The sequence below is a fragment of the Myxocyprinus asiaticus genome, chromosome 12 (assembly GCF_019703515.2).
Source record: "Myxocyprinus asiaticus isolate MX2 ecotype Aquarium Trade chromosome 12, UBuf_Myxa_2, whole genome shotgun sequence".
NCBI classification, from domain to species: Eukaryota; Metazoa; Chordata; class Actinopteri; order Cypriniformes; family Catostomidae; genus Myxocyprinus; species Myxocyprinus asiaticus.
The window spans coordinates 25,332,722-25,476,900 of record NC_059355.1 but is presented as its reverse complement, the minus strand read 5'-3'; the positions used below and the strand labels follow the sequence as shown (position 1 = coordinate 25,476,900).

Here is a 144,179-nt window from a genome sequence, read left to right as displayed (position 1 = left end):
ACAAAGTAAAGAGCCATTCCATCTTATATGTCTGTTCCACCTCTGTTCTAAAAAACCAGCCCACACAACCTGGGGTGCAATTAGCCAAGGTAGTACAGAGTTAAATTATTTTTGGAGCATGTTTTCCTGTCTTGTATGCTTCAACAATAGCGACATATTTCTTGGAGGGTAATTATAAGGCAAACATTTCATTTCAGTATTAACATGTTAAAGAGATGATCTCAGCGACTAAGACTGATTGAATTTCAAATACACTGTAATGATATAAACTGAGAATTATCATGTGCACAAATTCCAATTTTATTTGATTATTTTTTTGCAAAGGGGGCAACATTAGAAGTCTTTGTTAGAACACAAAAATGCTCTACAATGTAGCACATTCTCCAACTACAGGTGCATCTCAATAAATTAGAATGTCCTGGAAAAGTTCATTTATTTCAGTAATTCAACTCAAATTGTGAAACTCGTGTATTAAATAAATTCAATGCACACAGACTGAAGTAGTTTAAGTCTTTGATTCTTTTGGCTCACATTTAACAAAAACCCACCAATTCACTATCTCAAAAAATTAGAATATGGTGACATGCCAATCAGCTAATCAACTCAAAACACCTGCAAAGGTTTCCTGAGCCTTCAAAATGGTCTCTCAGTTTGGTTCACTAGGCTACACAATCATGGGGAAGACTGCTGATCTGACAGTTGTCCAGAAGACAATCATTGACACCCTTCACAAGGAGGGTAAGCCACAAACATTCATTGCCAAAGAAGCTGGCTGTTCACAGAGTGCTGTATCCAAGCATGTTAACAGAAAGTTGAGTGGAAGGAAAAAGTGTGGAAGAAAAAGATGCACAACCAACCAAGAGAACCGCAGCCTTATGATTGTCAAGCAAAATCGATTCAAGAATTTGGGTGAACTTCACAAGGAATGGACTGAGGCTGGGGTCAAGGCATCAAGAGCCACCACACACAGACATGTCAAGGAATTTGGCTACAGTTGTCGTATTCCTCTTTTTAAGCCACTCCTGAACCACAGACAACGTCAGAGGCGTCTTACCTGGGCTAAGGAGAAGAAGAACTGGACTGTTGCCCAGTGGTCCAAAGTCCTCTTTTCAGATGAGAGCAAGTTTTGTATTTCATTTGGAAACCAAGGTCCTAGAGTCTGGAGGAAGGGTGGAGAAGCTCATAGCCCAAGTTGCTTGAAGTCCAGTGTTACATTTCCACAGTCTGATGATTTGGGGTGCAATGTCATCTGCTGGTGTTGGTCCATTGTGTTTTTTGAAAACCAAAGTCACTGCACCAGTTTACCAAGAAATTTTGGAGCACTTCATGCTTCCTTCTGCTGACCAGCTTTTTAAAGATGCTGATTTCATTTTCCAGCAGGATTTGGCACCTGCCCACACTGCCAAAAGCACCAAAAGTTGGTTAAATGACCATGGTGTTGGTGTGCTTGACTGGCCAGCAAACTAACCAGACCTGAACCCCATAGAGAATCTATGGGGTATTGTCAAGAGGAAAATGAGAAACAAGAGACCAAAAAATGCAGATGAGCTGAAGGCCACTGTCAAAGAAACCTGGGCTTCCATACCACCTCAGCAGTGCCACAAACTGATCACCTCCATGCCACGCCGAATTGATGCAGTAATTAAAGCAAAAGGAGCCCCTACCAAGTATTGAGTACATATAAAGTAAATGAACATACTTTCCAGAAGGCCAACAATTCACTAAAAATGTTTTTTTTTATTGGTCTTATGATGTATTCTAATTTTTTGAGATAGTGAATTGGTGGGTTTTTGTTAAATGTGAGCCAAAATCATCACAATTAAAAGAACCAAAGACAAACTACTTCAGTCTGTGTGCACTGAATTTATTTAATACACAAGTTTCACAATTTGAGTTGAATTACTGAAATAAAATTAACTTTTCCACGACATTCTAATTTATTGAGATGCACCTGTATTTGATCAGACCACAAAAAGTGTTTTTCAAATTGCAGTGCTTCAGACAGCTATGAAGACCATACCAAGAAACAGGTGAATGGAAGAATAAAGATGAAAAAACGAGACTCTATCATGTGAGAAGTATAATTTATGATGGCCTGGAAATAAATTAAGAACTGATATGAATCTTATATATACACTGTATTGCCAAAAGTATTCGCTCATCTGCCTTTAGACGCATATGAACTTAAGTGGCATCCCATTCTAAATCCATAGGGTTTAATATGATGTCGGCCCACCCTTTGCAGCTATAACAGCTTCAACTCTTCTGGGAAGGCTTTCCACAAGGTTTAGGAGTGTGTTTATAGGAATTTTTGACCATTCTTCCAGAAGCGCATTTGTGAGGTCAGACACTGATGTTGGACGAGAAGGCCTGGCTCGCAGTCTTCGCTCTAATTCATCCCAAAGGTGCTCTATCGGGTTGAGGTCAGGACTCTGTGCAGGCCAGTCAAGTTCTTCCACACCAAACTCGCTCATCCATGTCTTTATGGACCTTGCTTTGTGCACTGGTGCGCAGTCATGTTGGAACAGGAAGGGGCCATCCCCAAACTGTTTCCACAAAGTTGGGAGCATGGAATTGTCCAAAATCTCTTGGTATGCTGAAGCACTCAGAGTTCCTTTCACTAGAACTAAGGGGCCAAGCCCAGCTCCTGAAAAACAACCCCACACCATAATCCCCCTCCACCAAACTTCACAGTTGGCACAATGCAGTCAGACAAGTACCGTTCTCCTGGCAACCGCCAAACCCAGACTCGTCCATCAGATTGCCAGATGGAGAAGCATGATTCGTCACTCCAGAGAACGCGTCTCCACTGCTCTAGAGTCCAGTGGCAGCGTGCTTTACACCACTGCATCCGACGCTTTGCATTGCACTTGGTGATGTATGGCTTGGATGCAGCTGCTCGGCCATGGAAACCCATTCCATGAAGCTCTCTACGCACTCTTCTTGAGCTAATCTGAAGGCCACATGAACTTTGGAGGTCTGTAGCGATTGACTCTGCAGAAAGTTGCCGACCTCTGTGCACTATGCGCCTCAGCATCCGCTGACCCCGCTCTGTCATTTTACGTGGCCTACCACTTCGTGGATGAGTTGCTGTCATACCCAATCACTTCCACTTTGTTATAATACCACTGACAGTTGACTGTGGAATATTTAGTAGCGAGGAAATTTCACGACTGGACTTGTTGCACAGGTGGCATCCTATCACAATACCATGCTGGAATTCACTGAGCTCCTGAGAGCAGCCCATTCTTTCACAAATGTTTGTAGAAGCAGTCTGCATGCCTAGGTGCTTCATTTTATACACCTGTGGCCATGGAAGTAATTGGAACACCTGAATTCAATTATTTGGATGGGTGAGCGAATACTTTTGGCAATATAGTGTATATCTAATATATATATATATACACACACACACACACACACACACACACACACTATTATAATATTCATTATATTATGCATTCGCATATTCATATTCATTCACAAAATATCATGATGAATGTCAGATTTTTTTAACAGTCATGTTTTGAAACATTACTCCAAGAGTCAGAAAAGGAAAACCATGTTAGGTTCTGTCACTTTTTCACTTTCTTGATTTAGTCTCCATCGCACTACTTTGTGAGATCTTTTTCCTTTGACTCACACTATGGGGTCACAAGAGTTCGACAATGTTTGTGATTTTTTTTTTCTGATGACGTTCCACAATTTCACATCTCCACACTGAAATACTGACACTGTTGCTGTCCACGCAGAACTAAAAAAAAAAACAAAAAAAAACATGCACTCAAATTACTCTATACTTACTACATGTGTAATTTTTCCATGAAAACAATGCAAATCACTGGACAAGACATCAATACAACACTGTAAAATAAAAAAAACAAACAAAAAAAACAAAACAATGGCAGCTGTGATTGCCAGAATAATTATGTAAAAAATACAGTAAAAATGTAAACAGCTTTACAGAACAACCTGTAAATTTTAGAGTTTAAAACTGTTGTAATTTACATGACCACGCTGGCACTGTTAAAAAAAAAAAATAAAAAAAAAAACTTTATATTAACCTTCTGAAACTGTAAAAATCTGCTTTTTACTTGATATTTTTTTACTGTATATTTTACAGTTAATACTCGTTAATCAATTAAAGTTTTTTTTCTGTAACATTTTTACAGTCTTTTACCGTTAAAATTACAGACATCTTTTACAGAGAACTCAAAAAGAATTAGAGATTAACAGCAGGAAGAAGGATAAGTAATATACAAATTTGATCTTCTACACTGGTTATGACTATAGCCTAATTTTCTTATGAGAGTGACATGGGTATGAAATCCCTTTTAATAAGTGATGAGAATATAGAGACAAAGCCAAAGACCAGATGAGTGAAGGGAAATTTTGCGCATATGTAAATGTGTGCCTATGACGTGCATTTATTAGTAGTACCCTATTTTGTTGAAAGATAAATGGCATACATGGATTTGGAAATAATAACTAGGCAAACAAAAATGTAATCATTGTCTAAATAGACATATTGTATCAATTATGTTATGATAATGGGTATGGGTATGATTCAGTCTTTGTCTGATACAATGTGTTGGTCTTGACTTTGGAATCTTTATCCCCAAATCAATCAATTATTTTTGCAGCATATTAAGGCAGCACAAAGGAAAATGGAACCAAATCCAGACAAAACATTGGATCAGTTTGGGAAAAAATGATTTAAAACGTTTTAAACAAGGTCTTTTGTGACATGTGCACTCAAATTCTTACCCTTTCCACTACAGCCCAACAGATGCTCCTCCTGTGTCAGGGTATGAATGGATCAAGGGAGGATATACCAGCTCCCTCCACCTGGAGCCATAAACGAAGTTACCCAGGTGAGCATGTCAGAATGCGATTCACTTAGCCGCAGACATTTGTTTCACACCTGACTAAGTATGCCCAAAGTGAATAAAAGTAATTAAGAGGTAAGTGGTCCAGATGGTGATTCCGTCAATTGAAGCCAGTTTTGTGCTTCCAATCATCCTTTTAACAACAGTGTTTTGTGTGGGTACAGTACAGAACTACCACTTGTAGTTGTAGGATGTAGATGCATTTGCCCCTTATATTCTGCTCAAAAAAAGTTACTATACGGTGACAAAAAAACAAACATTTTAGTTCTGATGAAATTCCTTTGTGACTACAGAGTGGGTTAGATCAAATTATAAACTACAGATGATAGTTACGTAAATAGTAGAATATGTGGGTCAGAGGTGTCCAGTTACAGTTAGCCAAATAGAGCAAAAGTGTGGGATCAAATGTATGATGCACTTAGATATGTTTTTATCTCACTCTCTCTACTATCCCCATTCAGCTTATATTTTCTGGTAATATCTCTACAGAATTTACAGTGCGTAGACACCTGAACGCATGTACACCATTTGCCTTAGACTCTGCACTGAAGCGTTTGGTCTCAGGGAGTAAATCAAAGACTTGCAATCCATATTCAGAACAAATAAACATTTATTTTCGTTCTCTATATACCGTTACTGATCTACAGGTATTTAAAAACAATACATTTACAATACACAATAGCAAGTAACAAATCTTGTCTTGTACATATGCCACAAGGCTAGGAAACTATTCCATATGGTTATTATAAACACCCTGAGTGTGTGTGTGTCTGTGTAATATATATATATATCCACTTGGTAAAGGGAAAAGTTTAAAACCGCGTGAAACTATCGAGTTTTGATTTTTGATTTTTTTTTTCCCACTGTAAGGATTTTACAAGCAATTATTATCATGAATCTAATGTAATCTCATACTGACACCCAAGCATGAAACTACTCTCAAAATCTACTCTATTAAGTGTTCTGCAAACAGGCCTGAAATGTCAAGAAGAGAACACATTAAAAAAAAAATACAATGGAGCCAAAATATGCAACTGCATGGAAAAGTTCCTAACATTCCAGTGTTCATGTTACACATAGCCTATTACATGCTAATAACACTAATTACAACAACAACGTGGAATTAAAAACTGCTCTAGAGAATAATTAGCATAAGTATTAAGCACATGTTCATTATTACTCAACACTACATATATACATACATGCAGTTTATCTATCTATCTATCTATATATATATATATATATATATGCTAAAAGACAGAATATAAAGTTGTCTTTATCTCCCTCAGACACCAGACTCGCTAAGCCATGTGTTAGCTAAACTTCAAGTTTTAATAACTGAAGTAAATTAGTTTCGTCATGTTGGCCGCTGCTTATCATTCCATATATCGATCAATTAAACTATATTCTAAACAGCAACTCCAATGAGATGAGATTGTGTTTCGAGGGATACTGCAGAGACTACTGGGGTCTCTGAATGTGAAAACTCAGACTTCCGGCCTATAACATTTTAAAGAGGTTAAAAAGAGACCTAAGTAAAATTGCAGTGTTTCCTGCAGCTGGATAACAATCGTAGCAACTGACTAAGTTTAGACTGTACACACGTTTAGTACGCTGTACACACAGACACACACACACACACACACACAAAACACTCTCCAGATGACATAATCTAAACTTCTTCAAATGAAAGACAACTCTGAAATAATAACAATAAGCCTAATAATAATGCAACTTAACTGTAATAATTAACTTAGTCTTTTTTAAAGTGAAAAGAGCGCGAGATGCTCTCTGAGAAAGGCCACAGTAATGTCAGATTATGCAGCACTTCTTTAAAGAGTAGGCAATTTGTATGCATTGTAAATAGTTAGATCTTCTTGACAAGAGTTCTACATTTCTTTCGTAATATTGTCTGGAAAAAGTTACAAAAAAATTATATTTTATTCAAAATACTTTGTGTGGCCAATAACGGAGGCCCGAGGTTAACCAGTCAACACTAGCTGACATTTGCGGCTTCATTTCAACTGACATGTTCAAGTGACCCGCTAATACAAGTTTAGTCATGTGTGGGGGTGGGGGGAGGAAAGAACCACAAATGTACATTCAACTTTTGCTTGTGTATAATTAAGCATAACGTAAATAACACAGGATATTAAGGCATGAGGCGAGATCGGACGTAACATTAGCAGCTCATTAAACATAAATAGCATCATACTCGTGAGCCTCAACAAGTGTTGAGCACGAACAGCCTGCTTTTTTTTTTTTTTTCGTCTCTTGGTGTTTCGCAGCGTAATGGGTAGAGACATTGGTCAAAGAAAAACCCCAACACTTGCAGAGAGCGTGGCATCAATTTGCACGTGAACGTGCGGCTCCACAAATGATTTAGTAATGCGCGTAGTCATATGTAAAAATGTCAGTTTTCGCGTGTCAAGCGCTCGCGCACCAGTGCTCTTTTTTTGACAACTAATAGATATGACACAATTCGAAGACGAAGTAAACAAGTACTATCAATATATCTCTCAAGCACAATTACTTTTCGGTCTAAACACATATACTGGTCTTAAGTTAAATAACCGTTGCTAATGGCAGTTCATCACCTTAAATGTTCACCTTCCCAGTTCATCGGGCAGTCGTATTCGAAATTAAAGTTCCCTAACAGATTAAAGAGATTCCAGAGACGGAATGAAGCCAGTTTTCAAGCACAATGTCTCAATGTTCCTACATATAATCCCGTCCAAACAAACCCTTTAGCCCATTGGCCAGCGGATCCACAGCATTGAAGAGATAGCTTTGAAAATTAAAAATAAAAGGTGTCACTGAAAAAAATTAAATAAAAAGCAAATTGTGTCCGTGTGAATAAGAGCTCCAGATATGATATGTATAGACTAGGTTATGACCGTGGGTTTAAAACAGGGAAAGGCAACAAATGGGCACTTTCCTTATGTCATGGAATAGCAAATTAGTTCTGAGTATTTTGAGGCTGGGCTAAAGAGACAACGTACGTAAGCCACTTTCTCTGCCCACGTGACCGTCTCGTTATGGAAGCGTCCATAAGAAAGGAGGAATTAAACAGTTGATGCAACTATTTTTTTCGACCGAAACGCGCATACAATATTTACTTCTACATTTTAAGGATCGATTGAAGAAGCGTTGCTGTTTGTTTTTGAGGTTTAGTCGTATAAAAGGCACATATGGACAATAACTGAGGAAATAACAACTTACAGCAAAACATGACACTCCCCTGCCCTCTAAAAATGGTATGGTCGCCAGCTCAAATTCCGAGAATTGAGCTCTTCTGATTCTTAGAACTGGGGTTTTTAGAAGTGGTGATGCAAGAAGTTTCTAGGAAAGCACTACCAGGTGATTTTTTTACATTCTTTTCCTCTGGCGCGTTGTTGCTGTTACCCACACGTTCATTTGGCTGTTTTATTGAATTTCACTGTTGATCTCGGCAGATCTCTAAAGTGTTTTGTGGACCGGTTTAGTGCGCAGTGTATATGTAGAGAGGCTTTGACTGGTGAAAATACTTTTGACAGTTCAGGTCGTTCTGCATGAACCACAGCTCTGTCTGTTTGCTCACTGCGGAATCGTGGGGTCGTAAATAGTCCATGCAGTGAAAATGTAGATCCGGTGCGCGTTTTTTGACAACGCGATCAAACAAGACAGCTTACAAAGCTGACTAAATAGCGCGTGGGGAAATAAGTTTATAAACTTGGGTTTGGGGTGCGTGTAATGTGTCTACTGTCATGCTGTTTTCAATCAATTTTTCTCAGCTTATGTTTGAAAACTAGCTCAGAATTTGGGATCTGCACTGTCGCTATCTCTCATTCTCTGGTGTTTTGGTCTTGTTCTGTGCCAAAAGCCGTGTTCATTATGTGTGCAGATAGATGTGTGTCACATCCTAAGTTTAGAGATGGTTTCTGATTTGGTTGTACAGTTGTTGTTTTTTTAATGTGTTGAAGAGGCTAATATTATATATATATATATATATTTAAATGATCATTAATATAATTGGTCATGTTGATTTGTCAAAGTGCATGAAGTAAAAGTTGTTTAAGAAGTGGGTTTGAGCTTTGAATGGTTATATTTCATAGTCTTGCAGCAATTTCGGTCATAATCGAATTACGCGTGCGAGTGTTTGTCAGTAGAGATGCAGCATAAAAGTTTGCATCGCTCTGTAGTTGTTGTCACTTTTGTAACAGCATGGGCGTAAGAGACCTGCAAACAAGTTTCTCCCTAGTCATGCAGATGGACATATTTCTCTTACATATGCCCATTTTGTTGGGTGGTGTATATTAAACTAAGATTGCTTTTATTTTTCCTCCAAAAAACTGTCACCTATAACAGAAAGATAGACATGCATACGGATATTTGAAATGAAGTAATAGCTATTTAAAGCGGTGTTTGGCAGTGAGCGAGTGGCTAATAAATCTCTGTGCGCTGTTTGCGTGTTATGGATCGGGCTCTATTCCTGGAGTGAGCACATTTACAGGCGTTCAGTTACATAGGGTAAAAGTGTTAAATAAGCTTTAACACTTAAGAAGAGTTCAATAAGAAGATGGACAATGAGAATAAGCATGCGAGCACTTATGCCTATGTAGAAGTGCTCAATGGCGAGCGTTCTGCCATAAGACACTTTTCTGTGTTCGTGGGAAGTTGATGTTCTGTATATACGTCCTTAAAAAGACGATTGTATGCGTGTGAGTTGCAGGTGTTGTCGGTGTCGTTTATTGCCGGGTGACATCTCGTGGACGCAAAACTTCAGAAGGTTTCTTTAAAAATAGCCGAAATAAAACTAGTTGTTCATAACATGAAATCAGTTCAGGGCTACAGATGTTCATCAAGGACAGCATAGCATACTTTTTCAAACCCGTTATAAGCGTGCTGTACTGCTGTGTACTAGTGTTATGGTGGTTGCTGGCACAGTTGGAACTGTCTTCTGTTAGTTTGTTTGTCCAGCGGCTGAAATCCCGAGCCCTTTCCCCGTCATCTGGGAGTTTTGCCCTTGCAGAGAGCATTACAAGACTCATGGGCTGATTAAGCTTCTTTGGCACTATGACAGAGCGCGGGTATATCGGTGTTATGTAGGTTCGAATGGAAACAGAATCTCTAATACTGAATGTTCAACATGTGAAAAGTGTTCGCCTAACTATTTACAGGCACCCACTAAAGCTATATTTGTGTCAAGAAGCCAGATGTGACTAAAGAGATAGGCTGGGGAAACTTTGTGGTGATTTGTTCAATAAAAGATAGGAGAGGGGGGAAAATGCGGTCACAGAATGAATCCAATAAAGAAATAAAACGCTACAACGCTATTAACATTATTCTTGAGTTGAGTTGTGTTTGTTGACCATACCACTCTCTGTCATCCCACTCATTCCTCAATAGTGAAGCGTATCGGTCATCAGTACAATAAACAGGCTTACGACGCTTTCCCATGACTCATTCGAGTCTATTTTCCACGCGTTAAGACGTTAAAATCACAATGAAAGAAGCATTTTCTCCAGGAGGCTAAAATCACATGTAAATGCACATTTCGGTGAACAAATTTGGTTAAAAATGCCCTTTCCTAGTAACCTAAGTTACTTATACTTTGAATTTGAATAAAGTCCCAAAGCTGTTCCAAGTTCTGAATTCCAAATTATGTATTTTTATTTTTTATAAAAAATCATTTAATTTATGTAAACTGAAAAATTATTCTCAGACCTGACAGAAATACGGCACAGTTTTTCTAACTATTAATTTTATCGTTTGCCGCCATCTACTGGAGAGAGAGAAAGATGGCCGCATCTTTGAGAACTACAAGTGTACTTGATTTTCAGGTTAATGTCGGTTTACAGCACAGTTTTGTTTTTTGTCCTGTTAACCCCCCCACCCCCCAAATATGAGCTGTAAAGATTCTTATGAGGTTAGAATAATACCCTACTTTTCTGATTTTAATGCATGTTGTTCATTGAGCGCTGAATATATCATTCATGGTTCAATTTGTCTCCGAACAGATCTCGAAAAAATGGCTTGTGCAGCCGACAGCTGCATCCAATTCACGCGTCACGCAAGTGATGTTCTGCTCAACCTGAACCGACTGCGCAGCAGAGATATCCTCACAGATGTATCGATTATGGTCAACAGACAACAGTTTCGAGCACACAAAACTGTCCTTATGGCATGCAGGTGCATTTGTATTTCTATTAGGTCCTTTTTTATGTTGTGCAACCTCTAAAGTGTGGTGTAAACCTACAAAAGTGTGACCCAAGAACTTTACTAAATCTTAATTTCTCCACAGTGGGCTCTTCTACTCAATCTTCACAGACTCACACAAATGTAACCTGAATGCCATCAGTCTGGATCCGAAGGTTGACCCAGAGGGTTTCGCAATACTTCTGGAGTTTATGTACACTTCACGTCTCGCATTGAAGGAGAGCCTCATCATGGCCATCATGAACACAGCAATCTACTTACAGATGGACCACGTTGTTGACACCTGCCACAGATTCATAAAGTCCAGGTATATTAAGCTTTCTTTCTAAATGACACTTTAATGCTTAAAAATACACCATGCTTTATGTGAAAAAGAGAAAACAGAGGTATCAGTTTGCTTAACTTGCTCCATATTTTCATGCAGTGACTCCTCCATCAAACTGCCCAGAGAGGATTTTCTGGTCAGCCCTCTGCTTTTACCTCAAGATGTTCACAGTTACAGACACCATGAAGTGGTGGATAACATATCTGGACGGGCAGCAACTTTCAGAGATGGGAGACCCTATGGTGTCTGCATGTTTAATGGGGTCAATTCTCCTAACAGCTCATACCTTTATGGCCAGTTTCCAATGCAAGGTTTTCCCTTTCCTCTTTGCAAGCTGACAGACACCAAAAACACTTTCTCAGACTTCTCAAAAGGAGGCATCATCCATCACAAACACTGCTCACCTGCTGATGGAAACAACCCTGTGCTAGCTGACTTCACCCGCAGCACCACCAATGGGAGCGCCAATGCTTTCCACACAGGCTCATACTCCTCGAGAGAGCTTGGAAGAGATGAGGAAATGAAGCGGGAGATGTTGGAAGGAGTTGTCCAATCAATCGGCATGAGCTTCAGAAAGCACGGCTTTAGCAGCCTGGCCCAGGAGCAGCAAAGTGAGACTGGAAAAGAGCAGAGTTCCCTAGCTGAGGAACATTTGAGCCACCAACACTACTCTATGGGCATGTCCTCCAATGGGCGCAAAGGCCTGATGAGCAGCCCCCAGAGTCCGCTCAAATCAGACTGTCAGCCAAATTCTCCAACAGAGTCCAGCAGCAGCAAAAACGCTGCCCTCACACAGCCCTTGCAACCTCTGAGCTCTCAAGGTACACAAGACCCTAAAGCTCGCAACTGGAAGAAATATAAGTTCATTGTGCTCAATCAGAGCTCCAAGGAAGAGGAGACCAGTCATCAAGATCCTGGAATGCACTCCCCGCAGAGGCCAGGCTTGTCTGCTTTCCTTCACCATACTGACTCTGAACACCCAGACTCAAAGGCAACAACAAAGATTAGTGATCAAGGAGAGGACTTCACTGTGCCTCAGGCCAGTCGCCTCAATAACATTATCAACAGGTGAGAGTTATAATCATCTTTGCATGTGGTACAGAGAAAAGTGTCATACCTACGGTATGTCAAAAACCGATTGTAATACCTTGTTTCCTAATGCAATAAACTTTAGAACTGCAGGTTTCTGAGTATTTTTTGGAACAGTTCTCCTCCCACCACCTCTACAAATCCAGATATAATTTTTCTTCATCCATTCCAATCCTCTTTAAACACACCAAGGATTTTCCTCTTAGGAGGAATGTGTGAAATTCATTAAAATATCCTATGAAAATAAAAGTGAATCCCAGTGGTGGCAGCCATTGCTCGGCAGAAAGGACTAAAATATGACATTTTCCTTGGCAGAACTCTGGAGGGATCACAGAGGAACGGTGACAGATGCTCTTCTATGTATATCAGCCACTTAAAATGTTCGTCCTGTGGCTCCCAGTCTCCACAGCACTCTGACATCTGTCCGAACACGCCTGCCTCGCGTTTGGGCGAGGAGATGTCTGAGATGCACTCAGAGTATTCGGATTCCAGCTGTGGTGAGATACTGTTCTAAATAGTTTACGAAGAACCTGTATGCATCTTCCAAAACCAATCCCAAACCTTTTTCTCTTTCCTTACAGAAAACGGAACATACTTTTGTAATGAATGTGACTCTAAGTTTGCAGAGGAGGAAGCCTTGAAACGCCACACGCTTCAGGTCCACAGCGACAAGCCATACAAATGTGATCGTTGCCAAGCAGCATTCCGTTACAAGGGAAACCTTGCCAGTCACAAAACCGTTCACACCGGTAGGAATAATCTGCTGCTGTTATTAATTTTGGCTGCAACTTTCTTAGATATAATTCTAAACTTCCTTTTCATTTGCACGGCAGGAGAAAAACCGTATAGATGCAATATCTGCGGGGCTCAGTTCAACAGACCCGCTAACCTCAAAACCCACACACGAATTCACTCAGGAGAAAAGCCATACAAGTGTGAGACATGTGGAGCTAGATTTGTGCAGGTAAGTGCTTTTTACTGCACTAAGTTACAGACAAATTTACAGACACAGAAAAAGACACAGCAAGAAATGTGTCGCCTCTTTCCACAGGTTGCTCACCTTCGTGCTCATGTTCTGATTCATACCGGAGAGAAGCCATATCCATGTGAAATCTGTGGCACCCGCTTTCGTCATCTGCAGACCCTTAAGAGTCACCTGCGAATACACACAGGAGAAAAGCCCTATCATGTAAGCATTAATAGAATTATTTCAGTATTTGGGAATATGACAATATATAGTGCCTGTAAAATGATTACAGAAATGAATGACGTTTTGTCCCTAAACACCGTTTTATTCTTCATTTGTTTTCAGTGTGAAAAATGCAATTTGCATTTTCGCCACAAGAGCCAGCTTCGGTTACACCTCCGTCAGAAGCACGGGGCAATCACCAACACCAAGATCCAATATCGCATGTCTTCGACAGAGCTACCGACGGACTTGACGAAGGCCTGCTGAGCAAGCACTTAGGGGCAGACCTGACCATGGCATTATATGAACCTGACTTGTACAATCATTCAAAATTTTAGTGCCACACTGTGTCAATCAGACAGAAAAAAAATTATAATAATAAAACTTGGCAGGAAATGCCAATCTAAACGGGTTTCCTCTACATTTGAACATAGAACCACATCATGGTCTCTTGTAGTCACTTTATTGTTTATATTTACATATGAATATATATTAATGTTGCGAGTGTTTTTACATTGAGTTATAAAAAGCTTTATTTTGTTGGAAGAAGGTCAGAATGTAAAACATTTAAATCCGGTTTTTGAGAATACAGTATTTTATAACAAAACAAAAACGTACTTTTCTGAAGGTATTTGGGGAATTTTGATTGGAGGTTGGAATATTTTGAGTCAAACACATTTCTAGCAAAGCAAAGAAGTGTGTCTATAGATTTTTATGTATTAAATGTACAGGTTACACTATGTTGGAATGGCCTCTGTCTTGTAAGAGGAACTCCTAACTGTGACGTAAGCATTGAATATCTTTCATGGTTTTTGTTGTGTACTTTTGAGGATGATGGCTGCTCTCTCAAATGGAAAACATGCATGTGGTCAGTTGCCACAGATAAAGCTTCATTATGTGGGCAACTGCATATATATTGTGACAAAAAGTTTAATTACTTTACATCAAGATTGCTCTCTGCTGGCAGAGACGATCTGAAATTACATGTTAACATATGCATTCAAAGTAGTAATAATAATAATAAAAAAAAAGAATAGGTACTGCTATGTTACGACCAAGGAGATATTTTGCTTAAGATGTATTTGTATAGAAACGTGAACTTTTTTAAAAAATTTCTTTTGGCAAGTGAAGGTTTACAGTTTTGTCGTTGTTCTAGAAGCTACAGTAAAAGGTTATACTATTGTCCTTTAATTTTTGTTTGTGTATACACTGTGTACTCAAGGTGCCTTTCTCAACAGTGTCTGAATTCCTTCCCATTCAGCCCAGGTACAACGGAAGGGCAACACTTGTCCTCTATTTTCCCCCTTTTTGAGTGTATTGACATGCGAGGATGTGTTTGACAAAAAAAAAAAAAAAAAAAAAGGGTCAGCGTGAGTGTGTGCGCACGCATGTGTGCTTTATAAATGCTTTTCTCACACACACACACAAAAAAAAAGCAACTCGTTATTTTGTGAGCTATACATCATCAGGACATGTTTTGGGATTGGGCTTTTTTTTGTTTTTTTATAAATGCATTAAGCTTATTGTAAAATATAGATGTATGAATGTAAAATAAAGTATGGGATTTCCATGTCTAAACCTTGAATATAGCATTTTCATTGTACAGTGTATTTAGAGAGATGCACGCAAACATGACTGAAAGCCCTTTGAGCAATGAAGATCTTTGTCATGCTCAGTATTTTAGGGAACCAGTTTAAGTTTCAAGAGCATTCTGAATGCTCTTATACCATCATTTAACCAATTTATTTAACCAATTTCAACCATTATTTAATTGTCAATCCAGGACAGGGGCAGCGCTGGCTCAGTGGTTAAGGCTCTGGGTTACTGATCAGAAGGTTGGGGGTTCAAGCCCCAGCACTGCCAAGATGCCACTGTTGGGCCCTTGACCCTATCTGCTCCAGGGGTGCTGTATCATGGCTGACCCTGCACTCTGACCCCAGCTTAGCTGGGATATGTGAAAAAAAGAATTTCACTGTATATGTGCAAAATGTATAATGTGTGAAATATAGTTAAATTAGGAACAAACAATCAGTTGAAGAGCCATGTTTCTCAGATTTGAATAAATTATGGTTTTAAAGAGAAGTGTATTAATGCTGCAGAGATGCCAGACAATCAGTTAACTGCTCCAAATCAGAATAGAAAAATAATAATCTCAATAGTATTGGAGGTGCATGTATAAAGAGGAAGCATTTAGAAAAAGATTGCATGTAACAACAATGGCAGAATTGTTAGAGTAAAAAAAGTAGAGAACCAAATCACCACAAGTCTGGGTTTGTGAAAAGCAACACTGGAAGCTCCACACCTCTTTTGTATCAATTCCCTTTATAGGACTAGGGTACCATAAAAAAAACAAAAAAAACAAAAACACACTTCAATGCTTGGCAACTGTTTCCATTGAGCACACCTAAACTGGTTACCCTGGTGATAACCTACTGCATCTCAAAAACAAGAACCAGGATGATAGCAGTTTAACATGTTAAAGGAATATTAGCTAAAATGATCAAAGCCTTTGCAACGCCATTGCACATGAATTGTTCTACGCATGAGACAAGGGGACAGTGGAGAAGTGTCATCCATATAAAATGGATTTAGAAATCAGTTCAACATGACACCATTTGATGCAAGCTTCTAACATCACATGGCCTTTCTGAAGAACAGTGCATCACAGGCCACAAAGGTTTCAGATCCTACTGCATTATATTACTCTTACATTACTATTCTTTTGCTTCCTCCAAAACCAATGCAAGGTAAACTGCAACAATGCAGCCCTAGCCAGAATGCACCTACAATGCAACACATTGTTTATTATTTATCTGCTCAATTGCATGACTAAAGTGAATGGTGCTTTAGTCTCATAAATACATGTTTATATACAGCCAACCGAAATGCAAAGGGTGACTCCTTCTGCACCTGACACAGATACAGGGTCTCACACACTTCTAGTCTTGGTTTGCATGTTAACCCACAGAGAGCAAAAGATCTAAATATAAAAATTTACAACATAAACAGCTTAAATAAAAACACACTGGAAGTTCACCTGCAGCAACACACAGGTGAATGTGCAGGCATTCTGAAGCACAGCTCATTCTGCTTCCACCTCAAAATCATAAACAAGAGTATCATTGAGGTCCTCTGGGCCAAGTATCCAGTGATGTGCCTGCCAAGTTGAAATCTAAAAAAAACAACAAAAAAAAATTAATAATAATAAAGACTTGAATTCAGATTTTATGAAAGGAAAAATATATAAAAATGAATAGATCTCATTTACTCCCCCTCATGCCATCCCTGGTGTATGTCTTTCTCCTAAAACTCTTAATTTGTGTTCTGCACAAGAATTTCTCAGCTCTGTAGGTTCATACAATGCAAGTGAATGGTGACCAAAACACTGAAGCTTCAACAAGCACATAAAAGCAGCATAAACGTAATCCACATGACTCCAGTGGTTTAAATAATGTCTTCTGAATCGATCCAATCAGTTTTGGGTAAGACCAAACCAACATTTGATCTTTTTCACTGTACACCTTTCCATTGCAGTCTCTTGGCAAAAACAAGATTAAGCTCGATTACACTTCCTAGTGCTTGATGCATGCGCATAGCACTAGGAAGTGTAATTGAGCTTGAAATCTTTATTGCCAAGGAGACTGCTGATGTCAAGATTTATAGTGAAAGTTACAATTTGGTCTGTTCTCATCCAAAACCAATTGAACCACTTCAGAAGACATGGATTAAACCACTGGAATCATATGGATTACTTTTATGCTGCCTTTGTGTGCATGTTAAAGGTTCAGAGTTTTGGTCACCATTAAATTGCATTGTGAGGACCTACAGAGCTGAGATATTCTTCTAAAAATCTTTGTGTTCTGCAGAAGAAATTAAGTAACATCTGGGATGGCATAAGGGGACGTAAATTAATTTTCAATTTGGGGTGAACCATCCCTTTAATCCTACCTTTTCTTCGAACAGCTCGTTGAGTAAGGAGTTTACAGCAATACGGCAATGTTCCACCTAAGCGAAATAATGTAGACAATATCAAGGAAAGCCAAGTTAATAATTTGAGGCTAAACTTTGCAAATCATTGAATAATTTGTCTAAACTTGCATAAAACAAGTTAAAGCAAGGCCAGTATTTACTAGAAAATGTCAGCTTTTTTCAAACTCACTTTGCTCTTGTCCATGTCAAAGCTCTCATTCAAATACTGCTCCTAATATACAAGACAAACACCACAGAAACCTGATATTCTTTCCAGTGTGAGAGAAATCATCACCGTCCCCAAGTGACCCTTAGTGCTTGCGTACATGACCTTAAAGTTTCAGAGGCCAAAAGGAAAATTGAACAACAGCAAAGGAATACAACGTTGTATGTGCTACCGGCAGGAAACGTTAAGGATAACATTATATTCACATAAAGGCTAGTGAACGGCCAACCTAGACAGCTTTTGTGAGCATCAACTGCGCTCAAAATTAGCTTAAGAGCGTGCTTAAGATACTCAAGAATGCTATCAAGGCAGCCAGCATCCTGGGTGTTGATACACACACAAAGAAACAATAGGATCAAAAGACAAAAATCAAACCTACCATTTTGGTTAAACTCCTTAATCAATTCAACTGCTGAATTTAAGAATAACTCTTGAGTCAGTCAGTAGTTCCAGGAACAGAGAGCGCTGAACAGACCAGCTAATAGCAAATGGCCTCACACTTTAGGCTCCATCTTTGCCTTGAGCCAAATCAATACAAATTAGCTAGTTAATTGGCGGGCTAATTGGAAATTCGTTGGACACTTTCGTAAAGAGCGCTTATAACAGTAGCAGTGTTTTTTTTTGTTTGTTTGTTTTTATGTCAATTCATAAAATTTAATTTCACTTGTCCTCTACTAATGTTTGTTTTCAGGTACTGATATTGTGTACAAGCTGGGTAGTAATAAAAATGGGTGAATGAAAACAAAAATCAACTAAAATTAAAAAATAAGTAAACATGTAGGCCTATCATATGATATACTGTTATTATTTTTTATTAAAAAAAAAAAAGACTTTTTCTTATATTCAATACTACTTCCAATTACACTCTAATAATGTTTTCACTAGAACACATGATATTCATGATGTAATCATGATGAGCGAAAGAAAACAAAACTCAACAAAAACTCAAAAACAATCATTTATTGTTGCTTATAGTACTATACCAGATACATCAACATACATACAATACAAGGTATTACTTTGTTCATCAATGAACTGAAACAACTGAACTGAAACTGAGCCTTTTCCATCAAAGAGGAGACAATGGAAGAACGTTTTTTTATCCCTGCGTTTCTGTAGGTCTGAAGAACTTAACTAAAATATAACCTAGTCAGGTGAGTGAAGTGCAGGCCCTTTCAAACAATCATTAAAAGTATTCAACCACTTATTGAAAAAAAATCTCACAGCCTCTCATTATTGGGCTTATGCCTCAAAAAGACAAAAGAGGTAAAAAAAAAAAAAATACAGGTTACAAACTTTTTATGTAGCTTCAGGTAAGAAAAAAATATTTAATCTACAATGCTCCACAGATGACTTTTGAACTGTCCAGGAAAAAGCAAAAACAAAAAGTAAACTATTCCCAGGGCGGACACATCATTGCTTCTGTTGCATAGCTTCTTTGCGTGCAGCGTCTTGTAACAGCTGCGTGTCCACCTCATCTGCAGGAAGCTGAACATACCGCACCACTGATCCACGGATGAAGCAGTTTTTCACTGACAACTGAATAAAATAAAATACACCACATCAATATAAGAGTCGATTGCATTGACCTTAAATAACACTGTTTTCCCGCTCAAAGCAAGATAAATGCAATGTGCTTGTCCAAGGGGTCTGTTATATGCATCTTTTGGCAGGGCACCTGGTCAATCTGCTAAATATATTTCATGCTTGACCAATTCATAAGAGGTTCTGAGCTCAGACAAGTGTTCATTTCTGGCTTTTAAAAATTATTTCTCTGTAGTAAGCTATCGAGCGTCATTATCCAGCTTGGGACATGTTGCTTTGTTCCCACTGCACACAAAATTTGGTTTTGAAATCTGATCTTTAGGACTAAACTGTCCGCACTGCCACTTTGCAAGTGATGAAATCGAATCCATTTGTTCAGACGGTGTACTCCATGTTCGGTGTATCAACATCAGTTGCTATTGTAATTTTGTATGCAGCAACATGATGTCAATAGACCTTCTCATACATAGCAGTAAGTGCAAAAAGACAGGAAAATTGGAAATTTTGCCTCTTCTTATGTCTATCATGACCTCTCTCCATGGTGCTGAACTTAGGAGGATCACTTTAGATGTGTCCAGAACCACTGATTTATTTATTCACTACATAGTGAATGTCACAGTGAACACAGTTTGCTACCTGAGGAAAGAGCTAGTGAAAAGTAGTATATTCAGACACAGCTCCACTCCAGACAATATTACATACACATTGTGAATGTTGAAAGAAACTATTTGAAATCTGATATGAACATTTAGACATACGCATTCCAAAAAGTCTGATCAGATTTCAAACAACATATGGAAGTGGTTTGGGATCGAGTATGTAAACATCTGATTGTATTTGTTTGCTGATATTAAATAAAAAGATTGCTCACCATATGTGGATATTTCTCTGGATCAGTGACACTGATATCTGTCAGTTTGATGTTCAGATACTGTAAAGGGAGAGCAAGTTTAATAAAAAATAAATAAATAAAATAAAACCTTTTGCCTTATATTTAAATCGTGCTATTTCAAAAAAGGATGGAGTCTGCTGCCATACCTGATCTACTGAGTGTAATGTTCCACATATGCTGCAAAGTTGACAACCAGAATGTAATAAGTAACCACATCAAGCAGACTATCTAACGTTTTTTTGTTGTTGTTAAAAATATATATATGATAAGTAATGGAAGGTGAAATACTTACCTCAAGTCATTCTTAAGCTCCACCACAACATCTTTGCCGACCAAGGACTTGAAAAACGAGTAGAATAGCTGAGGAATTAAATATGAAGTGGATGTGTTATATTCAAAATATTGCCTGACATGAGAACAAAGCTGAATTATTAAACGGTGGTATCATGTAAAATACTTTGCAAAGTTTAACATTAACGTCAGACACACTGAGATTTATCTTAGATTTACTGTCTCGCTACATTACGAACCACTTTTTTTATCACATAAAACGGCAATGGGTATTTGGTGTCAATAAGAGTTGTTTCAACAGAAACATTAATTTTAAAAAAAATAATAATAATAATTTGTTTGAGATTACAAATGTTTGCCTGGGCTAACCAGAGAGCTAGCTAGACAGTTAGAAGACTTCCCGACATAAAGCTGCTGTCATTATATAAATAGCTCATAACACTGATGAACACTAACCAATAAAATATATATTAAATACTGCAAAATGAGTTATGTGGCTGCGGTAAAATCGCTTTTGGGGGAACCAGGATATATTGTTGAAAAATAAGAGCACCTACCATTTTCACGCGGCTTTGTGCTTCAGATCACAAACGTCATCAAACGCTGCCAGAGCTGTTCATCTGCAGAGTCGCAGAGTCACTACTCACAGCAGTCTCAGGCCAGCAGTCTCAGGCCGGAAGTTAGGGCGGAGCTAACGCCAACACAACAATCATGACGGAGAACACGGTGAGTTGTTGTGTTTGCAATATCTTAATAAATCTATCATTATTTGGTGAACATTGAATCGGTATATTAATGCTTAACTTTATCTGCTTACCACTCAATCTGTAGATGTGTTTCTTGTTATTCTTATTGAAGCTTGAATGTTTTAATATGCTTTAATAAATCAAATATTTTTCTGGGGGCATTCCGATACCATTCGGATTGTGTTTTGTAAAAAGGCATTCCGATAAAGTCACTGAAACTTATATATATATATATATATATATATATATATATATATTTCTGAATATAAATGGGTTGTTCCCTTTTGTTTTGTTTTATTTAGGCCTATGGTTTGTGTGTTTATGGTAGCCTACTAGTACTCTTGAGCGCTGTATTTTGTTGCATTTGTCAAAGTTCCCGAAACTGAGCAATGCGTATGGTGCATGTTTTCCCTTGTAGAGACATATTACGATTTGAAGAGGTCAAACATAACCTCAGTTGCAGCAATACAAAACCTGTTGCAGCGATTTTCACTGCCCTTTTTGCATGGCAAGTGTGTTTAAGCCGACAAGACTGGACAAATTAAAATTGCATCTCCAAAGCCACTCCAACAAGGCAGTTGTCCATGGAGATATAAACACCTTAGGTTGTTTGTCAATATATGTAGCACAAATATTTTTATTTACTTTACTTTAGCAGTTAACCAGCTGTAGCATTTGAACCACCAGTGCAACAGTGCCCATGCCAGCGGCCAGAGACACACCACCAACCACCAGTGTAACAGTGCCCACGCCAGCAGCCGGAGACACACCACCAACCACCAGTGCAACAGTGCCCACGCCAGCGGCCGGAGACACACCACCAACCATCAGTGCAACAGTGCCCACGCCAGCGGCCGGAGACACATCACCAACCACCAGTGCAACAGTGCACACGCCAGCGGCCGGAGACACACCACCAACCACCAGTGCAACAGTGCCCACGCCAGTGGTCAGAGACATACCACCAACCACCAGTGCAACAGTGCCCACACCAGTGGTCAGAGACACACCATCAACCACCAGTGCAACAGTAACCGCACCAGCAGTCAGACTGTGGGGTTTTCATGTTGATCGTGAGGAATATAGAGAAATCATGTTTTTGACATAAATAAACCTAAAATTGGTGTGATTTAAAATAAGTATTTGTTGAAAGAAGGAATAAGAACACATGCTTTAACATTTATTCAGTTGTCAGATGCTTTTATTGAAAACAACTTACAGTGCATTCAGTCTGTTGACTTATAAGTTTATGCATTTCCTGGGAAACTAAAACATTGTCGTTACTATCATCCTTGCACTATCTCTACAGTTTGAAATGCAGGATATCTGTAGCTCTACTGGTAGAGCATGGATCATGCTTAACCTGGCCTATACGATACTGTAAACACATATTTGCGTAGTACTTTTCATGCAATTTGAACTGTTCTTGAAATAGTTTGTTGTTTTTCAGTATGCTCTGCCCATTGTCTTGGGTGCACCCTATGATTTTACCTCTGTAAGTAATTTATAACCACTTCAAGTAATTAAATTGGACTTCATGCCGTTGTTGCAGTTGATATTTAAAATAGTTTTTTTCTGTCTTCAAGTGTGAACTTCCCATTATAAGGAAATGGTGGACTCCAATTCTTTCTGAGAACTTTGGAATTATCTCTGAAAAGTGTCTCCCTGTTTCCCTCCAGAACACACTAGTCACCCCCTGAACGACAATTCTAAATCAACCATAAATGAATGTTACAAGACAGAAGCCTTTGTTCAGGAGTCACTTCCAGAAGGCGCTACCAATAATTAAAGATCTCAAAACAGTTGTGAAATGGCCGCATGGGAATAAACAGCAGTTCAGGGGCACAGATGAAGAGTCTCGTTTCCTACAGTTGGAAGAGGAGGATAAGGAAAGGGCCATCCACAATCTTTTTGAAGAATCAGAACTTTCCAGAGATCTTCACATTTCATTTTCTTTTTAGGGATGACATGGAGATTTGTTTCCTGGAATTACATGATAAGACGGGCCCAAGAGTCAGTTGTTCTTTTGATGAGTTTTAAGTTGTCTATTTGTTGTATAAAGTTTGAGTGTTTCTGTTAAAATGTTGTTGTTTACAAGTTGTTTAAATTATTAATTTAGTTCTTTTTTATCAATATTAACATTTCTTATTAGTTTTCTAATTGTTCTATATACATTTTTGCCAGGCTTTGAAATTGAATGTTTATTTTTAATTTCATATGATTATATGAAAGCCCATGCTTTGTTCCTTTAAGTACTATTTGTAACATCATGAACATGAAGGAAATCATATTATCTCATATAAAATAGTCAAATGTGTAACACTTTAAAATAAAGTTCCATTTGTTAACATGGATAACAATGAGCAATACATTTTTAGCATATGTTAATCTTGTTTAACATTAATTTATTTACTAATATATTTTTAAAATTAAAAGTTGTATATGTTAACATTACTCCATGCACTATGAACTAACAAAGAACAGTTGTGTGTTTATCCATTAACATTACCAAGATGAATAAATAATGGTTAAAATATAGTTCATTGTTCGTTCATGATACCTACTGCATTAACTAATGTTAACAAATGGAACCTTATTTAAAAGTGTTACCATTAAAATTTAAGATAGTCATCAACTGGAAATCGATGTGAAAACAGCACGGATGTGAGAAATTACGCTTCAAAACTGTAGGTGGCGCAAGCATCGGTCCAGAATCTGTCTCCATTAGCTCCGCCCTAACCTCCGGCCTGAAACTGACGTATGTCTCTGCGGCTCTCGCGTCCATTGGCTATATGAATGAAGACGAGGCGTTCTCATTGGTGGAAAGATTTTCCATCATCTGGATGCATCTCGGAATGTACCCCATGCTCCTCCAAACACTAAATAAGAAACTGACGGATAAAGAATCTTATGGATAAAAGTTACATGATGTTTTTTTTTTGTTTTTTTTTTTTAATGTATTAATATAATTCTGTTGATTCAAGAAACAAGCTATTCATCACACTCCACTAACTAGTAGTCAAGAGAAAGAATTGTCATCTCTCACCAGCAGATGGCAGCATTTACTAAAAAATAATTATAAGACTACTTGCTCTTGTGGATGTACACATTTTATGTACGGTATGTTCTTTATAATGTTTTTAAGCAAACATTATAAAGTAAGTAATGTAAGTAAACATTTAGGCTTCCTTGATAACATGCTATTGGTTTTCTTCGTAAAAAGAAGTTACCACAATCACTACAGTGGACAAACTTGCAATAGCTTTCCTGTTAAAAAAGACCAGCTTAACCGGCATGCACGTTTTATTAAGGTCTAGGCTGGTTTATGCTGGTTTGGTGCTGGTCTAGCTGGTGGACCAGCATAGCCATGCATTTCACCATCAAAACCTAACAGGTGAAGGTGTTTGACCACCAGCATGGTCTTTCTGATGAAGCTGGTTAAAATGGGTTAAAAGCCTGGTGCAGACACCATCATTCTACGCTGGGGGACCAGCACCCACAACACAACATAAACTGGTGACCAGCAATGCTGGTCTTTTCATCAGGCTTGACATTATTCTGTCAATTTTAATCCACTATGATCACAGCATCTTGTCCTTTGTGCAGACTGGAGAGTGAAGTGAAGGGGATTGCTTTCTGCCCTATCCACTCAAGTGTTCAGGGACATCACACACTTTGAGATATTAGTGTTATGTCAATTTTGAAAAGCTTCCATGTGGTAAGTACATTTAGGAATAAATAGGACTAAATTAAAAGATCATATAAGAAGCAGACTGGGACTTTTATAGCCTGACACGTGCACTATAAACCCCCTCCCTTTTAGGTGAACATGCCTTGGACACCCTACTCTTTGGCCTGCTAATGGGCATATGCATATTATGTGGCCCAGTATAACCCTGAATTGAAGTAGGGTGGAGCTGGTAATGTTTTCATTCAGGACTTTGCATCAACAGGTTGACACTTTCACCTCCTTTGGCACCATCCAGCCCTGCAAGGTAATGTGTGTGATTTGGAAATCGAAGTAGCTATAGAGTTCATGCACATTTGGATGATGGTCCATTCTGCGATCCAAACAACTTTACTGTGACTCACTGATCTCTGCTATAGTGAAGAAACTTCTTGAAGGTGCTGTAAGCTATTTATTTCATGGAAAACTATGTAAAACATGTTCCTACTCCCTTAAAGGTATGAATGAAATAAGTGTCCTGAGATGTCTCTGTGACAGCAGTAGATTTTGTAAACAGCAAACAAAAATGTGTCCACGGACCACAGACATTGACGGACATTTTGCTCGTTCTCATAGTGTTGTATTTGAAGTGGATCATTGAGGCTATGATTCATAATGTTTGTCAGTTGAGGGTGCTATTGTGCCACTGTTGAATTTGACAGCCACAGGAATAAACAATGCTGCTCTTTTGCTCAGTTTTGGTATGAGGGTGTGTGGCTAATTCAATGGCTCAGTCACGTGAAAGCTTCAGAACGCTAAAATCCTTTACAGCACCTTTAAAGCTGAAGTGTGTAATTTTTAGATGTTAGAAGCTTAGAATAGGAGAAAGTACACGGAAATATGTTGATTTCCTCAAGAACTGTAATCACTGTGGCATTATAAAATTATTGCTCTGTTTGTTTTAGCATCCCAATCACCTGACATTGCAAAATTGACTCAACTAATGGTGTGAATTTGGGGCCAGACTATCTGTTTGACTGACCAACAGCAGATGGGGAGAGTGTTCGAGAAAAGTTGTTTTAAAACAAAGTTTATTTTTGCATTTCCATTTGGTGACGCTAGAGGCGCAGAAATTACACACTTCAACTTCAAGGCCAATTCACACAGCCCCAACAGACACCAACAAACTCCAACAAACATCAGTGAACACAGTTGTTGGGTTTTGCCTGTTCAGTTAGTTAACCCTGTTAGTGTTTGTTGGGGCAGTTGCAATGACAGTTATGTATACCAACATTCTAAGGCCACATTCACACTAACAAAGTCCATTTCAAGGCAAGTCAGTCCACTCTGCGGCCATCTTTGGAACGCTCACGGGCAGCTATTTTCTATGCATATACAGGTGAATCTCAATAAATTAGAATGTCATGGAAAAGTTCATTTATTTCAGTAATTCAACTCAAATTGTGAAACTCGTGTATTAAATAAATTCAGTGCACACAGACTGAAGTAGTTTAAGTCTTTGGTTCTTGTAATTGTGATGATTTTGGCTCACATTTAACAAAAACCCACCAATTCACTATCTCAACAAATTAGAATATGGTGACATGCCAATCAGCTAATCAACTCAAAACACCTGCAAAGGTTTCCTGAGCCTTCAAAATGGTCTCTCAGTTTGGTTCACTAGGCTACACAATCATGGGGAAGACTGCTGATCTGAAAGTTGTCCAGAAGACAATCATTGACACCCTTCACAAGAAGGGTAAGCCACAAACATTCATTGCCAAAGAAGCTGGCTGTTCACAGAGTGCTGTATCCAAGCATGTTAACAGAAAGTTGAGTGGAAGGAAAAAGTGTGGAAGAAAAAGATGCACAACCAACCGAGAGAACCGCAGCCTTATGAGGATTGTCAAGCAAAATCGATTCAAGAATTTGGGTGAACTTCACAAGGAATGGACTGAGGCTGGGGTCAAGGCATCAAGAGCCACCACACACAGACGTGTCAAGGAATTTGGCTACAGTTGTCGTATTCCTCTTGTTAAGCCACTCCTGAACCAGACAACGTCAGAGGCGTCTTACCTGGGCTAAGGAGAAGAAGAACTGGACTGTTGCCCAGTGGTCCAAAGTCCTCTTTTTCAGATGAGAGCAAGTTTTGTATTTCATTTGGAAACCAAGGTCCTAGAGTCTGGAGGAAGGGTGGAGAAGCTCATAGCCCAAGTTGCTTGAAGTCCAGTGCTAAGTTTCCACAGTCTGTGATGATTTGGGGTGCAATGTCATCTGCTGGTGTTGGTCCATTGTGTTTTTGAAAACCAAAGTCACTGCACCCATTTACCAAGAAATTTTGGAGCACTTCATGCTTCCTTCTGCTGACCAGCTTTTTAAAGATGCTGATTTCATTTTCCAGCAGGATTTGGCACCTGCCCACACTGCCAAAAGCACCAAAAGTTGGTTAAATGACCATGGTGTTGGTGTGCTTGACTGGCCAGCAAACTCACCAGACCTGAACCCCATAGAGAATCTATGGGGTATTGTCAAGAGGAAAATGAGAAACAAGAGACCAAAAAATGCAGATGAGCTGAAGGCCACTATCAAAGAAGCCTGGGCTTCCATACCACCTCGGCAGTGCAACAAACTGATCACCTCCATGCCACGCCGAATTGAGGCAGTAATTAAAGCAAAAGGAGCCCCTACAAAGTATTGAGTACATATACAGTAAATGAACATACTTTCCAGAAGGCCAACAATTCACTAAAAATGTTTTTTTTTATTGGTCTTATGATGTATTCTAATTTTTTGAGATAGTGAATTGGTGGGTTTTTGTTAAATGTGAGCCAAAATCATCACAATTAAAAGAATCAAAGACTTAAACTACTTCAGTCTGTGTGCACTGAATTTATTTAATACACGAGTTTCACAATTTGAGTTGAATTACTGAAATAAATGAACTTTTCCACGACATTCTAATTTATTGAGATGCACCTGTAAGTGGCATAAAAGTACAGCTTCTAATATTTGAATGTGGAAAGACCGAAATCTCTAAAACGGTTGGTCAAGATTACGATCAAAGAACATATTTCAAATCAGCAGCAAAATCTGACAACCGTGGTATCATAAATTGTGTTTTTTTTTTGTTGTTGTTGTTGCTTAGATTACGCTTAAAAAACAGTTTTTCAGGCTGGTCCAGTTAAAGGAATGTTCTGGGTTCATTTCAAGTTGAGTCAATCGATCGCATTTGTGGCATAGTATTGATTACCACAAAAATAATTTTGACTTGCCCCTCCTTCTCTTTAAAAAAAAGCAAAAGACTGTGTTACAGTGAGGCACTTACAATGAAAGTGAATGGGGACCAATTTTTGAACGTTAAAATACTCACTGTTTTAAAAGCATGTCCACAAGAAATAAACAATATGCGTGTAACCATGATTTTAGTGTGATAAAATCATATACTAACCTTTTTTGTGTAAAGTTATAGCCAATTATACAACTTTGTTACCTTGACTATGTAATGTCAACAAACCCTAAAACCCTAAAATGACTGTAAAAATGACAATTTAAACAACTTTACAGCTCAAATAATATGAGTTTTAACAGAAGAATTATTGTAAGTGCTTTTATATAATTATAAGGTTCACATTTCTGCCTTTAAACCTTCCAAAAATTGGCCACATTCACTTTCATTGTAGGTGCTTCACTGTAACCTTGATTTTTGCTTTTTGTTTTTTATTTATCCCCTTTTCTCCCCAATTTGGAATGCCCAATTCCCACTACTTAGTAGGTCCTCATGGTGGCGCAGTTACTCACCTCAATCCGGGTGGTGGAGGACAAGTCTCAGTTGCCTCCGCTGCTGAGACTGTCAATCCACGCATCTCATCACATGGCTCGTTGTGCATGACACCGCGAAGACTCCACACATGGAGGCTCATGCTATTCTCTGCGATCCACGCACAATTTACCACGCGCCCCACTGAGAGCGAGAACCACTAATCGCGAGGTTACCCCATGTGACTCTACCCTCCCTAGCAACCGGGCCAATTTGGTTGCTTAGGAGACCTGGCTGGAGTCACTCAGTATGCCCTGGATTCGAACTCGTGACTCCAGGGGTGGTAGTCAGCGTAAATACTCGTTGAGCTACCCAGGTCCCGATTTTTGCTTTTTTAAAGGAAAAGGAGTCTAAATTAATTTTTATGGTCATCTACATTATGCCACAAATGCTGTCGATTGAGCTTAAATTGTATTGAACCTGGAATATTCCTTTTATGCATATATGCATTCTCGAGTTGACTGGCAGGTGATGTCTGTATCTAAAAAGTGATTTACTCTTTTACCTGTAAGGCAGGACTTTCTTTTCTATATCCGCCAAATTGGGCATTCCAATTTCTCCCATTCATTTTAATACAAGTGCTCCATTTTGGGCTAAACAGTCTCTGACACTCATACATTTTCATTAATCCAACAACCAACTTTAGAACATTGGTGTGTGTTGGAGCAGTGTGAATTGGCCTTAAAAGTTCTATATGTTCAACAGATGACAGTTTAAATTTGTACACTAACAGTTGTGAAAATGTATTATAAAATTTGCATTCAACTCTCTTTGGAGATGAACAAGAGTTGGAGCAGCTTCACTGCTTGAATCCATAAAAACAACAACTTTTTGTAACCTACATTCTAAAACTGTCATTATGATTATAGCTTTCCCAGATAAACAATAACAACAACAAAACATTGCTATAAAAGGGCATGCTGAGAAATGAGAAAACTCTAAAACAATTATCATTCATTCATTCCCAGACTTTTGTACAACACTTGGTGTTTATTTGAAGTGCAGATTTTTGTGCAGCCTCATTTGATAATATATTTAAAGCGAGAAAAAATATTTAGACAGAGGCTGATGGAAGTGAACACTCTCACTATAGTTACATTTAAATTGTGAAACATTCATCATAATCATCATTTTAAAATCAAAATCAAAACAGAAAGTTAAATTTGCTAGATCACATTTACTGTACAGCAAGTGTGCCAAGTGGAAAGAAACTGCCAGTGTCTGTAGATTTAAAAGGACTACTACAGTACTCCAAAACCTGCTGGTTCAGAAATATAAATCCTAGTAATTTTGGTGATATGTTGATTAAAGTGAAATATGTGAAATAAGGCAAAGTTCCTTTTATTATTATATTTATGCACTTATTAATTTTTGTACTCAAGAGATTAGGAAGCTCATGTCTTTTGTCCTGTCCAGAATCTCAAAGTTCAAACATGAAAATGCACTGAAAGCTCTTCAGCCATGGCACATCAATAGGAAATCATTTTAAAGGGCGACCCATCTTCGGAGGCTGTGGTGTCTCATGATGCACTGAGGATAGACATATTCAATAAATATTGAATTAATATACAGAAAAATAAATGCTTCATATTATCAAATCCAACTTTTCACACCTGTTTCACATTGCACACCAAAGCTGTACATTGGTAGAGCTGCAGCATAATTACAACAGCAGGGTTACGATGTGTTTTCACTGGTTTTTTTGGGGGGTAACAGAGCTGCAGCTCTTCAGAAAATAAGGTAATTTCTATTTATCTACATATTTCCTTTAATAAAGATCATATTTTCTTTAATATCTGTAACAGTAAAAAAAGGATGGGCAAGGAGGAGGCAGGAGTAAACGTAAGGTTTAATGTAAAACGCAATTTAAAACAACATAAAACATAAGACAAACAGATACATATGCAATGTGGCATCGTGTGTCTTTCTCTCTTGAACCGGAGTCTCCGGCTGCCACTTATCTCGCTCTCCTGCTGATCAGCTGATTCAGCGCCGGCCGTGCTCCATCACGGACTGGCCATGCCCTCCTCCTCGTCACACTATATATATATATACATTTTTTTTTTTTTTTTATATCGTTCAATATCAATAATTATCATAATATGCATTTCATATCATTAATGGGGAATGTTATTTCACAGGAGTCATTCCTATGTTTCCAGGGTCCTATTTTCCCAGGGTCCTATGTTCCCCAGATTTATATGACACATAATGAACACATGACAAAGGGTCCTATGTTCCCCAGCACTATGTTGCACATAATGGGAACCTGAAAAACATGTTCCCCAGCTCTGTATTTGCTTAATATGATACGGGCTAATGTGGGAACTTGTCAAAGGGGTTTTCTGTTTCCCAGCACTGCCGTATGGCTCTCAATATAATAGGCCTACACTTGAGGGAACTTATCAAATGGTTGGAGTCATGGAATCGCCAAAGGTCATAGCTTAATACTTCCTTAAGTGAAAACAAGCCTAGTATACATGTTTTTGAATCTAACTCTCACAGTTCACAACGGTCTTCTAACTGAGATAAAAACATGACGTCATGATTTAAGTATCTAATTTAATCCAGTTTGTTTTAGCCTCCAAGTAGCATATGCTAGTTTATTTTTTCTGCATTTATTTATAGTTGATTTTGAACACCTTTTTCTATTTTAAGCTGTGACTGACATCTCACTGTTGAAATGTCCAAAGTGATATTGTTACAACAGAACAGTGGCATGCAGAGACTTTCATAGGGGCAGGGGCGAGAAAGGAAAAAGGGCACATAACACGCACAAGGGATGTCTCTAGACATTTCAAACATCCAGGGTGCAGCAAAACCTTTTGAAAAGTTTACTTAACCCTCGTATTGTGCTAGAAAGGTGTGCTTTTGCATTCACGGGTCAAATTTTACCTTTTTTTTTTTTATTCACCCAAAACACTTAAAACATTATTCTTTTTACCCAATATAGTGTTTTACCTCATAAGCAACTTATTATCAAGTCATAACCACAAAATCTATATTTCCTTTTTTTATTTTATGGTGCAAAGGCCACATTTACCTTGCTGTTGAAAATCTCATTAAACCAAATATTCAAATCATAAAAAATAGGGTAAAATCTGACCCACAGAGAACATTGGTTTTTAATAGGAACCACCTAGACTCTTTAATATTCTCTGCACCACAGATGTAACAATCTTTTGTAGAAACATTCAAAATCAAATAAAATGATAACCATTGGTTTTGTTGTGTTTATATAGCTGTTTTGAAGCCTTGTTCCAATAATAAAAACTGGATAATCTTTATGAAATATTTAACCTTGAAATGGGTCAAATTTGACCCGAACACAATAGGAGGGTTAACGTGTGTTAACAGAATATTGAACTGGGGAACTTAGGACCCTGGGAACATAGGATCTTTTGAACTTAGGACCTTGGGAGCACAGGACCCTGGAAATATAGATACGCTCCCATTCTACATTTTTGTAAGACCTCAAGAATGAATGTAAAGATAACCTGTTTGTTTAGAAGTAAACTCCACAAGGTTTCATTTAAAGTTCAAGAAGTATACTCATTTTAAGGATTTAATCTTACATAAGGTGTGTGACCTCTCTTTGCAACTATTTAATTGTCTTCAGCAGATGTTTGACTCTCTTCATGGTCATTAAATTGTATGTTTCTGACAATGTTCTTCTTCCTGGTTTTGGCCCAACATGTGTCAGCTACGTAACCCATACATGACGTAATTGCTGTAGTCTCAAAATCATTACGTCCAATGAAAGACTTTTTTGCCTGTGTCAAAATATTAGCAGACATAACATCGCAATGGATCATGAAAAAAATCAACTTTTAAATAATATATAAATAAACAGCAATGGTGCTGATGTTGGAGTTGCTGTTGTGTTTAGTCGATAGCTGTATTGCATGGCAGTGCTGTCTTCTTAGGTACACAACGATGTCATATTGGCAGGATAGCTAGCTAGCTAGTGGCTACCTAGCCTCAATACTGGTTTACATGAGAGCAGGGCTAGGTAGCCACTAGCGAGCAAATACTTTGTAACAGTCCAATTTAATGACTGTAATTCAGTTAGTTAGTTGTGTGTGTAATTTTGCTGAACATTGTTTTTAGTGACACACACATGATTGTCTAGATGTAACACATTGGAACACATTGGCTAACTATTGAAAATTAATCAAAAGTTTGTAATCGATATTGAGGATTATTTTTTCATAAATCTTTTTATCGCCCAGCCCTGATATCCTGGATGCTTAAAAGTCTGGATTCAGTTCAGATTTACTGAACATAAAATTTGTCTGTACCTGTCACTGCATTTTAAACTTGCTTTACGTAGATAAGTTGTCTTTTTTTGAAACAGTGGGTGAATAGCTCACTCCACTGTTTTGTGCTGCTCTATAAAATGTGATGTTGCAAACAATTGTGTTGATAAATAGTTTTTTGCTGAGTATACTGACATGTGCGCATCACCCGGCTCATAAGCCCAGTGCCTCGAGCATTGCTTTCGCATACAGTGTGAAATACGTCTAAAACTGATGCCTTCACTAGTTAATTGTGAGCCTAATAGGTTGACCATTTTTTTCTCCCATGCTCTATTTAATCTCAACGACAGACCTTATATGACAGACTATTCACAGTCTACTAGAATGAAGGAACGTGGAGCATATGCATTAGCTATCATACCATCTTTGAGTTGGCCTGGTCTGACTGGTGGCCGTATCTTGGAAGGCAATTCTGAGCTGTCTCGGTAGTCTCTGGGCTTTAGTTGAGGTTCTTGTGGTGGACTTGGGCGAGACTTCACAGGCACCAGAAGCCTGCCAGGCCCAATCACACCCCCTTCAGAGCGAGAAGGCACCACAGGTTTCTTGGTGATGTGCTGGGGTTGTAGACCACTGCTACTACTGGTGGTGTTTGTGACTGATGATGACTGGGGTTTGGTTTCTGAGCAGGTGAAGGAGCGGATCCGAGGGGTCGGAACTGGCGGTTGCCGGTCAGCATCAAGGTCTGTTTTGGGAAAGGCAAAATGAGCATCTGGGGGATAGAGGTGGTCTTTGGCTCCTCGTGATCCACTTACTGAGCCATAAAGGGGATTATCAATCATCTCTGGAGGCTGGCCATCCTCAGTTCTAAAACCAAAAAGAACCATGCAAAATGTAATTTAGTAGATCTAGAATCACATTAAAATTCTAGGTATTTCAATAAGTAAATTTTCAGTTTTTTCAAGCCGGACTTGCCTATGTATACTTACAAATATGCCTATAAGTTACTTACAAAGGAGATGATGCCTTTTCAGTAGGGCTGGATGTAGAATGGTCATAGCCAGTCTTTTTTGGGGAAAGATTGCCAAGTGTCATATCCTTAAAGGAATGGCCAGACGATGGCCCAGTTCTTGGGGACATAATGTTGCCGGAGCCCTTGTCTGCCTGGTTGTTGCTCTTGTAGCTTACACCCATATAACTGGGGTTACTAATATCGGTGGTGTGGACTGTAGAAGATCTGTCAAAGAATTAATTAATAAATAAATAAGAATAAAAACATTGTAATTGTAAACATCAGTTAATGTCATTAGTTAAATATAATCAATACTTTTACACAAATTATTGATATTGGTTACTGTTAATTGCAACATGATGTATACAATTACACATTAACATTAGGTAATGCATTAAGAACTGACAAGAACTAACAATTAACAACTGTATCTTTATAAATTGACATTAATGCTGTACAAATGTGTTGTTCATTGTTAGTTTATGATATCTAAAGCATTTACTAATGTTAACAAAAAGAAATAGTGTTACCAAACAATAAAAGTCTGGATTATTTATTTGTACAGACATAACAATCATATACATATTTAAGGTGTAGAGAATAAACTGTAACATTCAGCTTTTATTTAAAAATAATACAATACAATACAATAAAAATGAGGGAAGATACTTTTTGGTTTTATCTCCTGTTTTGCTTTTACTGGCTCCTGGATCATCTCCAACTTTAATGAAATCTGGAGAAAGGAAAGGAACAGCCTTGGTATACAACACAGTGACTAATACAGTATCAGGGTTCCATCTAAATCAATGTTAATGTAAATCTCTTGCTAAAATAACAGTTTATCGAGTGATTCACAGGAAAAAACCCAGCATGATATTGGAGTGACAGAGCAGTGTGATTGTGAGAGAATAACTTATTAAAGCTGCCATGTATTACACTTCTCTTTGAAGAAGGCATTGCTGTAGATACTGTACATAGTTTTGTGCACTCACCATACAGTTTCTCTGTCTGTTTGCCTTCAGATGTGCGGAGCTGAATGCCACCTGTTAGCAGACCTGTGCGCTCACCATGATGTGTGAGTTTAATATAGAACTCAGTGTAAGCATTTTCTGCAGAACGTAGAGCCACACAGCCCTCACCTAAAGGCAGAGAACACAATGAGCTCTATTATCAGTGTTTATTTATCAGACAGACTGCACCTTAATATGAATAATGCTGGTGAAAGACGCAGAGCAAGCCTTGAGGTAAACTGAGACCCAAAAATTGAGAGCAAACCTGCAGCACTACAGTCATAAAATAAATAAGTGTGCACTAATCTCAACTTAATCTGAGGGCATATGAGTGCTAGTAAGCTTTCAGATTTCAAGAAAACTTACCATACGACTCATCACAATCTGTAGATTTAACGCAGATGAGGATATGTTGATCCAGGAGGTATTCTGGGTCTGCAATGATGGGGGTGAGCTGCAAAGTGATTTAACGAATATAATGTAAAGCTTTTTATGTTTAATGTGTCATTACAGTCATTTATAATGTGTTTGCTAATAGACTTTTTACCTCAACTTGTCCCCCAAATCGTACTTTTATTGAGCCTTCTGTGTTCTCTTGATTTTCTCCTTCAGGACTCTTCACAAACTCTACAAAATGAATTGGAAACATTTTGCAGGAAAAATTATTCCTTTTGCTTTTGTGACCAAACATATGATACTGTACAATAATTAAAAGTATAATAGATATAGCTCCTCACTCTCCAAGCAGCTTGAGTGATACTCAATGAAGAACTTGGTCTTTGATTTAGTCAAGAGAACAGCCACACAGTTCATAAATTTTATAGCACCCTGAGCATCCTTTGAAAGATCTATAAAGAGAAAAATAGTTAATCAATAGAACAATAGCTCAAGGCAGAAGACTTTATTGTTACCATAGTAAATTATATATTTTAACACTTTTTAAATCATGGATGGTTCCTATTGGTGAAATCACAAAATTATTTTCTGTGCAAAGCAACTTAGAGTTATTCAACAGTAAAAAAAGTTCATTGATAAGGAACATCATACCATTTTTAGAGACAAACTGTGAGCTCACTCCAACATCAAATGTGGCAAATACAGGAGAATGGTCACTCGTCATGATATCATTGGTGCATCCTAAACGATTAAAGTGTATTAATTAAATGTCATGGTTAAATATGCATAATGAATCTTAACTGCATTGATATACAGCTGGAACTTAGAAGTTAACATTTTATAATTAGTACACTAACCATATGAGTTGCAAACCACATGCGCCAAAGGATAGGATTTGCGAAGCACACGGTCGCACCAAGAAGGCAGGTTGTATTTTGTCTGTTTGGGAGATAAAATATATATGTAACAACATTTTGATCATTTAATTTGGGACAGAATTTCTTTATATCTGCTCAGTGGATAGTGTCCACAAAGAGGAGGTTTTTCAAGCACGTCTAGTGCATTATTGCTTCAAATGGAGCTGGTAAGCTAAAAAGATGATTAACACTATACCCCTGTGGCTTTTGCTTTGGTGTAGGCATACTTCTCCCGTGTGTCTCTCTCAAAACGATAAGTGGGGGAAAATGTAATCTCCTCCTCATCTGTGAAGTAAAAAAATGCAGAACAAGGATCAAATGCTGGCATGCTTGCAAAGTTAAGGATGATCAGTTAAAATCTAGGTCTCACAAGCAAGTTGGTTTGCCTCTATTCTTCACCAAGGACTAATTTGTAAAATGATGATCATAGATGCCATATACACCTTTAGGCCATAATGTTTGCTGAAGTCATTCAGCATGTGTCAACCTAAAATCGAGTTTAAAGGACCATATAGTAGTCTGATGTAAGGTAGTATGCTCAGAGCCCAATGGAATCCTAATCATGACTGTGAAATAATCAGTACTTATTACTTTGGGACTGACAGAAATTCTGATCTAACAAAGTGTACACTCATTTTTCACAGTTTTTACTGTTTTCTGTACAACAGTCCGCAGAGACTGCCATTCCATTATTTGATTTTTTAAAACTCTTGTTTATTATCATTGTATAATATATTCACAGAACACAAAAACAAAATGCACTTTGGTTGGTCCAGTCACTTTACATATAAAGCTCTGTTTACACCGCCAGCGACAAAGAGACAACTAATTCTAATTCATTTTCAATGAGAGCAGAATGACTTCCGGTGACACAAGTGGCAGCAGCCACTGGTGACATGTTGTGGGTGTGGCGGGCAACACAAAAATTTGGGAAAAGTCACAAGCATCAGTTGGTAGTGCCTACCAATGGCAGTCAGTAGAGCTCATATCATCCGAGTCGAGTGAAGGCAAGACTGAGAAATTGAGTAATTTCACTGTTCTATATGATTTGTCTGTAACTACATACATGGATGTAATAAAAATGATGCATCAAAAACCATGTCAGAAATTGTTGGCATTCTGAATGAATGATAGATTATTCATCTTGTTCAGGATATGATGCATCGAGTACTGCTGTAGTTTATATATATATATATATATATATATATATATATATATATATATATATATATATATATATATATAAACTTTTCCCTCCAGAATGATCATTTTTAGGGGCTGATTCTTTGTCAAATTAGAATCAGATCTTAGTCTTACAAGCAACATATCTCATCTGTGATCAGATGTTCAAAAGCTATAGCCAGTTATGCAGCCCACCAATAACGTTAGAGCAACAGCAGTAGGAGCACCTACTAGTGACATACAGTATATACAGAATACAGACATACAGACATACAGAATAGCGACATCAAGCGACAAAGTCGCTGGCAGTGTGAACAGGGCTTCAGTCAGATGGCCTATTCTTGTCCCAGTAGGCTGCAGTGAGGACCAGACCTTATGGCATTTAGTCAGATGTCTGGCTGCGCAAGACTGAATGAAGGTTTCAAAGTACTGTGACAAACACGTAGAGCTCTGCAGTGAATAAAAGAGAGGTAAGCTCTCACCGTAGTCTAAAAAGACCTTTTCCTCTTCCCTCTCCATGTTCAGCTGATCTCTAGCCAGCAGGTCCTGATACTGCTGCTGTTTGATCTTCATCACAATGATCTCTGCTTCCTGCAAAGAGCAAACAACTATGCAAAGGTTCTGTCTCTTCCTGTTGATGTCAGGAGCACTTGTTCATGACAGCTTTTGTTAAGCTCTTTTAAGCACTAAACTCTCTCAAACACAGAGGCATTATTGCCTAAAAGTATCATTTAGAAACACTAAATGTAGTCATCCAGTAAAGTATGTTATTTGATACAAAATGGGAAGTATTAAGTAGCTGCTAATATGGACATATTAATCATCTTGTGTTTGCGTTTCAAAGAGTAAGTATAAAACAATTATGTAATTCAATAGTTTTGTGATCTGTAAAAATTGTGTTCTATAGATATATATCTGCAATATGAACAAAGTTGCCAGAGGAGAAAATTGTCACCCTTTATCTAGATGCATTTACAGGTGAAGGTATCTTTACATGCAAAAACAAACTGAAAAATATTAAAACCTTTTTCTTAGGTGTGCAACAAGCTTGAGTACTGATGCATAATTCAACTTACCTGTGATGGCAAGTCAACCCTATAATTCAGGTCCCCCAGCCAGAAGAGGTGTGTGAAGCTATGTGTGATATCAAAAGGATTCAGCTTCTTATCTCCCAAATTCAGAAAGCGCAGAATACTGATGTAGTTCTGGTTTCGTCTAGAAAAGGTGCAGATGTCAGATAAAGGGATAGTTCGCTCAAAAATTAAAATTGTGTAATCATTTACTCACCCTTCTGTTGTTCCAAACCCATTTGACTTTCTTCTGCGGAACACAAAAGGAGATGCTATGCAGAATGTTAGCCTCAATCACCATTTACTTTGTTTCTTTTTTCCCCCCATACAGTGAAGGTTAATAGTGATTGAGACTGTCAATTCCAAACATTCTGCCTACCATTTCCTTTCGTGTTCCACAGAAGAAAGAAACTCATGTGGGTTTGAGTCAACATTAGGGTAAGTACATAATGACAGAAGCTTCATGTCTGGGTGAACTATCCCTACAATAAATGGCAATTAGCAGTTTCGGTATTGTATTTATGTGTAATACAAATGTTGATTTCTCATTTGTTATACTGACTGTTTCTTGGGTTGTGGCTTACCTTAGCTTCTTTTCACTTCCTGAGGTCAGGTGACTGTTGACAAACCCAAAGGAGGTTCCATTAAACATAAAAGACACCCCTACTGCTCCCTTATTCCCTATAACACACATTCACAATTTGCTTTTTACACACAAAGAAGAATTGTACTGAGCTAATACTTGTACTAATGTTCCATTAGGTTATTTTATGGGGGAAAAAAAGGGATAAACAGACCTAGAGCATTAGCTATGCCAGTCTTAACACTGTCAGAGAAGATGTGAGAGATGCGGTTCTCATGTTCCGGCTTGGCTAGAACCACAATTCTTATACTCCACAGTGTCTGTGTGGCTATCTGTGAAAAACCAAGAAAATAGCCGCCCTCATTAAGCTGAAATGGTTAGTACATCCAAAAGTGAAAATGTACTCAACCTTATGTTCTTCCAAACTCGCATGACTTACTTTCTTCCATTGGACCACACAAGGAGATGATAGGCAGAATGACAGCCTCAGTCACTGTTCACTTTCATTGTATGGAAAAAAGATGCTATACTGTGAGTGGTGTGAGACTGTCAGTCCCTAACATTCTACTTGAATGTCTCCTTTCGTGTACCATGGAAGAAATAGTCACATGGGTTTGGAAAAACATGGGTGAGGGTGAGTAAATGGTGACCTTTTAATGGTAAAACATTTAACACATTCATACACAAAGGCACACAAAATGTATACATGTAGTTAAAAGAATCATGACTCCCAGAGGAGTAAGGAATGATCTAAAATAAGAAATGATTCACACCGGGTTCCAGCCTGAATCTGGTCTGGTGTCACTTACATGTTTGAAGCTAATGTTGGTTATATCCCTAAGGGATCCCTTAACTGTGTCTACCCATTCCTTCTCTCCCAAAGGGTCCTCCTGTGTCCCAATGACATAGATATCATGTGGGATTTGATTGGCTGTGTCATCACGGGTTTTCCCCTGACCCTTCGACTGGAACCAGGAAGTGATGTTGTGTGGTGGATTCGCATTTCCTGAATGGATAGAACCAGTTCATGTCACTTCACCTAGACTTACTGTAAATCTAATACCTTGTACCAAACAAATATATGTGCTTTAATGGACTTAAATGGATAAAGATGAAGAAGAACATACTTTATCTAAACTAACATAATGTATGATGTCTACTCTTTATCAGAACATAGCAGCGTAACTGCACTTTAATCAAGAGATGTCTTGCTTCAACTTCTAAAAGCAGTCTGGATTCAAAAGAGCTTAAAGGGGCTTTCACATGTTTCGCATCGAGGCGGCAACACACTGCTTTTAAATCCACATGAAAAGAGTTACAGATAGCATCCAGGAGGGGCTATTTTAAGGGATTTCCTTGCAAGAAAGCGGGAGGTGTGCATAGTAAACTGTGAAAACATGTATTTGGGTTTAGAAGAGGAAAGGTCCTGGCAATTTCTTTAATACATTAAGTCATTGCAGAAAGTAATAAGAGGACTTGTTTACATTAAAGGAATAGTTCTCCCAAACATGAAAATTCTCTCATCATTTACTCACCCTTATGCCATCCCAGATGTGTATGACTTCTGCTGAACTTAAATGAAGATTTTTAGAAGAATTTCTCAGTTCTTTTGGTGCACAATGCAAGTGAATGGGTGCCAAAACTTTGAAGCTCCAAAAATCACATACATCAGCATAAAAGTAATCCAGAAGACTCAATATTAAATCAATATCTTCAGAAGCAATATGATAGGTGTGGGTGATAAATATATCACTTTCACATTCTTCTTCTTATGTTTTTGGTGATTCACATTCTTCATGCAAATCCCTGCTGGGCAGGGAGAAGAATTTCAAGCAAAAAAAGGACTTAAATATTGATCTGTTTCTCACCCACACCTATCATATCACTTCTGAAAATATGGATTAAAACACTGGAGTCACATGGATTACTTTTATGATGCCTTAATGTACTTTTTGGAGCATCAACATTTTGGCACCCATTCACTTGTATTGTATGGACCTACAGAGTGGAGATATTCTTCTAAAAATCACAATTTGTGTATTGCAGAAGAAAGAAATTCATACACATCTGGGATGGCATGAGAGTGAGTAAATGATGAGAGAATATTTATTTTTGGGTGAAATATCCCTTTAAGGTCTTAGGATGTTCTTGGTGAAATTAAATTAGTTCAAGAACTGAGATCTCTGGATGTTCGGAAACTAAGGTAAAAATTTATGAATAGAAAATAATAAAAATATTTCTCTATAGAGTTGGAGGGTTTTCAATTTTCTATTGTTGATTTGTACTCAAAGACATCATTAATAAGGAAAAAAGTGTGTGAAAATCGCTTTAGTATAAATTGTCATAGCAAAGACAGACTTTGAATATATTTAGAAATTGCCTGGAAATCTCTGGCTTATGCTTTGAAAGGTCAGCAGCAACAGGGTCAAAGTTGAAATTATTTGAACTTTGATTTCTCAAGGGAAGTGCAGCGCAGGGGTATGACGCATCACTCTGTAAACTTCAGTATATACGGCAGCGTTGACATGAGTTATGAGGTATGTGCAGAACGAAGACTATAAGGGTGGACTATAAACCCTTAATCCAATTGCAATGATGATCTTACCCATGTTCCAGGTGCCAACAAAGATGGTGATCATATCTGGCTCAGGTTTTCCTGAGTGTTTGTTTTTCATCTGCTGCAGAAGCTGGCAGAAACCTTCTCTCTTCTGCAAGAGCATTAACACATGCAAAACAATGGAAACAATTTAATAGTGTTAATGCCTTTACCAAACTATAACACATTTATTAGCTGTTTTTTTTTTTTTTTTTACCTTTGTGTCATCAAAGACAAAGTCTTTGCGTTGGGTTTTCTCCTTATCTGTCTCCACCATCAATACTAATCTGTTTTGCATCTTCTGTGACTTCACCAGCTGCAAGACTGCAAATTTAGCATGTTTCCAATTATTTATTGATTAAGAGGCCATTTGAAACATCTTGGAATAGTCGAATATGGACTTGCTTTTACCCTTTGTTTTGTTTGACACACCTATGCCAACTCTGAAACATGCTATATCTCAGAAGAACATTTGGTTGAATTTAGCTGTGTGTGCTTGCATCAATGACAATGAGTTGCTAGGAATGTAAGAAGTTTATACTTTGGCGGGGTGGCATACTTTTATTGTGCACAAAGTATTTATCCTCAGGTCCATCTTTGGACTTCTTGAAGAAAACCTTCCCGCCTTCCACATCTACTTTGAGGTACATTTTGTTTGAAATACCGATGGAGTCTGATTTTACCTGTTAAAACAGAAAAGGATAGTACTAACTCATTAGCAACATTTAGTGCAGTGTTCTCTGTTGTGCCAAAAATAGTGTTTCAAAGAAGCCAGGCTTCACACCACCAAAAGGTCACTGCTAAATTTCACACACAGGCAAACTCTCTGGTTTGCATGTGGTTTTTGAAAGCAAACCTGTAGCAGTAGCTGTAGCAGTAGCAGTAAAAATGTCCATGCTTTAATTATAACAACATTATGAGGAGCAGGAAGTAGATAACAGGTCATGTCTTTCACTTTATACATAAAAATCATACAAATTTTAGGTGACCCTTTATACTTTATGTATTAGTCTACCAATTGCAAATACAACAAAGTAATATATTTTTTTACTGTTGAACTGTATTTCTTACTTCAAATGTCACAGGAGGTATAAGTGACTTTCTGTGCCCTCCTTCATAGCCGACAAATTCAAACACAGCATTCTTGGTCTGTGAGGGAAAGAGAAGAGGGAATTTTAGTCAACATTAAAAGTACAGTCTGCTATAGCAAGAGTTCATTTGTATGTATAGCGTCATGCTGGCAGCAGTGCAAAAACAAAGGAACATTGATACCTTGTCTTCTATTGAATATATAAGCTCAGTCAGTTGCTCAATTCTGAAAGCCACAGACTGATTCGCAGAATCTCCAGAAACCTGGAAGACATGCAAAATCACCAAATAGAATTTGTGTGAAAATACCATAAAGCGTTTTTAAAATGTAAATATGAACATTCTTCTCTCATTTCATCATAACTTCTTTATTTATCTGTAATGTTTAATGACCTGACTCCATAGTCTCCCAGATCCAGGAGAGAGAGGTGGATCCAGAAGTCTCTGAAGCGCCTCAAGGCTCGGAAGTATGCGAGCAATTTCACTACAAAAAGGAGGAATCTCAATTAGCGATTCTAAATGCATACAGTGAATCCGGAAAGTATTCACAGCGCTTCACTTTTTCCACATTTTGTTATGTTACAGCCTTATTCCAAAATGGATTAAATTCATTATTTTCCTCAAAATTCTACAAACAATACCCCATAATGACAACGTGAAAGAAGTTTGTTTGAAATCTTTGCAAATTTATTAAAAATAAAAAACAAAAACAAAAAATCACATGTACATAAGTATTCACAGCCTTTGCCATGACACTCGAAATTGAGCTCAGGTGCATCTTGTTTCCACTGATCATCCTTGAGATGTTTCTACAACTTGACTGGAGTCCACCTGTGGTAAATTCAGTTGATTGGACATGATTTGGAAAGGCACACACCTGTCTATATAAGGTCCCACAGTTAACAGTGCATGTCAGAGCACAAACCAAGCCATGAAGTCCAAGGAATTGTCTGTAGACCTCCGAGACAGGATTGTATCGAGGCACAGATCTGGGGAAGGGTACAGAAAAATGTCTGCAGCATTGAAGGTCCCAGTGAGCACAGTGGCCTCCATCATCCATAAATGGAAGAAGTTTGGAACCACCAGGACTCTTCTTAGAGCTGGCCGCCCGGCCAAACTGAGTGATCGGGGGAGAAGGGCCTTAGTCAGGGAGGTGACCAAGAACCTGATGATCACTCTGACAGAGCTCCAGCGTTTCTCTGTGGAGAGAGGAGAACCTTCCAGAAGAACAACCATCTCTGCAGCACTCCACCAATCAGGTCTGTATGGTAGAGTGGCCAGATGGAAGCCACTCCTCAGTAAAAGGCACATGACAGCCCGCCTGGAGTTTGCCAAAAGGCACCTGAAGGACTCTCAGACCAAGAGAAACAAAATGGCAAGTGTCATGTCTGGAGGAAACCAGGCACTGCTCATCCCTACAGTGAAGCATGGTGGTGGCAGCATCATGCTGTGGGGATGTTTTTCAGTGGCAGGAACTGGGAGACTAGTCAGGATCGAGGGAAAGATGAATGCAGCAATGTACAGACACATCCTTGATGAAAACCTGCTCCAGAGCGCTCTGGACCTCAGACTGGGGCGAAGGTTCATCTTCCAACAGGACAATGACACTAAGCACACAGCCAAGATAACATGGAGTGGCTATGGGACAACTCTGTGAATGTCCTTGAGTGGCCCAGCTAGAGCCCAGACTTGAACCCGATTGAACATCTCTGGAGAGATCTGAAAATGGCTGTGCACTGACGCTCCCCATCCAACCTGATGGAGCTTGAGAGGTCCTGCAAAGAAGAATGGGAGAAACTGCCCAAAAATAGGTGTGCCAAGCTTGTAGCATCATACTCCAAATGACTTGAGGCTGTAATTGGTGCCAAAGGTGCTTCAACAAAGTATTGAGCAAAGGCTGTGAATACTTATGTACATGTGTTTTTTTTTTTTCTTTCATTTCTTATTTTTAATAAATTTACAAAGATTTCAAAAACTTCATGTTGCCATTATGGGGTATTGCTTGTAGAATTGAGGAAAATAATGAATTTAATCCATTTTGGAATAAGGCTGTAACATAACAAAATGTGGAAAAAGTGAAGTGCTGTGAATACTTTCCGGATGCACTGTACATGGATAAAATCCATATTATATGGAGTTGTAAATGAAGGTTCGGGAGAACCATGTTCTTCCAATCCTGTCAGTTACAATGCAGGGGTATACAGGATCAAGGATTATATGAAAATATGAACTAGTGAAAAGTTCTGACTTTAAAATTTGATTGGATGAACATGTTCGAAGGTGTAGTAAAATGACTATAAAAGCCACCTGTAACCGCACATTCTATATTGATGTCAAACTGTCACATTTAAGATAGTGAACTATATTGCTTGGTGGAAGAATTTTTTTTTTTTTTTTTTTCAATAAATAATCATAAATGTAAAAGTTTAACTTTGTTTATGTCGTGCCTAATAACACCCCTTACTTGTGGTAAAATCACTGTAGCATATTGCTTAATACATCCAAAATGTGACAACTAGTTATTCTTTTAAAGTAATATTTCAAGATTTACAAACCTGTTGAGGTTTTTGCAGATATTCAGTGTAAGCTTCTTAAAGTGGGGCAAAGTAGGGTTCCCATTCTGCACCTGCTCTGCATCTAGACACACAGATGAACGGAAATACTCCTGGATGGACTTCTGATGTTCCTCGGGTAGACTGCATATGAAGCACCAGAATCATTAACACACCAGAACAACACGGTATGCTACACGGTAAAAATGACTTTAAACTGGTGGAGTGCAATGTATGTACAGCACAAATGCAAAAAACACTTGTCCAGACCTTTTGTTTTACAGAACATCTCTCTACAAAGCCATGCCTTTATAGCCATAATTTAAATCATAATTTAAAAATAAAGGAATTTTCTGAAATAAAGCATGACAGATTAATCTCATTGTACTTTGATATGTCCATTTGCTGCAGACGCTGGAGATAGGTGTCTGAGATGGAGGGGCGGGCAAGCTCTGTTCCTCTCTCCATTCCTCTGGACATGTCACTATGGAAATCTTTACATTCATTAGGTGTGAAATTTCTGGGTGGCAGCTGAGGAGGTAAACTGACTGGCTCTGCAGAAATGGAGATCAGAAGAACAATTACAACATGATCACCTGTCTTTAAAGATGACAGTTTTACTTTAAAGCTTTTCAACAATTTTTTTTCTTTTCCAGGACCCGAAACATTTAACATCATGCCGTGATCGAAAACAATACTAAAGGTAACAAAAATGTCCTTAAATTAAAACAGCAAATTGTATTGTTTTAATTATTTATTATATTTTTTTAGCCAATAGTTCACAGCACAAAACACATTGTGGTCACCACAGACCATGTTCATCCTCATTGCATGTGAAATCGATTTAATGTAGAACTTTTTTCTTTTACTTTGTATAGCTGTGTTGCGGATGAGGGCATGTCACACAACCTATCCCTGTTGGCATCTGCTTACAGGGCCATAGCAAGGTATTCTGGGCCCCTTGACTGTATAATGCCCTGGGCCCCTTTCCTATTAAAAAATACAGTTTAGAATTTGTTATGGGGCCCTTCTGGAACTGTTTTTGTACCAAAATACTATGGAGTTTAATTGAACGCAATAGCAAAAGATATGGGAAGCATTTTCTCCCTTTTAAAAGTTGATAACGCCTATTTATTTAGCCTGTTCTACCTTTCTCTCAGAGACCCAGCGTAGCAAAATTGTAACGTTTGTGCAACAAATTTTCATTAAATGTGAATAAAAATAACACATAACAATAGCTGACACTCTGAACTGTATCAGTTTTGGCATGAAAAAAAAATTGCATATTAACAGTCACAGTTTCTATAGTCACTCAAAAAGGTCACAGCTAGTTGACACAAAAAACTTTAGGAACAATTTTACTAATTTTCAGAGTAAGCCTTTGACCTGTAATATTTTTTTTCTTTTTTTTTTTCTTAATTTACAACATGTTTCCTAACAGAAAATGATCACATACCCCTGAAAATATAAACTTTCATAAATTTGAGACAATTTATCTTTTCATTGCAAAAATGGCATTAATGGTCAAAAATTTTCTATATTCACACAAAGGCGCCTATTCAGTAAATCATATCCAAATGATTTTTAGCTGTTTTCTGTTATTAAAAATCTTTGTTGTATAGTATTCATGATATATTATTATTATAATATACTACATTATGTAGAGATGTGGTTTTTTTTCATTATGCCAGCAAATACTGTATATCATCATTATCAACAGTCCTCATTAGTTTAAATAGTCAAATTTCTTAACTGTTCATGAATTTACCCTTACTGCTTGTAATAAATAATCGATATCTACTTTTGTGTGATGAATTCAAAACCTCCACTTATGTCTAAAAAAAACAGTAGTGAAATTTTGTAACCCTTAATGCTCAATGTTGCTATTTTGAGACAGTTTTCCAAAGTTCACCCCAAAATAAAATATGAATAAAAATCATCATTTTTACAACCAGTGGCTTCCTAAAAACATTTTCAAGGAGGGGGAAAAATATCATCAGAATCAATGTTTGGGTCTCCGAGGGCTATACATGATTATATGGTTAGCTGCATTTTATTTTTTTGCATTAAGCATTGTTTTTTGCTGTTTGCGACCCTACCACAACAGACCTGCAACATATTTTGACCCGCCAGTCAAGAACCACTTATTTAAGTTACTATGGTAACAACAACCATCCGATTTCTCCCTGGTTAAGTGCCTCTGAAACGTTTTGGTTGGCTGATCTACGGAAGAAGCACTTACCTGGTTCCTCCTCTGGCTCCTCCTCCTTCTGCACAGGATACTGGAGGTGTGTAACCAGACCCATGTTCTCTTTATAATATGCCTCCACCAGGTCTGGGAGTGCAGAGAAGAATCGAATGGGCACACCCTCCGATGCCTACAAGGCAAAGTAACATGAAGAAATTACCAACAAAGATCTTCTGTTCTGATTCTGCAAGGCTGCTCAGTCAAGTAAAATTTTATGGCATTTTATGATAGCAAATATGCAAATTTGCAAAAACATACACAACAACCAAGCTAGCTCTGCTAAAACTTTACTACCTGCCAGTCTCTTTGTTGCTCTTCCTTTGCTTGTCAAAATCCAACAGTTGCAAATTGCAGTTCTTCACTTTACATGGTTCCGTTAAAAACACGCAGTCAGTGACAAGTGCTTAAGCCACTGTTTTCTAAGGACTTTGGAGTATAAGCTCTTAGTCACCTGATCTGGCTTAAATCTTGATGCTCAGCAAATATTTTGACCCATTTAAATGCCACTTTTGTGATGCATTGAATTAAATGTTAAAGGGAAAGTTCACCCAAAAATGAAAATGCTCTCATTATTTACTCACCCTCATGATATCTCAGGTGTGTATGACTTTCTTTCTTCACCAGAACACATTTGAAGACAAATGGAAAAATATCTTAACTCAGTAGATTCTTAAAATGCAAGTGAATGGAGATTTCTCTTTTGACGCTCCAAAAATCACAGACAGTCAGCATAATCTTCATCCATACGACTCCAGCGGTTAAATTAATGTCTTCTAAAGTGCCACGATCACTTTATTTAAGTACTTTTTAACTATAATCCAATGCTTCACGAGAGGGTGGGGTCCAAGCGGTCTCTCGTGTGACGAATTTGCATTGCCATGATACAGAGGTAATCTCATGTTCTCCACTTGGCTGAGACATCCAGGATAAGCACACAAACGCACCATTGTGAGTAACGAAACAGATCAATACAGATCTAAACCAAAACCAACAAAGCTTCTGTACAGCGTTCCTCTTTCTCACTTGTAAACAGTGCTGCTCTTCCGGCTGTGACGCACGTGCGTCAGTTCTCACGTGTTACATCACGCATGCGTACTGCTGCTCACCGGACGCATGATTTAGAGTTAAAAGAAGTACTTAAATAGTTATCTTTTTTTGCACCAAAAGCGATTGTGTCTGTTTGCTAAATTCCAATCATAAAACATGACCTGTAGCTCAAGAAGCACACATATAGACTTTGTCTTCTATTACTGACCAAGCAAGATTTAAGAGCCCATAACATCATAATTAAAGATAAATCTTTATATTCTTTAATTCAAGTTAAAGGGAAATGGCAACACTTTTAAAATTGTGCATGAAAAAACATAAAACTCAACATGTCATCCATCTTAGCGTGTTCAATCGCAAGATGTCCGATCACAATAGGTGTAATTTTAGCTTTGAATACCTCCCACATTCTCTTACATGCTTATCGGCCTGTTTTAAGGTTATCAAAAACTGTGTATTTATCAACTCTGATTTGATTATATGATATTTTTTTTTTTTTACTTTCACTTTTTTTTTTGTACTTTCCATCCAAGGCCGGGTGCAAGAGGAACCCTGTGGCTTGCTTAACACCCACACTGATGGATAATTTAAAAACTGAGGCTGTGCTGCAATGCAGTCTTGAAAGAGGAAGAACTGAGGCAGAGAGACATAGAAGGGCATTCTACAACTCTACAGTTCTGGTTCACCCCCGTCCCTTGAGTGCAGGTTACTTCCAAATGTACCAAACACCAACCAGCCATGAGAGAACAATGCAAGTAGTATTTAAAGGTCACCCGTTTTGCTCTTCTTTGTCACATTTCATTATTTTGTTTGTCATGAGTTTACCAGGCATGTTTAGTTTGAATAAAAACATCAATTGGTTTTGCAGCTGCACTGTCAAATGGGTAGTCCAATGCATGCTTGAATGAGGACAGAATAGATGTTTGCTTGAGAGACAAGACGCCCACACAACGCTTTCGGCGAGTCTTTAGCGCATTCATTACCAAGCACAACATAGTAAATGGTTTGTGGGATGCAGATGTTGTGTGCAATCAGTCACAGAGATGGACAGTGTTTTGTCAAGTGACCAGAACACTATGACAATAGCACCTAATTAACAAAAAATGGATTCTTTATTTATAAAAAAAAAGAGAAAAAAAAAGGAAAAATAAATAAATAAATAAAATTGCCGTTACATTAAGGCACTTCCAATGGAAGTGAATGGGGCCAGTCCAGAAACATTATAATACACATTGTTCCAAAAGTATAGTAAACATTAACATTATTTTAGTGTGATAAAACTGCTTACTAACCTTATCAGTATTAAGTTATATCCAATATTTCTACTTCTAATTGAATTCACATTAAAATCAAGTAAATTGATATTTTATAACACTTTAGTCATGTTAGCATGAATAATGTTTTAGTCTTATGGCAATACTTTTAAAACGGTGTGTATTTTAATGTGGCACCATTCACCTCCATTGTGAGTGCCTTACTGTAGCGTAATTTGTATTGAACCCAGATTTTTCATTTAGATTTCTTAAATTAAAGGGTCATGTTGTTCCAAAACCATATGACTGCAGTATATTTCTTCCTTGGAATACAAAAGATATTAGGCAGAATATTAGCCTCAGTCACCATTCACTTTCATTGCATCTTGTTTCTGTACAATAAAAGTGTATGGCAACTGAGGCTGTCATTCTGTTATGTTCCACAGAAGAAAGTAAGTCCAATGGCATGAGGAAGAGTACATTATAACAGGATTTTCATTTTTGGGTGAACTAACCCTTTAAAACAAACCATGGACAATTTCAAAGTGGTGCCATAGAGGTTAGCAACAAACTTTCCAACGATATTTTAAAGCTTTATTGACGTCACAAGCAGAAGTGCCCTGATGCACACTCTCAAAATAGTCCCCTAGTTAGCATGGCAGGAAGCTTAGGGCCACAGAATACTCATGCACAGTATTCTAATCAGAGGTAAGCAACCTGTGCCTACTCGATCATTCTGAGCCATATTGAGCCACTTTGAGCCAAAAACACATTTTAAGTTTTGTGCACTGAAGTAAAAATAATTGTCTCAGCCAACATTTAAATGATAATATCTCAGCATCTGTTTGGAGTAGAAAATAATAATCAAATAATTAGAAAGCTGAGACTCTCCCTTTTACTGCATTGCATAAAACACAAATTGTGTGTCTGGGTCAAAGTGACTCAACATGCTGGAGCAGGTCACATATGTCAGTTACATATGGTGATTTTCTTACCTGCACTGATAACTTTTTCTCTTCATTTGGTAATATTCTGTAGGTATAAACACAGTTCTGGTACCTACAAAAGAATGAAAAATGCTTTAACATTAAGTTGCATTAGTAGAACTTGCACATTGCAAAATTAATGCAATGCATTATGTGGGCATGACAGTTATTTAGTCTCACAATGTCAAATGTCTCACAGTTTGCCACAAGGAACCTAAACGGTGAAAAGGAGCATTTTTCTGAAAGCAGTTAATATGGGAAACCCCTCACCAACTTCCCTTAGTCAACACTGTTAATAATTCACAGTAACAAGTACTCTTATTTTTTTCATCACATTATTTAAAGAAAAATTTGCAAAATACACTGCAGGAGAACATTATGGCACCACATAGATACAATTGCATGGTAACAAGGAAATTGAGACCAGTTTGCAAACAAATAGGTCTCTGTTTTGTATATTGATAAAAAATGATAAGGTAATTTTTGGAACCACAGAGTTTGTATGGGATCATTGAGGTAAAATTGACAATTGGCACCCAAAGTCAGAGGAAGTCAGTTATTTAAAAACTAAAACTGTCATTTTAAAAAGCATAATTTATACATATATGACTGACCCAAATTAGGTTGCATGACCAGAGCCACAAAAGCATGTTTTATATGCTGTGTTTATGATGGACTTGACCATCACCTCATGCAAATCCTCCAACATTATGTAAATGTTAAACTACATACTGTCCACCCCCCCACATCATCGAATAACAGTGCAACAACTCCAATGCAAATATCCAAACTTTTCATCTTAAATCTAATATTAGTGACAGTTAACGTGTACTTCCACCTGAGATGTAGCTTTGACAGTTGAGTAATACTCACAGAACACAGAGGGCATACGCTCCTTGTATGGATTCACTGTCCCGCAGGAGGAAGCTCCCATCCTTGCCTGCTTTGGAGAGGAGGTCCTCTGCTGCAGATCGAGTGATATTGCCATGATACCATGGCTGGTGGGAGATCATCCTTTCCAAAGACTTTTTCCTGACTCAGTCTGAAGACACCCAGGTTATTTTGGCCCCGGCTGTTTTCAAAAGGTCATAAACATGACTCCCCAAATTTGTTTCATGGCGTTGTTAGAACTGATAGCCGTTCCTGCTCTGCCTGGCTCTGGGCTTGCTGTTTCTCTCTCTTCCTGTTAGAGGGGCGAAAGCTGCAAAAAGGAAGCTGCCACAAACACAAGAGTGAACTTCCTCATTCTGTGCAAACAGAGTTTTAAAACTCAGAGAGAGAGAGAGAGGGAGAGAGAGAGAGAGAGAGAGAGAGAGAGAGAGAGAGAGAGAGAGAGAGAGAGAGAGAGAGAGAGAGAGAGAGCAAGAAAGAAGGCCGAACACCAGGCTGGTTCACACGATCACAGCTGCAACTCTTCTCTCTGCCACAAAAGAGGTGAAAAAAGGTGTACTGTATGTGGTATTGTAAGAACTCTCGTCAGTGAGCTCTTTTGATTCCATATCAATGATTAATCCTGCTAACTAAAACTATGAGAAGGATAACCCAGGGAAATGTCTTCATAATGGCCATTACACAAAACAGAGAAATGTAAAAATGTACAGTGTGCAAGGCTCTGTTGAGAGGTAGATTATGGTTTTATCCTTTTGACCAAACCACTGGTCTCGAGAGGGAAGTGGCTTCTGGATTACACTTGTCACATCTTCAGTTGTGTGTCAGCATTTGGGTGTATGTTCACATGGATAAAAAGAAAGGTTCTATCAACATGATAAGATAGAATATATTCTTGTTTAATGTATGTATTATCCAGCTTTGAAATCAATAAGGAGAGAATGTCTGGATATGACGTAGAGATGTACAATTTGTACCGCCTAATAAGACATTCTGAAACATCTGCATGGTGCAAAAGCATAAAGTTGCATGTGACCAACACAATTGTTTAAAATAATGGAAAGGTGGAAGATATTTTTGATGCAGGGTGCTTATACAAACAGTTTGGCATTTATTTGTGCGTTAATTTAGAAACTAAATTTAAAAAAGAAATTAAAAGCCCTGTGTGTATTTGTAAATTGTGCACTTTTAATGCAGTGTATCAATTTCGGTAGCTAAATGCACATTTCATGGGAGCCAGCTGGTACGTGATAGCTGTGCGATATGTGTAAACCTTACTCCCCTGGCCTCAAGAAGCGCACTAGTGACTGATGCTATAGAGGCTGTAGCCTTTAGCCTCCTCATCAGTGCACCTGCCACCAATGCCGGGTGACACCGGTTCGAATCCCGCTTGGAGCGGGTCAAGCAGGACCGGTTACACACACATGGCTAGATGTTACATAAAATACTTAAAATGCAGACAGCTCAAACCACTCTTATAACATCTAGGAGCACAGTAAATTATGCACTAGTTATTGCCTTTATAATCATTATAAAAATTTAAAGTAATCCAATTACAAGTGTAATTTACATAATCCAGATTACATGTAATCCAATACTACCCAGCACTAGTAACTGTGATTGCTACATTGTAATTAATTGTAATAATTATGTTATACATGTAATATGCACCCTTTCATGCATTAATTCTTAAAAAGCGCATAATAAATGTGTTTTGTTTTGTGAGAATGGACAGCACCATAGGGCTCGGTAGTCTTGACTACCGGTAATCCTCAGTAATACACACCATACACATTACAGTCCTTCCTCACTTAGTCCCATCTTGCTCTGTGATGATGCCCTGTTACGTTAATGAACAGGAAGCCTTACACAAATATTAGGAAAGAGAAGCAAAGTCAGAGAGAGACAGAGTCAGATGGTAAATTAGTGAGAGCAGAATTGAAAGAGAGACTGAGACAGAATCTGCTGACAGTCAACAGTTTGAGTCACATGATGTGAAAAGAGAACCTAAAGACTGTCAGTTCAGTCTGGTGGTTTCCGTCTTGTCTCTCTCTAATACGTCAGCACACACACAACCATAAAGAAAGCAGTTATGTTCTATACAATCAATAAGAGCTCTGCGGAGATGGCCACAATGTGTGCGAAAGCCTTCACATAATGATTCATGCAAGTACGTTTTTACAAGATTGTGCCTGTTGTTATTAACAGGCAATAGAACAATGTTCTTTGTCACTGGGGTGAGGACTCAATGAGAGAGAGAGAAGAGAGAGAGAGAGAGAGAGAGAGAGAGAGAGAGAGAGAGAGAGGACAAATGTTTGCACTGATTCTTTCCTCTGGTGTGGTGAAATGATGCATTCGTAATGTTGTTGTAATTGCCAAGACTCCCACAATGCATTTTGATACCTCTGATGAGGTGCTTCTCTTTAAACTTGAAAAATACCATAAATAACCATTTGAGGATGAATTTATTCCGATAATTTACATACATTTACAATCTGATTTACCTGAATGGTTTTTGCAAGTGAAATAATTTTTTTTTTGTTTTTTTTTTTGTTTTTTTTTAAGAATGAAAACAAAAAGGCACAAAGCAAAATAAATAGATACAGATGGGCTTAAAGTAATCAAAACGCATCTCAAAAAGATGAAAGTCATATTTATTTAAACAAGTGAAAAAAAACCCATTATTTTAGAAAACGTGTCACGGCCTATACCTTTAATAAGAGGTGCATTAAAATTATTGGTAACACTTTACAATAAGGTTCCATTGTTAACATTAGGCAATACATTAGATATCATGAACTAACAATTAACAAATTATTAATATATTTGTTAAACAGTTTATTCATCTTTGTTAATGTTAGTTAATAAAAATACAATTGTTCATTGTTAGTTCATGATAGTTCATAGTGCATTAAAACCAACTTATATTTTGATATCAAAAACAACTTTTGATTTAAAAAATGTATTAGTATTTGTTGAAATTAACATTAACTAAGATTAATAAATGCTTAATAAGTATTGTTCCTTGTTAGTTCATGTTAACTAATGTGGTTAACTAATGTTAACAAATGGATCCTTATTGTAAAGTCTTCCCCAAAAATTATTGTATTCATTGAATATATGTGTGTAGTAACAAGTGTAGCTGTCAAGGAATGTAAAATGTATTATTTATTTCAGCTCTTTTGCACCCCTTCACACTCTTCACCACAGTTTTACAAATTTGTGTGTGTTTGTGTGTGTAATCCCTTTACACTGAGTATTCAGTGGCTCATTAGTCAGTTTCACACTGATTTTACTAAGGATGTTATTATATCTGCTCAAGTGCTTAGAACAAAACTTCAGTATGAGTCAAAGCATGTCATCAGTAAACAGGTATGATGCCTATTTTTTAAAGGCTCCACATACTCTTTTATGTTTTATATGTAATGTCTTCTTGAGTTTTAATAGGGTCATTAGCCACCAACAATTGCTAAAGATGGCAACTGGCTGATACATAACTTATACTGAGATGGAACTATGACTGAAATTCCAGTCACTTCAGTTGTTTCTTTTTTTTTTTTTTTTCATATCCCAGCTTAATATGCAGAGTAAACTATAAAAAAGCAATTTGTAGGATCATTTTCTCAGTGTAAACACCATAGCTCTGTGGAGCTTTTAAAACATTTCACTTTTTGTTTGAGCAACCTGCGTCTGATCACAATGTGAATTCGACAATAGTAGGTTGAAAGTTCTGCTGCTGAAATCGGTTTGTTCTTGCCGAAATTAGAAGCACTTCCCCCAGTGTCCAAAGCTGGAAGTGTTGTTGAACATATGGGCACAGGTGAGCACCAGATTTTATTAACTCTACACCCTAACCCAAACCCCAACCCTAAACCTAGTCATCAGTGTAGTAAAAATGTATTTTCAAAACAAAAATACAATGTGATTGCGATTAATTTCTGGTTTCCATGGGATCAGAACCTGTTTCTCTGAGGTTGCTCGAGAATTGTGCTATTAGTAGTGCCAGAAAGGTAAAAACAATTGAATTGTTGAAACAAATTATGATGGGGGGGTGCCACTTATCAGTTATTCAGCAGAATGGGGTTCATATCAGGGCACATGAACATTCTGAAACAATATGCAGATTTCCTGTGGGATCTTGTTGGCAACACTGGCTCAACCAATGGTGTGAGTTTGGGGTGGGGACTATCCGTTTATTCAACCAATGGAAAATGTGGGGAGTTTTTACAAATCTGTTTTCAAACAGTGATTATTTTAGCAATTCTGTTTGGAGATGCTAGTGGTGCCAAAATTACAAAATTCAGGTTTAACTAACCACACATTCGAAGTGTTTACAATCAGGAAGTGTGGGCCAAATTACTTAAACTGATGGCAAGTAATCATAGCGCTTCAAAAACAAACCACCAATGTACTATTTTAACTATTCTCTCAGAACTCAGACTTTGCACTCAGAGACCTCTCATGAGTACCTTTCAGATCCCCGCTGGTTACACCGGATCCCCCTGACTTCTCTCTGCAGAAAAGCCTGCGAACACTCCCCCTGAACTTCTCAGCAGCAAACAAGTAGACCAGGGGATCCAGAGCTCCATTCAGGCAGGTTAGAGATGAAGTAAGGCGGTTGGCTAGTGCAAGGCCTCTTTTTATTTGGCAGGACAGACCTGGATGTCCATAACCCAGGATGAAGGTTGCACGACTTATGTGATAGGGCAAAAAGCACACTATGTAGATGAGCATGACCAAGCCGATTGTGCGAAGAGCTCTGAGTTTCAGAGCAGGCTCCAGCCTTGAGCCCTTCCGCAGACTGTGCACTATGAGCAGATAGCAATAAAGGGTGGCAAGGAAAGGTGGTGTGAACGCTATGACGAGGGAGACAAGAGCACCGCTTGAGGCCTTTTCTCTGTACAGCTGCAAGCATACAGTAGACCCATTCACTTCTGCAGTCTGCTGGGTGACCAATAGGGGCGCCATAGACACTGACACCAAAGCCCATAGTGCAAAGCTGGCTATGTGAGCAAAGCGAGTGTGTCTGACCTTGAGGGAACGTACAGCATGCACGACAGCAAGGTATCTGTCACCTGCGACACAGGCCAGGAAGTACAAACTAGCATACATGTTCACATAGAAGAGGAAGCCAGCAAGACGGCAAGGGACTTCACCAAATGGCCAATGTCCACCGGTTAAATGATAAGTGGCCCTGAGGGGTAAGATGAAGACATAAGACAGGTCAGCCACAGCGAGATGGAGCAGGAAGACATTGGCAGGAGAAGAGATGCCTCTCTGGTGGGTGAAGATCCACAAAGCGAGACCATTTCCATTGAGTGCCAGGAGGAAAACAATGATGTAGCATATTCCAAAAACCATATTCTCCACTGTATTATCCACAGGTGGACAGCTCTCCATGGATTGATTGGATAACATGGAGGGAAGTTCTCTCAGGGGGGACTCCATCTTCATTACTAAAGACTAAAGAAGGGGAAAAAAGAACAAAATTATTAATAAATTAACCAATTTATTAATGTAAATAATATGTCATATAATTTCAAATGATGGAAGGGTATTCTGTTGCCCATTCCCTTGTTACCTTGCAGCCATTCAAACAAGACTTACAAGAAAACCAAATAAATTTCGTCAGGCTAAAATAAAATAAAATAAAAAATAAAATAAACTGTAGGTTATTTATTAAAGTTTCACATACAGTACAGTGTCCCCAAACAGTAACTGGACACTTTCTAACAAACATAAGGACTTTTTCAAGCAAAACATTAAAATAAATAAATAAATAAAACAAAATATATAACATTCAAAATTAAGATAAAGTATTTGGACACTTTCTGGTTATCAAACTTAGTGGAACATGTCCATATGTGATTAACTATTGTTGGGCCTCATGTGCTCAGATAGGAGACAAAGGCAGGCCTACACACAGTCATAAAGCCTGACTGAGGCCTGTAGGAACACTCAAAGCCTGATAACACAAAAACAGCACCAAAATCAAACAAAGGGATTCCAAACAGACTACAGATCCCATCAAGCCTTGCTCACTTTACACCTAGATGTGAAATTCTGAAGGATCGAACTCTCAACTCCTATTGGATGAAATGCATGACAGAACACGCCCCTCAATCATGATGTCATCGAGAGTATAATACCCCAGAGATTCCTACTAAGCCTTGCTTCCAGCGACAGTATTCACCGCATCTAGTTGCAGCCCTTCTCCTCCCATGTGTAGCCTCGCTGCCCAAGTAATGTATGTACCTGAACTTTGGCCATACAATCTCCATCTTACTGGATGAGCCGAGATTCTCAGAGTTCCACTGAGCACGCTAATGGATCCGAAGGAGACCGTCAAGCAATCTGCTTCTCACCCTTTTGCCTGCAGAAGTGAAGAAAGAAGATTTCTCTTCCTTCTTCAACCGAGTCGACTTCGCTGATATCTCCGCCAACCTGCTGAGAATCAGCCACCGTACCGCCCGCCGACAGAGTGAGGTAACGACCTCCCATCATCACCCGAGGAACCGTGTTGGAGTCAAATGACGGATGAACACATTTTGCCCGCGTCCTCACGTGACTCAAGTAAGAGGTTTACGCCTGAGCAGAGATATATTATTATAGTGTGTTACTTTTGTGTATCAAGGTTATTGCTTGTACAGTTTACGGACCACCGAGTCCGCTCATTGCCGCTAATAATACTCAAAGGTATCACTGTAACTTACTGTTACCATGAATGAGATTTGCTGTGTTGTTATTCAACCACATTGGGCTGCTTGTGCATCTCCACCATCACGGGTGAGATGGCACACTGAGTTTATCCATTAAAGAACCAACGGGCTTTGGTGCCGTCACCCAGTTCTCTCTCTCTCCACGAGAGCCACACCCGCCATTTTGCACGCACGCACACACACCTTATCTGTTACCATATCTAATCATGTTACTGTTTAGTTTGTAGTTGGAAGTTGGAAGTCAGAAGTTTATGGATAGCATTGTATTGATTATTAATTGATTTTACTGCTTCAGTAAACTTTGTTATACTTTAAAGAGAAGTGTTTTGGTATTGTTCTGCATGCACCTGTGCCAAGGGCTGGCAGGGGATGTTTGTGCTCGCCTTCATTGTTCCCTTTTTGAATGTCGATGTTCTCCGGATGTCGACTTTCCTAAGAGAACAATATTCTTTATCAATATTAATTCTTATTAATATTCTATTGATTTTGATAATTGATAGTTATCTTTGATGATTGTTGATTTGAAGGATTAATAAGCTAATGTTGATCCTAATCAGTGTTCTATTATTTGGAATAATTCATAATTATTAATTATTGCTAATAACCAAACCCGCTCATGAATGAAGCCCCAACACTACTCTGTGGACCTGTGTGAACTTGAGGGGAACTGACTTCACACATCCACTGAAAAAACTATTTGGTAAAAGTGGCAAAAATGGGTAAGAAAAGTCAGTTCTGAGACTAGGTCCTAGCATCATTCATATGCAGATGCCACTTGACTTGATATTTTGTTATTATTATGGAACAAAATACATTTTTAAGTGTGGCTTAAGAGTCCAAATACAGTTGAGGGCTATAGTCTGACAGATTACATGCCAAAAAAAAAAAAAAAAGTTTACGTTTCCAACTTCTTTTGGAACTGTTTTGGAAAGTTTCTCATTTTGATAACATCCTCATGAAAATGGAGCTAAGGACACAGAAGCCGGTTTCACAGTCCACGTGAGTCAACTTTTAATTCAATACTTTTCAGCTTCACAACAAAGTATTGCTTTATCAGAACACACATAGCGTCTCTGGTCTCTCTCTGTCTGTCTGTCACTCCGGCGGCCTATTAAAGCCTGTCTCCATCATCACTGAAATGAGACACAGGTGTTTAGTGTTAACAATCACCAGGTGATGGCCCTTACCACTTCCTCTCTCCCCAGTGACAGACACACAACTACGTCCCGCTCCACATACCCCCACCACCCGACTCAGGCCCGGGCCCCGTCCGGCCTGCTAACCACCCCCCCCCCCCCCCCATTCCTGAAGAGGAAATCAGCCACAACCATCTGTGGCCCCAGCCTGTGGACCACCTTAAATTTGAAGGGCTGAAGTGCCAGGTACCAACGAGTGATCCGCACGTTGTTATCCTTCATGCGGTGGAGCCACTGAAGCGGGGCGTGATCCAAGCAGATGATGAAGGCCCGCCCCAGCAGGTAATAGCAGAGGGTTAGGACCGCCCACTTGATGGCAAGGCATTCTTTCATGCTGTACTTAGTCTCCCTCAAAGAGCGCTTGCGACTAATGTATGGCACAGGCCACTCCACCTCCTATGAGAGCACAGCCCACAACCCCCTCTCTGATGCATCCATCTGCAAAATGAAGGGGAGAGAGAAGTTAGGAGCATGTAGAAGCGGTCCGCCACAGAGTACAGATTTCACTCTCGTAAAAGCCTGTTGGCACGCCTCCGTCCACTTGACCGGATCTGGCGCCCCCTTTTTAGTGAGATCAGTCAAGGGGCTGGTGACATCAGAGAAACTAGGCACAAACCTTCAGTAGTAGCCAGCCAGACCCATAAAATGTCTCACCTCCTTTTTGGTGTTGGGACGTGGGCAGGCCACTATCGCCACAGTCTTATCAATTTGAGGCCGTACCTGCCCATGACCCAAGTGGAAGCCCACATACCATACTTCCACGCATCCAATTGCACACTTTTTCAGGTTTGCAGTGAGCCCTGCCCACCTCAGTGACCTCAGGACGGCTCTCAGATGCTGCATATGCCTCTGCCAGTCATTACTGTATATGATGATGTCATCTAAATAGGCAGTGGTGTATGCAGCGTGTGGTCGGAAAATCTTATCCATGAAGCGCTGGAACGTGGCGGGAGCCCCGAACAAACTGAAGAAGAGTGACGAATTGGTGTAATCTGAATGGTGTGGAAAATGCAGTTTTCTCTCAGGATAATGGAGTTAAGGGGATCTGCCAATATCCATTTTTAAATCCAGTGTCAAATAAAATTGAGTCGCACCCAACCAATCGAGCAGTTCGTCAATTCGGGGCATTGGGTATGCATCAAATTTAGATACCGTGTTGACTTTCCGGTAATCTACACAGAACCAGACTGACCCATCACTCTTAGGTACAAGAACAACCAGGCTGTCCTAATCACTGTGCCATTCTTCTATTACACCCATCTCGAGCATAGCCTCCAATTCATCATGTATCACTTTTTTTTATGTTTGAGCAAGCAGTACGGCTGACTACGCACTACTACTCCCGGTGGGGTCTCGATATGGTGTTGTATGAGGTTAGTACGACCAGGAAGAGGAGAGAACATGTCTGCAAATTCTTTTTGCAATTTGGCCACCCCCACGAGCTGGGACGGTGAGAGGTGGTCTCCACAAGGGACCCGGGGTGAATGGATTGGCTTTGAACTTCACCTCTGGCCCGAGCTCCTCCCTCTCTGGAACTACCATCGCCATGGACACGGGGACCGCCTAACTCCATAATTTAAGGAGGTTGAGGTGGTAAATTTGACGTGCTCTGCCTCTATCCATTCTTTTAACCTCATAATCGAGATCCCCGACTAGCCGTGTAACCTCAAAGGGCCCTTGCCACTTGGCGAGTAATTTTGAGCATGTTGTGGGGAGAAATACAAGTACTTTGTCTCCCGGTGCAAATTCCCATAGCTGGGCACCCCTATTATAGAGCCGTGTCTCTTGAGCTTGGAGCAAATTTTCGTGTGACAACCGAACCAGTGTGTGTAGCTTTGCTCGAAGATCAAGGACATATTGAATTTCATTTTTGCTTTGGGAAGCTCCTTCCTCCCACGCCTCCCGTATGACGTCAAGCACCCCGCAGGGCTCGAAGGGGGAACCCCGTGGAGGCTTGCAGGAGGCTGACTGCAAATAATAGGGTTTCCAGCCATTTGTCCCAATGTCTAGCATCCTCATGTACGAACTTGCGAATTATATTTTTCAGGGTTCGATTAAATCGTTCCACCAGCCCATTAGTTTGCAGGTGATAAACGCTGGTGCGAATCGATTTAATCTCCAGCAATTCATAAAGTTTGTGCAGTGTACATGATATAAAAGTTGTGCCTTGGTCGGTGAGGGTTTCTTTCGGAATCCCCACCCGGGAGATAATTTTGAAAAGTGCCTCCGCAACACTGTGTGGCACTGCTTCCGGATATCGCGTTGCATAATCCACCAGGACTAATACAAACTTATATCCGTGTGTTGACCGCTCTAATGGCCTGACGAGGTCCATACCAATTCTTTCAAAGGGGGCCTCGATCAATGGTAATGGGCACAACGGCGCTTTTGGGGTGGCCAGTGGATTCACCAACTGACATTCACGGCATGCTGCACACCATCTGCGTACATCCCCGTGAATGCCCGGCCAATAAAAGAGGGCCATGAAGCGGTGCAGTGTTCTCTCTTGTCCCAAATGACCCGCTATCGGATTATGGTGAGCCGCCTGGAAAAGTGTTTCCCGACGGCTCCTCGGGACTAATAACTGGGTTGTATTTTCATGCATTTGAGTGTCCTGCATCACTCAATACAACCGGTCCCTCATAATTGAAAAATACGGATATGTGAGGCTGACATCAGGCTGGAGCTGCTGGCCATCGATTACTTTCACTTGGTCAAACGCGTGCCTAAGTGTTTCGTCACGCGACTGCTCTAGAGGGAAATTCCCCTCTGGGAACTCCCTCAGGGCAGGAGTGCCAGAGGATTCCCCTCCTGTGTCATCCTGATGCTGAGCAGACGTGGATGGCCCCAGCTCCACCTCCCCAGCCATTGCATCACACATCACACACCAAGACTTCGGTTTGCAGGACCCATCCACATACAGCGCTTTTAATAATCTTTTAAACCCCGGCCAACTGGTCCCCAAAATTAGTGGATGGGTGAGGCGGGAATTAACCGCAGCCTCCACTCTATGCTTTACCCCCCGAAATTGAATGCCGGTAGTCACTACCAGATATTTATGAACATCCCCATGCACACACCTCACCATCACCTTGTGTTTTGTACCCAAAGCCCCATCAATGACCAAGCCGTGGTGGATCGAGGTGTGATTACAGCCCGAATCCACCAGGGCTTTGTATGTATGCCCCTTAATTTTTATCGGTATACAGTATGTCCCTGCTTGATCGGGGGCAGTCTGTGGCGTGTCGGGCACCCGGATCCATGTCTCCACCTCCATTACTGGACACCGGTTTTGAACGTGTCTCAGTCCCCCGCAACTCCAACAGGCCGGCCCAGGCTTCCCGGCTGCACTCGTGGTGGCGGAGACATCAACCTGGAAAGGACGATGAAGAGGGGTAGGGGAGGGGGACACCACATAGTGCAGCCTGCGAAGGCAGGGCACCGGTATGGGTGGAACCACTCCCCATTTCTGGGAAGCGGGAATAGGGTGAGAGGGAGGAGAGGGAGGGACAAGAGGAGGAGGAGAAGCAAGAGGGAGAGAGAGAGAGAACTGGACTGCTCGCCGGCTTCCGTGTAGGCCGCCGTGTGGGCTTCATCCAGCTGGATGGTGTCATCCAGCGACGTGGGGCGATGGCACTGGACACATTCTGCAGATCTTTGGGGCAGGCGAACAGTTAGCTGCTCCAGCACCATCAGCTCGATGACCTCTTCCACGCCACGACCTTCCTTAGCTGGCACCCATTTCCGGCAGGCATCACGGAGCTGCTGGGCAAATGCAAACGGGTGGCTGGCCTCGCTCAGGGTGTGGGAGCAGAACCACTGGCGGTGTTGTTCTGGGGTGCAGCCAACCCGTTGCAGAACAGCAGTCTTCAGCTTCACATAATCCAGGCAGTCCTCAGCTGGTAGTTGCCGTGCCACGCCACGAGCTGGGCCTCCCAGGAAAGCAGTGGCAGCAGGTGGAGGACCCACTGGGTTCATGGCCAGCCGGAGGCGGTAGCTGACTGCTCAAAGATACTCACAAATGCCTCCGGCTTTTCTTGGGGCCCCACCTTCGTGAGCAAGGGGTGCGGCTTCATTGCTGCCTCCGGGGTCGCGGCGGGGGATCCACCTGGAGCTAGCCAGCTCCGTAAGGCCTGCCGATCCACGGCCTGTGCTTGGAGGAGCTCCTGGAAGCGCTGTTCTTGTTCGAGGAGAGCTTGCTGGTGAGTCTCCTGGATGCTAGCCAAGGCGCGGATGACTTCGCCCAGTGGTGAGGTGTCCATAGCGACCAGTCTTCTTCCTTGTCCCGGGTTTCGGCACTAGTGTAGAGGGGTTCGAGTAGGAAGGACATGGGAGCCGGTTTCACAGTCCACGTGAGTCAACTTTTAATTCAATGCTTTTCAGCTTCATAACAAAGTATTGGCTTTTCAGCTTCACAACAAAGTATTGGCTTTACAGCATACACACAGCATCTCTGATCTCTCTCTCTGTCTGTCGCTCCGGCAGCCTTTTAAAGCCTGTCTCTGTCGTCACTGAAATGAGACACAGGTGTTTAGTGTTAACAGTTACCAGGTGATGGCCCTTACCACTTCCTCTCTCCCCAGTGACAGACACATGACCATGTCCTGCTCCACAGTAACACTTTATATTATGCCATTAGTAAATATTTTGCTTCTCTGTGTGCTTTGGGGAGAGTAAGGGAGGGATTGTCATGGCTGTCGGGTTTTTGGCAGCAACTCAGCTACTCAGAAATAAGATATTTATGGGTCTCAGAGGACTGAGCAGATGTTCCTGTGGGGCAGTTGGCTACACACTCATTGCACCTCCACAATCCACACATGCTGCCCTAAGAGTGAAGGGCTGCATAGGTGCTGGTGCATCCGGTGGACACACCTTTGTCATGGGACCCCAGAAACACTCCCTGCTATCTGCTTACAGTCTGACCCTGCTGTCCTCATTGCATTCTTTTTTGTCAAATCACTGGCAGCCTGCCTTATATTCGATTAGCAAACTCTGCATGGAAGAAGCATTCATTTCGGCCTGCCAACCGAAAAACAGTTGTCCTAGTAAAATCAGGGCAAACAGATGAAGACGTTTTTAAGAAAGGTTGAAAGTAGGGTAAAACTTTGGCTTTAGCTGAGATATTGTATATTGTCTAAATTGCACATAAAATTGTAAGAAATCTGCAACATGTAATAATGTAAAGTAAAGAGTAATTGCAGAATGTAATGGTTAAATTTATTTGTGATACATTTAGAAAGTTTGTTACAAATCAGGTTGGACTTAAGAAATAACAATAATATAAATTCTGAAAATGTTCAGTGGAAGAGTTTGAATTAAAAGAAGAAAAAGAAATCGATATTAAATTTCATTCCCACACACCCCTTTGAATAATTCACTGTTTCAACATGATTTTTTTTATTTTTTATTTTTTTTTTTTAGTTTGTATTAAGCACCAAGAGAGAAAATAAGAACATTTTACAAATCTCTGCAAAAAAAAAACTCCCAATGACCTCCCACTGGTTTGGAATCATGGGAAGACACATTATCAATATTTTCAGAACATTAGAAAGAAACAATTAATTGGGTGTGCACAAAGGACTGTCTCAAAATCCTCTAGGGTTTTGCCATAGGAAAGTGCTGCAGGATTTAGAACTGCGGGGGAGGCAAATAACCAAGTCCCAGAACATGCCAAGCCCTCCAGTAATTTAAACAGATACAATATAGAAATAAACAGCTACAAAACTCACTTTGAAAAAAACAAAGATGTCCTGAACTGTACTTCCCTATAGAGACAAGTAATGGTGTGATTGTGAGGAGAAATCCAAATGTTGATAGATGACTCTGGTCCTTGGGTGTGTGGTATTAAACAGAACAAAAGTAAGTATACTGTGTGGTCCAGGATCAAGACGTTACAAAATATTACAATTTCCAAAAAACCTACAGTCCAACAGCACTAGTCAAAGTCCTTGTGTGGTTTTGGCTGCTGATGTCTTGGAAAACATGCTCCAAAACAGAAATCCTTGCAGAACAAGGCAGCTCAACTGACTGGCAACAATACAAAATCACTTGTGTTTTAAAGAAATAAATAGGGTCAAGCTGGGGTTGTGCTTTCAAATGCCCTTTTACTAGCAGACCATTCACACAAAAAAAAAAAGAAGAAGAAAAAAAAGTAGAAATAATCTCAGGCGTGAGGTAATTTGCAGATTAACCAAAACTGAACTGCAGCTCAGTGTGCATGAACATGCTTCCAGAGCTCAAGGTCAAGCCAAGTCCTCCCTTTTTACAGTAACACATACAAACATTTTGAACCCATGAAAATAAATGAGCTACTGAGTAAAATGTCTTATTGGAGGTTTTACATCTGACCCCCGTTCTGACTGATTTTGGTCTTGTTTCATAGACATAAGCAAAGCAAATGCTCTACAATTCATATCTGCTAGGTAGTCCTAAACTTTTTACTGTCATGTTCAGTGCTAAAATGAGCTTCAAACACTTTATTTTCTATCCTCTAACCAAGAAGAACCTAAGAATAACATCATTGATAACCAGTAATAACCTAAAAATACCTTGGAATAAATCAAACTGGTAGCCCATGTTGTTTTAAGTGTTGACTTTAAAATAAAATCTAAAAATTCAATTTTAGTCATGTCATAAACTTTAAACCATGAAAACAAAATATAGGTCATTCTGAAATATAAAGAAACAAGTAAATAATTTGTTTAGATACTAAATGTAGTAGTAAATACAAAACTTTCCCAAATGAGCAACATCAAAACAGCAGACAATGAAAGAACAGAAGTCTCTGAGAGACTTACCAGAGTGTTGATCTTTCAACAGCCTGTGCAGCAGTGAAGGACGAGAGTAAAGCAGAGGAGAAGGAGTTCTGCTGCTGGTGTGAGTTTCTTACAGTAGGTTGAGGACTAGGAGTCTAACCAGCAGCTTCTGTTCAGGGGAAGAATTTAACAGAGTTGAGTCTCTAGTCTCTCAGCCTGGGCTGTGGTAACTGTGGCTGGCAAATCACACGGTCTCTACACTGCAGTGTGTTTGAAATACAGTGCTGTGGCTCATTTCGTGTCTCCAACAAATTTGATCACAAAAACGCAGTTCCCAATAGGAAAGCTTTAATGTGAACCCTGACCTCAGCCTTTATTTACAGTGCTATTTTCTTCTGAGGGCCACTTGTGTGCTCCACAATAACTTGAGTCAGAAGAAGGGTCTCATTTCGACGGGGGGAAAAGAATGGCATGCCTTGGTCACAATGTGGAGCCATGTGCGATGCCATGGTAACGGGGCCTAGTGGTCTACTGCATGCCTTTAGGTTAAAAGCCCTTCAATCCCATCCTTTAACCATACCAATAAACAGAAGATGAATGGAGCGTTTAATGGGCCAGTTAAAGAATAAAGAGAAAGATTATCTATTGTAGACTGTCGAAAGCCAGATAGATGAGGCCCCTTGGAACTCAGAGAATGAGTGAGAAGAAAACACAAGGGCGGGTGGATCTGGGAAAAACAGACTGGGGTCCTTGTTCCTCGGGTCCATGCTGGGAACTATTGTGGCATCATACACTGGGGCGGCAGAGGGCAGAAACAATTCCATCACATTATCCTTAAACAGATGTGGAGGGGAGCCCCATTCAAGCAGTAAGAGTAATAATCTGTCTTTTATTCTGGAAAAATCACAGCTGTGTAGAATACACATCAACTCTTTTTCTTCTGTCTGGGCCTGTCCTCAACGACACTAATATAGTTCACTCTTCTGAAAGAGCCCAGTGTGAAGTCCCCTCTGTTCTACCAGACTAGGGTAAATAATACAGTGCCAAGCAAGGTTATTTTCGTAAACTAAAACTGAAACGAAATGAAAATTAAAAAAAAAAAATCATAAACTGAAATATAAATATTTCAAAAATAAATTATCATTTTCGTAATCAACGAGCTCTCATCACATGGCAGGAAAATCTGACCTGTGTGTGTGTGTTTGAGTTGTGTTCATCTTCAGAGCCGCAGAGTCATACACCATTGGGTTGTTTAGGTGAAAACCTGCAGGTGGCGTTGTGGCATATAATGCACATGAGGTTAGCTGATACTGAAAGACTGATATATGAAGACATCTTGGACATGAATTATGGTAGGAAGTCTTTATTTAAAAACAAGTATAAAAACATTTCTATAGATGAAGTTACTGTTTACAAACAAACGCTCTGCCCAGCCACTTCCGGGTTCTTTTGGTAGCCTAGAAAATAGCTGTTATATATGGGCACTTCACTCAAATTGTGCTGAAACTGCCCAAAAAGTGCTGTTTGTGGGATTGAAACACCAGGTTTTCCACAGATTATTAGAGATTAGTGCTTCTTCAAATTTACACCTGATCATTGCATCAGGAAAAACTCTGCATCAGGAATTTTACATAAATGATGCTCCAGCAGCCATATCACCCTGTAGCTCAAGAACAGTTGCCCACTGAAGCTAAGAAGGGTTGAGCCTGACCATTACCTGGATGGGAGACCTCCAAGGGAAAAACTAAGTTTGCTGCTGGAAGAGGTATTAGGGAGTCTAGCAGGGAGTGCTCACCCTGCAGTCTGTGTGGGTCCTAATGCCCCAGTATAGTGATGGGGACACAATACTATAAAAAGGCACCGTCCTTCGGAAGAGACATTAAACTGAGGTCCTGACTCTCTGTGGTCATTAAAAATCCCAGGGCACTTCTCGTAAATGAGTAGGGGTATAACCCTGGTGTCCTGGCCAAAATCCCCCCATTGGCCCTTCTCAATCATGGCCTCCTAATAATCCCCATCTATAATATAACATAACTCTACTCTCTCCTCTCCACCAATAACTAGTGTGTGGTGAGCATATTGGCGCACTATGGCTGCCATCGCATCATCCAGGTTGATACTGCACACTGGTGGAGGTTGAGGAGAGTCTCCTGTTCGCTGTGTAAAGCGTTTTGAGTGCAGTGTCAGAAAAAGCGCTGTATAAATGTAACATTCATTCATATTTCACGGGTCGCCGTCATTGTTGTCGCTTCTGCTCTATTAGACACAATTGACCCGCAACAGCTGTTGGTGGATATTAACTTTTTTTAATTGAAGAAATCATGCAAACTTTGATTGCAAACGGCTATTTTTAATTTCCAAAATGCTGCCTCTGTGACAGATATGAGGTCAAATATAATCTAATGATGATCTTATATGACCAGATGTAATGGGAGGAAAGGGACCCATCTCCACCACCGCAGGGCATGGACTACTGTTTATGAAAGGATAAGTGAATAAAAATAGTCATACTGCTAAAATGATGTCTTTGCATTTATTTTGAATGCAGTAAATAATATTGTTCTATCGATTATATTGAAGTAAAATATTATTATTTATTGTATGTGGGTTAATTTAAGCAGTTAAGACACATTGTATGTCTGATGGTAGTTTTAATTTCTAATTATACAAATTCTTAGGCTATAGAAGTGTGTTAAATGTGTGAGGATGTGCATTCATCAACCTGTTACATGTCCGACATAATCACACATGCTCTTTAAACTTGTTTTGCCGATAATTCAGAAAATACCCCACATAATTCTTCACTGTAAACCATAGATATTCCTTTATAATAACTTCTATTAACATTAACAGACATTATTACATTCTATAAAGCTTAAAATTATTAAAACTGCAGAGCTGCCTATTTCCACCATTGAAATCTGCAGCTCGAAAGAACCCAGAAGCAGGGTTTCCTGTGGTGTGACATCAGAGTAATTTCACCTATAAATATTTTCAGGTCCCACTGTGGCGAAGGCTGGCATACTGGGGAAACAGGCGCAATACTATGGCAAAGGCGTTAGCATGTTAGCATTAGCCCATGTAAACATTACAAATTACACAAAATCTAATGCAAATATCTTACTTTCAATCATCATTGAGTTGTTATAACACATTCTTTTACTGATTTCATGTGGATTCCATTCATAGAATAAAGCAGAAAGCATTTTTCTAGACTTTGCAGCCTGAGTCCAGTGCCAGATCCAGAACTGTTCAATAAACCTATACAAATACCAGCGATCACTTGGAAAATATTGACAAACCATATATTTTCGTAGTCATCTATATATTCATGACATCTTTCATCAAACTAAACATTATTTTTTCGCTTTACACAGAGTTTATACGTACAGATCCAGATGGGGAAGTTGGTTCATGTGGTCTCTGATGCGATCCACTTTTCTTCATGTCCATATTTGGATAATTTCTGCGCTACAGCGGCTTCATGGTTGAATTAATAACATACTATATTTAACAGACGACCATGGATTTCAAGATTATAAGAGACATTTATCATATCGTATGCAGTAAATGTAAACATATATAAACAAATGATGGAGAGCCCGCCATCGGTACAGTGAGCATCAACAGTTTAACAAGATTGTGTTTTACATGAATTGGAGTTGATTTGAAATTTTCATACATTTAACTTTTATACTTTTGATTTGCATTTGTTTGGTTCTTTGTGACTTTGTTGTGTAAGTTTGCCAAGCTTAAATTAAAATGTCTTGCTTTGGTCTACAATCTGGAAGTGTTCGGTTTACTCAAAACTATAATTACTAAAACTGAAACTAAAATATAGAAATAGAAATGTGTTTACAAAATAAAAACTAAACCTACCAAAATCATTAATGAAATTAAAACTAAACTGAAATTTTTAGCAAATTTGAAAACAATATAAAATAAAAACCAATTTGAAAATGAAAAATTATAATAACCTTGGTGCCAAGTCTTATTTGGGACATCTCTTTATCTGCTTCCCCTCCTTAATCAAGCTTTTGTTGTCTTCCCTTTGGCAAAACACAGCATAACATGACTGTTTACCAATGAAGAACCCTTCCTCTGTCAAGTTGAAAGAGCTAAAAGAGTTAGCTTTCAAACATGACAAAACATCAGCATATGGCAGCGTTGACACAGAATGCATTTTTGCATATGTCTGCACTGTTTTAGTAGTTTCTCTGTGTAAACATGTACTAGATGGACATGTTTGACCACTGTGCCACATCTCACTGTTTTTTCAATCTTGGCAGGAGCACTGCATTTTTAAGACGCTGTGTCAAGTTCAAAGACTTGACCCATTCAGTCTGAACAGCCTCAAAAGTTGTATTTATAACATTGTTTCCATATTTTAGCTAACACACACCAAACAGACATTGTCTTCTATGACTCCATCTATGTAATAAGCACATCAAAAATATACAATGCAGGGAGTTATGTCTCATTCATTTACTCAAAAATGTTTCATTTAAAAAACAACACATGAAATACATCAAAAACGGTATATGATTGCAACATGTTTCCATGACTCACACTAATTTATCTCAATTATTAAAAATCATTTAAAGGGGCACTCAGAATTTTTTCCTCAAAAAATAAAATAAATAAATACAAATACCCCTGCGGAAATGAGAAGTACTTTTGAAAAATATGTTTAAAACCATGTACATTCATATGATGACTCCAGTCATATCAGTAGCCAAATTAAAAGCGGTTTTATTATACATGGAGGTGGACCGCTTCATGGGGTTGCCATGTTTAGTTCTAACAGAAAAGATTATTACAAATTTAGAGAAACTATCCTACGGTTCAGTTGACTGAATATTTGGCATCTGCTTCAAAATAAGTGCTAATCCAGCCCTGTTGTTATCCCTGTAAAGAAATACAAATACCTTACTTACCTGCTACTAAATGTTACTGCATCGGCATTAGCACTTATACAGTGTGAGGGGCAAAATAACCAAACTGCATAGATAAAATTAAAATAAATGTAATGTTGTTAAACTAACTTAGAGAGCATTAACAGATGCAGAAAAGGAATTGTATGCAGAACCTTGAGTGATGAAGCATGGAATTTCAAACATTTTGATCAAACCCCATTGTTTAGAAGGCCCCATTTTTTAGAAAGCTTCATAGTCCTATCACTAATAAAAGACTTAATACTTTAAAGAAACCCATGATAATAAAATGTCTACAGTGTAATGATGCCAAAAGTAATCTAATGAAACGAAACATGTAATATAACTGTGATATAAGAATTTGTACCCTCGGTTTGATATGATTATTTGTATGGGAGCAGCCAAATGCTTTGTGCTGTTAATGAAATACTGAGTGTAACGAGCAATGCCTACTGCTAGGTGTCAGTGGGCACGCAGAACAGATGATACTTCCCTTTTAAGGAGAATGCGGATATACACATATTAAGTCAAGAAGACACTTCGTGATTTAATGTGCGATAGGAGAGATCAGCAGATGTGAATCATCACCTTCACTTATGGATATAATCCGACCCTGTACAATGAGTACTTATGCATTATGACGTGCATGAATAATGAATATTGATTCCCAGACAGGGGTACACTATGGCATCCAAACACGGAGAAAACAGATCAACTTTTGTGAACTTCAGCTTAGTTGTCCACGTGATGCGGCCGCCATGGTTAAAATCGGTGAGAACCGAGACTCTAGTGAAATGAAATATTGCTGCTTGAAAAGTAAAGGGATCCATCTCACATACTATTACACATTCGCTTACAGAATAAATGAATCGGGGATGATTATGTATTGCACATTTATTCAATGGCATTGGTAACCAAAAATTATTGCTTATGATGCTGCATCCACAACACCAGGTGTCAGTAAATGTTCAAGACAACTGCCAACACAACATAATGTACAACATTACAGAGTGCACTTTTAACCAGTAAACTAAAACAAAATTGTAATGACAGTCTTTACAGTGAGCAGGGAGAAAAGGAGAAAGCCATTGCAGGATCATTATCTGGCAACAAAACTATATTCAGAGAAACTTTAAATTGAGAGTATAACGTGGATCTTAGAGGCAATAGATACATCATTTAGTACTAATGCAATCCTTTGGATCACCCATCTTGCAAGATATTATGGCATATCACATCATAGAGACCCAAAACAAAATAAGAACATAAATGATGGCTATATTATAAAAGAACATGATTTGTTTTCTCTCCAAACTTTTTTCAAAAAAAGAGTTTCTCTCATTATCTCCATTTTTTTTTTTTTTTTTAAGCATTTATGTGAGTGTATGCCATATGAAAGACAGAGAAAACTTCTTATTGCTGGTCTATTATCTTTAGTCATAATGTTGATTTCTTCTTGGTCCTCTCCTGTCACTAAGATACATGTTGACATAAGAAGTCAGCAGGTCGTCCATTTTATAGCCCTAATAAGCAAAAGAACAATTACTTCCATTATATTCAAAGTATAAACATATTAAAAGCCTATATCTGGAGAAGAATTAACCTGTTTTCCTTAATATTAATGCTTATGAATTCCTCACCAGGGAGGTTTCACATAGGATTTTGTTCCCTTTGACCAGATTTCCTACAGTCATGTGAAAGTATGTGCTTCCACTGCACCAGTTTGCAATCTTGTTATATGGATGCACTGCCAAGATGTCCTTGAACAACAGTGGAATTCAATTAGTCATAAGGAAGAATTAGTCATTCCTCAAAAAATTACTAAGACTAGAGACAATGTTATATTACTGATTTTAAGCTGACAATGCAATTTTTACTTTCAAGCTTATTGAAACACAGATCTAAAGATCTGAATTGTAAATACATTTTACTGAGGAAAATTCACATACTCAGAATATGAAAGAGGAATACAATCCTCACTTAAGAGTTATAAATTGCTGATACCTTTGTTTTGGGATGGATGATTGTGACACCCTGTTTGCTGATGGCAATCCTCACAATGTCAGGAAAATTGGGCTCTGATGTTTGCTGCAAAATCAATCAGACATTCTCTTACGCACAGGTTTTCAAGCAAGTAATATCAGCATAAATATATATTATCTGTGCAGTAGAGTAAAATGTCCTTACTTTCACATCAAAAAAGGCACAGCCAAATGTGGGCCATTTATAGACAATCTTTAGAAAGCCAACCATGGCCTGTTCCACTGTCATCCCTGCCTGTTTGTTGTACTCCGCAAAAATGTTCTGTTGATGAATGTTTGTATAAAAGAAACACTTTAGAACAATAATATCAACGATAAATACCTATGATTTTAAGTTCAGTCATGAATCTCAACATAGCGCAACCAGATAGGTCTTTTGACTTGTAATCTGCCAGCCAATCAACTCACATTCTCCCTCTTTGATTGTCTTTCCTCAGTCGTTTGCAGGCACTGAAATTCTCCTCCGTAGCACCACTTGTCTAAATCTGCTTTGGGCGGACCTTATGTATGTCTCATTGTGCAGCAGCATGCCTAACATGCCTGATGCAACATGTCTGTGTATGTTCTTAGCATTACCAAGTCTTAGTACTTATTACTTGCTTTGCAGAACTAGTCCATTAAGACCAAAACTACTAACTCGTCATATCCATTTCAGTTCTTTAGAATTAACTCAGAGTTGTCATGACTGAAATGTAGGGTGGCAGAGAAGTGCACAACACAACCAAATTAGCAAAGCAAATAAAAGCTGAAAACACAATGTAAATAAACCAAAACAAATAGGAAAAGCCAAGCACAATGGAAATGAGCCACAACACAACCAAATTCAGCCACATGACAGCTAAATTAAGCCGCAAAACAGCGGGGGCTATAGTCTGCATACAGCCCATTTTCTGGGAGCAGGACACCTTCTAAGAGTTGCCAGTACACAAGAAAAGCTGCAGGTAATGTGACGTAATTTTCGCATCATTGCCAAGTACAGATTTGAGCAAATGTTGATAAAGTTATGTGCATTAAGAGTTCGGGTAGAAACCCAATCAGGTATTGGCCAGAGCAATTATGGAAAAATAAGTACAGTGTTTTTTATTTTTTGTGTGTGTGTGTGTTGTGTCTTATTAATTTCATCAAGTTGGGGCTTAATTTCATTGTATTGTAGCTTATTTCCCATGTGCTGTGGCTTTTCCATTGTGTTGTGGGTTAATTTAGGTGCATTGTGGCTTATTTCCATTGTGTTTTCAGCTTTTATTTGCTTTGCTAATCTGATTGTTGTGCAACCCTTGGCCACCATTGAAATGCATTAATTATAAACATCTTTGTACTCATATTGGTATACACAGCAATGCTTAGTGGAGCATTGTTCTGGAAACTGACCTTCTTCCATTCATCAGCAGACATAGTTTTAAGCTGGTCATTAGGAACCAGGTCTTTCAGCATCTTAGGAATCATGGGAAACTGAGTTTTATCACTGTCCACCTTCACTCTGAAGAGCAGAGCACCGAGCTGCACCATGTCTTCTTTCGTGCAACGATGATAACCTCGCAGGTACTTGGGCAACTCCTAAATAGTGTGAGAAAATTGAAATACCTGTCACAGTCTGTCTCCCTCGTGTTTCCTAGGACTCTTATTTTGAAGTGTTTTCCCTGGACTACGTTTCCCGTCATGCACTGCCCTCATCACTGCCGTCTGTTCCCCATTGTTCTCACCTGTTTTCCATTTCCTCATGAGCCCTTGTGTGTATACAGGTGCATCTCAATAAATTAGAATGTCGTGGAAAAGTTCATTTATTTCAGTAATTCAACTCAAATTGTGAAACTCGTGTATTAAATAAATTCAGTGCACACAGACTGAAGTAGTTTAAGTCTTTGGTTCTTTTAATTGTGATGATTTTGGCTCACATTTAACAAAAACCCACCAATTCACTATCTCAAAAAATTAGAATACATCATAAGACCAATAAAAAAAACATTTTTAGTGAAATGTTGGCCTTCTGGAAAGTATGTTAATTTACTGTATATGTACTCAATACTTGGTAGGGGCTCCTTTTGCTTTAATTACTGCCTCAATTCGGCGTGGCATGGAGGTGATCAGTTTGTAGCACTGCCGAGGTGGTATGGAAGCCCAGGTTTCTTTGACAGTGGCCTTCAGCTCATCTGCATTTTTTGGTCTCTTGTTTCTCATTTTCCTCTTGACAATACCCCATAGATTCTCTATGGGGTTCAGGTCTGGTGAGTTTGCTGGCCAGTCAAGCACACCAACACCATGGTCATTTAACCAACTTTTGGTGCTTTTGGCAGTGTGGGCAGGTGCCAAATCCTGCTGGAAAATGAAATCAGCATCTTTAAAAAGCTGGTCAGCAGAAGGAAGCATGAAGTGCTCCAAAATTTCTTGGTAAACGGGTGCAGTGACTTTGGTTTTCAAAAAACACAATGGACCAACACCAGCAGATGACATTGCACCCCAAATCATCACAGACTGTGGAAACTTAACACTGGACTTCAAGCAACTTGGACTATGAGCTTCTCCACCCTTCCTCCAGACTCTAGGACCTTGGTTTCCAAATGAAATACAAAACTTGCTCTCATCTGAAAAGAGGACTTTGGACCACTGGCAACAGTCCAGTTCTTCTTCTCCTTAGCCCAGGTAAGACGCCTCTGACGTTGTCTGTGGTTCAGGAGTGGCTTAACAAGAGGAATACGACAACTGTAGCCAAATTCCTTGAAACGTCTGTGTGTGATGGCTCTTGATGCCTTGAACCCAGCCTCAGTCCATTCCTTGTGAAGTTCACCCAAATTCTTGAATCGATTTTGCTTGACAATCCTCATAAGGCTGCGGTTCTCTCGGTTGGTTGTGCATCTTTTTCTTCCACACTTTTTCCTTCCACTCAACTTTCTGTTAACATGCTTGGATACAGCACTCTGTGAACAGCTAGCTTCTTTGGCAATGAATGTTTGTGGCTTACCCTCCTTGTGAAGGGTGTCAATGATTGTCTTCTGGACAACTGTCAGATCAGCAGTCTTCCCCATGATTGTGTAGCCTAGTGAACCAAACTGAGAGACCATTTTGAAGGCTCAGGAAACCTTTGCAGGTGTTTTGAGTTGATTAGCTGATTGGCATGTCACCATATTCTAATTTTTTGAGATAGTGAATTGGTGGGTTTTTGTTAAATGTGAGCCAAAATCATCACAATTAAAAGAACCAAAGACTTAAACTACTTCAGTCTGTGTGCACTGAATTTATTTAATACACGAGTTTCACAATTTGAGTTGAATTAATGAAATAAATGAACTTTTCCACGACATTCTAATTTATTGAGATGCACCTGTATATTCCCTCTAGTTTTGCATTTCTTTGTCAGTTCTTGTTTTTGCTGTATGAGTTCATGTTTGTTTCACTATCATTAAAAGCCTGCAATTAAATCCAACGTCTCAGCATCTACTTGTGACAATACCACAAAAAACATTGTAAGTTTGTCAAGGCATTAAGGAACTACATTCTGTGAAGTGACTTTGAAGCTATACAGTATGTATTGTGGAAATGGCTATGCAAAAAAAACTGACCTGACATGCATTGAAGCTAAATGGAATATTGAATTTGGAATTGTCTATAAGCTTTTAATTTTCAAATGATACTACCAATTTCTGCTTGAAATATTGAGCATTTGTTGTTTAAAATACACCAGTGACACTCAGTCAAACACTACAATACACTTTCATGTAGCTGATACAAATTCCTAGTACCTGTGGGTAATGGAAGATGAGATCAGCCTCCACGTCTCTCCCAGGGCTTATGTTGAACCATAGTTTTCTCATAAAGAACACCAAGTAAGAAATGTTCACCGGACCACCTACCATTTAAAAGAGCATTACAGATGTTTTGAAGTTTGATTAGTAATTTTTTATTTGACTCAAATGTGAGCTACTCAAGCTAAGATGAGATTGAAAAAGACTAACTCTGATTCACTCTCTTTGCTCTCTTGGACCAATCAGTAATCTGTCTCAGGCTGTCAAAGAAGTAGTCAGTTTCATTCAAACTCAGAACCTGATAAGGAGAGAATGTCAGGCAGTTAACATACAGACAATATCATGTACTTTTTACTCATCGAAAAGGTGTATGATGTTGCATTGTAGAAGTGAAGAAACATGAAATGGGGCTATTGGTCATAAACAGTGGCAGCCTTGGGACAAACCTTATCTGGAGTTTTCACAAAGAGGCTAAACCCATCAGCTGAGACCAACATGAGTTTCTTGGCAATGGTCTGGACCAGGTCCTTTATCCTGGTGTTGGTTGCCACCTCAAAAATCTGTCCATGGAGAGAAAAAGAGGTTCAGGGACACATGAATTAAATGCACGACTTGCATTAGTGATAAATCAGCTGCTGTAATTTTTGCCAAGTTATAACTGCAAAAACCAAATGCCAGTATAGTAGAAGAATATTGGTGTAATCTACTGCATGATTTTCTAATGTAGTGTGTGTTGTGTTACCTCGTGAGTGTCATTCGGGAAGTACATTTTATGGAAGATCTGGGTGCTGTTCTGCTGAATTGCATCTACTTCTACATGGTGAGGTGGAAGCTTCCTGGGTTCCATTCTAACACAATGGATGATGGATGTTATACATAAATATGATTGTACAATGCAATTCACATCATCTGTGACCCAGCTTTTGGACTGAGGTCAACAAGAGGGCTATAGCAGAGTTTCCCAAATGTGGAAGTCTTTGAACAGCTGCAGTGACAGATGAAGCCGCTGTAAATTCAGTACTATCCAATCACGCAGCACGGGCACCTTCCTGGCATTTGCTCGAGTCTGGTATGATTGCTGTGCCAACAGGCAGAACAATGCCACACTTTAAAGGACTGATAAACTACTGTAATAACAAAATTAACTGTTACATGATTAGAGCATATATGTGTTAAGTGGCCAACTGGCCATCATATGTCAAGCTGTTAGTTGAACATGGCAATATGCCAAGCTTAACATGTTTTTAATGGTAATCTGCTAACATCTGCTGATGGAATGTTTATTCTGTCCTGTTTTTGTACAGCACATCATTTCAGTAATATAATACACGTTTTTAGATATGAACTCCAATAGGTTTTGGCTCTCAGGTAAGCCAGCCAAAGTTCATAGAGTAAAAGAGCACATGCTTTCCACTCACAAGCTTTCACACAGAGTTTAAATGTTAATTAGCATTGGCTTTGAGTGTTTCTTTAACTGAACTCCCATGATATGAAGATTGGCAAAGTATAATACAGTACATACCTTTCAGCTCTTAAATCTGTTTACTTGTTTCTGTTATGGTTGAATGCTTGATTCTGATCAAGCATTCAACCATAACATAATGCCTGGTTGACAGGTATTAAATGGTGTTGATTTATTTCCTTTAATTGCATGGCTTTGAAAAAGTTCCAGGTTTGTTGACCACATTACAGTGTTGAAAGGAACTTCAAATAGCTATACAGATCGCCACACCAAATCAACCTGTTAACATCATTGGAATGCATGGTAATGGTGCTTAGACACAGCCCAAGCAACTTCTCCACATTTTCATATTTAACAGTTTTCTCTCAATTATTCCTTACTTCATTCATTACTTTTTTACCAGTTCTTCTACCTACAAAGTATGATCTCATCTGTAAATATAACAATATAATAATATTAAATGGTATGCTACAAAATATGCTTAAGATGTTGGCCATACCTCCGAGCCCCCTGCAATCTCTGGAGGCAGTCTAGGGCAAGTGGCTCTTGTTTGCGTGTCTCAATGAAACGCTGAGCATGTTTTAGCAGAGAGTTACTGGGAGGGAAGAGACCACAACACAGCCACAGCAACTGCCAGCCCTGCTCCACACTGTACCTGATTGAGAAAAAAACAATTGCAATGTTAACTTACCATCTAAAGCTTTTACCATCTAAATAAAATATACTGTCAAAGGCCAAAGCTTACAATGATGAGGCATAATAAAGATGAACTGACATGGTAAACACCGGTCAAGTGATAAAACACCACATAATTCTCCAGTACCAAGCTAAGGAGCTAAAAAAATCAGAAAGCTGATTGTTGAGCAAAAAGTTGCAGTTTCCCCTCAGAGTTACAGTGGGCAAGTTGACTTTGTTGCAACTACAATTCCATAAGGAAAATTGCACAGAACTGCTGTGAAACGTTTTTTGTTTTTTTTTTGTTTTACATCTGTATAACATGTTCACAAGAGATTCACAGAGACTGTGATTTCAACATACATGGTTCTTTTATATGTCGTGTTTGCCTGTATATGTAATAAATAGACTCAACAAATAAAATAAGAATGACACATTAGAAATTAGAATATAAAACATCTATTTCTGTTTGAGCATGCAATGTTGTTGTTTACCGGTTGTTGTTGCTGGTCATTTGTTTCATGATCTGGCAGTAGATCTCATCTCTGAGTACTTCATTCTGTGTAGGTGGCCCAAAGATCTGGTCTGTGAGTTCCAGAGGGCTCTGGATCTGTCTGGTGGGGTAGTCGCCCATGTATTTTAGGATAGGTGCACACCATATCAGTCAAGGAATCAACATTTTCCTGGATTATACCCCACCTGGTTAACAGTTTGTAGCGTGGAGGAGGGTAGGGCGGGGCCGGAATGACGCACGCCCAGACCCCAATCAGCCTGATGAGGCGAGCGAGGGATAAAGGCGACCGGAGATGGCAGTTCGAGTGAGAGCACTACAGGCAGCTGCCCTGTATGTTTATGTTTGTGTGTTTTTGTTTAAGTTTATCATTAAACTTCATTTATATTGTCAAGCCGGTTCTCGACTCCTCCTTCCACTTTAACCCCTTTACATTGGTGCCGAAACCCGGGAGGGAGGAGGGATACCCATCATAGTGTCCTCGACACTGCCGTCCACCCAGGGGAGTGCCGCTGCCATCCGCCGGGGGACGGAGCAGCCTGACCGCAGGGAACGGCCGCCGTCCGCGAGGGGAGGAGGGAATCGGCTCCCCGACCGCCTGGAGCAGTAGGGCCGCTGCTAGGTGTGGAGGAGTGTCCCCAAGGGCCGCCAGAATCACAGAGGGGCGTTCTGTCCGCTGGGTGTCGGAGGTTTGACTCCGGTCTGCCCGGGGAGGAGCGGCTGTCGTCCGCTTGAGATGGTGGAGGAGTGATCGAGGACCACGTGATGGCACATCAGAGAACCAGTGAGTGAGTTTCTTTTTCTCTCTCCTCTCTCTCTCTCACTGTCACTCCGTGCTCGCTACTTTACCTCGCCTGTTTTTTTGTTGTTGTTTTTCCCCTCCTGTCTCCTCCCAGGTTGAAGAAGGCGGGGATGCAACACCCCCCCCCCCCCCGATGTACATCATGCCGGGGGCTCCCCGGTCTGAGGCAGCGCATGGAGGAGTGTAACGCGGAGGAGGGCAGGGCCAGGCCGGAATGACGCACGCCCGGACCCCAATCAGCCTGATGAGGCGAGTGAGGGATAAAGGCGACCGGAGACGGCAGTTCGAGTGAGAGAGAGAACTACAGGCAGCTGCCCTGTATGTGTTTATATTTGTGTGTTTTTGTTTAAGTTTATAATTAAACTTTATTTATATTGTCAAGCCGGTTCTCGCCTCCTCCTTTCCCTTATAACCCTTTACACAGGTCCTACCAAGTTAGATAAGTCTTCACACCGCACACCCTCAACATTGAGGTACAGCACGGATCAGTGCTACCTCTCCAACATGTCAAAGTGGATGAGTACTCGTCACTCAAGGCTCAAACTCGACAAATCCATATAGCTCAGTCAAAGGCCATACTAGATGACCATCCCTATTATCTTTCTAGATGCACATTCCTGGTCTTATTGTGAGCGTTTCATTAGTGCATGTCATTCCAAGGAAACGATTCTGTTTGTCTTTGTAATATTTAATCAGAATGTTCTCAAATATCAGAATGTAACTTGATCATCCTCTGAAATGTACTGCCTTTTGCAATGTCATCAAAGCCATGCAGGCTATTAGATAATGTTAATGAATAGTGAAATAGTGATTTAGGCATTGTTTCAGCACACTCGCTATTGGTCTGGCTTCATTCTGGTATGCAACACCCACTTCCAATCCATTCCCGATTCAGTTAATTCCTGATGGATAAAACCAAGTCCTGCTGTATATGTTTTCTCATTGAATATCCAGTTTCACTTGGAAAAGGTCACATAAAGAAGTAAAACTGGTTTGCAAACAGCGATTTACGTTGACTTAAGTCTGCTAACATGAAAGTAAATGTGCATGTAAGGAGTAACCCACATTTTAATCTCTTTCAACAACCTTTCCTTACCATGGTTAAAGGCCTTTAATTTAATAACTTAAATACCTTTCAATTGCAATGTTTGTATAAGTGTGGAAAAGGATATCAGTGAAGGCCTGGCAGGCTTGTGGGCTTAATTCTGGATTTCCCACCAGTCTCTTGAGCAGGGGCTGTCTGATGGGTTCTCTTGAGTTGGCCCACAGCCTCTCAGGTGCTGCATTCTTAGCAATCACCTGTCTGTTCACATCTTTAACGGGCTGCCTGGACACAATGATGAAAAACAGATTGTTCATGCTGTTTGTATTTTAAACACTCAGTTAATATTGAGTGGTAATATGCTGTAGCATCATAGATTACTTTAATCTCTAAAATGACAATAATACCAAGTAGTATTAATAATGAGATCTAACAGTTACTACAAGTAGCCTACCTGAAATATTCAATGGAGAACTCTTGAAGGGTTGCAAGAGCCACTCTCTCAGTCACGGTTCCTTTGAAAGCGCTATCGATGATGGTCTTTCTTTGATCTGGGGACAAGCTGATCAGGCTCTATAAAAAAAAAAAAAAAAAAGCAGGAATGCAAGGTGTTTTAATTAGAGTTAAGGTTATGAAGTCCATATTTTTAATGCATTGTAAAGGCTCGTGTAAATCACTGTAAAATTGGGTCCTGAAGCAAAATCAGTTGAGAACCACTGCTTTAAATCGTTAGCGTCGACAACCCAGTGAGAAAGACATAAGCCTGCAGCATGACTTGTTTAATCACTGAAACTAATGTAGACCTTCACAGATCTAAATACAATAATGTGTATAAGCATTGCAATAAGCAACTTTAAACATATTTTAAAGTTCTCACCAGGACTTCATTGGTTGGCTTGGTCAGAGTTGGCAGAATCAAAACAGCATCTGCAGGCACTGCACCGATTTCTCCAGTTCGTTCATTCTTACCCTTCAACCAACCACGGTCAACAGAAAACTCATCATCTTTAATGAGGAGGAGAAGCTCAGCCTTCTTAAAGCTGAGAAATGTCCGATCATCTTGAAGAAAAACCCAAATTGTTTCTTCATTAGACAACAACACAAATACACATTTTCAGACCTTTACTGAAATGTATGCAGCTTATTGGCTCTCCTGACCTGGTCTGTTAACCTCCTGTAGGGTAACAGCATAATATGACCGTTCTATGAGGCCTGCCAGGAACATGGCTACCAGATCAGAGATATCCACAGCCATGATTGCATTCAGTGTGAAGTCTCCTTTAAGAGTCAGCAAACACACAGACTTCCTATCTCTGGAGGAGATGAGACATGGGGAATTCAGTGAATTCAGATACTTTTGTGAAAGATATCATGCATTTTTTGGCAAAACTAATAAAGAAAACTACAATCAAAGAATACCTGAGATTAACTTAAATTTGACAACATGATTCAAGCTCATCATACATTAATTGAAGCTCAAACCAACCTAACTGTGTTGACCCCGGTGACCTCAGGGTAAGACAGTACCAGAAGCTTCTTTTCTCGTTCATCTAGGAATGTTATTCCTGTTGAGTTTATGGCAAGGATGAATCTGTTCTTGGGTAGGGCAGGACCTGAATATGAAATGATAGAAATTTCATTTCATTTATGTAACTATACCTAATTATTAAGGTTTTTGCTCATATTCCTGTTTATTATTTGTGGCAAATATCTACTTTCTGAATTAGTTTGCAATGTATTTAAGTCTAAGCTTAAAGGAATAGTTGACCCAAAAATGATAACTTTCTCATCATTTACTCACCCTCATAGCATCCCAGATGTGTATGACTTTCTTTCCTCTGCAGAACACAAATTAAGATTTTTAGAAGAATATTTCAGCTCTTTTGGTCCTCACAATGCAAGTTAATGTTGGCCAGGACTCTGACGGTCCAAATATCACATAAAGGCAACATAAAAGTAATCCATACGACTCCAGAGGTTTAATGAATATCTTCTGAAGTGATCCAGTTGGTTTTGGGTGAGAACAAAACTTAATATACCTCCTTTTTCTCTGTACATCTTGCCATTGCAGTCTCTAGGCACGATCATGATTTTCATGCTCGATTATACTTCCTTGTCAAGCTTGAAATCACGATCCCCAAGGAGACTGCTGTCAAGATGTACTTTGAAAAAGGAGTTACATTATGGTCTGTTTCTCACTAAAAACTGATTGGATTGCTTCAAAATACCTTATAAGAGTCGATTGGATTATTTTTATGATGCCTTTATGTGAAATTTGGACCTTCTGACCACCATTCACTTGCATTGAATGGACCTATGGAAATGTTCTTCTAAAAATTTTGTTTGTGTTCAGCAGAAGAAAGAAACACACACACATCTTGGATGGCATGAGGGTGAGTAAATGATAAGTAAATTAATTTTTATTTTTGGGTGAACTATCCTTTCATACCAGATAACTTTGCAGCTTCAAAAAACTTGGAGAAGAACATGGACCACTTCTGACGAGCATAGTCAACCACCTCGGCTTTCACATGAGCAGATTTAGTCCGAGTGTTTATAAATGGGCCCTAGAAGAAAGAGGCACTTAGTTCCACATAATTTCCTCCTATGTAAATTCTATCTTAATTTACTTAATTATTCCAAAACCATATGACTTTCTTTTGTGGAACACAAAAGGAGATGAAAGGCAGAACATTAGACTTCAGTCACCAAGAAAGTCATTATGGTTTGGAACATGAGGGTGAGTAAATGATGAAAGAATTGTATTAATGGGTGAACTTGAGCAGTAATAGAAACATCTCTACCTGTGCATGTGCTGTGCTGATCATTTGGACCCACTTGGCTTCAGACTTAGCATCTAGTAGTTTAGAGTTAATGCACTCCTGAACAACAGTCTTGGCATTCTCCATACTGCAGTCCGAGCCAAATTGCACATAGAAGTGTTTTGCTGCTAGCTCAACGTAGTCCGCCTCCTAATAGGCACATAAAAATAACTCCATATGAATGAATGACATAATTTTTGTAGGTCATAAATAGCTAAACAAACTATTTAAATATAATTCATATGGCAGTTGTCCTCAAGCACACCTTCTCACACTGGTATTCTCCATATTTCAGGCCTCTGATGACCTGTCTGTAGATAAGGTCTGTGCTGACAGTGTCCTCGCTGCAGTCATGCCAAGGTGTGAAGATCTCTTTACGGAAGTAGAGGCGCCAGGGTGCGTGTTGCTCCTGGCCACCCTTCCTCTTCACTTCTTGCTCACACTGAGAGATGGCATCCATCACATGCTCACGGCTACTACCCAGCGACCACACCTACCGAGAGTATCAAACAATCAGGGTACTTGAAAGTCTAAATTTTCTTCATCGTTTTCTTCAAAAAATAACTGAGGGCTCCATACCTTGTCATATAAAGCCATGTAAAGTGAGAAGCCAAACATGACTTGAAGTTTGACCTTCTGGGAGAGAACTTGGCAGACCTCTTGGGATGTAGATGCAGAATCTACAGACAGACTGATAGTTCTGCCATCCATCAGAGTTACTGAGATGGCCATCGGTTTCTTAGACTTGGTAGCCTGCGAGTGAACAGTAAGTGCTTGAAATACATTGTCTAGCATGCGGCTGACTGTATAACCCTAACCTTTGTGCTGGACCATAGAATAGTAAAGTTTTAGTGTCTTCACCTGGAGTTCTAGCCAGCTGGGAGGCTCTCCACGCACTCCATTGGCAACAGTGCGCCGCAGTCTCTCTGCACAGTAGGGTGCGTATCCCACAGGACCAAAACGAAGGAAACTTTGGAGGTACTGTGGGAAGTAGTAACATCAAAATCATATTCTTACTAAGTGTTTTTGTCTTGTTTTCCAGTTAAAATATCTAAATATCCTTAGACCATAATACATTTACTTGAGAAGCAAAATGACCTTAAAGATAAAAATTCAGTGAGTTTAAAAACAAACTTAACCCTTATGTTGTGTTCCTGTCATTTTGACCCCAGATGACTTTTTTTTTTCTTACAATGTTTTTTTTTTTTTTTTTTACTTAATCCAATTAGTAAATTCGATTACTTTGACTTGACTTTGTTTACATATGGTATCTGAAAACACACACAAAACAAAATTGGACCATTTTCTTTACATTTCTTTGGTATTATTTCACTTTGTTACATTTCAAACGGTCAAAAATGACAGACCACAGGAACTTTTGACTACAAAATACAGAAATATTAAGTGTTTAGGAGCATCCTAATCCTTTTGATGAGCAGCACATATGTGGATGTGTTTGCACACACAAAGTCCTCGTACATGTGCAAACATACACACACTTTCCATGTACACTTTTTGAGGAATATTTCAAGATCTGCTTATCATATTATGTTACTCGTTTGAATCGGGATAGTCTGCTTTAAGTTACGATATTTCATTGTGTGTTATATGTATGTTTCAGTAAGTAATAAAGAAAAATGTGACAAAAAGCCACTCCTGTTTATTATATTTATGGGTGTCTGTGGGAATTTCATACACTAATGCTCACTGCAGTTTGGCCTCTGTGTGAAACAAATTTGCTCCTTGCATTCTACCACTTGAGACCTTTCCAACGATATATAACACATGGCTATCTCATCTTTTTTTATGTTTTTACTAACTCTGAAAATAATTACTGTGATAACAAATTAGCAAATGATGAGAGCGAAACAGGTTCCCATCCGTCGGTCCTGTGTTTTCCTCCTTTATCCAGCCCAGCCCATCTTGTTTTCCCCCCTTCGGGGTAGTTTGAGTTTTTGTCTGTGTTTATTTTTGGATTAATAAAACCTTTTGTTTTTTTCACTGGCATTTGGGTCCTACCTCTGCTGATAACCTGCAACATTACGAACTGGCCGGAATGGACCCAGCAGAGAGGTGTTTTATTTTTTTTATTTTTTTACAAAGACTGGTTCTCCTGCTCGCCAGCATCTCGATCACGTCAAGAGGCTGCACAGGGTGCGGCAGGAGGACAAGTCCGTGTGGGGGTATTCCCTTGAGTTTTTGTCATTGTTCTCGGGTCTGGGATACAATCAGGCCTGCCTTATCAACAATTTCTGGGCAGGTCTGAATGAGCCCCTAACATCTAGGGGTCCAGTTTAGGGTGCGAATGGGAGGAGTTTATCACTGCCTGTGCCTCGGAAAGCTTCCAATCCTCATCCCAACCCGAGGACGGGGGCACCCCCCACACGGAGGTGGACCCCTTGGCCACTTCTTCTGCACCTCAGAGGAAGAGGAGAAGGAAGAGGCCCAGCCCATCGGCCGAGCCCACCATGGCTGATTGCCAGGAGGCGGATGAGCCCGCTGCTGACCGCCAGGAGGAGGCGGCCATTACCGCAGCAGTGCTTCTTACCATCCAGAAGAGGAGGAGAAGGGCCCCTTCTCCTCAGTTGTTGCCAGGGCTCACGGCCACAGAGGCCATTCCCCTGCCACTGCCAGTGTCCACAGGCACAGAGGCCGTTCCCCTGCCAGCGTCCACAGCCACGGAGGCCATTCCCCTGCCAGCGTCCACAGCCACGGAGGCCATTCTCCTGCCACTGTCAGCGTCCACAGCCACAAGGCCGTTCCCCTGCCAGCGTCCACAGCCACGGAGGCCATTCCCCTGCCACTGCCAGCGCTCACGGCCACGGAGGCCCCTGTGCCCAGCACTCAGCCTGATCACTCCCCAGCGGCCGCTACTCCACCTGTCCAGTCCCAAGTGGCTGATGCCCAGTCTGCTGACCCCTGTCCAGTGGGCACCACCCAGTCTGACTCCTGTCCAGCGGCCGCCAAAGTCCAGTTTGACTCCTGTCCATCGGCCACCCAAGTCTATTCTGACTCCTGTCCAGCGGCTGCCCATGTCCAGTCTGACTCCTGCCCAGCGGCTGCCCACGTCCAGTCTGATTTCTGTCCAGCGGCCACCCACGTCCAGTCTGACACCTGCCCAGTGGCCGCCCATGTCCAGTCTGACCCCTGCACAGCGGCCGCCCAAGTCCAGTCTGACCACTTCCCAATGGCCGCCCAAGTCCAGTCTGACCACTGCCCAATGGTCCAGTCAGACCCCTGTCCAGCGGCTGCCCACGTCCAGTCAAACCACTGTCCAGCGACCGCCCTTGTCCGGTCTGACCCCAGTTCAGCAGCCACTCCTTTCCTGAAGCCTCTTCCCGCCGGACCCCGCTCCCTGCCTCTACCCTCCTCCCAGGCCGCCGGAACCCACCACTTTCCTTAAACTTCCTCCCTGGTTTCCCTCCCTTCTCTCCCTAAACGGGGTTTAAAACGTTTTATGAATGTTTAAAAAAGCATTTGACCACATCACATTTAAGGTGTAAATGCTTATCTGTCCTAAATACATCCCAGACAATATCATAGCACCACCCCTCACCCGTCAATCAACCACTGTGCTACAACAAGAGTTTAAACTTTGCCGGTTACGTGTGGCTTTAAAATTGAATAACCATACACTCTAAAAGTTTGAAAAAGCGGATACATACCCAAGCACGAGAAATTTACGGATTTTCTTCAGTGTGTCTGGTATCAACATCCAGGGACACAGATGACAAGCACACACATTTGAAGCTCACACATTTTGAAACAGGTAATCCACTAAAACAACAGATAATTTTGCTGTAAATGTTGTGTTTGTGCTTAAATTAAGATTAAATTTCAACTGAATCTGGGAGAAACAGCATGCCGGTTTTGTTCGTGATTTCCTTGTCTTTTCTGACTTTTTCATGGTTTATTATCATGCAGTAACACACTAACATAGTGATTGATTTATGCTGTCATGAAATCAGAGAGCCTCCCCTCAAAATCCGAACACAAGTGGTCACAGAAGACGCATTTAAATGACCAGGTGTAAACAGCGATGTGTCTCACCTGACCATATGTGATCAGATCTGATCTTAATACCAGGTGTAAATGGGGTCTTTGGTTTTCAAAGAAATGTTTCTTGTTTAAGGATGTTTAGATATTTTAACTGGAAAATAAGACCAAAAGGCTTCACAATGGAGAGACCAGTGCAAATGTGTTACTACGTAAAGTAAGGGTGACATGATCAACCCATTTCTTTTTTCCTTAAAATACCTTAATAAAGCGCTCAGTAGGAGGGAAGATGCCCAAGCAGATGGACAGGAGGATCCAGCCACGGAAGAAGCTTCCCCGATTCGGGTTCTCCTGGAGCTGCTTACAGATCTGGCAGTAGATTTCATCCCTAACAATGAGAGATGGTAAGGACTTAGAAGTAGCAACATCTGACTTCTAAACTATAGATTCCTTATTATTTTAAGTAATTAGGAACCTGAGGTCACGTCTGACAATGGCATATCCAACGATGATATGCAACTTTTCTAGAGATGTCATTGGTCGGTCCAGGGTGAGTCCCTCTCCGTTCATCATTTCATCTTCTTCGTTAATAGTTTGTACAGTGGGTGGTTTAGAAACTTCAGACCCATCCACTGACTTCATATGAAGTGTAAATGAGTCAAGAGTTATTTGAAATTTGTTGCATGTTTTGGTAAGAATTATTAAGTGCCGTAATAGTGCAGAAATGTATTTACATTTTACAACATTTACATCTGTCTCACCTCTTCTTCAATGACAGATGCTTTTCTACTGGATCTTCTGTTTGCTGGCACCCCCTCAGATGTTGTAGATGTCTTTCTGCTTCGGGACATTAGATCAGTAAAAGTAGAAGTCTTTCTCTTTTTAGGACCCTGCTCCGCTATGGCAGATAGTTTGCGGTTTTGAGCCTCTACTTTGATAGATGTTTTTCTATTTCGAGCTGAAGATTTTCGGGAAGCCTCTTCTGGAATTGTAGAAACATTCATGTTCTGAGTGTTCCTTGTGCTTCTTATTCTCTGAAAATAATGAGATGGCATTTTATTTAACAAACACTTTCTGAACATCTCCTTTACAAATCAAACAAAAGACTGCTGATTGCTTTTCTTTGAACTATTTCACCCAAAAATGAAAATTGTACTGTAATTTACTCACCCTCATAACATTCCAATCCCATATGACTTTCTTTCTTATGCAGAACAGAAAAGGAAAATTTTTGCTATGAAAGAAGCTTGTTCACTGTGGCTTGCATGTTCAAACAAGAACTTGAGTTGTTTGGTGCTAAAAACATTGCAAATTCTCAAGTGCGTGCCACTGTGAATGAGTTTCTCTCATGCTCTCATGAATGCACAACAGACGCCAAGATTTTCACTGAAAAATTACTTACATTTTGGGTTGTTTCTCACCAAAACCTATTGTATACTTTAAGAAGACTTGGAATATGATGCATGACTTGGAATATGAGTCACATGGACAACTTTTATGATACTTTTGCATCATTTTTTAAGCTTTGAAGTAAGTCACTATCAACTGCCATTGTATTGAAAAGATGGACTGGGATATTCTTTACAAATTTAACTTTGTGTTCTTCCTGAGAAAGAAAGTAATACAAGTTTGGAATGAGTTGAGAATGAGTAAATAATGACAGAATTTTCATTTTTGAGTGGACTAATCCTTTAGCCTTTCAAGGCAAAATGTGTTAACAGGAGTGCAGTATTTCAGAACCCCTCGAGTCATCATTAGAGATAATTTCACATCATTGTTCACTCATAATAAGAAGTAGTCTCCTAACCTGGTCCAGGCCCACCATATGGCTAAGGCGTCTATCCTGTCTGGAGGCCACATCCTGCTGCAAGGAGCGATCAGCAAAGCCTGGTCTACTTTTTGAGATCTGCTGAGCCTTTGGTTCAGGGAGATCACGCATAAACCTCAGAATCATCCACCAAACTGTTAGTGAAGCCTGTAGAGAAACAGAGGAACAGTAGTACTAAGTTGTGATTCTTTGTGCCAATGTAACAGAAGAAACAACATAAATCAACCAAAGATTACAGAGCTGGTCAATGTCAAAGGTGGCTTTACCAGGACATCATTCTCATCCTCATGGTAGAGCAGGGGCTGACGCATTCTCTGGCGAATATGTGTGGGTGTGGCAGCACCTTGAAAGTACATGGAAGCAAACTTGGAGAAAGAGTACTCATCCAAATCATCATAGTCTTCCTCTGGAATGTCCATCATTGGAGCATCATCCAGATCCACCTCCTCAAGCACTGTTCGTTTTCCCTCCAAATCCTAAGAAATACAAAACACAAATCTCCAGCTGGCACCACTAGCTTTTAAATTAGTGTTAACATCATGCTTCTTTAAGAATCTTGATCTCTGACCTCAAAGCCCACAGGTGCCTGGCCTTCCAGTCCTCCAACCATGCTAGGCAAGAAGCCAAAGATGTCATCCACCATTTCTTGGTCATTGAAGGATTCCAAGCGTTCCGCCACCTCTCTTTCTCTTTTCTGACGCAGAACTTCTTCTAGCTTCCTTTGTCTCTCTAGAACAGCGAGCTCTTCTGCCTTGCGTTCCTGGAGTGAGAGGAAAGCCTACAAACAATAGGGACAGTGAGTAAAATACAACAGCCACATTAAGGGATTTTGTGATGAATTAAGCGATATGGGACATGAACAAACACTACATGACCCAAAGTATGTGGACGTCTGAACAATTCAAATGTGATTATTGAACATTTTGTTTTAAAACCATGGACATTTATAGGGAGTTAAACCTCCGTTTGTTGCTATAACAGCTTTTACTCCTCTGGGAAGGCTTTCTACTAGATGTTGGAACATGGCTGCTGGGGATTTTCTCCCTATTCAAACAAAAGAACTTCAGTGAGGTCAGGCCCCTCAATGGGTTCAATGTGGTTCAGGTCAGTCATGTTCTCTCACACCAGACTTAGTAAACCCTTTTTTAAGGACCTCACTTTGCACATAGGGCCATTGTAATGCAAAAAAAGGAAATTATGAGGCTTTATGCTTCATTTTATGTACCTGCTAGTAATAGGTATGGCTGAATAAGCCAAACCTGTTAATAATAAGGGGGTGTCCACATACTCTTACCATTTGGCAAACATTCATCAAATCATGGTAAGTCTATCCATCGGGAAACAGCTTACATCTCTCTTTATCTTCTTGACTGCTCTTCTGGCAAGAGTTCCTCTGGTGTAAGCCTGCAGGAGGATCACTGCCTCTCTCTTTCGTCTCCACTCCTTCCTCGCTAGATAGCCACGGGTCTGAGTCTGAAGCAGCAGAGTTGCCTGTCTTTTCTGTTTATACTGCCAGGCCAGCTGACGAGAACGCACCTGAGCCCGCAGACGGGCAAAACCCAACTGGACCTGCAGAAAGAGAAGTGACACTCTACATACATGTACATGCATCAGGGTTATGGTAGTTTGGAATTTTTAGTTTTTTTAATTAAGTTTTATTTAAGCTTGTTTTAACTGTTTAGTTTTTCAGTGTTTTCTATTTTTAAGTTTATTTTTTATTTTTCAGCATATATTGGCTGGGTTTCCCAATAATGTTGCACCTAAAGCTTTTACGATCATCTTAACTTATGTCACTCGTTATTTTACGATGGAGTAACACCTGTTTCCCAAACCAAACATAGATAGCTCATTATAAAGCAGAACTTAGTTGCTTCGTTGTAGTAGCTGTCTGGTATAAAGGAGCTTATCACTTTGGCCAATATGTCCAGGAGTTTGTCTTTTCAACATGAAAATAATGTGGAAATACTGACAAACATTGAAGTTGTATGTAACCTTGTCGAGGGCCGAAAGTTATTAACTAATACTGATTTTATTTGAAAAAATAATGATGGCTTTGTTAAAATGGGTTTCAGATGTATTAATTCTCAACTTATAGAGATTAATGAAAGTGACTCAAGAAATGCATGTAATATGAATGTACGCGATGTGCATCATAATGAGGGGCTCTCAATTAGCCTTAAGTATTGTATCTTTGGCTGTAAACTAAACAGATGTGCACAGAACAGGATTAAAATGACGAACAACAGTACTGAACTACTCATAGACCTATCTAAATATTAATAGATCATCTGGTTAGAGTTTTAGGCACTGTGCACTTGTAGCGTTACTGCCATTATGCAGCATACAATTTTTGAATGCCATGTTAACAGACTATAGGCTACTGGAGCCCAACAGAAACAGCCATTGGGGGAAAAAACAGTACCCTCTAAAACAGTACACAATGGCTTTCCAAAGATCTACATATATGAACATAACTTATTACATTTCCCTTTGTCTCTGATAAACTGTGAAAGATGCAAAAAAAGATACGATGGACTTAAGAGCGGTTCAAAGCTTTTGTTAATTTATGAACATTTTTTACGTACTACTTAGATAACTATGCTTTTGGGAAACTTGCTGTAAAGAAAGTACTACTTAAGTGCTACTAACATTCTACTTAGTGCTTCGGGAAACCTAGCCTTAGTTTTTATTGTAGTTTAGTATTTTAGGGCTGCCAAAGTTAATGCGTTAACCTGTTAATATCATTTAAATGTGTTTATTGATGTTACATTTCTCAGGGCTGTCTAATGTTAAGGCTACCTTGTGGCATGTTCATGTTTTATGAAGGTGGGTTTTAAATGTATCAAATTTTAAAATTAAAGACTAAATTTGGATGTTGTTAGTTTGGAGTCATTAAAATGCATTTGTAAATCATGAAAATGTAGTTTATTTTTATTTGATTTTTCAGTTTGATCCAGTATTTATTTTTATTTCAGTTAAGAAAAAGGTTTCCATGTAGTTTTTGTTAATGATAATAACACTGTACGCAATGACTGTCAATGACAAAGTTAGCTCAGTTTCCCTCACATGAACCAGCAGTACAAGAAGCCAAAAAAAAAAAACAGTGTAAACAGTGTGAGTCTGTGGTAAGAGGACAGCTTACCACTCTGTAAAGTTTTCTGACTTTGTATCCACGCCAGTTTTTCTGTATGACCACAGCTCCTGCTCTCTTTTTCAGGAACAGTTTCCTGCAAGAGAACAAAATTGTGATTATACCAGTGATATAAATTTCTCTACAAACATGTGTGAGATAAGCCTCAGGCTTTTACCTGTGTTTGTATCCTCTTAGGACTCTCTGAATAAGAAGAGCCTTCTCATTCAAAGCTTTGTTTCGTGCCAATTCCAAAACAGTATCATGGTAATCCTGGCATAAGTAATGATATCACTTTATTATCATTATGACTGATCTGCTTTACCAATCCCATAAAAGTCCCTGTAAAATTAATCTCAGTACCTTCAGAAATACTTTTGTCTTTCCGATCTTCCAGTCGTCTTCCACCAGAACATTTCCACATATGCTTTCACAGCAGGTCCTGACATTGTCCTTAAACAAATCAAAAGGGCATTCAAACACAGATCATAAGCTAGCAATTTATTTAATATTACAAATTAAAGGTGCTATAAGTGATTTTATTTTATTAGAATACTACGCATAAAATGTCCCTTCTACCTTATAGATATCAAAGAAATAGGTGGCCACCTTTTTTTTTAGCTAATCAGAAAACGTAGCCAATTAGAGAACGCTCTTTGCCTTTTAAGAATGTTATAGCTGCAAACAGAGTTCCAAAAAGGGGTGGAAGCTCCAAACTGCTAGCAAAGGTATAGGGAGCCGCTTACTTAACCCTTTTCCTAACCCTAACCATCTGTGGAGGTGTTGTCCCCTTTTGGAGTAACCCCGCCCCCTTGTGGAGAAACCATGCCCTATTTTGGAGATTCCGCCCCCATTTGGAGATCTCTGGCCCGCAGCTATACCTACTTGTGCCTTCCACGTGTTGCTGTGTGCAGTTATCATGTTTTCTGACATGTCTTTGGTTGTCTGACATTTACTATAATCACTTATAGTACCTTTAAAACTGTGCCAACATATTTTACAAAACAACTGTAAACTGTTAATCATTACTAATATCGACCAGCACAGATACAACACATCATAATTCAAAGCAAAACTCACAGTTTTGGGGTCACAAACACTGGACTTGAGCAGTGCACGGTAGCGATCCAGGAACTCGTCAAATGTGTGGCGGATGGGATAGCCAGCCTTCCTAATGCGGATTGTCTCCATCATGCCGGAGTAACGAAGCTGACGGATGCACAGCTCCCTGTCGAAAAGCTTAAAAAGAAAGATGGAAATTTTCTCAGTGTTTTGGAGAGAAGGCAACCATGTACTTTGTGGAAATATGGAACCTACCATAGGCTTTTTGTAGTCATTGGGTTTAATACAGCGAATGAAGAAAGGCTGACAGGCAGTTAGAGCCTTCATTAAAGAGTCCAACGACTGCCGAAACTGACCAGTTAATGTGGGCACTCGCTTTTTTGATTCCGATGTTTGCTGAGAAGGCGGCAAACCAAAAGGAAGGCCAATAAAATCAAGCTGATTAAAAACATGACCTACATGTTTGTGTACTGTATGTTTATACCCTTATATTGGAATGATGCTTGGCTATAGTTGGCGTTAGCTTACCCGGAGTGAGTTTCTTGGGGTGACGACAATGTGATTGCTACTAGTTTTTCCATCTGAAGTGCTGAGCTCATTGTGGAAAATCTGCTTTAGCAGCTTATTGGATGATGTTTGCACTAACTGGATGACATCGCTACTCAGAGCATCTCTGTTCTTCTCAAGGAAACCTATATTGTACAGCAAATGTCATCAAACATTTCTATTTCCATTTTTAGATTATTTTAATCCGAAAGACAAATGTGAAAGTACTTTATGAGGTCGTCCGTCTGCTCGGTTAAAATTACCTTTGGAGTCATAGTACACAGCTCCAGCAAAATGCCTGATTCCAAACTGTGTGTCGTAATTATTCTTCGGAGGGATGTAGATATCACTCTTCTCATGAACTTGATTCATCTTATTGAGTAAAGTAGAGTCTGTGCCCTGGTAGAAATCAAACAATGAGATATTTTAATTAATAGTTCACATTTAAACGTTTTCAACTGTATATAAAATTGAAATATATAACTACAGTACACTAGTTTGCACATTGCAATTAGAGATATGTGTTTTAGAGATATAAGAGTGGTACCAATCATACACCACATGATAAAAGAAGATTAAATGAATAGTTCACCCAAAAATATGTAATATTTTATCCCACAAACAAATATGTAATATTTTGTCCTGCTCCCGCCTGCAACTTTCACATTTTGTCCCGCTCCCACCCGCAGAAGCCCACAGGTAGTGGTCTGTGCAAATTTTTCAGTCACACTCCCGTAAGATTCTGTCCCTTCTATCATAGGCTATTTTTATTACAATTCCCATCCAAAAAAAAAAAAAAAACAGGTAGAGAGAGAAAAAAAACACATTTTGTTAACACTAACATTGCCAAATATCTGATTGACCATTGGTTGCATTCAAAGTTTTGTTGTACCTTTCTTTAATAAAGCATTAACATCCATAGCACTATGGGACTTTCCGCGGCATGAAGCACAAGGAAGAATTTGTATGAATCAACCCTGCACCTGTAAATCGTAAATTTTTTTGTTGCTCTTGTGCAATAGACGGACAACATGAATAACACTCTGCACCATAAATACATGAAATAAATATTTTCTATTTTTAAAATAGATTTATATTTATATTTTGCAGGAGTCACGAGGGTCATTTCTTTCTCCCATTCCCACGCACACAACATCCCGCCTGCACCTGCACTGTTTTCTGTTTTCCTTGTTGTTAATTCGGTGTCGATGAGAGATTCTGTCTGTCTCCACGCGTCTTACATCTCTTATACATCTTTTTACAGTGCTGTGATAGATTTTTGCTTATTGTTTGTCATTGCTTTTTAAACTACTCTAGTATACTATCTCCATTACTTCAATCTTATGAATCAAGTCAAATTTATTTGTATAATATATTTCACAACAGCCACTGTTTCAAAACAGCTGTACATGAAATTATGCTATAACAGAAAATGAATGAATATAATGCTAATATTAGTTATGTTTAGAACTATTAGTGGTTAAAATGAGTAAACTAAGTAAGTACATATGATTATATACATTACAATATTTTTTATTTATTTCAATATATTTTTTAATAAGGGGAAAAAGTGTAAAATATAGTTAGATTGGGACTTATGATCTTGACAATTACGCCATGTTACGCCAATTAAAAACATTAAATTTGTAGTCTGAGTAACCCCTCCCCCATCCCAAATGCCCCCAGCCCACCCTAGCATAGGCGTCAGAAGCCTGGCCTGACATAAAGGCAGCATAAAAGTAATCCAAATCCAGGACTCCAGTGGTTAAATCTATGTCTTCAGAAGCGATATAGGTGTGGGTGAGAAACAGATCAATATTTAAGTAATTTCTTACAATAAATCTCCATTTTCACTTTTTGGCAATTCACATTCTTCATGCATGTTCCAACCTACTGGTGTGGGCTGGTCAAAATGGAGATTTATATTAAAAAGGACTTAAAGTGATTTTTTTTCATGGAAAAGTATGCAAAAAATGTTCTTACTCCCTTAAAGATATTAATGAGATAAGTGTCCTGAGATACCTCACCGGTCTCTGTGACTTTGTAAACAACAAACAAAAATGTGCCCGTGGACATTGACGCTTTTCACCTGTCAATCATTTTGCTCGTTCTCATAGTGTTGTATTTGAAGCGGATCTCTGAGGCTATGATTCATAATGTTTGTCAGTTGAGGTCGCTATAGTGCCACTGTTGAATTTGACAGCCAAAGGAACAAACAATACTGCTCTTTTGGTCGGTTTTCATCTCATAATTATCTTTGGAGGGCGAGGTTTTGGAATGAGGGGGCATGGCAAATTCAATGGCTCAGTCACATGAAAGCTTCAGAATGCTAAAATCGCTTACAGCACCTCTAAATATTAATCTGTTTCTCACCCACACCTATCATATCGCTTCAGAAGAAATGGCTTTAACCACAGGAGTTATATGGTTTACTTTTATGCTGCCTTTATGTGCATTATGGAGCTTCAAAGTTCTGGTCACCATTCACATGCGTTGTATGGACCTACGGAGCAGAGATATTCTTTTGAAAATCTTCATTTGTGTGCTGCAGAAGAAAGAAATTCAAACACATCTAGGATGGCATGAGGGTAAGTAAATGACGAGAGAATTTTGCTTTTTGGTTAACTATTCCTTTAAAGGTAAGATTATGCTGTAAACAAGAGGAAATACATTTTACAACCTTGGGGAAGTGACTCTCTTCATCAATAAGGGCGAGAATGTTGAGAGACTTTATGGCCAGCACATCGAGTGTGCGTTGGTTGTCGTTATAATTGATGTTTTTCCAGACAATGTCTTCACGAGCATATTCATCTTGCTCAATCTTGAAGACGTGTTTCACAAAGAACTGCTGAAGCTGCTCATTGGCAAAGTTAATGCAGAGTTGTTCAAAGCTGCAGGAATCACACATAAGATTAAGTCAACAATGTTCACAAGATTTGGCAACACTATACTTTACAGTGTCCGTGTTCCAGATATTACATTTAACTAAAATTAATAACTAGTAATGACTATAATAATGTTTTTTTTACATACACCTGCACAAAACAGTTGTACAGTATGTGCATGTAGGCAATTCATTTTACTTTGAACTTAGCTACTGTATGTAAATGCACAGTAACATAGACACTGTAAAATAAAGTGTGACCTAAGATTCCCCAAGAGAAAGACCACATGCATGCATTTACATTACAAACCTGTTTTTGTTGAAGTTTTCAAAGCCGAAAATGTCCAACAAACCGATTGAAAGCCGGACATTTTTGGGGTCATCGGAAGGCGGTTTGAAAATGGCAATGTTGATTTTCTCCACAATCCACACAAATAGCTTTCCATAGATGGCCTGCACAGACAAAGAATATGAGAACTCTATAATAGAGTGAAGGAGACTGGGGGCAACTACTTTTCTTTTCTTCATAACTCACACTACTAAAAATGTAATTGCCTTTATCCTTTGTTAAAATTTACATTTAAATGTATCAGAAGTAACTTTACCATTAATAAACTTATAAGAAATACTGGTAACAATTTAGGTTGTAAATTGTAAATGGTAAAAAAAGGTTGTATTTGTTAACTACATTACTTAACATGAACTAACAACGAATAATACTTTTACAGCACTTATTAATCGTGGTTAAAGTTAATTTCATCATATAATAGGGGCAGTGGTGGCTTAGCGGTTAACGCTCTGGGTTATTGATCAGAAGGTTGGGGGTTCAAGCCCCAGCACTGCCAAGATGCCACTGTTGGGCCCTTGACCCTATCTGCTCCAGGGGCGCCGTATCATGGCTGACCCTGCACTCTGACCCCAGCTTAGCTGGGATATGTGAAAAAAAAAAAAGAATTTCACTGTATATGTGCAAATGTATAATGTGTGATAAATAAATAAATTATTTAATAATACATTATTTAATTAATAATACATTTTAACATTAAAAGTTGTAAATGTAAAATGTTATTTTTTGTAACATGATACAATTGCCCCCCATCTCCCCTATACCAGATCTGTTATAAAACAGTGAATTCAATATTTACTTGCACAACCTTAACAAAGGCGTCTCTGCCATCCACTGCTTGCGCTGAGGTCAGAGGCTTAGTCACACTCTCCCTGTTGGTCATCAGAGAGCGCTGTGTCAAACTCACCTCCAGGGCTGTTGGGGCAACCTGCAAAAACACAGATTAATGCGCTTGATTGTGCTGTTGGCAGAGAGTTAAAATAGTTCAAAGATAATTATACAACTCTGATTAGACAACCAGCATTTCAAGAGTGCTGACATGACATTTAGTATAACATCACTGTGATGCTACGAGGTTTGTATAACTCTGCTTGTCTGTGTTTGTTGCTCTCAGTCTGTGTGTAGCTTGTTTTTCATTAGATGAGTGAAAATAGACTAAATAACTGACCATATTGCATCTAAATGTTATTTGATATTATCATAACTTCTTGTTTACAGAGCTGTTGTAAAAAAACAATATAACACTTGCAATTGGGCTGTTGTACTGAATATCAGCACGGCTGTGATTCTGCAGTAAGTGTGATATCACACAGCTATTCAGTACAACAGCACTCTTGCATGTGTGATATAGCTAAATTATCTAAATAGATGTGAAAACGTCTCACCTCTAATAACTGTGCAGTCATGTTGAAATGGGAAGAAGTGAGAATATGACAGCCCTCCATGTTGTTCATAATGGTGACTTGAAAATTGAAAATGAAGCCAAAAATAAGCATTAACTTGATTAATTGAAGTCAAAATTTTCTTGCATTTAGCCCTTGAGTACTCTTCACCTTCAAAGTCTACATTCCCCAGATGGAGGATGGCAGCTAAAAGCTTGTTAATTTCCCAGGTATCATTCTCTGTGAATGTCAGAATCTTCATTGCTGAGCAGAAGCTGGCATACTCCTTAATGTCATCCCGTCCTTCACATGTAGTGCACTGACCCTAATACAACATAACCAGGTTTAATGTTATGGATGATGATGCTTAATGACATATACATATACTGTATATATATATATATATATATATATATATATATATATATATATATATACACACATACACATGTACACATTTCCGCATGCTTAATTATTTTGCTTTTCTACTGTTTCAACTGCATGTATACTACTGCGAGCACCCATTTTCTTTTCTTTTTTCTTTTCTTTTTTCACACTTGTCTACATCTCGCATGTCAACTGCGTGCATTTGTTTTCTCCTCTATGTTTTACACAGATTATTGCATCAATCTCAAACCTCTGCTGATCAGGAACCACCACAACAACAGCAAACAATTGCATGAGGGATTCACATCAATCTCAAACCCTCGCCGCTCAAGAACAACCATAACAACAACAACAAACAATTGTGTTAAGTCATGGCATCCACTCATGTTATCACTTTGTGCATTGCATGCCACAGCTTTACTATAGTGACGTCTTGGCAGCATACTCGCTCAGTAAAGCGACACCACTTTCCCGTTCCTGTTAGGGTTTCTAATCGATTCGTCCCACTCAGTGATGTACCCACTGAGAATCATGTTGAAAGCGCCCTTGTTATAGAAGATTCTATTGTAAGGAATGTGGAAATAGAGATTCCAGCCACTATTGTTAAATGCATTTTGGGGGCTCGGGTGTCTGACATCAGATCAAATTTACAAGTGCTGTCTAATGCTAAACGTAGATTTTCTAAAATCATTATTCATGTTGGCACTAATGATGTCTGGCTTCACCAGTCGGAGATCACTAGAGATAATGTTAAAGAGGTGTGTGAAATTGCAAAAACAATATCAGACACTTTAATATGCACCCGCTAGCATAAAAAATTTATGAAATTTTGCATGTGACCTCAGAATGTTCTCTTGTCAATGTGTTTTAAGTTTTGTTAAGTTTGAATTTTTCACTCACAAGATACAGGCTAATTAGTAATTAAAGGCCACACCCAAAAAAGTATTCGCTTATATCTTCGGAAAAGCTTAACGAATCAAAATTCTTTTGATACATTTTTGTCGGGAGAGTCTGTAGATGATGTATACTCATTTTCATGTGAATTGAGGAAACGGCCAAGGACGAGTTAAAAAAAGTAGGTTTTTCAAAAAAATCAAAGTGGTTTAATCATATGTAACCATATGATTTGGGGGCACTGAAGAATTTGGAGAAGCTGAGAAAAATTATTCTAGCCTATACGGTTCTGGGGTTATTAGCAAAAACACGAATTGGCTTATTATAGTGCCACCGTGTGGCCAGTTCTCAAAAAAAATTATATACAGCTTTATGTAGAGACCCTTCTTGTGTATAATAACTTTCATGACTATTGGCCATTCACAATTCAAGTTATTAGGTGCTGAAATTTGATAGTTTTGATTTTCGATATGTTAAGGATATGTTAGCACTTGAACCAAAGAAGATTAATATTTAATTTGAACTTTGCCAATCAAACAACTGAGGAGTTATTATAGTTCTTTTGTTGTAGTGCCCCCTATGGGTAGAACTGAACAAAAATTTGCATGCATTCTCAACATGGCCTGTTGACTAGGTGTTTCAGGTTTTGTTATATTTGGACTTTTGTGTTGAGTAGATATTGATCAATGAATTAAAGTGTGTTCAACTGAAGGAATTATATCGCTAATATCTTCAGAACGATCTGACATATCAAAATTATTTTGATAACTTTTTGTCTGTAGGGTCTGTAGATGATACCAAGTGTCGTGTGAATCGGGCAAACGGTCTAGGTTCGAAAAAGTAGGTTTTTCAAAAAATTCAAAATGGTGGAAAAATTTTAAAGACGGAAATGAAACTGGAGATATATGTTTGTAGGGTTGACTCAAGGAATCAGGGAAAAAATAATTTTGATTCTAGCCCTTACGGTTGTGGAGATATTAGCGGAAATGCTTATTATAGCACAACCTAGGGATGGGTATGCGCCTGAGTAGTGGGGGTTTTTTAGGACCATCCTGCCATTTTGATGACTTTTTACCTTATGGTATTTGCTGCCCATACGCTTTTAGGGCAGAGAATGAGAAGAAGAAAATCATTACAAATACAATAGGGTTTCAGCACCTTCAGTGCTTGGCCCTCTAATAATAATAAGAAAATCAGAACAGATACAATAGGGTTTCAGCACCTTCTGTGCTTGGCCCCCTAAAAAGCCCCGCACCATGGTACAATTATCACACTCATGCTCTCAAGAGGGCAGCTCGGAAAATGGAGCGTAAATGGAAGAATACAAAATTAGAGGTATATTGTGGTGCTCTGTAGCTACAGACAGGCACTAAAAGCTGCCAGGTCAGCATATTTTAGCAAACTCATAGAAAATAACCACAACATTCCTAGGTGTTTATTCAGTACTGTGGCTAATTTGGTTAGGAATAAAGCCTCGACTGAACCAGATATTCTGTCACAGCATAATAATAATGACTTCATGAATTTATTTACTGATAAAATTGAAATCATCAGAAATAAAATTGGAATTATGCAATCATCTGTCACAGTACCTCAAAAAGTGTCTCATAATTTTTCTCACAAGCAACTTCAATACTTCAATTCTTCATCTGTCTTGAAGAGCTAACAAAACTTATCAAAACATCAAAAGCCACAACATGTATGTTAGATCTAATACCAACTAAGCTCTTAAAAGAGGTATTCCCTGTAATCTCAGAACCACTTCTTAATATTATTAACTTTTCGCTATCCTTAGGACATGTCCCAAGAAACTTTAAAATGGCAGTTATCAAACTGCTTATTAAGAAGCCACAGCTTGATCCTGGAGAATTGACCGATTTCAAAACTCACATTTATGTCGAAAATACTAGAAAAGGTAATGTCCTCCCAACTATATTCACTATATTAATTTCTACAGAGAAACAGTATATATGGACAATTTCAGTTAGGATTTAGGCCCCATCACAGTACAGAGACCACTTATCAGAGCTACAAATGACTTGCTCTTATCATCTGATCGCGGCTGCATTCGACACCATGACATCACCATGACACCATGATCATGACATTCTCTTGAATAGGCTTGAGAATTATGTTGGCATTTGTGGACTTGTATTAGCATAGTTTAGGTCCTATTTAGCAGACCGCTACCACTTTGTCTGTGTAAATGAGTAATTGTCAAATCAAACAAAAGTATGGAGTGCCATAGGGACTTAGGGCCTCTGCTTTTCACCTTATATATGCTTCCCCTGGGAGAAATGATCAGGAATTGTGGGATAAGTTTCCACTGTTATGCTGACGATACCCAACTTTATATTTCTTCGAAACCCAACGAAATTTCACAGTTCTCCAAGTTAGAAGTGTATCAATGAATTCAAAGATTGGATGGCCAGAAATTTCCCTCTACTCAGTTCCGACAAAACAGAGCTACTAATTATTGGACCAAAAACCTCTCAAAAATAGGCTGCTAAAATATGATTTGACTCTTGATGGATGTACTGTTACATCGTCTTCTACAGCGAAGAACTTAGGTTGATACCAATCTGTCCTTTGAAAATAATATTTCCATTGTTTGTAGAACAGCATTCTTCCACCTCAGAAATACTGCTAAGTTAGGAAACATGCTCTCTGTTGCTGATGCCGAAAAACGAATTCATGCATTCATGAACTCAAGACTAGATTACTGTAATGCATTACTGGAAGGATGTCCTGCAAGTTCAATAAATAAGCTTCAATTGGTTCAAAATGCAGCAGCTAGAGTGCTGACAAGAACCAAGAAATATGATCATATTAGCCACATTTTATCATTGTTACATTGGCTACCTGTTAAATTTCATATTTAAAAATTCTGTAAACTATGTACAAAGCTTTGAACGGTCTAGCTCTGCAGTACTTAAGTGACCTTCTACCACGTTATATTCCATCACGTTCATTACGATCGCAAATTTCTGGCCTAGAATATCAAAATCCACAAAAGAAGGTAGATCCTTTTCCTATTTGGCTCCTAAACTATGGAATAGTCTCCCTAACACTCTTCAGGATGCAGACACACTCACTCAGTTTAAGTCTACACTAAAGACTCAACTATTTAGCCAGGCATACACCTAATTTATCCATCAACTCACAATTAGGCTTTTCTGTTAAAATCAAAAACAAAAAACTTGCACACTTACTCACTGCTCCAACAATAATTTTAATCCAAAACCATTGGTTAATGTTTCGACTCATGTAACGAGTCTTCTTTAGAACAATACAAGAAACTTGTTTTTTTTTTTTTTTTTTTAAATCGTGCAGCCCTGCAATAAAAATAAATAAATAAAACTTCAAAGGGCAGAATAATCGTGATTAATAATTGTGATTAAAATTAAGCAAAATAATCGTGATTATCATTTTAACCATTATCGTGCAGCCCTATTTTCTGTTAATGCATGATTTTCTGTAAAGCTGCTTTGAAACAATGTGTGTTGTGAAAAGCACTATACAAATAACAATGATGACATATATAACTGTTAAGATAAACACTTCATGATTATCATTACCAAGGTGAGATAGTTGTATTCTGCAGCATTTCCCAGTGACAGGATCTTCTTTTGGTCAGGTGGCATGCCCATCAGCATGCAGTAAAAGATGTGGTAGTTTCTCTCTTCTGGGGCCTGTGCCAAACATACTATAATTTATTTAGTGATCATATGGTTCTACTAAAAGACTTTAAAACATAATAGCATAGGGTTCCCACACTTTTTGAACAATGAATTTGCATTACCTTTCATGACCTTTCCAGTCATTTGTAATAAGTGGATACCAATTTTTTACAAATCTTCGAAATTCAGACCGATTTGCTAATGAATCATTCAGACAGATTTCTGAACCGGTTCTACTGAATCTTTAAATTTAAATGACTCAAAAGAATGATTCGCTAACAAATCAGACATACTGGTACTTTACCCAGGGGCAATATGTTGCCAAAATATTTTAGAGCAAAGCATAACTAGGAAAAATAGAGTATATTCATATCTTTGCCCTGACTTAAGATTTTATTAATTGCCATGAATATGTACAATGGAAAACATTGGAAAATTACAATTTTTAAATTGTTTTCCTTTACTGTGGGAACCCTGATTTAATTATAATCTCTGATAATATCAGTGGAGTTTACCTGTCGACAAACACGAGATTTCTCTAGCAGGTACTGTTCAATGCGGGCACCCTCTATAGCTCCACCTTTAGTGAAGTGGATGTCAATGTATTTTCCAAAGCGGCTGGAGTTGTCATTACGAATGGTCTTCGCATTACCAAAAGCTACAAAATAAGAATTCATGTCAATATTGAAATGCTTGTCATTATCATAAGTCTGGAAAACTTGAACAAACTCTAGACCCCATGAAATCCTAATATTAGCCCACTTATTTTCTTTCGCACATATACGCATTTAAAATTTACAGTCTTTAAAATTTTGATGATTCATTTTGCACTACATAGATAGTTGTCAAATAAAACACTCTCTAGAATGAGAATGTCCCTTTCCCTAACATCACTAACTATTGGCTATTTTAAAAGAAAGGGGCAAGCCCTTCGATGTGTCCGGCCAAAGCTTCCTGTTTCAATAGGAAATGCGTCAACACAGGAAAGAAAACTGCTTTTGTAACGCCATTTCATGGGATCTTTGGTGTCCACACAAATCAATTAACTGTACCTTCTAAGATAGGGTTGGCTTCTAAAATCTGCTGCTCAATCCAGGAGCGCTGTCCACTCACTGCTGCAAGAAACTGCAGCATTAGTTTGGTGCTCTCTGTTTTTCCTGCTCCAGACTCCCCACTGACAATCACAACATACACAGACACTCTCAGAATGCATCAAACAGAACATGTGACAGATGTTTGATGTTACAGTGTCAGTCCACCTTTTAGTCAACATACAGAGTATTTGCACAGCTGCCAGTGGCACATAAAACAAATGACTTGCTCATTATTTCTGTCCCCCACCTAAAAGACAGATTTGGTAGGCAGAATTACAGTCACCATTTACTTTCATTGCATGGAAAAAAGATGCCATGAAAATGACTGGTGACTGAGGCATTCTGCCTATCATTTATTTTTGTGTTCCACGGAAGAAAGGAAGTCATATTGGAACATCATGAGAGTGACTGCATGATGACAGAATTGTAACTATCCCTTCAACTTTTTGTCTTATGACTATCAAATCTGTCTTGTAACTGGGGGCAGAAATAAAGAGCAAGTAATTTGTCCTAACTTACAGTAAATTAGCTGGAAATATCAATATAAGGTAATAAATGTGTTTTAAACCCAAACTAAAAGAGGCCAGTTAAACCAAGTAGGTATAAATGACTGGATGACCTAATGATGCAGCATTGGTCTTTGCGATTCCGGCGCATGTTAAAGAAACAGTTGTCTGCAATGGCGAAGGCGTGAGGGGGGAGATCACCCAGACGCCGGTTTGTGTACTGCTCCACCTGCTCTGGAGTGTATATGGGCAGCAACTGGTAAGGGTTAACTGCCACCAGAATGGACCCTGTGTATGTCTGACAGAAAGAGAGATTAAGTTAGTGAGTGAAAGAAAGAAGGAAAGAAAGAAAGAGTATAAAAATGACATTTTAGCCTATTTATAAGACTTATGCCTTTTCTCTCTTTCCGGAAATGGATCAATATTATTGATGACTCACATTACACTACACAGAGTTTTGTCCAATCAATTGCCCTCTAGAATGAGAATGTCCTTCCACCTAATAACACCTGCATCACCTAGCAACAGGGTTCCCACTCTTTTTGACCAACACATTTCCATGACCTTTTCATGACCTTTCCTGCAGGTGCTTGTGATTACTTGATATTGATTTATTTTTAAATCAATTTGACTCAGATCAACTTCCTAATAAATAACTTAGACCAATTTGTGAACCATTTTGACGACTACATTGAAAAAAAAAAAAAAAAAAAAAATGAATCCCAAAAATAATTCACTGAAAAATCATTTTGGATCGCAAGCAAGTTTTACCCTAAGAGCAATTTCAAGCTCATTAAATATTTCAGAGCAGGGAAAAACAACAAAAATATATATGCATTATAAAAATTGCCATGACTTTTCTATGACTATTGACATTTTATTACCATGTTGTTGTTTTTTTCAGGTCTGAAAAACAATACAAAAATTCCCTGATATTTCCAGGTTCTCCATGACATTGGCAACACTGTAGCAAGTATCAAATCATGGTTCATTGCTGTAATGTGAACTAAAAACTATTGGCTATTTTAAAAGAAATGGGCAAGACCTTCTACATGTCCTGTCGCAACTCTCTGATTCAATGGGAAATATGGCAAACAAAGGAAAGAAAGCTGGGTTCGTCAAATAATTACATGCATATTTAATATATTTGGTTGGATTAACTACACAATGGGTAAAGATGTCAGCCATGTCAGTCTGAAATAACAATATGATCCTCTCATTAAAGTTGGAGCTGGTTGTATCTATGTGAAAAAAACTTGATATTAAACAGGAAGGGCAAAGAACAGCTAAATTAACTCATTAAGTTGGATAATATAATCCCATAAACTCCACTCTGGTTTTATAGTAATCAGCAGTTTATGTGAACAAACATATGCGGCCATTTTGATCACTTTGTGTCACTTTGACCCCAAAACACATTTTGAGCACTACTAAAGGAATATAATTATTTGTACACCAAACCGTTGCTGAAATATATTCATTTTAAATCATTTCCTTTTACATAATGCATAAAACTCAAAATAAGTTTCTGGGTCAAGGTGAATCAAAGTGATGGAGCAGGACACACTTTCTTTTTTTTTTTTACTAATTCATAAACGGTTTATTTGATATGGTGTTTAATTACTCACATAGATGATTCCCGCTTTGAAACGCACTAAAAGGTTCCGTAACAGTCCAGCCTCATTGAGATCACCCAGCCGTATCATGTCATCCACACCTTTCACAGAAGTGGGATGCATGGGCTTCAGAGAGCTCTCCTTCTTAATCTTATGCTCCTGGAAATCGCACCATAGCACACATCAACAATACACTTACACAGACAACAGCATTTCTCTTTTAATCGAAAGACTTCTGGCTTCAGATATATTACCTTTCCCTCATCATCGATGAGTTGCATTTGGCCAGTGTCAGAGAGTCTGACTTCAGCTCCCAATGAAACCCCATCACTGCCATCCAACCACACATAATCTCCCTAAAGCAGTTTGTCAGAATTTTAAGATGTCATATAAAAAAAATAACCAATGATCTATGTTACATGAAGAAAATCAAACGCAAGGTTTTGTTTTAATATTGCCTAACCTGAAAGCCTGAAAATTTCAATTGCCACACACATTATTCATGAAGTAAAACAAGTGCCAGCAAATGCTTCAAACTATTTACCTTTCTTAAAACCACCATGACTGAGTCCTTCCCTCCCCCAGTCTGAATATTTGACAAAAAAAGAGAACATTTTAAATCAGTCACTACCACCCCAGAAAAAATTTACCATCTAGAATGCACCAGCACTTCTGTTATTTCCATTACACTCAAGCAAAACCATTTCAACCATTTATAGGCATACTTAAGGTCAGCAAATCACTTAAGTAACGTCCCCAACTAGTGAATCATATGTGCAGATTTCAAGTTCATAAATGGATCAACAGAGACTGGAATACATCAAATAAATCCTAAATGGCCTAATATAACAGCCAGAATTGATTTGCAGTACAGTACCCATGACAAAATTAAAACATCTGCCTTTACTTGCAAAACTCTACCAAGGATGTACAAAATGGAACAAAACAGTGTCAGCTGCCTTACCTGTGGATTTAGTATTTAGTGACAAGCAAAAAAAAAATTTATGTAATATATGTTCTGTCTCTCTTCCTTGAAGTCAGAACAGATCCCCAGTCCAAGTGTTCAGTAAGAAGAGGTGGCATTAGGTGTCATTAGGTGTCTGACTGTGGACAACAGGAGTTTATGATACTTTGACTTTGCTCCCTGACCAGTGCATCAATAAGTTATGATAGAGGAGGTTCTGCCCTCTGTATCATGAAATGCAAATAGAAACAAGGAAAGGTTATTAGCCAAATTATTAATGCCACAAAACCACATCAGAGAACAATAATAAGGATATAAGGCTCTTAATCAAAGCCTGTAAAATTTCTGGCAAAAAGCAGTGTAGATCTACAAAAGACAATTCCCGCTATGTGTCAATGAACTTTAAATCAATGAAACGAACGAATAAAAACAGATTAAACTGTCTATTTTTTTTTCCTCCATAAAGGTAAAGTGCTGAACCTTTGGACCTGTGTGACAGCGCATGGATGGCTGAGCTCATAAACAGGCAATCAAGCTGTAAATATCAGAGGTGTCATAGTTACCCTTGGTGGAGCAATTCTGGTAAGTCATATTTCCACCAAACAATACCGCACTACATTGGTAGAGTGATTATATTTGACCAGGGACATATGGTGTATACTGTTTCATGTGAGTTTTCCAGAAGACAGACAGTTTACAGATGTGAATTCTGATCCAAAACAATCAAGACAAAAAAACCTAAATGTACAGTACTGTGCAAAAGTGTTTTACATTTGTCTTAAGATGGTTATTTATATCTTCAGCTTTAGTGTGTCAATAGGAAATATACATTTTAGACTCCCAAACATTACTTTTTGCAAATATAATAGAACAGAAAAGAACAGGGAACCCTGCAACAGATAGCATGACCCCAACAGAGCGCCCCCCCCACTGAACATCGAGTCAGTCTGGGATTACATGAGGTGGAAGAAATGGAGACAGTTTAAATAGACAGAAGAACTGTGGTGAATTCTCCAAGATGCTTGGAACATCCTATCTGCTAACAACTAAGAAAAGTGTCCAGGTGTACCTAGGAGAATTGGTGCTGTTTTGAAGGCAAAGGTGGTCACACCAAATATTGATTTAGCTTGTTTTATGTTTACTGCACCTTGAATGACGTTAATTGATATATGAAAACTATTTATGGCATTATTTTTGAAGACATCCACACTATGCAACAGTTTTCACAAGTGCCTAAATCTTTTGCACAGTACTGTATATTCTGATCAAATTAAAATGTGTTTGACCACAAACTAATGGAAGAATCAAAGAACCAAGATGAGATAAAACTCTTGGACTCATTCCCACAATCAATTTAGAAATGATGTATGTAGGAATATCTATTCACATTTCATTCATTTTACCTTGAACTTGAAGGTATTTCTTCATCGAATGTATTTTTAAACACGAAAATTGATGCTGATTGTGACATTTTTCCAAAATGATTTATTCTGGCAGTGATGGGGTGGCCTTGCAAGGCCTATTTTAATCAAACACCATCCAAACTACACAAGTTAAGAAATTAAATACAAAAAAGTGCTGTATCATATTCTCAATTCTTTTTCTGAATGGTTACAGGATAAAATTCCACTTAAGAGAGTATGCAATATCAGCATCACAGGGCTTTGGAGAGATAGCTTTAATGGTGGATAAACCTCTGTTTTGGTGAAAAAAATATGCTTGCTTGTTTTAGTGTGGTTCATAATTTATACTTAGCATTACATCTCTCTATACTCTATGACTGTAACATTTCCTTTTTCTTCTTTTAATATATTCTTCTACTGTTAACCCTTAGTAAGAAAATGAGGGTTAATCTTGTGTTAATCTCGAGATACCTTCCTCTTACATTAATTAATATTAAAAATTGTACTGGCAGAAGACAGAGCTGAAGAGAAGTTCTGGCTGAAGAGAGAGAGAGAGAGACTCACTTGGAAAGTTTTGTGAGGTGCATTTAGTACCAAACCAATTCTCTCAACAAAAAACTTTTGAAAAGTATCCAGTTTAAAAAAGAATGAAGATACAAAATGTACAAAAGAGTCAAATAATTATTCAAACTCAGAACATTCACTTATAGTCTGCAAAAAAGCACGGAAAAAAAAAAAGAAAAAAAAAAGACTTCAACACTTCCATTAATCTTCTTACAATGAAACAAAACGATCCACACATTCTTATAATCATAATTATACTGATTCTTTCCAGTACACATTTCACCACTTTGTATAATCATCAGTCATTCTTTAGCACTTGAATGTTGAGTTTACAGTGATGAAAAAAAAAAAAATTCATTAGGGGCTAGAGAGGAAATCATGTTGGATTAGTACAAGACTATAACCAAGTATTTTTACAGTGGACTTAATTTGCAGGTTAAAATGGGAGTGTTTAATTTAACAGCACACAAGAAAGAAAAAATCCCACAGTTTCACCCATATTACAAGGCACGAAAACACAAAGTTCACACACTGTTTTGAGTGTGTGTATGTGTGCAGTGTGTACTGCTGTGAATCAAAGAGTTACAAAACAGTTGACCCTACTGATCTTTCAAGTCCACTACAGCAAATGCTTTGCCTCTATAACAAAAACAAAATAAGGCAACATAATGTTTATTTAAAAAATTTAATATCTGAAGAATTTCTAAAGGGGGAAAAAAAAAAGAAACATTGCCTAACTGGGCTCCCTCACACCCAGTCTTGAGTCCACAGTAAGCAGATATTTTTTGTACAAAAAAAAAAAAAAAAATTTCTTTGATGGTGCACAACCGACTCCGTCTTTGAGACTGTAAAAGAAAGATGATGATTGTGCACAGCACCCTGATAAACCATGACAGGTCCAGCTTTTAAGGATCATTCCTGTATCTGATTCTGCTGATGGTGAAAGACTAAGACCATGGAGTTGGCGGGATCTTCTCTCCAGTCTATGCCCGCTCCTTGTGCTTTAATTTGGAGCTCTTCTTGGGAGTTCCATTCTTGTTGAGCAGCTTGAGGACTCTATCCTTATGGTCCAGCACTTTCATCATGGTGTCTCGAGCTTCAGTCACCTGATCCATCACCAACTTGCAGCGCTGCATGTTACCCTGGGCAGATTCAGGTCAAAAGGTCATGAATGTGTTTCCAGTTGTGCTACCCATCCCAAGCCTGATGGGACCCTGCAAACTTTTGGGCCAGGTTTGGGTCAGTTTTTCATTAATTATGTAGCAAATTATTTTGATAACTGATTCATCTTTAATCAAACAAATATTTTATATAAAAAAAATATAAAAAATGAAAACTGTCTGCAAAAATAAATAAGTGTTAAAGGTGCTGATTTATTTTATGGAATAGTACAGCCAGTACCACAGTTGCTTTTGCATTACTTCTCCATTGAAATATACTTGTCCTCACAGTCACGGGAGCTCTCTCTCTCTCTCCATCTTGCGCCCAAGAGAGAGAAGCGATTGTGAAGATTGACATATCTAATATAGCCGCAAAAAGGCTATATCCACGTTTTGATGATGAATTACAGTGACAAGGATGACCTACTAATTTCTTCTCCATTCAGGTGGTCTCGGAGCGATTGTTTTGGTGTGGATCCGAGTGCGATTGCCGTGTTCATATATGCCTAAACAAAGCAAACCAAGGGAGAAAATGCACCAGGTTCCGAAACAAATGGTGAAATCGCCCTTAGGGTTTGATTCATGGAGTAACTTTATCTTTTGAAAGTGTGTGATTGGGTGTTTATCCTCTCGATCCTTGCTGTAAAACGCGTATGCCCATATACAGCTTTCAGCGAGTAAGAAATTACGTTCAATAAAAACTGTCGTGCCTCTGCTGGTTTCATTAGTCATTATAGTGTAGGAAAATAAGCAGGGAAAATGCTTGGTGACAGAATCACTTTGGATTTACAATCAGTGTTTGTGATGATATGCAGCTGAGTGCGATGAAAACGTTCTTATCAGCTTGACATCTTGTCAGTTCTTCAGTAAAAGAAGCAGCTCATTAGTCAATTAACGAGAACACAAGACCTCGCCTCGGCAAAAGAACGATTTTCTCTATCCATTTTGATGGGTTTTTTTTTTTTTTGTTTTTTTAAGCCATTAACCCTCCTATCCTGTTCAATTAGGGCTGCTTACTTTACTGTTCGCGGTCATTTTTGACCAGAAACTTTATAGGTTAACATTTCTTTAAGAAATTATAAAATTTCTTCTTCCCTGAAGTAACAATAAAATTATGCACTTCTTTTGGGATTTTATGTTTTTTAGATCATATTTACATATTAATTTCTCAATTTCACCATTCAATTTGCATATGCAAATAAGCAAATTTATGATTTAAATTAATGTATTTATTAACATCACTACAGTAAATCCTAGTTGAAACATGAAGAAAATATGACAATTTATCATGTATTGGGGGCAGGCAGCTGCCATGATCTGGTGAAAAAATGTAAATAACATAACTTGAAAATCATATTATAACAATAATAGCCAGTAAATGGATAGTGTCACCGGTGTGTTAGTCTTACCCATTTATTTGTGTGTGAGTGTGTGTGCTGCATTGTGGGTGTGTCATGGTCTCACCCCATCATTTATGTGTGTATTCTGCATTGTCACAAGAAAAACAAACAAACCTAAACATACCTAAAATGCAAATGCAAGGTAACTCTTAAACACAAGGCAACTAACTTGTCATTAAGACAAACTGTTTTGCGAAATGGAAATACGCATATGACTTTGAATTCATAACATATAAACATTAGCGCATATATCAGTTAAATTTAAGTTATGTTCTGGGGAAAAAAACAACAACTCTTAAGTGCATTAAACAGCACACGCAATCTGTCAGAACCTGACGCTGCAAATAAATATATATATATTTTTTTTATTTTCTCCCTTTTTCTCCCCAATTTGGAATACCCAATTCCCAATGCGCTCTAAGTCCTCATGGTGGCGTAGTGACCGGCCTCAATCCGGGTGGCGGAGGATGAATCTCAGTTGCCTCCGCGTCTGAGACCGTCAATCCGCGCATCTTATCACGTGGCTTGTTGAGCGCATTACCGCAGAGACATAACGCATGTGGAGGCTTCACGCTATTCTCCGCGGCATCCACGCACAACTCACCACGCGCCCCACCGAGAGTGAACCACATTATAGCGACCACAAGGAGGTTACCCCATGTGACTCTACCCTCCCTAGCAACCGGGCCAATTTGGTTGCTTAGGAAACCTGGCTGGAGTCACTCAGCACGCCTTGGATTTACTCGCTAAGCTACCCACGCCCCCATGCTAATTAAGTTCTTTGAAGTTTTTAAAATGAAGCACTTTTATTACAATTATTAATGATTTAATGATCAGTTGCTGCAGCACTAGATATTAATTTAAAAACAGAATAATAAAAAGTAATTAGTTTTTCTAATTTTTTTTAAATTAAAGCTGAAGTATGGCATTTCGGTGCAACTAGCACCACCAAACGGAACTGCAAAAATAAACACCCCCCCATCTGCTGTTGTTCAAACAAAGAGATAGTCCTGCCCCCAACTCACGCCATTGGTTGAGTAACGTTGTTGGGGCGGGTCCAAACGGGTCACTCAAAACAAACAGAGCAATTTTTAAAGCGCCACTAAGACACAGTGCTCACAGTTTCTGAGAAAATGTACTTATGAATGGCTTACTTTTAGTTGTCTCTGTATATTAAGCTGGGATAGACGTATTTTACATACTTCAGCTTTAATTATTTATTTATTAATATTACAACTATTTTTTGTCACTAACCTGTATGAGCTCATTGATGCGGTGCAAGTCATCATCAGCACCAGCTCTCTTCTTTGGGATAAGCCCCTCCTGCAGAGTGGTCAGCCGGCTGTACACGTCATGCTCCATGTTAGACTGTGATCAGAGAGGAATAGAGTTTGTCATGCTGTCACATATATGCAGCATTAATGCCTCAACAATAGGCTGTTGGCACAAGATATTTTAAACACAACACTTGATTAATAAGACACTGTAGAGCCTTGTGCCAAAAAAACGCAATCAGCTGCAGAACCCACCAGCTGCAGCAGCTGTGCAGCGCACAGGTGCACCTTCCAGCCCTGAGCACGACATGCTACTCCTCGCTGATTGGCCATGTCTTGAAGGGTTCCTTTCTTCTCCTCTGCAAAGACGATAGTAAGATGATTTAAGCTCATATTAAAGCCCAGATTCAATACTATATAATCAATATCAGATGAATTAAACAGGAGCAAGAAAACACAGAAATCACTGGAGAATCAAATAATAACGAATGCATCATAGTGAATTAAAGACCAAAAGCGGACACAATGTTTTAGAGATCCCTTACCTTTCACTCTGATGTCACTGTACCTCTGGAAGTGGTGATAGGCAGCCTTCCAAGGGTTACGGTACTGTCGCAGTAGAGTGAGGGGAGGTCTAGGGCGGACTGGCATATAACGAACACCCTCCTCATCTATATAAACACAACCATTGGTGTTACAAACAATGTTCCCTCTAATTTAGTTCTTGTTTAGTGAAACCTATTTCTATTGTGTGGACCTATTGTTTGTTTTCCCACTGAAAACTTAAGATAACTTTTGTTGAGATCACAAAACAAGACTATGTGGCCAAAAGTTTGTGGACACCATATGTGCATGATGAACATTTAATTTTAAAGCCATTGGCATAAATTCCTTCTTTGCTGCAATAACAGTTTCCACTCTTCTGGGAAGGCTTTCCACTATACTGCATGTAGTAGCATGGCTGCAGGGATTTGCTCCCATTTAGACACAAGAGCATCAGTGAGGTCAGGCACTGATGTAGTGTGATGAGGCCTGGCTCACAGTTGGCATTCCAATGCACCCCAAAGTTGTTCAATGGGGTTCAGGTCTGGGCTTTGTGCAGGCCACTCAAGTTCTTCCACACCAGACAAACCACTTCTTTATGGACCTTGCTTGGGGCACAGGGGCACTGTCATGCTGGAATAGAAAAGGGCTCTCCCCAAACTGTTGCCACAAAGCTGGAAGCACACAATGCTATAGAATGCCATTTTGTGGAGCAGAATTATGATTTGTCTTCAATGGAATTAATGGAGTAAACAAACTATTTCATTAAAAGGGATGTATAGTGTAATGCATGGCCTCTGTGGGCTTCTATACGTGTATGCTATCATCTTGAAATCTGTGTACTGTTCTAGTATGCACTCCTTTTCTTGTTAATTTATTAGCACTGTGCATTTACATACAAGAATTCTCATAGCTTTCATTCCATACTGACAAACGGACATGCAACATGGACACCAGCTGAACCAAAACCCATTCATTTAGCTTTGATTTAAAAAATGTCAAGCTTTTTTACTACATATTTTTGGGTTTGCCTTCAGGACAATTTCTAACTGCATGACAACATCAGAAGTGTGTGGATGTGCACACAAGCTGATTTTTGGGGAAATTACATTTAGCAATTTAGCTAGTGGTTAGCCGATATACAGCCAAGGTTGATAAATCGGCCGATATTTGGAATTTTTCAATTATCAGCATCAGCCGATAAATGTTTGCATATGGCTGATTAGTTTCACACAGAGAATCGTCTGTTTGCATGTGAGGGAGCCGTCCGAGACATGTAAACGACCGATCACAGTTCGTTTTGTAGTTCCTTGCAATTGTGTTGCTACAATAATAAACCGGCGCATAACAACATCTGATTTAAATGGTCCTGCGTATCAGAGATGTGCCGGAGCTAAAGACACTGGCTTGTTTCATTCTCTCTCTCTTCTCAACAGTTACCTGTACCTTTTAAACTGTCTTGTCAAATAATATAAAAGCAATAACATATCTTTTTCTTAAGCGTGCATTCTATCAGCTTGGATCAAAACGGTGTTCCTCTGACTCTAGAATGTTGCATGATGGTCAGTCCATGACGCTCCAAGCAGGTGATCCGGTCCATGTAAACTGGTAGATGTCAGGAGATCGCTGCACTCTGAATTTGCACGACCGTGACAGAGCAACTAAAGTAAAAAGCACTTCAGGTGCGCTATAAGTCATTCCACGAGAAGGTTACCCCATGTGATTCTACCCTCCCTAGCAACCGGGACAAAATAGTTGCTTAGGAGACCTGGCTGGAGTCACTCAGCACGCCCTGGATTCAAACTCGCGACTCAAGGGGTGGTAGTCAGCGTCAATACTCGCTGAGCTACCCAGGCCCCAAAAAATTCTTTTTTTAACCACTCCACAGATTTCATATTAGCAAATTGTAGTTTTGGCAAGTCATTTAAGACATCTACTTTGTGCATGACACGAGTAATTTTTCCAACAATTGTTTACAGACTGAATGTTTCACTTTTAATTGACTATATCACAATTCCAGTGGGTCAGAAGTTTACATACACTTAGTTAACTGAACCTTTAAGCAGCTTGGAAAATTCCAGAATATGATGTCAAGTCTTTAGGCAATTAGCCAGTTAGCTTCTGATAGGCTAATTGGAGTCAACTGGAGGTGTACCTGTGGATGTTTTTTAAGGCCTACCTTCAAACTCAGTGCCTCTTTGCTTGACATCATGGGAAAATCAAAAGAAATCAGCAAAGACCTCAGAAAAAAAACTGTGGACCTCCACAATCTGGTTCATCCTTGTGAGCAATTTCCAAATGCCTGAAGGTACCATATTCATTTGTACAAACAACAGTACGCAAGTATAAACACCATGGGACCACGCAGCCATCTTACCTCTCAGGAAGGAGACGCATTCTGTCTCCTAGAGATGAACGTAGTTTGGAGCGAAAAGTGCAAATCAATCCCAGAACAACAGCAAAGGACCTTGCGAAGATGCTGGAGGAAACAGGTAGACAAGTATCTATATCCACAGTAAAAGAAGTCCTATATCAACATAACCAAAATTTAACTGTTTGGCCATAAAGATCATTGTTATGTTTGGAGGAAAAAGGATGAGGCTTGCAAGCCGAAGAACACCATCCCAACACTGAAGCATGGGGGTGTCAGCATCATGTTGTGGGAGTGCTTTACTGCAGGAGGGACTGGTGCCCTTCACAAAATAGATGGCATCATGAGGAAGGAATATTATGTGGATATACTGAAGCAAAATCTGAAGACATCAGCCATGAAGTTAAAGCTCGGTCGCAAATGGGTCTTCCAAATGGACAATGGCCCCAAGTATACCTCCAAATTTGTGGCAAAATGTCAAGGTATTGGAGTGGCCATCACAAAGCCCTGAGATCAAGCCGATAGAAAATGTGTGGGCAGAACTGAAAAAGCATGTGCGAGCAAGGAGGCCTACAAACCTGACTCAGTTACACCAGTTCTGTCTGGAGGAATGGGCCAAAACCAGCAACTTATTGTGAGAAGCTTGTGGAAGGCTACCCAAAATGTTTGACCCAAGTTAAACAATTTAAAGGCAATGTTACCAAATACTAACAAAGTGTATGTAAACTTCTGATACACTGGAAACGTGATGAAAGAAATAAAAGCTGAAATAAATAATTCTCTCTACTATTATTCTGACATTTCACATTCTTAAAATAAAGTAGTGACCCTAACTGACCTAAGACAGGGAATGTTTTCTATGATTAAACTGAGTTTAAATGTATTTGGCTAAGGTGTATGTAAACTTAAATTGTATATATTAGCAATTTTATGTTATTATAATATATATGTTATTTACTACAGTTAATTGTGTGATATAAAAAAAGACTGAAGACTCCCTATTTGACTGGTTTGTAAACTTACCAACATATTCTCTGGGTGGAGACTCATGTCTGTCAGGTCTGGTTCCTGGGGCTCGGCAGCTAGCTCTCTCCTCATCTGTGCTGTTGGTCTCCATCATCTCAGTCTCCTCGGTGGAGATGACGTGCTGCTGTTTGCGGGGTTTCTTCCTTGGGGAGGCCCCAGGCAGGAGGTCTCCAGGTTGGGCAGAATTAGACAGGGTGGGAGCCTGGAAGGAAAGTGCTGGAGCAGGAACTGTTGAAGAGGGTGCTAAGGGCACTATAAATAAAAAGAACCAAAGAGGTTAAAACAGAGTAAATTTGGTGTGTAAACTATCACACAAAACCAATTAAATAAGCCAATAAACTTGTGATAGCATATCAATTGAATTCTATATTAAAGGAACAGTTCACCCAAAATTGAAAATTCTCTCATCATTTACTCACCCTCATGCCATCCCAGATGTGTATGACTTTCTTTTTCTTCTGCAGAACACAGATGAAGATTTTTAGAAGAATATCTCAGCTCTGTTGGTCCATACAACACAAGTGAATGGTGGCCAAAACTTTGGAGCTCCAAAAAGCACAGTAAAGCAGCATAAAAGTAGTCCAAACAACTCCAGTGGTTGAGAAACAAATATGTTTATCCAGTGTGGGTGAGAAACAGATCAATGTTTAAGTCCTTTTTTTTTTTTTACTAAAAACCTCCACTTTCACTTAAACATTCTTCTTTTGACGATTCACATTCTTCGTGCATATCACCACCTACTGGTCGAGGCTGGTTAATGGTGAAGATTTAAAGTAAAAATGACTTAAGTATTGATCCGTTTCTCACCCACACCCACAGCATTCACTTGCACTTGTATGGTCCTACAGAGCTGAGATATTCTTCTAAAAATCTTCATCTGTGTTCTACTGAAAAAAGTAATACACATCTGGGATGGCATGAGGGTGAGTAGATTATGAGAGAATTATCATTTTTGGGTGAACTATTACTTCAATGCACCACAGTGCTTGCCAACAACAGGCTAACAAACTAAATTAGTAGAATTTGGATTATTATCATTAATAAATGTACTTTCATTTTGAATGTGTCTTATATGATATTGCTGTAGTCATTTTATAAAAGTTACAGTGCGTTTATAAATGATACATTGTGTTCCATGACTTATCCAGTTGTTTGTGATTAGTTAATATTTTGATTCAGACTGATTTGCTAATGAATTATTCAGACTGATTTGTGAACCGCTTTCGACGTTTTATTTGACTCAAAGGAACGATTCTGTTACAAATAAGACATCACTATGGCACTCTACACAAAAGCCAAAAGGCAGCTAATAAGATATTGTTAGTTTAGACAAAAACAATAAAAATATATACTGACTAAAGATACTTCCATGACATTTAAGATTTTATTCATTTCTATGAATTCTCCAGGCCTGAAAATCACAATTTGAAAATTCCCTGATATTTCCAAGTTTTCTATGACCGTGGCAACCATGCTTATTGCTTTATTAATTTGTGAACAGGAGGACACTTATTTAGACAAGAATATCAACCTGGTTGAGAGGTGTCCATTGGCTCCATTTCCTGTTTGACTTTAACCTCTGGAAGGGTGGAGCTCAGGGCAGCAGTGCTACTGGCCGCAGGCTGGGTGGGAGAGGCCACTGCACTGGCCATGGAGGCAGACACAGGGGGAGTGACAGCCATGGCTACCGGCAGGGCTGAGAGAACTGCTGTGGGTTGAGAGGGCGGTGTAGAAGCTGGAGGAGCTAAAAGGGTGGGAATGGCCTGTGAATGATGCTGGGCAGGAGTGGAGAGCATCTGCTGCTCTCCTCCATGACTGGGCAGAGCCTCCACTGTAGCCATGACAGGGGGAGCCATGGCAACATGAACATCAGACTTGGGCTTTACTCTAAAAGCAGAAACAGAGTAAGCAGATTATATACAGTAGATCTGCAGAAGTAAATTCCATTTTAGACAATAAGATCACAAGCATGCTAAACTGTTAAAAGGGATAGTTCATCTTAAAATGGCTTTCTTCCGTGGAAGACAAAAAGAGATGCTAGGTAGAAAATTAGTGTCAAGTCACCATTCACTTTGGTTGCATTTTTTGCAAGCAATCAAAGTGAATGGTGACTGAGGCTAACATTCTGCCTGTGTCCCATGGAAGAAAAAGGTCATACCGGTTTGAAACTACAAGAAGGTGAGTGAATGATGACAGAATTTTTATTTAGGGTGAACTATCCCTATAAGAACACTGGATGGTTGTTGTCCTATTCTCTTTTAGTTAACAAATAATGGCTCTTCAGTAAGTGCTTACCCTGCTGGGCGAGGGGATCCTGACAGCCTTATCCCACTATCCACCCGGCCAGCGTTAGGCTCGCTCGGCTGCGCTGGGATCAGACTTTTACGCACAGCCCTAGAAATACACCCCAAAACCAATGTCATACTATTTCATCAACTTTTCTACCTTTTTATGACAAGAGTTCATACTGGTGTCTTTTTAGGTTGCTTTCACACTAGCACTTTTGGTGCGCACACGGGTTCAATTGACGTCAAAGTTTGGTTTGTTTGGATGATGCGAACACTGTTGTCCAAACTCGGGTGCGGTTTTTGGGTCCACTTGAAAGGTAGTCTAGGGTACGGTTCATGTGAACTTCGGTACGGTTCGCTGCTGATATGAATACAATTGTTCCAAATCGCAGAAGTGAACCGCTATTGATGACGTATACTTTGCGTTTTTGCAGACTACCGATCGCAGTTATTATGGTATAAATGCATTTCTCATACCTTGAGTATGACAATGCTTGTTTCCAAATAAATCCAGGGAGCAGCTCACATTATGCACATCTCTTGCAACGCATCCACGAGTTCGCAGCAGAAAAACCCTAACATTCATCACATCAATGAACATTCAATGCATCCGTGGCATTGTCGTTCTTTGCATGTAAAGTATTTGTGGGTTTGGTCCAAGCAATCAAATAAAGTGTGAAAGCACCCAAACTTCTCAGGATCTTATTAATGTGGAACTAGATTTCCTGATCTTGAAATTAATGTAATTGTTCATATATGAAGGCCTTCAACTGAATAGTCTGCTTAGTTTGGCCATTATAGCAATCAAACTAACAATACACATGCTATGCAAACAATGCAAAGTTGACTATTGGGTTAAGCCAGACTTACCCTTCATTCACAGGTTTCTTGCGAAGGATGCTGGGTCGGGGGGAGGAGACAAGCGTGGGGCCTGCCCCCTGGGAGTGTGTCTGCACCATCGTAGTGATGGGCTGTGTGCCACTGAAAGTGCTACCCACTTGATTTGTGACAAACGCAGTACTATCAGCCAGAACTACACCTGTTCAACACAGATTTCGTAAGATATTTGTGAGCAAGACAAACAACAGACAAATACATGATCTAAAATTAAAAAAAACAAAAGCTCATTACCTAAATACTATTTCCCCCCAACAGTGTTTAGCAGTAAGCCTTATGCTATACTTACCTTTGTTTTTTTTTCTCCATCTCATACTATACAATATAAATGTTGCCCAAAAATGAAAGTTCTCTCATCCTTTACTCACCCTTATGCCATCCCAGATGTGTATGACTTTCTTTCTTCAGCAAAACACAAGCAAAGATATTTAGAAGAATATGTTTGGCTCTTTTGGTCCTCACAATGCATGTGAATGGTGACCAAAACTATGACACTTCAAATAGCACATAAAGTAATCACAGAAAAGTCACGATTATGAACAAATAATTGCGATTATGACAATTAATTGTCTCTTTTAGGGCTTTCACAATTAAATGTTATATAAATTGTTATATTTCTTAATGTGCATGTGTGCTTCATAGACCTTAAGAAGTCATTTTTACATATTTAACTTCAAATATATAAATCAAATAATAAAATAGGGATATGTTATTTACTTTTAAGGCTTTAAAAACTTATGAATGACATTAAAAATAATGTTTTGAATATCAAAATATTTCTAAACACTTAAAATATGTCTCTCTTTTTGGTCAAATTTAGTTTTGGTCAATTGTACATTTACACTGTTTTTAAAACTCACATTTTCTATAATTTCTTAAAATAAAATACAAATTATATATATATATATATATATATATATATATTATATACACACATACACAGTTGTGCTCAAAAGTTTGCATACCCTGGCAGAAATTGTGAAATTTTGGCATTGATTTTGAAAATATGACTGATCATGCAAAAAAAAAAAAAAGTCTTTTATTTAAGGATAGTGATCATATGAAGCCATTTATCATCACATAGTTGTTTGGCTCCTTTTTAAATCATAATGATAACAGAAATCACCCAAATGGCCCTGATCAAAAGTTTACATACCCTTGAATATTTGGCCTTGTTACAGACACACAAGGTGACACACACAGGTTTAAATGGCAATTAAAGGTTAATTTCCCACACCTGTGGCTTTTTAAATTGCAATTAGTGTCTGTGTATAAATAGTCAATGAGTTTGTTAGCTCTCACGTGGATGCACTGAGCAGGCTAGATACTGAGCCATGGGGAGCAGAAAAGAACTGTCAAAAGACCTGCGTAACAAGGTAATGGAACTTTATAAAGATGGAAAAGGATATAGAAAGATATCCAAAGCCTTGAAAATACCAGTCAGTACTGTTCAGTCACTTATTAAGAAGTGGAAAATTCGGGGATCTCTCGATACCAAGCCAAGGTCAGGTGGACCAAGAAAGATTTCAGCCACAACTGTCAGAAAAATTGTTCGGGATACAAAGAAAAACCCACAGGTAACCTCAGGAGAAATACAGGCTGCTCTGGAAAAAGACGGTGTGGTTGTTTCAAGGAGCACAATATGACGATACTTGAACAAAAATGAGCTGCATGGTCGAGTTGCCAGAAAGAAGCCAATGCCACAAAAAAGCCCGGTTACAATATGCCCGACAACACTTTGACATGCCTCACAGCTTCTGGCACACTGTAATTTGGAGTTACGAGACCAAAATAGAGCTTTATGGTCACAACCATAAGCGCTATGTTTGGAGAGGGGTCAACAAGGCCTATAGTGAAAAGAATACCATCCCCACTGTGAAGCATGGTGGTGGCTCACTGTTGTTTTTGGGAGTGTGTGAGTTCAAGATGAATGCAGCATGTTATCAGAAAATATTGGCAGACAATTTGCATTCTTCTGCACGAAAGCTGCACTTGGGACGCTCTTGGACTTTCCAGTACGACAATGACCCTAAGCACAAGGCCAAGTTGACCCTTCAGTGATTACAGCAGAAAAAGGTGAAGGTTCTGGAGTGGCCATCACAGTCTCCTGACCTTAACATCATCGAGCCACTCTGGGGAGATCTCAAACACGCGGTTCATGCAAGACGACCAAAGACTTTGCATGACCTGGAGGCATTTTGCCAAGACATATATATATATATATTTTTTTTATTTTTTTTTATTTTATTCATATATTATGCAACAGTAAAATATTTCTGTCCTAATTTCTTCACTTTACACTTTATTTTAATGCTCTTTGATGAAACCCAAGAGCCCTTATTTCTCATGAAGCAAAACCTTTGAGATTTCGTTTAATCATTTTATTATATATCAAAAATAGAGTAAGTGTGCATCATCTCCTCTGTGCAAATGCGTGTCATTAACACTGCATGTATGAACCCGCTATAACCAGAAACAGTTGGCCTTACACGATCGTTAAAAGTGAAGCCGGAGCGCTTTGTATTCACTTTCAAAGTTTATGTTTGTTTGTTTATATTTTTGCGGGAGTTTGGTGTGAGCCTCTGCTGACGGCGCTCACATCAGAGCATTTGAGAAGCGGTTCACGCGCTCTTCCGGACAAGAGCTCCTCTGGTTGATGTCCTTGGTGCAGCTCAGTGACGTCTGGAGTTCAACTGAATGACACACAAGTGCACCATGATGGGATTTAAATATTTGCTTAAAATTCCCTTATTTGGTCATTAAAATGTGATTGGAATTTGAAGTGCACAATAATAGGGGGCCTGGGTAGCTCAGCGAGTATTGACGCTGACTACCACCCCTGGAGTCGTGAGTTCGAATCCAGGGTGTGCTGAGTGACTCCAGCCAGGTCTCCTAAGCAACCAAATTGGCCCGGTTGCTAGGGAGGGCAGAGTCACATGGGGTAACCCCCTCGTGGTCGCGATTAAGTGGTTCTCGCTTTCGATGGGGCGCGTGGTAATTTGTGCGTGGATCGCGGAGAATAGCATGAGCCTCCACATGTTGCGAGTCTCCGCGGTGTCATGCACAGCAAGCCACGTGATAAGATGCGCGGATTGCCGGTTTCATAAGCGGAGGCAACTGAGATTGAGGTGAGTAACCGTGCCATCACGAGGACCTAGTAAGTAGTGGGAATTGGGCATTCTAAAATTGGGGAGAAAAGGGGATCTCTCAAATAACCGCAGTTAGATCGATTAAATTACCACAATCAGATGATTATTTAATAATCGCTACAGGCCTACTACAGTGGTTTAATCCATGTCTTCAGACACTGGAGTCATATGTATTACTTTAAAGATTAAAGTACTGCCTTTATGTGCTTTAAAGTTTTGGTCTCCATTCACTTGCATTGTATGGACCTACAGAGCTGAGATATTCTTCTAAAATCTTTGTTTGTGTTCTCCAGAATAAAGAAAGTCACACATACACATCTGGGATGGAGTAAATGATAAGAATTTAAATTTTTGGGTGAATAATTCCTTTAATAATTTGACATTCTGCTGGTCATAAGGAATCCATTTTTCCTTGATATTTTGATATATAAGAGGTCATTGTACTACAAAAGCATACTGTAAGTTTTAGAATTCAAAAATTCCTCTTCAGGCCAAAAAGAGCATTTATTGTTTCCACCCTGCAAAAATGACTTATTTTGAAACCACCCCCCTTGTGATGTAGAAGATGGGAGTCATCTGAATAACCCCGCCTCCACAACATACATGATCATCACTTTGAATTCAGAGAGAGATAGATAGATAGAGAGAGAGAGAGAGAGAGAGGCTAAAGGACGCCAACACTTGAAGTTGCACTATTTTTTACTGTAGTTTGCTTTTAACCAGCAAAAATTTTAGATGTGGAGTAACGGACCCAGATGTTATTGTGTTCCTGATTCTAAACAAACTGCATCCCTGCATAGCCTTCTGAAGGATCCCAATGTTAGCGTAATGTGACTTCAAACTAAGTATCGATGTGGGATTATAATACTTTTTGGGCACATTTTCTCTATGGATTCTTTTGAGAACCAAGATTCAGGCTTTGCACAGAAACTTGTATTGAAAGATGGAGCAGTGCCAACTATATTGGACACAACAGTAATGCCGGTGAGTAACGAATGTAATTCTAATGTTTGATTTGCCCGAGTTTGTTTGATATGAATTATACAGCCGTTTTTGCTGCATAATAACTCATGATCAGAACTCCAACGTGGAGCGGATTGCGCTTATTATACGGTTACTTCGCAAAGAAATACATAATTCCTTACGAAGTATCGATTTGAGATTATTTATTGTGTTAATGACAAAAGACAGTGGTAAGTTATACCTGAGGCTGCCAGCTGTTTTTTTACGATCTCAGCAAGGACTGTACTGTATTTTGGCCGAAATTAACGTGTCAGGACGGCATTTGTTCCATGATTAAGCAGCTATTCAACTGAGGGAGAACCTCTTTCCCAGTCGACCGGCAAATCAATCACAAGGGGAATCCTCACCAGGTGAAGATCTCATATTTGTCGACACAGGAAGCGTATTAATACGGAGACGGGGGAAACCCGCAAGCCCACCATCTCTTATAATGCTCTTTACAGCTGAATACAGATTTATTAACCTTTCACTTTCACAGTTTATGTTAGTCTGGATTATTTACACTATTACCAGCTTCACATAGCATTATTTAATCACCAAATCTTGTATACCTGATAGGGATGTAACAGTACACAGAAGTCACGTTTCGGTACGTACCTCGGTTTTGGGGTCACGGTACGATAAGAGTTCGGTACAACAGGAAAAAGCAACAAATCCCAAATGCTATGTTTCTTTTCATTTATTTTGAACAGACAGTAGTGCAAATTACAGTTTGTTCCACCTAGTGGCATTTAGTCCCCCCTGAGGTAGTTGGTACAGTACAGCCTCCTTTAGTGTATTAAGCACTAAGCAGTAAACAAAATGCACTCTTGCATAGGCCATATTTTTTTGTAGGGTTGATAAAAAACAAAAGGTATTTGGTCACAATCAGCTACAAAAACTGAAAAGCATCTAGTGTTATAAAAGTACAAAATAAACAGAATACTGAAAAATAAAACTTGTGCATTAGGAGAAGCCATTCTTGTTTTGGGTTGGTGCATAGATGGTCTCTTCTTCTGCTCTTTTTCCTGTTGTGGCAGTTAGCAAACAGCATTGCATTACCGCGCGCGCCCCCTTCTGGATTGGAGTGTCAATTGCCTGTGACTGACTCTGATGTATTCTTCGTCTGACTGCATGCACCGAACCATGACGCCAGTACCGTCACAGTTCAAGACGAATACATGTACCGTTACACCCCTAATACCTAGTAATATAAATATTGGGAAGCAAGAGTGCGCAGACTTTGTTCAGTTTTCAGTTATTCAGTCGAACAACTGTTGTAATTTGATTGTATACTTCACATATATTGGGAAATAGCTATCAATGATTGTCTGGAGTGAGTGCTTTTAGTGGATTTTGTAAATCGCTCACATGTTTTCATTCTTTCATTTTTTTGAAAATACTGTTCCACCTGTGTAATGGCGGGAGGCCATTGCTCTGCAAAGATGTTAGCCAATCAGAACAGTGGGCGTGTCTTTAAGCATTAGTACGAGTTAAACGGGGCGTTTAAGACAGAGAGCTAAACACAGAGTAGAAAAAGGTCATGTAATGCTACATTATCACTGTTTTTGTGCAAGAAAATGTACTAACATAAGTGAACCTCAAGGAAGAAATTTTTTTTTAATAAAAAATCCTTGACCCGTTTAAATAAATGAAACTTATTATTATTAACTCATGCAGACTGTAAGACACTGATCTTGTGATCTTAAAAGGCGTGACCCACCTAATAAAGAATACAACAAGTCACTCATCTGACAGGAGTCTTCGTTTCATGCGAGAAAACAACTGGAAACACATCTGTCAAAAGTGCTAGTGCTTCATGTCTTCACCTACCTGATGGTTTTGTTTCCGACTGTGGTTGCTGTGTGGCAACCGGAGCCTGCTGTACGCCCTGCGCGCTGATTGGTGCAGTGGCATGCAGTCCATGAACTCCAACTGGTGCAGGCTGAATGCCCTGAGCAGTCATAGAGGCTGGCTGGATGTTCTGGGTGCTGATCTGGGCAGACTGCAGGCCGATGCGATCCACTGCCATCAGCTGCATAGGGTTCAAGTGCACAGTGGTAGCCACACCTACACCAGCCTGAGCAGGAAGAGCGGAGCTCTGAGCCTGAGCGGTCACTGAGGGATACAGCACAGTCAGAATCCAGAATGAATCAGATTATAGCACAGAGGTTTTGGAAGAGCATGTGTATAGTGCTTACCTGGGTAGGGGCGTATGGTGGAGACAGAGCTGGTGATGGGGGTGTATGTGTGGGTCAGAGGATATGGGGATGAGGGGTATGTGGGTAAGAAGTATTGAAACTGCACTGGTACTGAGGGACTACAGAGGAACAAAATACAATTAATAAACTACAAATTCTAAATTCAATTAGAATATGGATGAACTGTTCAATTATATTTGTCAAGAATTCTTCATTTGAAGAACTTTTGCTGTAGTATCACCGGTTGTCACTGCGTGCCTCCATGGTGACAGGGTTTGGAGAGGAGCGATGGCCAGAGATGGGAATCAGGTTGGTCCTCTCCCCTGGGTACTCTGGCTGGATGCGGGGGGATGTGTGGGCAATCGGCTGAGGAACAACTTTAGCTGGACAAAACAGAAACAATATGCATGTTATGAAAGATTCAGTCAATTCTAACCTTAAGACCATAATTTTATAGTCTCAATTGTTTCATAATTTTTGTGGTTTCGGACTCTACAACAAATGCTATTGGCATAGAAACATTAAATCGTTATCAACCACAGAAGCTACACAACAAGCTATTTTCTGTCTTTATTGTTTGTTTGTTTTGGGTTTAGCTCATATTTTTCAAAAATGTGTATTAACTCCGACAAACTGAGCGACACAGCTGTTCATGTGTTCTAAACATGCTGATTCCCTTCTCATGTGAGTGTACATCATTTTCAACATTTGTCAAAAGTGCTATTCAAGTCTTTAAATGTAAAACTTTCTTAAAGTGGAAAAAACTGCTTAGTGAACTAAAACTACTCAGCTCAACAGACCATAAAAACATGAGTGTTATAAACACATGTAGAGTTGTGCTTACCAACAGGAATGGCAGAGGCTGTCACAGCTGTCGCATGTGAAGAGTGAGAGGCCATCGTCATGGTGACAATAGTGCTACTGGTCATTTGGGAATGTGGTGCAGAGCCTGTTTTGGCGTAGACATGGTTTAGATAACCTTTTGAACTGTATGGAATTGCTTTGTCCCATTGCATAATGCATTTGTGAAAAAAGGAAAGCTACCTGTAGTAGTGGCTGACGGAACAGTGTTTGTAGCTAATATAGGAGCAACAGTGGCAGCAGCAACAGGAGTCACAGTGTTGAAGATTGGCTTCTGTAGACAAGAAATTAATGAAAACAAGCGAAAAAGAAAGAATGTTTGTGGCATTGTGTTTCAGCAAGAACACCCAATGCATAATGCGTCAGATATTCTGCTAGTCAAGGTTGGGCAAAATTCAGAACTGACAAGTTGAAATTTAATAGGAATATCAGGAAGAGACATTTACTAAATTGCAATTCAAATAAATTCAACAGTCATAGAGTCTTGTTTCAAAACCTTTATAATTACAACATTCATTTTGACTAATTACCATAAGCTTATTAATTTACCCCCAGGTGTTTTCTCAACAGATTAAATATCTAAACTAAATTGAATTCGGCCAAAACAGATTTTAATTTCGCCATACAGCACCACAAAATATCTGACACATCCTTTTCAGAGAGCTTTATAAAAATATTGACATTAATATTTAGAAAATTATAGTAATTTCATTTCAGTAATTGATTATTAATATCCTCTAAACTTTCTAGAAATATCCCATATGATGTGTGCATCATAACAATTATGAGTGATTCATACGAACATTTAAAAAAATTACACTTCAGAAAAAAAAAAAAACTACACTTCTGAATTCCTTTGTATTTCATTCCATTTAAATTGTACTTGCTTAAAGGGATAGTTCACCCAAAAATGATAATTCTGTGTATGACTATCTTTCTTCTGCAAAACACAAATTAAGATTTTTAGAAGAATATTTTAGCTCTGTATGTCCTCACCATGCAAGTGAACGGGTGCCAAAAGTTTGACACTCCAAAAAGCACGTAAAAGCAACATAAAAGTAATCCATATGACACCAGTGGTTTAATCCATATCTTCAGAAGTGATATGATAGTTGTGGGTGAGAAACAGATCAATATTTAAGTCTTTTTCTTTTCTAGAAATTCTTCTCCCTGCCCAGCGATACACATGAACATGAAGAATGAGAATCACCAAAAACTCAAGAACAACAATGTGAAAGTGATCTGTTTCTCTCCCTCACCTATCATATCGCTTCTGAAGACATTGATTTGGAGCCTTATGGATTACTTTAATGCTGACTTATGTGATTTTTGGAGCTTAAATTTTGGCACCCATTCACTTGCATTGTCTGGACCTACAGAGCTGAGAAATTCTTCTAGAAATCTTCATTTGAGTTCAGCAGATGAAAGAAAGTCATACACATCTGGAATGGCATAAGGGTGAGTAAATGATGAGACAATTTTCATTTTTGGGTGAACTATTCCTGTAAATTCAAATTCAAAATACATTTGACATTCTGTTTGCTACCAAAATTCAAATTCAATTCAAATTCAGAAATTGAATTAGAATTTAAAAGGCATTCTCAATGTAATTCTGAATGGCGCACAACCCTGCTGCTAGTTATACAAACATATCTGGATAAACAGAACTAATGTTGTTCAATAAATAACTTGGATCAGTAGGTTTGCAATAGGACTGACTTGTGTGACAGTGTGAGGGGGCTGGGCCTTCTGGGCTCCAATAGCTGGGTGGGAGGGGAGAGTGATACGAGTGACAGTGTCCCGTGAGGTGGGTGGACGCTGGATGTTGATCGGTGAAGGGTGAATGGTCATTGGTCGCCTGCAAACAAAAATTCAAGACATTCAGTGGAGTTGTAACTACACAACCCATCATGACATCTGAAAAAGTTTCAGTAGAAATTGATAACAATAATTTACCCATGAGCCATCTCTGAAGCATGTGTTACAGGGGTGCTAATAACTGGAGACTGGGTTCTGGCAGCTGGGATGGGAGCCACCATGGTAGGCAGAACAGCCGTTGAGGTTGTCACCAAAGGTCGAGACTTTGAATACAAACACAGTAGGTTAACATCAAGAAATCTATAATATATTATTTGATCTGAAGGCAGATGGAGCAGATCTTTAAACTGGATAGCTTCTAAAATTCCCTACGAGACTTTGAATACAAACACAGTAGGTTAACATCAAGAAATCTATAATATATTATTTGATCTGAAGGCAGATGGAGCAGATCTTTAAACTGGATAGCTTCTAAAATTCCCTATCACAACTGTCTTTAAGGGTGACGTGTTTCTGATCCACTAGTGGCACCAAACAGAGCTGCAAAAATAATGATTGTTTTGAAACATTAAGAAGCCCAACAAGGCCACAAAATACTATCCTTAAAAAATCAAGACAGAAAACAAAATGCATCACGTTAGTGGGAACCAATATATTTGGAAACAATCATTTTTGCAATTCCATTTGGTGCCACTAGTGGGGCAGAAATTACACAAATCCCCTTTAAACAAGGAACTTCAAAGGGATCGTTCACCCAAAAATTCTCTCATCATTTACTCACCCTCATGCTATCCCAGATGTGTATGACTTTCCATCTTCTGCAGAACACAAATGAAGATTTTTAGAAGAATATCTCAGCTCTGTTGGTCCAAACAATGCAAGTGAATGGTGACCAAAACTTTGAAGCTCCAAAAACCACATAAATGCAGCATAAAGGTAATCCATATGATTTAAGTGGTTTAATCCATATCTTCTAAAGCAATCTAATTGATTTTAGGTGAGAACAGTCCAAGTTGTAGCTCCTTTTTCACTGTGCATCTTGCCATTGTAGTGTCTAGGCACGATCATGATTTCAAGCTCAATTAAACTTCTCAGTGCTTGACGCATGCACAGAGCACTAGATGGCGCTAGGAAGTGTAATCGAGCTTGAAATCATGATCGCCAAGCAGACTGCTGATGTTGAGATTTATAGTGAAAAAGGAGTTATATTTTGGTCTGGTCTCATCCAAAATCGATTGGATCATTTCAGAAGACATGGATTAAACCATAAAACTGGAGTCTTATGGATTACTTTTATACAATTACTTTGTGCTTTTTGGAAATTCAATGTTTGATCATAATTCACTTGCATGGTGTGGACCTAGAGAGCTGAGATATTCTAAATTTTTTTGATTGTGTTCAGCATAAGAAAGACAGTCATACACATCTGAAATGGAATGAGGGTGAGTAAATGATGAGAGAATTTTCATTTTTGGGTGAACTATCCCTTTAACTCCAGGAATGAACACCTCTGTTAATTTGCCTAGTGGATACAGTTATCATGCGATAATTTCAAAATGGCCAAATATTGCTCGATTAATCAGCCCGGCCAATTTATATCAGCCTATCACTGCTTAGGATGATAAAGCAGTTTCTAAATAACTAAAACAGACAAGTCAGACATTTTATTTATTCCATAGGAGACATTTGGTGCAAACAAGCAATATCAAAAATGTATTCATAAAAACTGTTATACATACTTCTTTATGAATCAAAAGTGTCTGCTTTATGAATTTACACTGTACAGTACATGCACAGGACAAAAATGTTAAATGACTATGCCTTTACAGAAAAGTCAGATCGGGTAGTAACTATGTGTATTCAGTATGGTGTGAAATGTCTGCACCTGAATAGGCTGGTGTATGATGTGCTGCACAGCTGCAGGTTGGCCAGGGCCTGTGTTTCCTCCTCCGGCTGGTCTGAGAACAGTGGGGCCTTTAGTGCTGGACATGACAGCTGCAGCGGCTGCGCCTGAAACAACAAACACATAAATAGTTATCAAATTATTACAGAAGACTACAGTTTATGCCTTTACAATGTGCAAGGCGGCATGCCCAAATATACAGAAGACCACAGATGCAATAAAATGAGCAGTGATCTAGAGACAACTAGACAGAAAAATTATAAATTACTATACATGGTCTCTGTTGCAGTTCCGTTTGGTGCTGCTAGTGGCGCATACATTACACACTTCACCTTTAATCTTGATATAATCTCGATTTTTTTTGTTTTTAAACAAGAACCCTAAGCACTAGGCAGTAATGTCAGCCCAGTATGAATGAAATGCACTGACCTCTAGGTAGATGGGAGGTGAAAGTATGAGGAGGAGGAGCAGGAGATCCAATCTGTAGCGCAGGTGCACTGCTCCTGATGAACTGCACATTAGTCGCCATTAGATGATGCAGGTTACTCTGTCCCTGGAGAAACATTATTCAAAACTCATCTCAAAACATCTGTTTTGACATGCACACTATGTGTAAGCTAAAGAAATCTGCTTGGAAGAAGTGCCTATACCTGCTGACCGCTGATGGTTGCAACTGGTATTGAGGCTGGAGCAATGCTGCTCTCAAGAGGAACGGTGATATGTCCAGACACTTTGGCTGGAACAGGAATATGCCCTTGGCTAACTGCAGGAGCAGGAGCTATGAGACGACTGGGCATCTGTGATTTCAGGGCAGCCTGGAGGAAAAACAAAAAGAAATGTAAAAAAAATTGATGACTGCTGGTAGCCATTAATTAAAGGAATAGTTCACCTGAAAATGAAAATTCTCTCATCATTTACTCACCCTCATGCCATCCCAGATGTGTTTGACTTTCTTTCTTCTGCGGAACACAAATGAGGATTTTTAGAAAAATATCTCAGCTCTGTAGGTCCTCACAATGCAAGTGAATGGTGACCAAAACTTTGAAGCTCCAAAAAGCGTATTAAGGCAGAATAAAAGTATTCCATATGACTTCGGTGGTTTAATCCATGTCTTCTGAAGCAATCCAATTGTTTTTGAGTGAGAAAAGACTAAAATGTTCTTTTTTGAGAACACGTATACACTTCCTAGTGCTTGATGCATGTGCAGAGTGCTAGATGGCATTAGGAAGTGTAATCGAGCTTGAAATCATGATTTCCAAGGAGACTGCTGATGTCAAGATTTATAGTGAAAAAAGACTAATATGTTGGTCTATTCTCAGTCAAAAACCAACTGGGTCGCTTCAGAAGACATAGATTAAACCATTGGAGTAATATGGATTACTTTTATTCTGCCTTTGTGCTTTTTCGAGCTTCAAAGTTTGCATTGAATGGACCTGAAATATTCTTCTAAAAATCTTTTTTAGTGTTTAGCAGAAGAAAGAAAGTCATAAACATCTGGAATGGCATGAGGGTGATTAAATGATGAGAGAACTTTCATTTTTGGGTGAACTATCCCTTTAAGGATTTGAACTGCAATGGCATATAATGAAGGCAAAGGTGACCCTGGAATAATCGTGCTCTACTATAACCATTACCTTTACCTACATTGTTTCAAATGGATCAAGGTTCGAAACTGGCGTAATTATTTAGGAGAACTCACGCCCCTTAAAATTTTAAACACTGAGCACACTTCTGCTGTTGACTTGGATGGAAACCAATGAAAAGCAGCCAATCTCAAAGTTAGATGCATTGGGAATTTTTATTCTGACAGCATTTTATAGAAGTTCATGTGTTTGATCAATTGTCAGATGGCACTCGCACCAGCGCACCCAAAACGTTTTTCACATTCTCACAATTTAATTTTTACTCCCAAATGTGACTGAAATGCTTGCAGTGTAGAGCACTGTGGATTTTCCCTGCAAGTAGTCTGTCCAAGTATTTCAAAGCAGTACTAATATGCACTGTCTCTGCACAAAATCATAGGAGTGAAGAAAATGAAATGGCATCACCTTTACTGAGCCATCGCCTATGCTGGTCTGCAGGCCCTGGGGCAGGTGGACTGATGGGGCGGCCACATTAACCGAAGGGCTGGGCTGGATAGGCACATGCTGGGGCAGAGTGGGAGGCTGGCTGTGGGCTTGGACCTGTGGGTAGGGTCTGACCACCACTGTCTCCTGCTTGTCATCACGAAATGGTGTTGCTCCACCCCCACTGCCAGGTGGAGGATCATGAGAGTGATCCACGTCACGGCTGCTGTCCTCACCGCCTACTAACAGATAATTCACCACATTCGGTCATTACTCCATCAACGTCATAGATGATCACGACTGGTATTACAATCCTACCTGATTGTGTCACTAGACCAGTGCTGCCAGCAGATGTCTGACCTTGTCCAGCCCCAGAGGGAGGCAACGCAGCCCGGGGAAACTGCTGAGAACTCATCTTCTGCCTGTAACCTGTGGGAGGAACAAAAGCAATTACAGTTGAGCTCACGTGTTTATTACCCTATTGTCTTTCAAATGGAGAACGAACCTTTACAATTCATGAAAACATTAGATAATCTTATTAAAAAGACCCAATGCTCTAGTCTGGAGAGTCAGCAGTGTGTTCGGTGAACATATTCAGCATGACGCATGTATGATAGACAGTTCATGAGCATATCAAAGGAATCATTTGCGAACAATGCACATGATCGAATTAAACCAAAAGCGAACTGCATCGATCGATACACAGTACTAAGATCTATTTAGATCAACTCTGTTTTAACAAACACCGAATGACTTAAAAGTGACTGTTTTTATAAAAGAACGACAACATTAAGACGGTGAATACTGAGTGCAATATCTGTCAGGTTGTCTGTCTGCTTCACTGTATCAAATGAAACATCACATCAGCACAGCAGACCACGGTCATTTGAGTGGGTTTACATGAGTTTATCGTGCAAAGAGTCAACGGACCATGATAACAGAATAAATGATATTAAATCAAAAGAGCGTGTTAGTCAGATGGAGGCGTTATTTTCTCCTGGTTGACAACAAAAGCATTAGCCAAAGTGTCCGTAAAGCGTGTCCTCATTTCGTAAAAGGCACATCAATGCTATTGCGTGACACCAGCATGTGAATTACTACTAACACAATTAAAAAAATATATAATATAAAAATAAATGTATACAAACAAAAAAATTAATAATAATAATAATAATAATACAAATAAACATTACAAATACTACCGTGTGTCTGCAGCTATTCCCACTCCATAGTGTGAAAACAGAATCAACAAACAGACGCAAAATGTGGGCCGGCGCCAGAGATTTCAAAATAAAAGCTCATATAAAACGGGTGACTATCCAGAAAACCCATCAGAACTGTGGTAATCGATTTTGAACGAACTCACGTGTTAATTAGAAATTTACCATGGCAACTATAGTGTCCACTAAAATACCATAGTTACCGATTTTGTTACCGTAATAAAATGATGGCAACTTGGTATAGCCTTACCGAATTTCACCGTTTGAAGACCCCATAATAATGTGTAATGGTTTTACTTTATAAGTGACAGTCGTAAAAACTGCACATCTTTGAAAAATATACTTTGTATTATTTCAAGAAAAGATGAAATATTTCCGCACTTACACATTCAGCCAAATTAACAAATCCCAGGTGTTGCGTACAGATGACTTTTAACTGTTTTAATAATCCTTTATTGTTGTTATATGTTTCCTCTCCACCAGATGGCACAACTAAACTGCCGAAAGGTTAACCAGGTTACTGTTCAGCACTCAATTCGAAGAATCTACAAACATTCGTTTCCGTAGATCTATATTCTACTTAAACATTCTTACATTTCCTCTGTGTTCGGTATTCCATAAAGAACTGTTATCAGGTCAGAAGTAAGCCTGCAGAAGTAAACAGATAGCACTGTTTACAATCCTCGACAAATTTACTAGTGAATGACCCAGGGCCGTAGCTAACGGGGTAAAAGGTGGTAACGATTCTTGGGGCCCACAGGTCATGGGGGGCCTCAACAAATTTTTAACTGTATTTTCTTTTTTTTTTTTTTAGTGGCCAAGACCAATATACAGTCAGGGAGCCCAGAATTCCTTGCTACGGCCTTGGAATGACCTTCACCACATTCCAGCAATGATGGCATTCCAGCAAAAAAATAAATAAAAAAATTGTAAGAAACTGCCTTATATAAAACATTAAAAGAAAGAGGTTCCTAAACTGTGTTGGAATTTTTACACCTGCTTTATAATAACAATAACTCAGTAATGTTTTTATGTTTTTCTTTCCTTGGCCGTGGGGTGTCCGTGGCCCTGTAGCAAGGCCCTTACTCCTAAAATATTCTGGTTTGATCGGTGCTGTAAATTGGAACCAGGAAAGCAAATGTTTCATGTTTCCTGTCTGGCTACAGTCCAGGAAACATTCCACGGGGCTCCAGTAATATTTATTTTAGACAAGACATTCAACCCAATCTGTGGAATAAAGCCACTCTAGTTAGTCTTAATTTCAAGATGCCTGTAAAGACAGGCATTGGAAAGTATATGGCTAACATACTGCATCACCAACTCCATCAGCTACTCTTTTGTTTCTTGTTCATAAAATAAAGATTTTGCCCAAAGAATGACAATACAAAATAGTTTAAACTCAACTGACAGCTTCCATTGTGACAAGCATTTACATGTTCCATACAATCAATGTCTTTCCAAGTATTTTGTTTTTGATGAAGTCTGAGATAGGGCCTTGGTGTTTCTTTCCAAAGAAAGGGGTTAAGATGTGTCCGATAATTATCAAGAAGCCACTGTTCAACATTTTAAAGAATAATTCTTGTGTTGACTTATTTCTATTACGTAATACTTATTTGTATAGGTGGCACTTGCAGACCTGTACAATGAGCAAATAGTTAAAGCAATAGCTCACCTAAAAAAGAAAACTATATAATTATTTACTCACCCTCAAGCCATCTCAGATATGTATAACTTTCTTTCTTCTGCTTAACACAAACAAAGTTCTATAGGTCCTCACAATGCAAGTGAATGGTACCAGAACTTTGAAGCTCAAAAAGCACATAAAGTCAGCAAAATAGTAATCCATCAGACTCCAGTGGTAAAATCAATATCTTCAGAAGTGATTTGATGGGTGTGGGCGTGAAATAGATCAATATTTAAGTCCTTTATTGCAAAGAAATTCTCCTCTCTGCCCAGTAGGTGGCGATATGCACGAAGAATGCGAATCACCAAAAACAAAAGAAGAAGAATGTAAACGTGAATGTGGAGATTGATAGTAAAAAAAGGTCTTAAATATTGATCTGTTTCTCACCCACACTTATATCACTTCTGAAGATATGGATTTAACCACTGGAGTCTTTTGGATTACTTTTATGCTGCTTTTGGAGCTTCAAAATTTGGTACCCATTCTTTGAAAATCTTAATTTGTGTTCAGGAGAAGAAAGAAAGTCATACACATCTGGGATGGCATGAGGGTGAGTAAATGATGAAAGAATTTTCCTCTTTGGGTGAACTATCCCTTGAACAATTACATTTATGTTTTAGGCTGCTGCAAATGGTCGTCATGTTATTCTATCCTCCTTGGAAAGAGGCAATTCAGTCTGCATGAGCAGAGATCCAGAACGGGTTTTAAGAGACAGACCATTTTAGACCTGAAAAGTCTTACAGCATGGACAACAATCCCATAGCTTTAGCATCGTGTTACCGATACACTCACATGGTACATTACATCACTAAGATACCCAGGATGTTTGACAGCCCTGCCTGGTGTGTGCTCTTAAGAGTCAAAACTTTTTTTCTGGCTGAGAAGGGTGTTATTTCTGTCAGTCCAGTGAGGTGCTTCTGCAAAGCTTAGGGATGTGGTGGGACTATATTTGTATTAATTAAATCTCCTTTATCTGATAATTTATATCTTCTGAAGTGTTTTTTGAATTAAAATGGCTTGTTGTATGTTGGCAGTATACAAGAAAAATTACAACACTTCACATTCTTCTAATTTGTTATTTAGTTGACACTCTTATTCGTGAAATTTGTAACTTATTCAAGCTAATTACAGGAACAGACCCCCACAAAGCAACCTGAGGTTAATGCCTTGCTCAAGGGCAGAATGGTGATAGTTCATAGACTGTTTCTTGTGGGATTTGAACCTATAACCTTCCAGTTATGAACCTAGATCTTGGGATACCTTCACAATGCCAGCATAAAAACAGCATATACATTTATGGATGCCAGATTTTTCTTTTGCCCTACTTTTACTGACAGTTTTTTATTAATCTATGAATGAATTATTATCCAAAGCTCTGGAGGCTGATAGGGCATTCTTTTGTGCAATACTTGACTGCATTTCCAAAATCCACAAAGATCCTGTAGCACAACATTAATAGCCATTGTGTCACTTTTGATACATCTGTCATCTGCCATGTGATCTGTTGATGTCAATGATTGAGTTCTCAAAATACAACAATGAATTTAATGAAAGCTATGTAAATTTTGGCAAAGAACTGGAGAGGGGGGTTGACATGCATAGGGCCAGGACAGAGGGTTAGGTTACGCATTACACAAGTTACACTGTAAACTCCCCTAGAGGTTATGCAAAGATGAAATAGCCTAGTTTTTGACAGGCCCGGCTTCTGACACCTATGCTAGGGTGGGCTAGGGGCATTTGGGATGGGGGAGGGGTTACTCATACTACAAATTTAATGTTTTTAATTGCCGTAACGTGCCGTAATTGTCAAGATCATAAGACCCAATCTAACTATATTTTACACCTTTTCACCTTATTAAAAAATATATTGAAATAAATAAACCGATAAATATTGTAATGTATATAATCATACGTACTTACTTAGTTTACTCATTTTAACCACTAATAGTTCTGAACATAACTAATATTAGCATTACATTCATTCATTTTCTGTTATAGCATAATTTCATGTACAGCTGTTTTAAAACAACGTCTGTTGTGATACAAATAAATTTGACAAATAACAAAATCCGCATCAAAATAATTCAAGCCGGGGCCTGGGTAGCTCAGTAAAGACGCTGGCTACCACCCCAGGAGTTGGGTAGTTCGAATCCCAGGGTGTGCTGAGTGACTCCAGCCGGGTCTCCTAAGCAACCCAGTTTGCCCGGGGTAAACTCCTCATGATTGCTATAATGTGGTTCTCGCTCTTGGTGGGGCACGTGGTGAGTTGTGTGTGGATGCAGCGGTGGATGGCGTGAAGCCTCCACACACGCTTTATCTCCGCAGTAACGTGCTCAACCAGCCACGTGATAAGATGCGTGGGTTGACGGTCTCAGACGCGGAGGCAGCTGAAATTCATCCTCTGGATTGAGGCGTCACTACGCCACCACGAGCACTTAGAACACATTGGGAATTGGGCATTCCAAATTTGGAGAAAAAGGGAAAAAAAAATTTTTCCGGATGGGAATTGTAATAAAAATAGCCTATGATAGAAGGGACAGAATCTTACGGGAGTGTGACTGAAAAATTCACACAGACCACTACCTGTGGGCTTTTGCGGGTGGGAGCGGGACAAAACGTGAAAGTTGCAGGTGGGAGCAGGACAAAATATTACATATTTTTTTGTGGGTCTGAAAAATCCATCCTGTACAGACCTCTACTTTATAATTCAGGTCCAGTACTTCACGAACACCCGCAGAGCGATTTTGGGTAGCTGATGTGGAGGGAGAGGGAGATATTTAAGACGGAGCCTGTGATACATTAACAGTAGCCACATGGTCACAGCACACTGAGACAGCACCAGGCTTCTATATGGGCACTAAAAACCTATACATTGCACAAAAATATCTCTTATTACCGTTCTTGCTCGGACTCTCTGGATTGCAGCAGCCGCTTCTTGAGTGTGTCATTGCTTTCGGCCAATGACAAAAATAGAAAAACACTATACATTTCTGGTGCTGTTTTGTGACTGGTTGGGCAGTCTACAGAACACCCTCAGTGTCAGCAACACACAGCCCGCCCCCATATTGCTTTTAACCAAAGCACAAATTGAAAAAAAATATATATATTTTCTTTAAAACCGTGTTTCCCAAATGTTTGATTGGGTGGGCAAGACTCACGTTTGGGTGGGCTCAGCCTCGGTTTTTGACATGTTTAAACATCCATAACCCTAAAGAAAATGTGTCCATATTTTGGTATGGATATTTAATTTTGATTAATAGATCCATTAATTGCCTCTTCTTTTGAATTCTCCAGAGCACAAGATAATTTATAATTTATGTGTTCTGTCTTGTCTTTCTCCTTTCCCCATCTGTTTGCCCTGGGAATGTGTTCAAAATTTATGTCCGAATTCTCTTAATCTTCGTTTAGTCTTTGTTATCCTGTTTGTTTCTGAGATTCTGTCAATTCCGGCAGTGGCAGAAAGCAGCTGAGACAAAGAACCAAAGTTTTGGTATAGCATATTTACATTTATGTATTTAGCAGACACCTTTTATCCCTAAGCAACTTACTGTACATATGCATATTATTAGTTTGTGTGTTCCTTTGGAATCAAACCCATGACCTTAGCGTTGCTGGCAACATGCTCTATCAGTTGAGCTACAGGAACCAACATAGACACATGACATCTTATAATAATTCAGACGAGATTGCGAAAAGGTACGAATATGTACAAATTTGCTCATTTGAAAAGTACAACTTTTATTCCCATAGACACCATCCAATCAACAAACAGAATTTCAAATCAATACAATACGGGCAACAAATTTTATGTAGCCTCCTATCCAACACTTTATCTTAAGAAAGGAAACTTCTGAGAACAAATTTGGTTACTCATACCATATTTATTTATATACTATTAATATGTTTTTTATAGTCCAAATGACTGATGAAACACACAAAAAAAAAAAAAAAAAAAAATGTTCTAATAAAATCATGGGTAGGTTTAGGGCAAGGTGACCAGATTTCTGAAATGAAAAACAGGGACATTTCTAGTTTAGTGGTAAATATGTCATTTCAATCTCACATGTTACTTATCTATGATTTAAAAAGGGGGACAATTCTGATGTTCTATATTTTGACCATGGTGAATGTAGTAATGTGATGAACTATGGTATATCATACTCTGTTGAATATGTCTCAATGAAATTCCGATACGCAGGTAAAGTTGATCGTTATTAATTGTCTTCTGTTACATGAGTTCATTCTTTTCTGCACTGTATACAGTAGATGACACTGTGGCATAAAAGTGAACTTAACAAACATACACTATATGGCCAAATGTTTGTGGACACCCCCTTCTAATAAACAAATTTGTTTACTCCATTAAATCCAGTAAAGAAAAATCTTAATGTTTCTTTATGTAATGGCTTGGGCTTTGTGTGCTTCCAAATTTGTGGCAGCTGTTTGGGGATATCCCTTTTCTGTTCCAGCATGACAATGCCCCTGTGAACAAAGTGAGGTCCATAAAGAAATGGTTTACTGTGTCTGGCGCTGAACCCCACTGATCACTTTGGGGTGAACTGGAACAGCAACTGTAAGTCAGGCCCCATCGACCAACATCAGTTCCTGACCTCACTGATAGCATTGTGTCTGAATGAGAGCAAATACAGCCATGTTACTATATACAGTATAGTGGAAAGCCTTCCCAAAAGACAGGAAGCTGTTATTACAGCAAAGGGGGAAATTGATGCCTAAGGTTTTGAAATCAAATGTTCATCGAGCACATATGGTGTCCACAAACTTTTGGCCATATAGTGTATACAAACAATGATTGAATATAGGAACTATTGCAGCTGACTCCACAGCACAGGGACACCTGACCTTGGTCACACTCTTTACATCACTCTTCTTACTCTCTTCTAAAATTCCTTCTCTTCTCCTCTTTTCCTTCATCTTTACCTGGCACTTTACCTCCTAAAAGTAAGACTGAAGGCTACTAATTTGCTTGCTGGCAAACTGGCATTTCATATGAAATTTCATAAGAAATGAGTTCACTTGTCTACCATTTCCCTCAGCATTACAACTGAAATCATATGAAACACTTACACTATGGACAAAATCAGGGCCTGAAATTAATTTCTGAAGGGGGGATTGCCCCCGTTAGATGCCTTATATTGTTGGGGATTTTTTCCACTTTGTAGTCATGACACAAAGATATTCAATATTGTATAATAATAATTATTATTATTATTACACTATTTCACCTAACTGTTTCTATCAGTTATCTCATATGGACCTGTTTTTCTTAATTATACCTTTTATTTTGACCAACTCTTATATATTATGATGCTTCTTTATAATATAACTAGTATGTGCCTCAGTTCGAAGCTGTTAATGATGACGTTCCCTTACGACTCAGTACACTTGACACAGCGTTTATTAACGCATATGGGTAGTGCCTTCCACACGACCTAGTTGATACCTCTCTACAATAACGGCAATATTCTAATATTGGCTATGGCGTTTGAGCCCTGCCCATTTTTGGCGTGAAGCTGTCTGCTATAAATGCAGGTGCACAAACAACATTTCCTCAGAATTTCTTCCTTCAAGACAGTGATCATCCCTTGTCTGGAAGCCCTCTACCTTCACCGTCAATATGTATGAGTCAGCAGGCAGAATCTTCATGGGAAGACTTTGCCCTCCCCTGCAGTGCTCCGTTGAACATCAAACCGCCTCATCACTTGACGCTTCGCTGGTGAATAGGCTTCAACATCCTGATTCCCTGCAGCGCTTCGGCAGGATTTGTGTATCCTTACAATGCAATTGTATATTGTGTATTGTATTTTGTGTGATATAAATATAAATATATATTTATTTATATATTTATATATCTAAAAGAGTCACTTACGTGTTCACATCTTTTTAAAGATGTCATTCCGTAAGTGTTCCTTGTGCGAGAAACACATCCCGCTGTCAGATCAACATGAAAGCTGCGTTTACTGTCTGGGCCGTGCCCACGCAGAGTCAGCTCTCATGAAGACAGACTGTCCTCACTGCGAGGGCATGAGTCTCAAGACGCTTTGCTCGCGAATCGCCCTCGTTCTGAGGGACGATTCAGCTTCACGCACCCTCCCACCTGCCTCTTCTGTGATACTCAAGAATTCACACAAGGAGACACGGCGGGGCCGCGAGGTCGAGCAGGATGACTTTGAGGTGGTTCTCGAGGTGGTACATGCCCTGCGAGCCCCTCGATCTCTACGAAGCCCATGTTTTCCGATACACTATGTGCGAGATGAGCTCTGGCCTTCTGAAAGAGCGGGCAGCCTCGTCTCGTTCAGCGGTTCTGACGCTGGGGATAATAATGATGATGCCATGTCTCTCAGGTAAGTGAAGTGGTCAGTGGATGATGCTGAAAAGGGCGAGGAACGTG

At 39.1% G+C, this 144,179-nt stretch overlaps 6 protein-coding genes across 9 annotated transcripts; 1 reads left to right on the top strand and 5 right to left on the bottom strand.

Annotated features, from left to right (window-relative positions):
- The first annotated feature begins 8,068 nt into the window (after window positions 1-8,068).
- On the top strand, window positions 8,069-15,268 carry LOC127449643 (B-cell lymphoma 6 protein homolog). Of its 2 annotated transcripts, none has more exons than XM_051713179.1 (9): window positions 8,069-8,249; window positions 10,889-11,060; window positions 11,173-11,394; window positions 11,512-12,480; window positions 12,817-12,998; window positions 13,083-13,250; window positions 13,335-13,465; window positions 13,553-13,690; window positions 13,814-15,268. In XM_051713179.1, the coding sequence occupies exons 1-9, from the start codon at window positions 8,219-8,221 to the stop codon at window positions 13,955-13,957; spliced, it is 2,157 nt and encodes a 718-aa protein (XP_051569139.1). In that variant the 5' UTR covers window positions 8,069-8,218; the 3' UTR covers window positions 13,958-15,268. The 2 variants fall into 2 exon arrangements, with proteins under 2 accessions (XP_051569139.1, XP_051569140.1); XM_051713180.1 differs by lacking the exon at window positions 8,069-8,249 and adding an exon at window positions 8,272-10,797.
- Window positions 15,269-18,703: 3,435 nt separating this feature from the next.
- On the bottom strand, window positions 18,704-21,234 carry LOC127449654 (U6 snRNA-associated Sm-like protein LSm2). Its single transcript, XM_051713204.1, has 5 exons — window positions 21,171-21,234; window positions 20,615-20,682; window positions 20,469-20,499; window positions 20,302-20,361; window positions 18,704-19,424 (listed from the first exon to the last, which is right to left on the bottom strand). Exons 1-5 carry the CDS (start codon window positions 21,171-21,173, stop codon window positions 19,299-19,301), a joined length of 288 nt encoding a protein of 95 aa, XP_051569164.1. The 5' UTR covers window positions 21,174-21,234; the 3' UTR covers window positions 18,704-19,298.
- Window positions 21,235-29,813: 8,579 nt separating this feature from the next.
- Window positions 29,814-52,259, bottom strand: LOC127449641 (phosphatidylinositol 3,4,5-trisphosphate 5-phosphatase 1-like). The gene is made up of 27 exons (XM_051713173.1): window positions 51,914-52,259; window positions 51,050-51,113; window positions 47,749-47,884; window positions 45,895-46,060; window positions 45,510-45,650; window positions 43,348-43,438; window positions 43,138-43,218; window positions 42,937-43,014; window positions 42,425-42,548; window positions 42,083-42,189; window positions 41,875-41,977; window positions 40,079-40,275; window positions 39,484-39,601; window positions 39,271-39,367; window positions 38,693-38,831; window positions 38,099-38,207; window positions 36,631-36,719; window positions 36,375-36,456; window positions 36,169-36,258; window positions 35,859-35,969; window positions 35,669-35,748; window positions 35,488-35,575; window positions 35,104-35,250; window positions 34,781-34,844; window positions 34,112-34,336; window positions 33,524-33,966; window positions 29,814-30,373 (listed from the first exon to the last, which is right to left on the bottom strand). Exons 1-27 carry the CDS (start codon window positions 52,051-52,053, stop codon window positions 30,324-30,326), a joined length of 3,360 nt encoding a protein of 1,119 aa, XP_051569133.1. The 5' UTR covers window positions 52,054-52,259; the 3' UTR covers window positions 29,814-30,323.
- Window positions 52,260-54,624: 2,365 nt separating this feature from the next.
- LOC127449195 (uracil nucleotide/cysteinyl leukotriene receptor-like) lies at window positions 54,625-66,832 on the bottom strand. The gene is made up of 2 exons (XM_051712454.1): window positions 66,641-66,832; window positions 54,625-57,391 (listed from the first exon to the last, which is right to left on the bottom strand). Exon 2 carries the CDS (start codon window positions 57,380-57,382, stop codon window positions 56,357-56,359), a length of 1,026 nt encoding a protein of 341 aa, XP_051568414.1. The 5' UTR covers window positions 57,383-57,391; window positions 66,641-66,832; the 3' UTR covers window positions 54,625-56,356.
- Window positions 66,833-72,461: 5,629 nt separating this feature from the next.
- Window positions 72,462-111,107, bottom strand: LOC127449185 (unconventional myosin-VIIb-like). Its single transcript, XM_051712433.1, has 47 exons — window positions 108,521-111,107; window positions 108,231-108,332; window positions 107,989-108,135; window positions 106,474-106,658; window positions 105,813-105,934; window positions 105,276-105,418; window positions 104,659-104,772; window positions 99,971-100,124; window positions 99,803-99,879; window positions 99,226-99,345; window positions 98,382-98,524; window positions 97,868-98,078; window positions 95,451-95,586; window positions 95,170-95,333; window positions 94,897-95,037; window positions 94,660-94,818; window positions 93,943-94,032; window positions 93,758-93,852; window positions 93,592-93,676; window positions 91,800-92,018; window positions 91,018-91,227; window positions 90,716-90,925; window positions 90,429-90,596; window positions 89,383-89,655; window positions 89,097-89,257; window positions 88,883-89,009; window positions 85,487-85,606; window positions 85,205-85,378; window positions 84,891-85,118; window positions 84,608-84,775; window positions 84,253-84,370; window positions 83,290-83,416; window positions 82,962-83,116; window positions 82,681-82,862; window positions 82,258-82,376; window positions 81,934-82,088; window positions 79,943-80,096; window positions 79,273-79,428; window positions 78,054-78,159; window positions 77,758-77,871; window positions 77,522-77,609; window positions 77,309-77,415; window positions 74,943-75,128; window positions 73,720-73,836; window positions 73,537-73,620; window positions 73,173-73,292; window positions 72,462-73,055 (listed from the first exon to the last, which is right to left on the bottom strand). Exons 1-47 carry the CDS (start codon window positions 108,536-108,538, stop codon window positions 72,966-72,968), a joined length of 6,642 nt encoding a protein of 2,213 aa, XP_051568393.1. The 5' UTR covers window positions 108,539-111,107; the 3' UTR covers window positions 72,462-72,965.
- Window positions 111,108-111,247: 140 nt separating this feature from the next.
- Window positions 111,248-136,117, bottom strand: LOC127449187 (histone deacetylase complex subunit SAP130-like). 3 transcript variants are annotated; one of them, XM_051712434.1, is made up of 21 exons: window positions 136,069-136,117; window positions 135,185-135,295; window positions 134,849-135,108; window positions 133,451-133,615; window positions 133,230-133,353; window positions 132,783-132,907; window positions 131,036-131,160; window positions 130,799-130,937; window positions 129,263-129,353; window positions 129,063-129,167; window positions 128,460-128,601; window positions 128,219-128,337; window positions 127,851-128,135; window positions 121,840-122,008; window positions 120,977-121,075; window positions 120,213-120,568; window positions 118,679-118,933; window positions 115,287-115,412; window positions 114,997-115,100; window positions 114,722-114,835; window positions 111,248-112,049 (listed from the first exon to the last, which is right to left on the bottom strand). In XM_051712434.1, the coding sequence occupies exons 2-21, from the start codon at window positions 135,279-135,281 to the stop codon at window positions 111,891-111,893; spliced, it is 3,159 nt and encodes a 1,052-aa protein (XP_051568394.1). In that variant the 5' UTR covers window positions 135,282-135,295; window positions 136,069-136,117; the 3' UTR covers window positions 111,248-111,890. The 3 variants fall into 3 exon arrangements, 2 of the variants coding, with proteins under 2 accessions (XP_051568394.1, XP_051568395.1); XM_051712435.1 differs by having other exon boundaries at window positions 134,849-135,105; XR_007898682.1 differs by lacking the exons at window positions 111,248-112,049; window positions 114,722-114,835; window positions 114,997-115,100 and adding an exon at window positions 117,662-117,763.
- Between the last annotated feature and the right edge of the window lie 8,062 nt (window positions 136,118-144,179).

Bases quoted from the DNA above. Each gene is read 5' to 3' on its own strand.
- LOC127449641 (XM_051713173.1), bottom strand. From the start codon at position 52,053: ATGATCTCCCACCAGCCATGGTATCATGGCAATATCACTCGATCTGCA. The intron at 38,832-39,270 runs GTAAGCCACAAC...CACCTTTTCTAG, and splicing joins GGAAGTGAAAAGAAGCTAAG to ACGAAACCAGAACTACATCA. The intron at 35,251-35,487 runs GTAAGTTTTCTT...CTCTGCCTTTAG, and splicing joins AGATTGTGATGAGTCGTATG to GTGAGGGCTGTGTGGCTCTA.
- LOC127449187 (XM_051712434.1), bottom strand. From the start codon at position 135,281: ATGAGTTCTCAGCAGTTTCCCCGGGCTGCGTTGCCTCCCTCTGGGGCT. The intron at 128,338-128,459 runs GTGATACTACAG...GTTCCTCTGTAG, and splicing joins GAGGCACGCAGTGACAACCG to TCCCTCAGTACCAGTGCAGT. The intron at 112,050-114,721 runs GTTAGTGACAAA...GAATCTGCCCAG, and splicing joins GCATCAATGAGCTCATACAG to GGTAACATGCAGCGCTGCAA.
- LOC127449654 (XM_051713204.1), bottom strand. The intron at 20,500-20,614 runs GTAAGTATTTCA...TCAACTTTGCAG, and splicing joins GAGCTTAAGAATGACTTGAG to CATATGTGGAACATTACACT. The intron at 19,425-20,301 runs GTGAGCAATCTT...TATTTTATTCAG, and splicing joins CAGAGAAATATCCACATATG to TTGTCAGTGAAAAACTGCTT.
- LOC127449195 (XM_051712454.1), bottom strand. From the start codon at position 57,382: ATGAAGATGGAGTCCCCCCTGAGAGAACTTCCCTCCATGTTATCCAAT.
- LOC127449643 (XM_051713179.1), top strand. From the start codon at position 8,219: ATGCAAGAAGTTTCTAGGAAAGCACTACCAG. The intron at 8,250-10,888 runs GTGATTTTTTTA...GTCTCCGAACAG, and splicing joins TTCTAGGAAAGCACTACCAG to ATCTCGAAAAAATGGCTTGT. The intron at 13,251-13,334 runs GTAGGAATAATC...TTTGCACGGCAG, and splicing joins TCACAAAACCGTTCACACCG to GAGAAAAACCGTATAGATGC.
- LOC127449185 (XM_051712433.1), bottom strand. The intron at 99,346-99,802 runs GTGAGACGTTTT...GTGTTTTTGCAG, and splicing joins TGACTGCACAGTTATTAGAG to GTTGCCCCAACAGCCCTGGA. The intron at 73,293-73,536 runs GTATCAGCAATT...CTGTTGTTCAAG, and splicing joins TCATCCATCCCAAAACAAAG to GACATCTTGGCAGTGCATCC.